The sequence below is a fragment of the Micrasema longulum genome, unplaced genomic scaffold, assembly GCF_059751315.1.
Source record: "Micrasema longulum isolate JH-2025_06_02 unplaced genomic scaffold, ASM5975131v1 h1tg000820l, whole genome shotgun sequence".
NCBI lineage: Eukaryota > Metazoa > Arthropoda > Insecta > Trichoptera > Brachycentridae > Micrasema > Micrasema longulum.
In genome coordinates, this window is record NW_028278012.1 from 16,244 (window position 1) to 132,952 (window position 116,709).

At 34.5% G+C, this 116,709-nt stretch overlaps 2 protein-coding genes across 2 annotated transcripts; one reads left to right on the forward strand and one right to left on the reverse strand.

The window, feature by feature from the left end:
• Positions 1–13,573: 13,573 nt before the first annotated feature.
• Positions 13,574–15,884, reverse strand: Coq8 (ubiquinone biosynthesis protein COQ8, mitochondrial). Its single transcript, XM_088230828.1, has one exon. It carries the CDS (start codon positions 15,665–15,667, stop codon positions 13,670–13,672), a length of 1,998 nt encoding a protein of 665 aa, XP_088086954.1. The 5' UTR covers positions 15,668–15,884; the 3' UTR covers positions 13,574–13,669.
• Positions 15,885–33,127: 17,243 nt separating this feature from the next.
• On the forward strand, positions 33,128–104,625 carry LOC148278835 (leucyl-cystinyl aminopeptidase). Its single transcript, XM_088230807.1, has 23 exons — positions 33,128–33,227; positions 49,200–49,286; positions 50,929–51,117; positions 55,917–56,105; positions 57,325–57,494; positions 59,070–59,172; positions 61,960–62,065; positions 65,519–65,591; positions 68,577–68,722; positions 72,825–72,904; positions 76,020–76,132; positions 81,048–81,184; positions 86,266–86,359; positions 87,667–87,834; positions 93,898–93,986; positions 94,670–94,824; positions 95,149–95,454; positions 96,449–96,629; positions 97,743–97,958; positions 98,947–99,073; positions 99,173–99,318; positions 100,828–101,014; positions 103,180–104,625. The coding sequence occupies exons 1-23, from the start codon at positions 33,128–33,130 to the stop codon at positions 103,330–103,332; spliced, it is 3,315 nt and encodes a 1,104-aa protein (XP_088086933.1). The 3' UTR covers positions 103,333–104,625.
• The last annotated feature ends 12,084 nt before the right edge of the window (positions 104,626–116,709 follow it).

The following is a 116,709-nucleotide window of genomic DNA, read 5'->3' on the forward strand; positions in this document are numbered from 1 at the left end:
TTTAACATTGAATTTACACTTGTGTATTGGTTTTTTTTTCCAAAATAATTCTCAAGGCTTGATATGACTTTATTATGACAATTATGTGTATTTTTAATTATATTTTGTACTAGTAGGTACTCTATTCGTCCTTACTCAACGCAGGAATTTGGTGAGATGGAATGGATACATTAAGGAATCTGGAAATAAATCAAAATATTTAAAACTATTTTAAAATATTGAAATCAGAATACTTTCCAGTATGTGTCAACATGTGTTTTCCTAATTTTTTTTATTTTTATGTGTCATTTCGCCGAAATATATTAACACATGACTCTTTTAACTTCTGTGCATATGTAAAACTACATACTGAGCATGAGAACGGTTTCTCTTCAGTATATATACACCGCAAGACAAATAAATTTACGAGTTCTCAAAAAAAACTAAAATTGACATATAATGAATTATTCTTGATATTTAATTAGTTTTTTTTATATTGTTTGACATATGTGATGACTACTCGTTATTTCAAGGTTAAAATAAAAAATCTTACTCATGAATTGTACTTAGAAATTGCCATTATATATCAGGTATCAGATTACCCGAACCTTAGAGACCCATAACGGTTCATTTATGGTCGAGTGTTTGTGATGGAATAATAAAAGACATGTTATTTTTTAATTCATATTTAAGAAGTAGGTTCTTATCGCTTTATTTTAAATTAAAGTATTTTACATTTAAACATATTTATAACATTTAAAAATATTTAGTACTTAGTGAATTCACCTTTATTTTTTATAACATGTAAAATTCTATTATTTAGAGAAGCGTAAAGCGAATCTAAAATTTCTGATGTTATTTCTTCTTCCCAAACTTGAATTAAGTTTTTTTTTAATTCCTCAATGTTTTTTGATTTTTTTTTCCCGACTTTTTTTTTCATAATCGCCCATAAATTTTCTATCGGGTTCAAATCAGGGCTATTCCCGGGCCACGTCAACGATTTTAAGCCAATTTTCTCCTTGAATTCATTGATCTATAAAAAAACAATAAATTATTTATCATGTGGTCACAAAATGCATTTAAAAATATATATATTTGTACTCACAGTGCGGGCTCTATGGCACGGCGCAGAATCGTCCTGAAAAATTGGGTCCGCGGTATACTGCGTAATGTCCTCGATTGTTGGAATAATATGTTTTTTAAACACTTTTTTGTACTGAATGGCATTCATCGTACCCTGTACAAAATTTAGAGGTCCTAAACCGTATGCTGTCATGCACCCCCAAATCATCACGTAGGGTGAATGTTTAACGGTTCGAGTGACGAACGACGGATGATATCTTTCCCCACGTTTTCGTCGAACTATCTTTCTGCCGTCTGGACCAAAAAGGTTGAATTTTGATTCATCAGAGAAAACAACATTTTGCCAATCCTCCAAGGTCCAATTCTGGTGCTCTTTCGCCCAATCCAGTCTAGCCTTCTTCATTTTGTCCGTGAGTAATGGTTTCTTTGCGGGACTCCGTGCTTGGAAACCATGCTCCAACAGCCGCCTGGACACTGTTTTTACTGAAAATGTTGATGTGCTGGTAGACTGCACCTCTGCGTGTATTTCAGGTGCCGTTAAAAATCGATCGCGCATAACAATTTTTTTTATTAAGCGATCATCTCGGGCAGATGTCACGCGCCCCCGTCCGCTTCCTTTTTTCCGTTCTATGGATCCAGTTTCTTGGATTTTTTTAAATAAAAACCTCACTGCACCTTCTGAATACCCAACTCGACGAGATATTTCACAATTAGATATGTTTTCTTGCGACAATGTGATTATTTTGGATTTTATCGCAGTCGACATTTGCTTTGCACTTTCCATGATTGTTGTGTTATGTTCACTCAAACGCGGGTAAAACAAGACTGTTGAGACATTTTAAAATGTAAATATTGTAGAAAGGTGACACATAGTGTCCTTAATTTATTAAACAAAAGAAAGAGGTATCGATAAAGGATTTCTTAGAAAAAGGGTTCAGTAAAGTCAAGGGGCGCGGTAGCAGGTAAACTCGTAATTTTTTTTGTCTTGCGGTGTATATATATAGGTATTATCATGCGACAAAATACTTTTTTGTGAACATGAATAACTACATTGCAAACACGAGAACGGTTTCTAGTCATGAATTAACAAGTGACGTTTCAAAGCGCTTTTTTGTAAACATCTGTAACTACATTGTGAGCATGGGAACGGTCTTTCGCCAGTGTGTTTTAACAAATGGCATTTTAAATCGGATTTCCGTGTAGACTTATAATTACATTGTGAGCATGAAAACGGTTTATCGCCGGTATGGATTAACGAATGACGTTTTAAAACGGTATTTTGTGAACATGTATAACTACATTGTGAGCAGGAGAACGGTTTTTCACCAGTGTGTTTATTCATGTGACGATTTAAACTGCTCTTTTGTGAACATGTAAAACTACATTGTGAGCATGAGAACGGTTTTTCGCCAGTATGTTTTAATAAATGACATTTTAAATCAGCGCTCCGTAAAGACTTATAACTACAATGTAAACAGGAGAACGGTTTCTCGCCAGTATGTTTTAGCAAATGGGTTTTTAATACTGTACTTTGTGTACAGGTAAAACGACATTGTGAGCATGAGAATGGTTTCTTATCAGTATGTACCAACATGTGAGTTCTCAAATTATTCATACGTGAAGATATATATTTACATTGTAAGCATGAGAACAGTTTCTCGCCAGTATGTTTTAACATGTGAGCGGTTAAATTACTCTGGCGTGAAGACCTATATTTACATTGTGAGCATGACAACGATTTATCGCCAGTATGTATCAACATGTGACTTTTTAAATTACTTTTAGCAGCACATGTATAACTACATAGCGAGCATGAGAACGGTTTTTCGTCAGTGTGTTGTGTTAACAAGTGGCGTTTTAAAATAGTACTCCCTGAACATCTAAAACTACATTCCGAGCACGAGAACGGTTTTTCTCCGGTATGCACAAACAAGTGACGTTTTAAAACACTATTTTGTGAACAGGTATAACTACATTGCGGGCATGAGAATGGTTTCGGCCCAGTAGTAGGCAACACCCATTCGCTACGAGTATTCTTCTGTCTTGATTTATATTCACTCTCTGATAGTGTTAATGCACTATAAGATGGTAGATTGATAATCTCCGGAGATGATGTTGCTGACTTAGTAGTATCTGAAAAGTAAAAGTTATAATATTAACCTGGTGGGATTTATTGGGTCACCGTTTAGCGAACAAAAGGGACATTAGCGTGCTTGTTTGTATATTACGCAGTACCTTTACGAAAGGCTTGAACAATAATCCCTTTACTGAATGCTTTGGCCCAGCGAAGGATAAAATTAGCTTAAGGTGGCCAAAACGAGTTTGTTAAATATTTTAATATATTTTGTTAAATATTTTTATGAGACAAGCTGTCATACTTACTTTAGTAAACATTATATTTTCCAGGTGAAATCGCTGGATGCTTGCTTATTTTCCTTTGAAAATAGTCAATTGCTCTAAAAACACCTGTTGGCAAGTGTTCAAATTAGCCAATATAGGCTTGAGTTCCTAAATTTATTTATTTATTTATTCACACTCTTTATCAAATACAATTCCATATTCACTTTGCCTCACATACCCCGTTCCAAGCTAGGTAATTACATTTTTATATATTATAATAGTTAACAAATTAATATAGAGCACAGACAAACAAAATATAAACTTATTCGGATACACATTTTGATTCATATACATACAGACATACACATATATACACACATGTATATATAAATATACACATATATACACATGTACATGCACACACACGTACATGCACACACACGTACATACACCCATGCGCATACACATACATACATTCATAAAAACATAGACAATTTATTTATGCGAAACCTCATGGTTGTCATCTATAAATATATACTTTTTAAATTATTCCTTATTTTTTATATTTTATTTTTGACATCCAGTAAGGTTCTCCAATCCGTGGCATGCATCAACTTTTCTGACTCCCTACGACCAATGTCATGAAAGAGCGAGGTCAACACCTTCCGCAACTTGACAACACTCCCATCTTTCCACGATTCTGGCAAAAGGTTATGGACCTTTTTGCCTACGTTATAGTGTTGTCTCGATGCCAGAACAGTGTTGACCCCTTCACTTAGTATCAGATCCCTATTAGAGTATCTTGTATTATGGTTGTGGTTGACGCTCGGGTAAATGTCTCTCTTTATGTGTGTAACCACTACCGTTCTCAATATATACTGTTGAATAATATTCAGTACTCTGAATTCTTTGAAGAGCAAGTCACTTGGATAGCGAAATGTTGTTTGTGAAGAAATGTTAAATATTCGCTAAATCAATATATAAAAAAAAGGACTGCGAACATGCAAACCTTAAGAAAGACACTTGCCTTACAAACAGTTTGGGGATAGGGCGGGCGCATGGCGGACGCTTTTATTGTATGAACATGTAAAAATGAACCTTAGGTAAATATTGTACTTTTTATAAAATATGCTAAAAGTTATTGAAAAGTTAAAGTTATTGAAATGTAAATGTGTGAAATTCTATTGAAGATAACATTCTGATGCATAGAATTAAGAATAGTCCAGAAAGAGCGTAGAATCATATTTGAATACATCGGACTGTCCAAGAATCCCCCCACTTTCGCCGCGCGCATTCGTGATGTCGCCACGTAATGTTGCACGATGGGAAAAATATAATCATAACACAAATGTAAGGTAAAAAAAGCAATCTGTTAATTTCTCTAAAATTTTATTGTGCACGCGGAAATATTGATTGACACAGTAGTAGATAAGTAAAGGGTCATTTAATAAGAGTAATCGAATCAATGAACTTTGAACATAAAAAATAAAACAAATTTTTTTTTACATAAAACAGATATTTTTATGTCATGTTAAATAATATTTGATGTTTTGAAGATAATTTCGGTAAAATGTCCACCACAGAGTTGTTTAATCCGAGGTCTGATTTTCATTAGTATTTTTATAAAGTGTGGTAAAAAAAATTACTACTCTGTCAACACTAACGAAATGTCCATTTTGTTTTCTTTGACAATCTGATAGATGGAAAAATAATTAAATTTTAAAGTAATGCATTTGCTACTTACACATTCATTTGCTAATAACACGTGAAATGTGATCCCATCCTGTTTTTTAAGATCCTAGCAGTATTTCTACACTTTGAAAGGACACAACACGGCGTAGTTGAATTCAAATCGGGAGTTGCGTACTGAGCGACGTCTACAAAGAAACTAATGGGTAAAAACGTAAAACTACTCATTAATGAGTAGTTTAGTCGCCTTCTGTTTGATGCTCGTATGCGGTTTCTGGACTATTCTTAATTCTATCTTCAGATGTAATAAATATCTACAAAACACCAATTGATTTTACCAATGAACCAAAAATTCTTTTCTAAATGGATATGAGAGGAGACACTGTAAACTTTTCCTCACCTTCAGTGTTACGAGAGGATTCCAAACATTCTTGTTTTATATCAGGATAATCAATGTCAATTTTCGTAGAGATAAGTGTTTTTATATCACTCTCTATAGTATACTGTTGTTCAGTACTGGTCCCCGGTTCAGCCTTCACGGTAGCAACACCTGATTCCTCGCTTCTGTAGGGATATGGCGTCCCTTCCCCAGTATTGAGAATATCTTCTTCTACGTCGCCAGTCCCCAGTTCAGCCTTCACGGTAGCAACACCTGATTCCTCGCTTCTGTGGGGACATGACGCCCTTTCCCCAGTATGGAAAATATCTCCTACATCGCTAGTCCTCGGTTCAGCCTTATCAATCACGAAAGTAAACTCCATAATCTCTTTTGTGAACTCCTTAAAAGGCTCACCCACCTAGAGTTATTTGTCGATAATCCATCTTGTCTTACTTTGAAAGATATCTGAACGTTTTTAGAGATGTTAATGAATTTATTCACACCCTTGGTTTTGCCAGCCCTTCTGCATTAGTGGGGAATACAAGATACAAGCTCTTTTTATGCAGACAATACCCTAATAACTGTCAGGAGTCAGGACACCAAATGGTGGCCATTAGCTTAGCATAATAATACGTAGGAAATTCTACAATGTTGCCAGTCTTTGTAAGCACTTAGAGTGTGACGTGCTAACTACCGAATAAAATCATGCCTTTATTTTATACCACCTGTCCTATAAATTTTCTGTGCATCTTGCTGAAATATTTAATTCTCTAATAACTACATACATTAATAATTTTATTTTATTTTGCAAAGCAGGGACAAAGTTATTTTACTGGTCCCACACTTCCATCAGTAATTTGTCTTTGGAAAAAGCGAAAATACACGAGGGGGAATATTCAAAAAATAAAATGCATAAATCGAAATCACCAAAAATATCAAATCACATTATAGCCTCGCTGCATTTTAGCGCCACTGCTTGACAAAACTTTGTTTAGAGTACCGCGCAGTGTAGCACAACTATGGTACTGTTATTATTTTTTTTAATGTTGGATTGCACTGGTTTTGTGAAATTTTGATTTTTTACTTCTAGTTGTTTTTAAATACTGAATTCAAATATGCAAAATCAATTTTATGGATTCCCAATCATTTTATTGATGTATATGTACGTATTATGTTACAAATAAAAATAAATAAATATGTATTAATGAATTGAGTGAAAGTTCTTCCGTTGTTTAATTTTCGTTAAATAAGAAACAAAAAGTTAATAATTTTATGAAACGTTTTCTTTATTGTTTTTGCTCTTAATTATTGCATTTTAAAGGAACTTTATTTCATGAATTTTTTATTTTTTTTAATGAATAACCCGCAAAGCCTTTATTTTGAGGTTTGTCAGCAGGTGGGATAGAGAGGATATGGAAGGAGGTAATGAAAACTGCACCACAACACCCAGGCCAATTGAGAAAAAAATATTTCTTGGATTTACAATGAATTTTTTTAGGTTAAGACTTTTATTATTTGCAAATAGAGACCTTTAAATTCACAAAACATAATTTCATTTATAATAGGCAAATTAAAAATTATTAAGGATCTATGAAACAGTTGTGTAAAAAAAATATTTTTGACTATTTATGTATGTATGGTAGCATAAAAAAAATAAAAATATTTTTGAATTTATAATTTTGAATTCCCACAAAAATAGTTTTACTCCCGTTATATCCACATTTACAGTCATGTCTACAAAAATTTAGAGAGACTTAAAGGTATGATGTGTACATCTACTCTGAAACATGATTTTCAGCCGAAACTAAATTTTGGCTTCTGTTCTAATTTTGGCCGTAACCATAACTTATTTTAAAAAGTATGGAGTCCCTTCAAAGTGGCCAAAATCAGATGTTTTTATTGTTAAATCTTACAAATTCATTAAAATAAGTGTTAAATAAAATATGCAATGACATAAAAACCGTTTATTCGGTTATATTTAGTGCTTTTTGGTTACTTGATATGTTTTACATATAAATTATATGTAACAATTCTTTAATGTGCGCTATAGGAACTTTAACTTATTAACTATAAAGAAATTACTAAAATATAAATAATATTTAAGATTTTAGAAGCCGAAGTAACGACGACGACGATAAGCCACGACTCTGGTTCGGCGCCTTATTTCTTCATTTCTTACTCTGTCTTTTAGACATACACCGAGCATCTATCTTTCCATGGATCGTTGCGTGCATTTTAATTTCTGGCTACTTTTTTGTGTTATAGACATGGTTTCTAGTCCATATGTTGTCACCGGCAATATGCACGATTCGTATACTTGTCTTTTCAAGCATATAGGGACTTCTTTATTTTCAAAAATATATTTAAGTTTTCCGAAAGCAGCCCAACTTAGCCCTATTCTTCTTGGTAACTCCCCTATCTGTTATCTTTACCAACTTTGAATTTGTGTCCTAGACAGGGCCGGTTTTAGCACTAACAGCGCCCTAGGCGGAATTTCTACAGCCCCCCTATCTTCCACCCCTTTAAACCCATACGAAAAAATGCAAGGTTTATAATGAAACAACCATTTATAAAAAAAATATTAATAATTTTTTACTTTTCTAGTCTTTCTATCAACGAACTCTTTTATTTAAATACTTATGTTTATGTTTTCCGCAATTTCGTTTTCGATTGACAAAGATGCCAGGTTTGTCAATCTAGATGGTACATAAGTTTTTATCAGTTTAAGCTTAGAAAAACTCATTTACCAACTAGCAACCGTTACAGGTAAAGTGATCAATATTCGCAACGCTATCCATACATTTAGATATAATTCTTGTAAGTTACGGTCTTTGATAAAATTCAAAACAGTGACAGGATTAACCACATTCTGATCAGGCAAAAATTATATTCAGACTTACGAGTTCATCACACAACATACAACCATCTATATCGGATTTAGAATGTACTGTTAATTTCAATTGGAAATCACCACAGAGTTTGAGAAGGTCTGGTTTTTCCGGATTTTTTTTTATATTGAACAGAAAAAAACCAAGATTTCGAGTACTTATTTAACTTTTCAAATCTTTCGTTGAGTGAAATTAAGGTAGTGTCCAAAAGGCTGTAGAAAAATTCAACTTCAAATTTCTTTTTTGGAGAAGTTATAGGCTTATTGTGGGCCACAATAACGAGTTTGTCGCTTGATTTAGGAAATTTACGAGTAAGTTGGACTGGCTTGATGAGCGAGAGGATAAAATGGGGCGCCTGCAGCGCCCCTTTATATCTGGCGCCCTGGGCGGTCGCCCAACCGCGCCCTACCCTAACGCCGCTACTGGTCCTAGATATATATATTCATCAACCACTTCGATTTTATTATTGTTAATGAAAATGTCTCGTCCTGTTGGACTTATAATCTTTGTTTTATGAATATTCATTTCCAAACCAATCCTTTTTGAAGCCTCACGTAGTTCCATAATCATTTCGCCTAGTTCATCCGTGTCTTTACTTATGACCACTATAGCATCTGCAAATCTGAGGTGTTTCAAGTACATGCCATCGATCTTTACACCCTTATTTTCCCGATTGAGGGTTTTAAATACATCCTCTAAGACTAGCGTAAAGATCTTTGGCGATATTGTGTCCCCTTGTCTGACACCTTTCTCTATTTGATTTTATTAGTTTTTGTGTCCTCATTAATCCTTATATCCATAGAAGCGTTGTCATAAATGTATTCACTACCCAAATATAAAAATTGAATTAAAAATATGTTCTTAGCAAAAACAAGAAATTTATTTCAAAAGATCGGGTCAAACTAGTTACAATTTGAATAATATATTTAGTTACTAAGATAATCAAGAGGTAGAAAAAGAAAGAAGGCGAGGTTTAGCATGGGCCGCCTTTGGTAAGCTCTCATAAATCCTAAAATCTCCGAAGTATTTAATTTACTTAAAGAAGAAACTTTTTGATGCTTGTGTTCTCCCTGTACTGACATATGGCTGTGAAACTTTTGTGTTCACGAAAAAAAAATTACACAAATTATCAGTGACACAGAGAGCCATGGAAAGGAGAATGCTGGGTATTTCGTTGAGAGACAGAAAAACCAATACATGAATTAGAGCGAGAACAAAGATCACCGATGTGGTCCATTGGGCTGCCAACCAGAAATGGAGCTGGGCTGGTCATATAGCCAGAATCACAGACCCTAGATGGACCATAAAAGTCCGTCCTGGAATGGCGACCCAGAACGGGTAGAAGAAGTGTCGGCAGGCCTCAGACAAGGTGGTCTGATGACATAAGACGAGTTGCAGGAAGTGGTTGGATGCGGTTGGCTCAGGATAGGGAAATATGGAGACTAAAGGGGGAGGCCTATGTTCAACATTGGACAAGAGACGGCTGATGATGATGATGATGATGATTTAGTTACTAACCATTATTGACAAATCAAGCATGGATTTCTGCGTTAGTTTGGACATGTGGAGCGAATGGACAGAGAAAGTTTATGAATATGAATGTAGAGTATACTAGTAAGTTTATATTTTATTTGTCTGTTCTTTCGTTAAAAAAAAATTACCTTAAAATTATTATTATATATTAAAATGTAATTGTAATTGCCGAGCTTGGAACGGAGCATGTACCGTTGTTCGCTGGGTTGAGTTTTCCTGCAGTTTGTCAACAATTTCCTGAAAATCACCAACAGACTTTTAAAAACCAACTGTAGACAAAATAGAAATCAAGTTGTGGTAAAGTGGGATTTGAACAGACCTTTGGTCCATGAGTCCACAATACTACCACTGGATCACAACCCGGTTCACTTTAAATGCATATAAACTGTCAGAGATTGAAGTCATCATATGTTTTTTGCCATGGAACGGCTATTTTGCGTATGAAAAAAGTCATTATTTTTTTTTGTTTTAAAAAAAAAATAGGAATCATCAGGTTACTTTTATTAGATAGTTATTGTTTATTCAGAAATGTCCTTTTTTTGTTTGTGTTTGGTAATAATTATCATTATCAACAATATTTTGAGTTTGTCCAAATTTTTGTAGACAAGGACTGGATTCAACTCCCTGGGGAGCTGTTTATATTAAAATATTACAACAGAGATGAATAACATTTAAGAGAAGGTAATGTGGAAGTCTAGGCATCTACAAAAATTTGGACAAACTCAAAATATTGTTGATAAATTACCTAGTCCGTGAAGAAGTATAGAAATTGAAAATATAATATTTTCAGGCGTTGCCTAGTATGTAGGTGAAATAATTCAATTTGATGAATCTCACCCGCATAAATAAAGGTTTCAGCTCTTTAACTTCACAAACATCAACAGATGAAATAATTGAAGGAATATAGATGTTCAAATATAGGCAGAATGGTGAAAGTTACACAGTGTGTAAAGTGGCCACTTAAACCAGCCATTGAAAGGTCATAAGCCCTGTAGATGCCTAGACTTCCATATTACCTTTTCTTAAATGTTCTTTATCTTTGTTGTAATATGTTAAATTATCATTGTGTCAAGAATTTATGTAGCTAGAAGCCACAGCATATGTTGTTTTCTGTATTTTCTTGCAGTAAATAAAATCGAAACAAAAGCTTTCGATATTTTATTTATGCTGAATAGGAATGCACTTTTTATTGCTGCAATTCTTATTATTTCATGAAATAATTATTGTGTTTCCACAACTAATGAATTTTACCAGAAGAAATGAAAATTTTTGTTTTGGATTTTCTTGTCATGAATAAATAGTAAAAAAAATACTTTTGTATGAAAATAATGCTTTTTAACATATATTAACACATATTTAACAGATGACAGGCGCCGTGGCGCAGTTGGTAAGACAGCTAACTGTGAAACTAGCGTTGCGGGTTCGATTCCCGCCAGCTGCAAGAAATAAATCTAAGAAAGATTTTTTCTCAATTGGTCTGGGTGTTGTGGTATATTTTCCATAACTTCCTTCCATATCCTATTTCCTACATACTTACAAGCCTCTAAAAAAGAGGCTTAGCGGGTTATTCCTTTAAATTTTTAGAAATAATAATGAATCCTAAAAAAAAACAAACTAATATCTTTTTATTTTACGCAATTATTGAGATTTAAGGCAGAGAAACTTTGGAAGCGATTTGCCGAAAAACAATAATTTGTTACTTAATGATTTCTTGCGCTACACCGAGGAATATTTTGTTTTCAATTATACCTTGATAAAGGAGCACAAGTTGCTCCGAAACCCCTCGGTAATTAAATTTAAAAACTTCACAAAGGTCAACAGTGACAGTACATTCCTCCACATACCCAAAACAGTTTTAAAGACCGTAGGTCTTACTATACGTTTCACTTATACAAAAAAGCAATGCTTTTGAACTAACTCTTTTAAAATTTTCAATTTCGTGTATTGCGATTTTAATTCAATTTAAATGTTATAATTACATGACCATCTTGCAAACAAGAATGGTATCATCAACTGTATTTACTTGTAACACAATAGCCTATGTCCGTTTTAGTAAATTTATAAATTTAATAACATTAAATTAACTTATGATTTTTGTTATTTAAAAATTTTATAACTCCGATGCCCTTCATTCATATTCTTAAAGGTGGCGGTCTTAACATATTAAAACAAAGACGAAAAACAATTTAGAAAAGGTAATATAGAAGTCTAGGCATCTACAGGACTTATGACCTGTCTTTGGTTGGTTTAAGTGGCCACTTTACATGCTGTGTAACGTTCACCATTCAACTCCCTGGGGAGCTGTTTATATTAGCATATTACAACAGAGATGAAGAACATTTAAGATAAGGTAATAAAGAAGTCCAGGCATCTACAGGGCCTATGACCTGTCAATGGCTGGTTTAAGTGGCCACTTTACGCACTGTGTAACATTCACCATTCTGCCCATATTTGAACATCTATATTCCTTAAATTCTTTCATCTGTTGATGTTTGTGAAGTTAAAGAGCTGAAACCTTTATTTATGCAGGTGAGAATCATCTAATTGAATTATTTCACCTACATACTAGGCAACGCAATGAACGGAAAATTTATTTATTTATTCAAAAAAACTTTGCTTTCAAAAGATTCGCGTATTTTCATTTTTTGAATTTACGTTTATTGCTTTCAATGCCCCGATCGCCGTCAGAGCAACCAGTCAAGTATATACATAGTAAAATGAAGGACGCCTCAGAAAATTGAAAAAGCATCGGCTAAACTTGGTAGAACCCAAAGGGATTCAACCAAGAATTGTTATTTATGACGTCCATAGAGATGTTATACAGAGCGATCAACATATGGAAGAGTCTCTCCTGGAAGAAATTTATCAAAGCAATCTAAGTGTCAAATCCATTATTTCAAAAGAGGATTTTATGAAATATACAAGAAGAGTAGCCTTTTTTGGCCCAAGTGACAGACCAGAGGTTGGCTGGATATACACGGTGCGTATTGAGGTACGGACTTACTTAGGCCAACAGATGATAAAGTTGAAGGAAATGCCGATATATATATATAGTTGGATAGTTTGTATAGCGCCATTTTTGTAAAAATCACCTCAAGGGCGCCGTAAAATTAATAAATATCCCAGTACGTCTTGCAGCTACAGAGCGCATGGACAGTTGAGATTCTAGTTCCTCGTTTTCAATTATGATCAATCAAAAATTATAACAGATAGGAGCTAGATTACAGGACGCCTTGCAGCTACTAAGCGCATAGACAGTTAGAAATTTAGCCCCAATTTACACATTTTAAAAATTGTCAAATAAATTTAGTGTATTAATGATACTAAGAACTTTTCAAATAATATGAATAATGAAAAGGAGTAAGATTACAACACGTCTTGCAGCTACTAAGCGCATAGACGGTTGGAATTCTAGACCCCATTTACAAAATTTAGGTATTTTAAAGTTGATTTATGAAAGCTAGATAACCAATCATCACCGATGTTCAAATATAGACAGAATGATGAATATGATGCTACGCAGTGTGTAAAGTAGCCACTTAAACCAGCCAATTGCAGGGCAAAACCCTTGTTAATGCCTAGACTTCCATAGCCCATTCTCAAAAATGATTTCTCTTTCAGTTGCAATAAAATAAGTGGTTAAAAACAGTGTTTTTATTTTAATTGTAATAAATAAATGTAATTTTTGTTAATTTTTACTTAATTTTAATGGGTCAAAATGAATAATCGCATCGTCTAAGTTAATTTTGTTTGCAAAGAACACCTTTCAAACAAAACGCTATGACGCATTGCCGAATTTGTAGTTGTCGTAAACATGATCAAACATGTCTCTACAGTTGACCTTAACGCGTAATTTGGAGCAGAGAAGAAATACTCCCGTTAGCTTACGATGCAAAGAATAGATCTCTTCTGGCGGAGGACATAATCTGTGATTGAGTATCGTAGGCACCAGCTTTTGTAGTCTTCGCGTTGTGTTTTGCGCCCCGAAGTCGAATTCCTTCCCGTCTTTCGGAGTGAATATCTCCGCCATTATCAGCGTCGTTTCGATGTGAGCCTGCTCCATTATTTTAGTCTCGTAACCGGTCAGGAATTTCATTTCCCGCGACATGGTCAAAACCTTTTCGGAATCGCCGAGCGATGCGGCTTTAATAATTTCAATGTATTTGTCCATGAATTCCTTAGAATACTCCCGCGTAGCTCCAAAATCCAACAGAACTAGCGTCTTAGTGGGAACATTGTAGAAGAAATTAGACCAATTAGGATCGGTTTGCATGCATCGGAATATAAACATCTCATGGAGAACGAGATTCATTACTTTATTTGCGATGTCTTGTCTTGTGTCGGCGTCCATAGAGAAGCATTTGTCGAGAGGAAGTCCTTCGATCAATTCCGTTGTTAATACCTGCTTAGTACAAAGGTCTCTGTATGTTCTAGGGACATAATACTCGGGAAAGGGTTCCAGTAGTCTTCGGAATTTATCTGTACAATCTGCCTCGCGATCGTAATCAACTTCCCACGCCAATTCTTTTTTTGCAACTTCGACAATATTATCTATGAATAATCCTTCGGGGAAAATGTTCCAGACATTTAAAACAGAAATTAGATTATCAATGTCGCTGTTTATTCCTTTAGCGACTCCGGGGTACTGTATTTTCACAGCGACTTCTGTGCCGTCGTGTAAGGTAGCCAGATGCACTTGTCCTATAGAGGCAGCCGCGAACGGTTTGTCTTCGAACGAAGCGAATTTCAATTTCCAGTCCGTCCCGAGCTCGCTGACCATCATCTTTTCTACTTGGAACTTGGGCATGAAGTCCGCCGATTGCCGCACGCGTTCGAATATCTTCTGCAGCTGCGGCGACATGATCGCCTCGTCCTGGAGGCTCAAGAGCTGCCCTAGTTTGAGCGCGGCGCCGCGGACTTTGCAGAGCGTATTGACGATCCGTTCGGCGTTCGCGGGAGACAGAAACATCCCTCCGAGCGACGAGTCCGCAGCTTGCGGACCTCTGAATGCCGATTTCGCGTACTCCGCGGCTGTGCCGATACCGAGGCCCGCAGCGAGAGAACCAAAGGCGAACACGCGCCCGATCCGCGAGGACGGAACAGCGCGCTGTTTAGAAACGTCGCTTAATTTTTGCTTTGCTTTTGGTTTAGGCTTCGAAATTTGGGCTTTAAAAACAAAATTAGTATCAACCAGCTTTGCACTTTCGAATTCAACCAAATTCGCGTCTTTTTTAAGTTCACTGTGTTTTAAATTTGAAACTGAGTGAAAAAGCTGGGTGTCAGAATTCTTAATAATTTGATCGGGTTTAATACTTTCGGCTTCCAGATGTGAGTTATCTGTTTTCTGTCTAATTTCTTCATTAATTTGTTTATTTCTGGCTTCGGAGTAAAAACTTTTAGAATCCTTTTCGCTAGACTTGTCGACCATATACTTTTCGAAGTTCGATATATCGAAAATGCTCTCGAACCTTTTATTAAGCTCCTGGGCCTCTTCTTTAGTTATCGTGGACGCCTTATCTTGGGCGCTCGGCGCGACATACTCCCTAATCCCAGTCAACACCGCAGAAACGCGTTCGAGCGATTCGCTCAAAGGGACCACATTATTTCTATCGCATTTAAATGTTTTGACTCCAGCGTTACACAGCTCTTGGGGAATAGTTTTCACTGAAGAATTGTACCAGATAATCTTGGCGTTGTTTGACTGCAACTTGGCACCGCATTCTAGAACTTTCTGCACTCCTTTTAGCACCGAAATTAAGTCTTGAATAGTCGACATTTTTGGTTATGTTCAGTTAAAACTCGCTGATTTTAATTACTTTTAACAAGATTCCGAAACAAAAAGAACGCTGAGTACGACTTTCTAGTTGGAATTCATCAACCTCTTGACAGAATATTATGTTAATACAACTTGTCAAATTTCGATGTTTATATAACATTTTACAATTTGACTGACATTTCGTAGCCTTGACAGTTACTTGCCAATCAGATATAGGTTAACCAAAAACAATCGCAAAACTGTATTACCACAAACAATTTTTCTACAAGTTTTTTTCGTAAATAAAGTCGGGGCATGTTATAACTATTTTTAACAATTTATGAAACATCTTTCTTGGAAAAAAAAACATTATATTATAATAAAAATAAATGTACCGTACAAAACAATGGTACCGTACAAAAATACGAAAACATGATGGCTTCATTTGGATTAATAAGATGTATTAAAGACGTAACGAGGGAAGCAATTGTGCAGCAGAGGACCGTCTGCTCGTGCCTGGACCACATTTATATTCGTGACAAAGGGAGCATGGTATTGAGGGCATGTGTTCATGAAAGCTCTATAGCAGACCACTACATGACAGCTGTTTTCATCCCATTAAAAAAAACCGTACACATCGTAAGGAAAAAAACATCATCATTTTTATCTGACAAACTTATTGATACTAATATTCAAAAAATAAATTGGAACATCCTAATGGTAGAAACAGATCCTATCACTCTTTATAACAAAATTTTAATTAATTTTAATACAGTGTATGAAAATAGTAAAATGGTGCGTTCGGAAGAAAACAATATCAAGCATTGTTCCAGAAAGATATGGATAAGTAATCATCTTTTAGAAAAAATTAAAATAAGAGACTCTTTATGGAGAAGATGCAAAAGTTCGCCCAAAAATATATCTTTTGGTACTGAATATAAACAATACAGAAATAAATTAAATAAATGTATTATACAGGCCAAGAAAACATACTATAATGAGAAATTTCACGGCTGCGGAAATAACATCAAGGCGACATGGATCCAAATCAATAAGGTGATGGGAAGAAAGGAAAAAGCCGATTGTGACGAAATATTGGAAAAATACTTTTTGAAAACGGAATCTATAGAAGATACAGCAGAAAAATTCGTTACTTTTTTTCAAGAAGGAGTAAATAAATTACTTCACAAATGCAACATCAAAACAAATGTATCAACATTTAAATCAAGACTTCACTCGATGTATTTACCTCGGGCCAAAACCTCACAAATTACTAAAATTATTGGGACAATGAAAAATTCGAGAACTACGGGTATAGACAATATAAGAATGTATGATATTAAAAAATATGTTTCAATTTTGAGCCCTGTGATTACGCATCTTATCAACCTTATTTTGAGTACTGGTTTAATTCCAGAAGTGTTCAAGCACAGTATAGTGAGACCTATTTACAAAGGGGGAGATCATTCTAATGTAAATAATTATAGACCGATATCTTTATTGCCTGCGATCGAAAAAATATTAGAAAAATATGTGTGTATTAATTTGGATCAATATTTGGAGAAGTTCAATATTATTGATCGTTGTCAATTCGGATTTCAGAAAAAAAAAAGTTGCGACGATCTATTACAGAAATTCGCAGATTACATAAATAATGAATTGAATGGCTTACAGCACATCTTGGTTTTATTTATAGATTTTTCAAAAGCATTCGACACTTTATGTCACTCAAAATTATTAGAAATATTAGAGTCAATTGGGATAAGGGGAACACTGCATTCTTTTTTTCAAAATTATTTATCGGGGAGAAAAATGAGCGTCAAAATTAAAAACATTTTAAGTTCAGACAAGGAATATTTATCCGGAGTACCTCAGGGATCGATTTTAGGCCCAAAATTATACATAATTTATGTGTCATTTATAAAAAAATTGTTTCGGAATGTTAAAAAATTTATCTTTGCAGACGATACGGCACTTGTGATTTCGGGGAAAAATCCACTAGAAATGCAAGAAAAAATGCAAAACGATTTTAATAAACTTTTGAATTGGGCACATGATTTTGGTCTCATTATTAATACAAAAAAAACAAAATGTTTGTATATCAAATCACCTCATGCTAAAAAATACATACTTCAAAATTTCATTGCCCATAATGTTGACTGTCTACATAATAAAATTCCACTACACTGTAACTGCGATATTATTCAATTTGAAAGTCAATATAAATATTTAGGAATATATATAGATGTAAATTTTAAATGGAATTGTCAAATATCTAACCTTTGTGATCGATTGCGGACTCTAGTTAGTACTTTTTATAAGTTATCGTTTATTCTGCCTAAAAGTACACTCAGAATTATTTATTTTTCCTTGGTGGAGGCTATTCTAAGATATGGTATCAAAGCATGGGGTCACTCAACAATCACAAACATAAAAATGATACAGAGTTTACAGTGTTCCATCGTTAAAAAAATAGTCTCTAATGATATTTACAAAATAAGGAGTAACAAATGTGTATTATATAAATCTATTAAGGCGCTGCCGGTTCGAGGAATTCTGTGGCTCTGTATCATTTTGGAACAAAGAAATAGTGATGAATTCAAAAATTTATTGGAACATGGTTATAACACAAGATTTACACAAAATGATGGTTTAGTGATTCCAAAGACAAGAAACAAATATGGGACAAGAACTTTAAAATATGTGGTTCCAGTTATGTTTAATTTGTTACCAAACAATCTGAGAAATGGCACTACCAAAAGTGACAAGGGCAAAATAATAGACTGGCTATTCGATCAGGAGTTTATATATTAAAAAAATTGAATATTTGTAAATATAGATATATATAAAATAGAATTTATAACTAAGTAATTTTTTCATGGATGTTTGTGTGTGTATATGTATGTTCACATGTATGTATGTATGTATGTATGTATGTGTATATATGTGTATATATGTATGTATGGATATGTATGTGTGCATGTACGGGTATAAATATGTATGGATATGGATGAGGATGATATATAGATATAGACTTACATATAGATATAGATATAGATATAGATAGATATGTTAATAAATAATGTTTTTAATAAAATGCTTTGTGCCCATTAAATATGTAAACACTTATGTTTAAAATTTTGGTACTCCGGTTCTGTAATTATTTATTTTTTATCTTAAAATTGCGTGATCATTCACTTATTTTTTTTGCTTTTTTTTTACATCTTCTAAATATTTTTTTTTTTTGAAAGCATCAATTACATGTACTTTTTTTTCGCTCCCTATATCTAAGTTAGTAGTAATTATTATTATAAAACCATGTAGGACTATCATATGATTAATTGTAAAGGATCTTTACCGACAAGCCATATTCATTGGCTTGGTGAGTCCTGTAAAAAAAAAAAAAAAATGTCAAAAATGTCTTAAAATAACTAAAATGTAATAAAATATTGTATGTACATAATAAATAAAAAAAAAAAAAAAAAAAAAAAAAAAAAAAATAGATAACATTTGAAATAATTGATTAAACGATATCTTTTAAAATAAAACCATTGTACTTTTACGAAATTAGTGAAAGCAAGAAGTTTTAAATAAATTTGGGAGGTATACTTTTCAGGAAAAATAAAAATAAGAACGATCTGAAAAATAATATACATGGTAATAGTGTAGGGTTTGAACTGTTAGTAGGATTGCAATGAGTCACATCTTGCTGGAGGGTGTAATTGTATAAAATGCTGCGAACGCCCAGTTGCATTCCACCGGCCACACTACTGACTAGTCCAACTCGTTAGCGTCCACGTCGCGAGCCCTGGGCAATGGGATCACACTCATAACGATTTGATCACAGCAAATAACGAAATGATGAAATGCAAGTTTCTGGCATTTCTAGCATCTCAAGTCTCAATGCTGAAAATGCTCGATCCTCAAAAATTGTATTTGCGAGGAAAAGAAGGTGACTCATTAAAATATTAAAACACATAGACAAGAATTATGATGATGATAATATTTATGAATAAAATATAATATGAATATGTGTTTGCGGATACATATGTGTGTGTGTATGTTTATGAATGCAATACAAGTGCCCCTACTCAAGACGGATTTTCTAGCGAGTCGGGGCAAGTTCACAGGCATGAGTCGTTCCTGATTTTGTCGCTTTATACTGTGTATCTGTCCTTAATAAATGTATGTACAATGTTCTTGATAAATAAAATAAATAAGCAAATTAATAAAACTCTGTGTTGGTTTTCTTGTCACTAGAAAATATTTTACTGTTTGGGGTATTATCTTCCATATTATATATATAAATAAATGTATGAAAGTTTATCCTTTATAGACTCGATAACTACCGGACTGATTTATATGCGATTTTTAGCAAAATAAATTCATTCACGTGACTCAGGTTTGTAAATAATAATTTCTTCAATATGTTCATTAAAAAAAAGTTAGGAGCGAATATGTGTTTTTCATCGATCTTCCAGGGTTGCATTCGACTGAAATGCATATTCCATAATATTCCAAGTATTGTTTTTTTGTATGTTAAATAAATTTGTATTTTGACGTTTACAAACATCAATTATTTTTAATGAATTGATTAATCTTCTTACGTTTCCTTAATTTCCATATATTAATTTATGTTTAATGCATTTCTGAATAATTTTAACAGACAATTAAAACATTAAAAAAACGGAATCTTACGCAAAATGCACCACTGTTGATAAATAGCGCAGAGTTTGACATTTGCAAAAAGAGTTCTACATTTGAAAATTAATTATTTCGTTTAACGTTTTGTGTTTCTGAAATAACTCCGCGTGAGACGCCAAAATCCGATTTTTTTCGATAAGTTCTACCATTGGTACATTGACGGCAAACAAACCAAAAATCTTCTATAACTCTCATACCATTGGTTAATTCATATAAACCAGTGACGTCGTTCAAAGTAGTTCATTTTTATTAGAATATTTTTTATTATATTTTTCTTACGATTTTAGGAAACTCTATCGTACAGTTTATTGCTCCAATTTTTACCGCACGCATGAAAACATTTAGTCTAAGAGTATATTATTTCCCAAAGGGCGTAAGTTCCTCATTCTCTAACCGAGTATCTACTACCAGTTGTATTGCTGTAATCTGTAGCTAATTTCATGTCAATAATCAAAGAATTGTTTTTCTCCGTATGTGCGACTCTATTGGGATATTACTCTAAGGTTAATACCGTTTGAAAATTATTATAATAATCTTTATATATTTCATTCTTCTGTACGTGTGATGTCACTGAACTCCTTCTAAACGGCTTAACCGATTTACGTGCGGTTTTCAGCGAAATGTAGATCTTTGCGCTGCGCGTATTCGTATATATTAAAATCTTCAATCTAATATGTATAAAAAAAAGTAAGGGGCAAAAATCTTTTTTTGTGGAAGGATGTGGTTTTTTGGTGTTTTAAAAAGTTTTTTTTAAATATTTACAAACAACATTCGCTTTTAATGGATCCCAATCAGATTATTTCCTTAAATTCCTCATAATTTATTCCCATTTAAGTCTTTTTCCTGGATTTCTGGTAATACTAAAACAATATTTTCGATACATTTTTGAAAATCGCATTCATGAATAAAGTGTACCCCTGTTGGTGAGGAGAACAAAGTTTGAACTTTGCAAAAAGAATTATATATATGAAAATAAAGTATTTTATGTTTTGGAATTCAACAATAAACATGTACCTACGTACCTACTTAAATTCAATTCTTGAATATTAATAATTTATAGTTTTGAAATTCAATCATAAACAATTATCTAGTTAGGTACATATTTAGACAATCATTTTTATTTATTTATTTATACTTTTACATTGTTTGTATTATTTTTTTTATACAGAATAATGTTCCCTCACTGGGGTGTCCCGTGCCGAGGGAAACATCTTACAAAATGTGAAACATTCCTAAGATTAGCTATTTAACGAAATTAACAAAATAATAACAATAAAAAAAACCTAATTAAACCAATTGACCTAATTATAATTAACATAATAAACAATAAAAAACAAAAATATTCATAAAAAAAAAACCAATTTATAAAGACTAATTTTAAAAAATCATAAACAGTGCATACATTTCACATATTTGGCTTGATCCACTCATCGATGCGTGCGCAACCCACCTCCACTATCCATTTCTTAATAGCAATTTTATATTTTGAGAACTTAAAAATTGTCCTTGTGGATAATGGAAGTAGATTGATATGAGGAGAAAAACGAAAAACTAACCGTGATTAAGCATATATAGAAAGCTAAAAAAAAAACTAAAATAAATAACGTGTGTTCGTATTTACGAAAAAATGTTAGTTCAACCAGCTAATAGCAAGCAAGCCAACGTTTGGGCAGGATAACGTCTGTCGGGTCGGCTAGTTTAAAATAACTTTAAAAAATACAAACTTTTTAAACTTTAAACTATTAGTGCATGTTGTGTTCACATGTAATTGAATATTATCTAAAACTATGATAAATATACCAATGTCGTATGTATTGTTTATTGTTTGTGAACCATAATAAATAAAATAAATAAATAAATATGTCAATGGGGTGACTATTAGATATGAGAGTAAAAGTATAATTGATTTTATTATATATAAGTCTCTTGTATCCATTAGGAAAAAAATATACAGAAAACGTCCCTTTTTCGTTCCTGTCCGCCTTTTTCAAAAGTTGGATATACATGTAGAGCGAATGGACGGCGAAAGAACGCTGAAAAGATTTGCTATCCGAATTTCAATGGATGCAGAAAACAAGGAAAAATAAGTAAGAAATGGCCTGACCAAATCCGACAAATACCTAAATATGGACTTGTCAAATGTCAGAATAAGCGGCGCTCATGCAACAGGAAAACGGAGTGATGGTTTGTTTATTTCTAACTGTATTCTTCATACGCCCGGATACAAAAATAATGCATTTTTTACCCCTTATAAATTCTGATAATCTCCCCTCTCCCGTTTCCATAGAAACGTTTCGTTCTATGTACGTTTATATTGGAGGGTAATTTTGAGGGATGGTAAACAATTGGTTTTGTAATTTTTGAAAAGCATTTTTTTAATAAGAAAATCTAAAATTTTAGGGCCTACAAAAAATTATGTTTATTTATTTATTTAAGGTTCCATGAACCTTTTACATAATTACAATAAAACCGTGAAGTGAAAAAAAATACAACTTAGTTTTTTTTTTTAAATAACAAAAACATCGATACAAGTATACAATGATAGACAGTATTTATAAAAATAAAAAAATATTACAATCTGTAACAAATGTAAATATTTACCTTAATAAAATAAAGGTAAATTTTATTCCTCACAAAGTCAAACCACCGCATTCCCAAGATTCTTCTGAGACACCTATTCTCAAAACTCAGAATTTCGCTGTTTTGAGAAGAATAGGTGTTATGTCATTTGGTTTTCATTGAGTGAAAATCCGATCTCCCGACAGCCTTCATACTATTGAATGTGGCGCCTGCTATTCCTAGCCGCACTCCCAGTTCTTTTTGCAAGCTGCCATTTTCCGTAACATAGTATTAGACAGTACATGGGTTTTTGCAATGTTGATTTTTGAACCCACGCATGCGGAGTACCTATTTAGGCTATCTCCATTGGCCTGAAGATATCTTCTTTAAATTTACTTTGAATATATTTATTGATATATTAGTTTTAATCTTAGAGTAATAATGCCGTTTATATAAATATATATATAAAACACAGGACTTGATCATCAGCGGCGTGGTTTAAAATAAATGTAAATCATCACTGTATTAAAATGCTGTTTATTTATTTTTAAATAGAGCTAGATTGAGCTCAGCTCACTCTTTCTGGGCATTTAAGGCTGCCATAGTTGCCCGAAAATGTCCTTTTTTTGCTCTATTTTTAGAGTAAAAAGTTCTTCGTTTTGTTTTAGCTTTTGCTCTTTTAATTTTTTATCTAGTTCAAAAAGGATGATGTCCCTTTTGTTCTTTTCTTCTCCGAATGCGCAGTGTTGTTTCGCCCTTTTGCACACACTGAAAATTGGAACGAAATTTAAACGTTTGTGCCCAAAGACGCGTCGCGGGGCATGTGTATTGCTACATGTAAATAAACATGTACGTGCTTGCGCAAAAATCCCAACAATTTATAGGGTGAAACTTGAACCTTTACAGTGGCAACATTCTTAACTTTAACTTAACTAAAATAATGTTGATGCAACGGAATTTTTCAGTTACCAGATTTTGAGCTTTAACTAAGTTTAAATATTTAACTTTAAACTAAATTTATACCAACTTTAAAGCAACCGGCCCTTATTCATCTCGAATTCTTTTATTTTTTCTTCTTTATTAATTTGTATAGTGGAATTTTTTTTATAAATAGTGTCTTCTGAATGAACTTTAAATTATTTTATTTTAAGAGTGTTCTCCGTTTTTTTTTTAAATTATATAGTTTTTGTAATAATTTTTAATTCGTTTTTCTAGTGTTTAATAATATGCGTGCTTCCACTTTCCATTATGTTGTATGAATAAATAAATAAAAAAATGAAAAGAAAGACTAGTCTTTATGAACAGTTTCGGGAAAGGGTGGCCGCTTTTATTGTATATACCAATGGTTTACATCTCATGAACACCCCATAGCGAATTTCCTCCCAAAACAATCGATAACTCACCCTTTTCACAGGAGGGGCAGATTGGTTGTCTAGTCTGAAAACCCGCACGGTACAAATAAAAATAAAGTTTCGGAATAACACGAAACAGTGATAGGATGGGAATTTGGATATAAAAAATATTTCTCGCACACGGTAAAAATTAGAGCGTTCAATGTGGAAGTTCTTTTTTTATTATTTTTTTATTTGTCAATATGTGTAATCCTCGAAAGGCCGCGTGGTGTAATGGTCAGCGCGTTTGCCTACCATGCAAGAGGTCTCGGGTTCGATCCCTGACATGGTTGATATGAAATGATTGAAATAAAATGCAATGATTGATTTCAACTCTTAATTTATACTTACTCTACTATCTATCTACTACCTGCATCTAATAATTTATTATTGGTTGTGATTTTTTACAATTAAATTTAAATGTTCATGGAAGCAGAGAGAGAGGGAGGAAAGTAGAGTAAAAAAAGAAAGTAGAGAAAGCTATACAATGTCTTCTCCTTTTTATGAACTTTTTATGTAATATTTTTATTTTTACAACAACAACAACAAACCATCACGCCGTTTCCCCGTAGGACTAGGCAGAGAGGATAGAACGCTATAACACTCTATCTTGGCATACAGACCTCGCTTCCTCTACATTCATACATCTTCTCATGCACGCACGCCGATTATTCCTACTTTTGACATGTCCATCTTCAAGTATTTGATTGACTTGATCGTGCCACGTCTTTCTCGGTCTTCCTCGTTTTCTGCATCCATCAACATTTGCATCGTAGATCCTTTTAGCCGTTCTTTCGCTGTCCATTCGCTCTACATGTCCAAACCAACGCAGCACCCCTTTCTTGATTCTGTCAATAATGCGTGTCTCGGCCTTACACACTTCACGGATCTCGACATTTGTGCACCTATCATACATCGTTTTACCACACATTCGCCTGAGGGATCGCATTTCGACAGCATTCAACCTACTTTCATCATTATTTTTCCAATTCCATACTTCGCTCCCATACATTAGAGTTTATTATATGTAAGGTTATTAATTAAAGTAAAAAAAAATAAAAAAAAAAAATAAATAAAAAAAATAAAAAATTAATAAATAAAAATAAAAAAGAGAAGGAAAATCAACATAATAGAAGTTGTTTAAAAATTAAAATTAAAGTTTAAAAAATGAAGAAAATTTGTAAAAGTAATTAAAAGTTAAGAATTCAAATAAAGAATGAAAAACATGCTGAGATGTAAAAATAAAATAAAATAATAACATTTTTTAAAAAGGAAAAACACACCCATATTTTAAGGGATTCAAAGAAACGATGACAAGAATCTTCAAAGAATCTTTAAATAAGAAAATAAATTTATGTCAATTTAAAAAACATCTTCAAAATTGATGACACATAGTAAGTGCAGCAATATATTGGTTTCATACACATATACAATATAAGTAATTAAAATTAGTTTAAAAGTATAAAAACATGTCAATGCAGCAGAGAAAAAAGAAGGAATAACAGGTATCGCGAGTAATATTTAAAATTTGAAAAAGCAATATTAGGAGAAGATTTTAAACCAAAGGTAGTTGATAAAATTTCAGTATTTTCGCAGTAATACAAATTTCAGTAGAAAAATTAGATTAAAATTATCAATATGAATGTATGTAATGTGAAGTGATGTAAGAGAAAAAGGGATCAACGAGAGTTATATTCAAAAGCTTGATATAGACCGAAAGTACCGCTGTGCCAAATCCATCAATTCTATAATTTCTTGTTTAAAAATAATTTCTGTAAACGCGTCTATATTTTAATAAATACCGTTAGATTATTTTGGAACCAACAAGGACCCGAATTGCGCCTTTCGCAAGGGTCGCTGAAGGTAATAAAAGTCCGTTCGCCCAGGCAATCGGGAGCCTATTGTTCTTGCCGAGAAGGTACCCCAAGAACCGGCCACATGTCAATATTTGTGAAGCTCAGGACACTTTTAAAAACGCGAATAATAATAGTTTAAAATAATATTTATATTTCGAAATCCAAATCACTTTATTTACATAAACAACATATTTATATTTTACAAATTTTATGAAAATTATAACGGCGACCATCACGCCGTTTCCCCGTGAAAGTAGGTAGAGAGGATGGAACGCCACGTCACTCTATCTCATCATATAGACTTCGCTTCTTCTACCTTCATACCTATTCTCGTGCACGCTCGCCGATTATTCCGATTCTTATCATAAGTTAATTATAAGACTAGGTTAATTTAATATTTAAGTTTAGTAGAATAAGTTTTAAGAACACAATTTGGCGGGAAAGACGGAATTCGGCGGGAAAAGAAGACCGCCCCGACCGAAGCGTGCGCCCGCCAATGAGAGCGACGAGACCAACCGGGAAGGGGGGACGTCGAAAAGATGATAAAAACCGTGACGCCCGCTTCCCGGACTCTCTTCCTATGGAATCTCTTTCGACGGAGACTCTCTTCCACTTAGACTCTCTTCCACTTAAACTCTTTCTACGGACTCTCTTCTACTGCGTCAGTTGACCTCAAGGGTCACGGGCGGGTGCCTTGCCATCCCCGTGGCCCAGTCAGCAGCCCAGTCAGCAGCCCAGTCAGCAGCCCAGTCAGCAGCCCAGTCAGCAGCCCAGTCAGCAACCCAGTCAGCAGCCCGGGAGAGAAACCACCGCGCTGGCTAACCAGCCCTGACGCCGCAGCCAGATGCCGCCTCCCCCTACGATGCACCACGCCGCCACCCCCATCGCGTCCTGTGCCCACGCCGCACGCCAAGGACCCACGCCGCCTTCGCGTCACCACGCCGCGCGCCGCATCAGGGTGTAAGGTTGTCAAGTGGCCCCATGGCTAACCAGCCCTGACGCCGTAGCCCCAACGCTGCCGCCTACGACGCAAACCACGCGCTCACGTCGCCGCACCACGGTGACGCAGCCCACGTGCCCACGCGCCAACGCGCCCACGCCGCTGCGCTCATGACGAGCCGCCCACGTCGTGCGTCCCTCTACGCACCCGACGTCACTTCTCATGCCCCGCCATGGGACAGGAAGCCACGCCGCCGCTCATGACGAGCCGTCCTCGCGGCACATCTCACCGCAGCTGGACGCCGCCGTCCCAACTACCCCTGTCGCCGCAGCCAGATGCCGCCTCCCCCTACGATGCACCACGCCGCCGCCCCATCGCGTCCTGTGCCCACGCCGCACGCCAAGGACCCACGCCGCCTTCGCGTCACCACGCCGTGCGCCGCATCAGGGTGTCAGGTTAATTTTAAGTTTATGGTTTAAGTAGGTTAAGTCTAATTCTAAGCTAGGTTAGATATTGTTCATAATTTAATTTAAATAAATTTAAAATCCACAATTATCTTTATTCCTTTCTTACCCCTCCACATTGACATAATTAAACTGAATGCAACTTTAATCTAATTGTTATTCTTTACGAATAACTGGCGCCCGACAAATCCAACGTCTCTAATCTCTCTTAATTAATAATGATTTTTTTAATACTAATTTTATTTAATTTTATATTATTTATTATTATTATATTGAAAACATATTATACATAATTATATACAATATTCCCAAGGAGTTTTTTAAAAAAAAACTCATTTAGGGACATACAGATAATAATTTTTTTCAGAGACGTTTTTAAATTTTAAACTATAATATTATTTAACAAAAGCAGAAAAATTAAAATTATGATATACTACAAATTAAAAAGGGTATGAAAAATACTTGAAAATAACAGAATAAACAGAATACTAGGCATGGAAATAAATTCAAAATAATGTTTACATTATGCAATATTTTTTTAATTTTTAATTACTTTTTCGAGGTTGTCAAGCTTTCAATACACTATTTGTGAACAATTGTAATCCTGTATAATAGATATTTATATTATATATCAATGTCCATTACACGTTATTTGTTAAACTAAAAACCAAACCATAAATTCTGATTATTATTCTGAGGTACTAACGCTAAGTACGAAGCCGCTTAATCGGAGGGAGTTCATAGGACTGAAGCAGACCTTGTCATATATTACGGTCCGCCCCCAATGCATATGGCGTCCAAATTTGAGACTTGAGAGGACGCAACAGGAAAATTTCAAAACATAGAACAATGTGTTTTCTCCCGCCGGTGCCGATCTTAACTCGCGAATAAACGCGTGAAAAACTCGAAAAACAGCGCGAAACAACAGAAAAACGTTAGAAAACTGTTGTAAAGTGTTTATGTGAATGTTTTGTGGAGTTCACAAGGGTAATTCTGACATTTTCATTAATTGAGGTTAGGTTTGTGACGCCGTGTTTTTTTCCAGTTCGCTGTCACAAGATGGCGTTTATTAAACATTTTCAATGCAACAATTGTACCGAGGAACAATTTCAACGCGATATTTTTGTTGAGTTCATATTTGCAGCTAAATAGGCACGCTGATTTCAGAGCAAGCGTTAATTTTCTTCTCTCGGAGTGACTTGCTGATGGATGTTGATAAATCAAATGTGATGGTTTTTGGGATAAATATGAGATCACTTTGAACGGGCTTATACTGAAACAAGCAGAGGAATCTGTGTATCTGGGTAGTATGTTTACTAGGCATGGAATGACAGAGAGATATTGAAAAGAGGGTGAGTGCCGGTAACAAGGTGAATGGCATACAATAAAATAAAATGAGCAAATGCTATTTTACAATACGATGATATTTGTGTGTAATATTATTAATTGAATAAAAAATGCAGAATTTTGGAATAACAATTATGCCTAAACGAACATGACTTTCACGACTTCCATCAAAAATTTTGGTATTATCACAAATAAGCATTTAGACTGGCACGATCAGGTTAACGAAGTTAGTCGTAAACTTTATAGCAGTTTGCAGAATTTCTTGGCAATTAATGCTAACCATGTGTTGCTAGTACTCTCTTCAATGCGTGCCTCATGTCTGAGGATAGTGATTACGCCTGACTCCAGGCAAGGCTCGTCTGTGGGCAGTCTCCCTCCATCTGGAACAGTTTTGTGCCCTCTATAGGCATTCGTCAGAGATGATTCTGATAACTCAGTGACTGTGCCGCTCCATCTTGTCGGTTGACGTCCACGCGACCTTGTCCCTTCGACGCTTCCCAGGAGAATAGTTTTCTCCAAACTATCGCGAGTCTCCCCTGGAAATATGCCCAAATAACTGCAGGATTCTTTTCTCGCACATGTTAGTCTTTCTCCTATGTCCAGTTCCTGGAGTATAGATGTATTCGTACGCCTGGCCGTCCACGGAATCAGCAGCATTCGCCGCCAACACCACATTTCGTAGCTAGTACACATTGCGTCTAATAACTATAATATCTTATTATATATAATAAATATTGGGTTTAAATTTTCAGTATTCCTCCATTACACATTTACGTACCGACTGAAATAATTTGTTATTAAATAATAAGTTCTTATTAGGCACAAAAAAGCATTTTATCGGAAACCGGGGATAAATTACAAGTATACTCACAGTATACCAATAACACCTGGCGTTGCACGTCCACTACATGTCCAGTCCAGTACTAGCTACTTAGTAGTTCTCGGGAAGTTGGCGCGAGTGCACGTTTCGCCCGAGTCGTTAGCGATACTTAATGGTTTTTTTTATGTTTTCAGCAGTTAGATTTGAAATATCATCTTTGAATTAAATTATGGTTAGTTAAATTTTTTTAATGTGTGGTGACTATACAGCACCGTAACGCGCGGGTGTTTTTAGGACAATGGGGGAAAGGTAAAGCAAACATCAGTCCAGAGCTTACTTCTCCCACTCTTTAATTATGCGAATGTCTGTTATCCAGGTGCTAATTCTGAACTACTTGATAAGTTGGAACGATTGCAAAATGTTTGTATACGTTCAATCTTAAATCTTCGGAAATTTGACCACATAACCGAAAACCGCACGCAACTACACTGGCTCAGAATCAGGCATAGAAGAAACATTAACGTTTTATCACTTCTTGACAATATTTTTAATAATCCAACTTCGCCTGTTTATCTGAGAGAGCTCTTCTAACCTCTATCACAACGTAGACTATCTCTTTGCTCTAGTATCGAGAGAACTCTTTTAATACTATTTTCACCGCTCTAATTTTCTTACCTCATCTTTCACAGTGGTAGCTGCTTGATTGTGGAATAACCTACCCACTAATGTTAGAGACGCCCCTTCTTTATTTACATTTCAATCAAGATTGAAATTTCACTATCTAAATATTTCAGTTGTTCCTTTCTCCTTCTTCTTTCTTTTCCATCACCTCTCCTCTCCTCTCTTCATAGTGTAGTGTAAATTGTTTACTTATTTTTTGTATAAAATTTTAAGATTCTGTATAATACCTAGAATACGTCCATGTACTTGTAATTTTCTCAAACTGATTGGTTTGGGTCGGTAGGAAGAAATTGCCTTAAGGCAATATGTCCGCCCTTATATGTATATAAAGTGAAATAAATATTCATGATTACAATACCAGACAAATGGTAAAAATCAGACTCCCATTTAGAAAAGTGGCGAAGTCTCAAACCGTATCATTTTTGTTGCATAAAGGTAAGATGATCAGTCTTACGCTTAGGGTACCAGTCCAGCACTATGAAATATTCTAGTGTAAAAACCGATTTTAAATAAATTGTAATATTTCGTGTCAACCATGTCGGGAGTCGAACCCGAAACCTCTTGCACGGTAGCTTGACGCGCTGACCACTTCCCAGCACGACGGGTCCGACGGGTATGAACGACTGGTTACCAGTAATGGGGGTTTTTTTATTACGCGCGCTAAAAATTAGAGCATTGAATTGTATGGCAGTCTCTTGAAAATGTACGAAAAAAATATTTGAATAAAAATTAACTAATATTATGTATCTTTTTTGGGTGATACCGTGTATGTTGGATTTGATCCGACGTTTCGGCTACCATTGCAGGAGCCATCTTCAGGGAAAACTGTGTGTTTTATAAATAAATGTATGTGTTTATGTACTAGTAATTTGTACCGTGTCACAGTCAGCAGTAGGCACATTTCTAGTTTTGTAGGAAAGAATAATTATGTTTATGTACTAGTAATTTGTACCGTGTCGCAGCCGGCAGTAGGCACATATCTATTCGTTTTTGTCATATGTAGTGCTGGGAACCATGTTGAATTTAATTTAAGCCCGTCGTCATTGTTTATATTATCTGGATGTCTGTGTATTTCAATTGCCTCTTTTATTATTCGTGCACTATAATTACTAGGTTTATGTAGAATTTTTGGTTCAAAGGCGATAAAATGTCCTGTGTCTATAAAGTGTTCCGCTATTGCGGATTTGTCTGGATGCCCAAGTTTACACGCTCTTTTGTGTTCGTCAATTCTCTTCTTTGCTGTGCGCCCTGTTTGTCCAATATACACTTTATCACATCCTTGGCAACTTAGTTTGTACACGGCTTCAGTTTCTAAATTAACTACTTCGAACGATGTCCCTTGTTCATATGAATCAACCAATGATAAGAGAGTTGAGAAAGATTTCCGGTTTACGGTTAACGGTTATCGGCAGAACTGATCGAGAAGCGGAAGAGAACTTGAGACGTCAGTAGCGGAGTTATTTCAGAAATGCAAAACTTAAAAAAATCATAGCGCTGAAAGATAATACAATAGATTAAAAATAAAAAAATATTGACAAATGCCATTTTTTCGTTTATTTTCAATGGAAATTTTACAAAACTTGGTTTGCGGGAACTTTACACTATATCGATTGTAACAAATACCATAACAATATAATTTAGGTTCTTTTCATTAAATGTGTTTTAAGTTTCTTCCGAAACATCACTTCACTCTTACAGTTTCGGACCTCTGCTGGGAGAGCATTCTATGCTTTTCCTGTCGACGTAGATGTAGCTGATCTAAGCGTAAGACGTCTGTCAGCTAGTTCATCTGGAATGCAGAGTTCCCTTAGATATTCTGAGCAGAGTTGTGCAGTGACTTATACATAAGCCGACAGAGTTTGTATTCCACCCTCTGTGGAAAACGTAGCCAGTGCAATTCCCGAAGTAGTGGAGCGATATGACTAAACTTAGAGATTCCAAAAATAAGTCTCGCTGCGGCATTCAATACATACTGTAGGCGAGTCATTTTTATTCATTGGTAGACCTGCGTAGATACCATTACAATGATTGACTCAAGACACTACAAACGCATTTATTAATTGACGGGCGGCATTAACTGGCATTTAAACATAAGCAGAATGGTAAATTAAACACATTGTGTAAAATGGCCACTTAAGCTAGGGTTTCCTAGGACAGCGGTGCCCGTATCTTAACGGCCGTAGTGAACGGTGATGCGGTGGACAGCCGTCGTAGTGGTGACTAGAGAGTGGTTTTATTTTTTAACGGTGTTATCAACATCGTTTTCCTAGGAAACCACTCTCTAGTCACCGTTACGACGGCTGTCCACCTCATCTTCTTTCACTACGGCCGTTAAAATACGGGCACCGCTGTCCTAGGAAACCCGAGCTTTAAATAATCATAAGTCTCGTAACTGCCTAAACTTCCATATTGACTTCTTAAAAATGTTTTCCCTCTCAGTAGCAGCAAATTTAGATCTAAATTACTCCATAGCGAGGAAATCCAGCCAGTCTGTAAACATTTGGACATACTCAAAATTATGTTGTATTTTTATTTCAGATTGGGGACAAAATAACACAAACCAGTTTTCCCGCTTCGGTGACGTCTACGTTGGCCAAAAACGAGGCAATTCCTAATTTGAATTAAAGATAGCGGTGACGCGAGTGTCAAAAATGTTTTTTTTCGTTTTTAAAATGCGTTGGTGTTGCTAGTTTCAAACATGGTGTAAAATAATCGGACAATGCCCCAAATTAGTGCCAAAAACTCCATTGAACTGCTGGAAATCATTCAAATGGAGCCAATGGGAAAGTACAAAAGTAACCACAATGGAAACGCCAAAGGTAAGACGCAAATCAATCTTCTAGTTCATTAGTAAGACCAATCTTCTAGTTCATTAGTAAGACCAATCTTCTAGTTCATTAGTAAGACCAATCTTCTAGTTCATTAGTAAGACCAATCTTCTAGTTCATTAGTAAGACCAATCTTCTAGTTCATTAGTAAGACCAATCTTCTAGTTCATTAGTAAGACCAATCTTCTAGTTCATTAGTAAGACCAATCTTCTAGTTCATTAGTAAGACCAATCTTCTAGTTCATTAGTAAGACCAATCTTCTAGTTCATTAGTAAGACCAATCTTCTAGTTCATTAGTAAGACCAATCTTCTAGTTCATTAGTAAGACCAATCTTCTAGTTCATTAGTAAGACCAATCTTCTAGTTCATTAGTAAGACCAATCTTCTAGTTCATTAGTAAGACCAATCTTCTAGTTCATTAGTAAGACCAATCTTCTAGTTCATTAGTAAGACCAATCTTCTAGTTCATTAGTAAGACCAATCTTCTAGTTCATTAGTAAGACCAATCTTCTAGTTCATTAGTAAGACCAATCTTCTAGTTCATTAGTAAGACCAATCTTCTAGTTCATTAGTAAGACCAATCTTCTAGTTCATTAGTAAGACCAATCTTCTAGTTCATTAGTAAGACCAATCTTCTAGTTCATTAGTAAGACCAATCTTCTAGTTCATTAGTAAGACCAATCTTCTAGTTCATTAGTAAGACCAATCTTCTAGTTCATTAGTAAGACCAATCTTCTAGTTCATTAGTAAGACCAATCTTCTAGTTCATTAGTAGACCAATCTTCTAGTTCATTAGTAAGACCAATGGGGTATAGTTTTATTTATTTATACATTGTTTGTATTCTTTTTTTATACAGAATAATGTTCCCTCACTGGGGAGTTCTCCCGTGCCGAGGGAAACATTTTACAAAATGTGAAACATGTCTAAGATTACCTATTTAACAAAGCTATATGCCTCCTCTGTGTGGTCTCCTCAGTATTCCATACACAAGATAAGGCTTGGAAATATTCAGAAAACATTTTTTTTTATTTATTTCTTAAGTTAGCTTATATTAAAACTAATATAAACTATTATGTACATTTACATCATCTATATATATTTACATTTCCTTACAGTAACTTATACATTTATTTTTAAATTCTTTCAGACACTTTTCATTCTTCATACATTCAGGCGTCTCATCATACATTTTTAAACCCTTATACATCAAACAATTTTGCGACTCAGCTCTTTTCAATAATGGTAGTCTTATTTTATCCTTTTGTCTAGTAGGATATTCATGACAATTTTTGTTTAAGACAACTTTATCCTTAAAATATTTTGGTAATTTATCGTGAAAAAAATTATGTATAAATATCAACATATTAAATTTAAGTCTCCTTCTTACAGATAACCATTTTAGTTCATCTCTCATTTTTTTTACATTGCTATATTTATTTTTCTTAAGAACTATTCTCATCGCTTTATTTTGTAAAATTTCTAGTTTATTTAAATTTCCTTCGTTTGCTAAAAATAATATTGTTGAGCAGTAATCTATATGTGGAAGAATGATTGTTTTGTAAATTAGTTCTGCAGTATCTTTATTTAATTTATTTCTCAATCTACTAAGGAAAAATATTTTTTTTATATTTTTTTATTAACGTGTTCAAAATTTGCATTTAATGTCAATTTTGAATCAAGTATTATCCCCAAATATTTAATTTCATTAACCTTTTCTATGGTTTCATTATCAATAAGTACATTCATCCTTGGGTTTGGCTTTTTCCTTCCTAACTCCATGTATTTTGTTTTTCCAACATTAAGCTGAAGTTTATTAATTTTGAGCCACTCAGATATTCTGTTTAAGTCCTCGTTTAATTTTTGTAAAGTCTCTGTATAATTTTCTTTTTGAGACGTCCCAATTGGAGATCCAGATTTACGGACCTTAACAATAAAACTTCTTGTCATAAACATAATATATTTAGTCTTGAAGATCGTCGTTTGGTATTAGATATGGGAATTTTACATGATATTCTTAATGAACGTCTTGATAGTCCTGTTCTGGTTTCTGAGTTGGCCCTTAATGTACCCGGCTACCGCACCCGTCACACGAATCTATCTCTTTTCCATGTACCTACAGTTCGCACCAACTATGCACAGAACTCTCCTCTGATTCGCTTGGCGCGTAATTATAATGTATTTTTCAATAACATAGACATATTTAACTGCAGTAAACTCACTTTTGAAACCAAAATTCAAAAATTATGTTTCTTGATAAAAAAAATATATTTTTACATCATAAATTTAAGTTGTTTCTATTTACTCATATCAAACACACACTCATCATGTCCATAAACCTACCCTCACACCCATATACAATCACACACATATTCACATACCTACCAAAACCACACTCCACTTTTTTACACACGCATCCTCACACAAAAAAAACTCGCACACATGCACTTCTATGAATTAATATCTGACTGAACTGGATTTTTATAATTGTATTTATGTGGAAAACTGATTTGGCTTTATTTTATGTTTTTTTTTATAATGTTGTGTATTGCTGTTGTTTGTCTTAATAAACAAAAATTAAAAATTTAAATTAAATTAACAAAATAATAACAATAAAAAAAACGTAATTAAACTAATTGACCTAATTATAATTAACATAATAAACAATAAAAAACTAAAATATTAATAAAAAACATAACCAATTTATATAGACTGATTAATAAAATTCACAAACAGTGCATACATTTTACATATTTGGCTTGATCCACTCATCGATCCGTACGCAACCCACCTCCACTATCCATTTCTTAATAGCAATTTTATATTGTGAGAACTTACTAATTGTCCTTATGGATAATGGAAGTAGATTGTACATTTTAACCGAGTAGAAGGCCAATCCTCTTTGACCGAAGGTTGTATTTTTTTTTTCTTTTTTTTGCAGCATCAGGGTGGATGTCACCTATCCTCTAGTTAAGGCTCAAGTAATTACTTACTCGTAGATCCTACATACTGGTGGATTTTCATAAGCTGGCGCATGCGCTATACTTACACATTCGCATTGTGTAGTATCCGTGAATAAGCCCATGGTATGACATCGCACGGCATACGCATTATGAAAATAATCTCTGTCTCTCTCGCGCTCGGACGCGCTTATGAGCGTGACATAGACAACCAACGACCTGTCAAATAAAATAAAATGTACGTCTCTCTTGTGTTAATTGTGTTAAATTGCAGACTGATTTGCAAACTTTATTGAGTTGGTGCCATAAAAACGATATGCAATTGAACATTAAAAAGTGTTACTCTATCAATTTTACTCGTAACATTTATTTATTTATTTATTTATTTATTCACACTCTTTATCAAAATACAATTCCATATTCACTTTGCCCAGCTAACAAGGGTACATACCCCGTTCCAAGCTAGGCAATTACATTTTAATATATTATAATACTTAACAAATTAATATAGAGCACAGACAAACAAAATATAAACTTATTCGGATACACATTTTGATTCATATACATACAGACATACACATATATACACACATGTATATATAAATATACACATATATACACATGTACATACACACACACGTACATACACCCATGCGCATACACATACATACATTCATAAAAACAAAGACAATTTATTTATGCGAAACTTCATGGTTGTCATCTATAAATATATATTTTTTAAATTATTCTTTATTTTTTATTTTTGACATCCAGTAAGGTTCTCCAATCCGTGGCATGCATCAACTTTTCTGACTCCCTACGACCGATGTCACGAAAGAGCGAGATCAACACCTTCCGTAACTTGACAACACTCCCGTCTTTCCACGATTCTGGCAAAAGGTTATGGACCTTTTTGCCTTCGTTATAGTGTTGTCTCGATGCCAGAACAGTGTTGACCCCTTCACTTAGTATCAGATCCCTATTAGAGTATCTTGTATTATGGTTGTGTTAACTTAATATTTAACCCAATATTTTTTGACTACTCTCTTGGTGATAAAATATTAAGTAGAGTTAACATTATTAAGGATCTCGGGGTTTATTTTGACACAAAATTAAATTTTAAACATCGTATAGATTACATAACTCGTAAGTCACTTAAGCTACTGGGGTTCCTAAAGAGAGTAACCAAACCCTTTAAAAAACCGGAAACTATCATATGTCTATATATGAGTTTGATTCGCAGTAATCTTGAGTATGCCTCATGCGTATGGAGTCCGCAATATCAAAACCATATAAATTCAATAGAATCTGTTCAAAAAAAGTTCTTAAAGTACCTTTTGTATAAGTTCCGAATTTCCAACCCACGTTCAAATTCAAATAACGAGCAACTTCTAACTCTTTTTCATTTTAATTCTCTGATAAAACGCCGCGTTGTTTTCGATATAAAATTTCCATATAAAATATTAAACTACAAAGTAGATACTAACCTTCTAAATAAAATACAAATAAATGCGGGATCGAGAACACTCAGACATCGGGAAATATTTAAACTGCCTTTGTTTTCAAATAATGCTACATGCCACACACCCATGGCCCGCATGTGTCGGGAATATAATATATACTGCCGAAACAATAAAATTGTCATTTTTCATGATACTCTCTCAGCTTTTGCGAATAATCTCTTAGGAATAAATCCTTTTCAATAAGTACACACGTACAACTTATTTTTTATTGCATTGTATCCTGTATAAACAAAAATATTAAAAAATATGTATTACAACTTAACGTATAAATCTATTTTGTGTAATTCTATAATTGAAGATATATATGCATGTTAAATTAATTCGACGAATGCTTTAAATTGTATGTTTTCTAGTATGTATCTTTGTTGAATTACCTAATAAAATAAAATAAAAATAAAATATTGCTTTATTAGTTGCTAATGAAATGGTAATACAATATACACTGGATGCTTCTGCGTTCGTCTGAATTTCGCTGCGATTCTTAATAGTAAAAATATAATAATATGTACGAGTATTAAGTTATGGCTTTAAAAAACTGGTATATTAATATGTAGGTATTTTGATTTAATCGAATCATGAATAGGTCGATTGTGTTGTGATGGCGCTTTCACAAAACTTACACAAAAACATTTTTAATATACAGAATACTGATTTGAAAAATCTTTGTGTTATGTATTGTTATATTAAATGTTTCTAAAAATCTCTTTTGGATTAGAGTTTTTATTTTTAAACAAGCATGTTTTTTATTTAATATTTTGTGTTCATCATAATAATAATTAATGAGAGTGTAATTAAAATGCACAGTACAAATTATATCGGAAAAAATATGTTTCACACTTATTGATAAACAATTAATCTTGTTATTTATATGCTTAAAACAATCTTCACAACTTCTCATTCATATCATTTACACGGGGTCACATTATTTTAATGATTAATCATGGTTTATAATGGAAAAAATATGAATAATTAAATAAATAAATACCCATGAACGGGCCATGCCTTTGTGGGTTTTTTCGTTTACTTTTCTTACTGTTGATATGTATTTCATTGCTATGTAATTATTAAATAATTATTTATTCTTTTTTTAATACTCTGTTTCACCTCTTATTCATTTAGTAAAAAAAAACTAAAAAATTTAATAATAAATAAAAATATGTAAATAAACTCCTTCAATTGAGATTATTACGTTTGCTTTTTTTACTATACGTTCATATCAAGAATATTGAATCAGTTCAACATCGATTTTTGAAAAAGATAGTCTGGACGTTGGGCTTATCCAGAGACCTATATACGTATAATGAGTTAGAAACTACCTTAAATATATCTTCTCTTCAAGACCGTCGAAATAAATTCGACCTTCTAGTCCTATTTAAAATTCTCAACTCACTCTTTGATGCGCCTGAACTACTGGCTCGATAAAATTAAATATCCCAACTAGAAACCTCAGACAAAACTTACTCTTTCATACCGATAACCATAGAACTAACTATGGCTTTCATTCCCCTATGCCCAGAATTCTCAAGTCTGCCAACAAACATACCAGTCTTGATTTCTTTGATAACAAGTTGTCTTCTTTCAAACAATCACTGAATCAAATTCAATTATAAACACCTCTCTCCCGTTTCATTGCGTTGTGTCTTTCTACTTTCCTTTATAATAATTTTCTATGTATAAATGTGTCCTTAAAAATGCCCATCGGGCGTACGAGGGCGGATTGATAATGAAGCTATCTAGTGCTAGATGGCTGCACAAACACAAAAAATGTAGATTTTTTCCAAATTGCGATCTGTCAAACGGCAGCTGCTAAAATGTCACCCAAATTCATCGATTAGTTTATTTTTTGTAGTCGTTTGATGTAAACAACTTTTGTGTTTCTTGAAAAATGGAAAAAAGCGAATTTCGTGCAGTGATTAAACACTATTATTTGAAAGGGAAAACGGCGAAAGAGACAAAAGAAAAGCTCGATAAACATTACGGTGAGTCTGCTCCGTCAGATTACATGATAAATATTGGATTGCTGAATTTAAACGCGACCGAACAAGCACTGCAACAATACCATCAACAGGAAGGCCAAAAGAGGTGGTTACTGAAGAAAATATCAAGAAAATCCTCGATATAGTTATGAACGATCGCCGAGTAAAGTTGCGTGAGATTGTTGAAATGGTAAACATCTCATATGAACGTGTGTTCAACATTTTGCATGAACATTTGCATATGAAAAAGCTATCGGCAAGATGGATGCCGCGTTTGCTCAGTGTGTCTAACAAAAACGAGTTCGAAAGACCACTTCACAGCGGTGTTTGGACATGATAAAGCGTAATCCTGTTGATTTTTGGCATCGATTAATAACTGTTGATAAAACTTGGGTGCACCACTTTACACTTGAAACCGAAAATCAATCGAAACAATGGGTGGAAGCTGGTGGAAGTGCTCCGAAAAAGGCAAAAAGAGTGAAATCGGCTGGCAAGGTTATGGCCACTGTATTTTGGGATGCACTCGGGATATTACTCATAGATTATCTTGAAAAAGAATCCACAATCACAGGAGAGTATTATCGTGCATTATTGGATCAATTGAATGATGCAATCAAGGAAAAACGACCACATTTAAAGAAGAAAAAAGTGCTTTTTCTTCGAGACAACGCACCGGTTCACACAGCATTCGATACGATGCTAAAATTACGTGAAATACACTTCGAATTGGTTGATCATCCACTCTATAGTCCAGATTTAGCTCCTTGTGACATTTTTCTGTTTCCAAACTTGAAAAAATGTGTCGCAGGAAAAAGATTCAGCTCAAACGAAGAAGTGATTACCAAAACTAACGCGTATTTTGAGAGGTTCCCGAAATCGTATTATTCAGATGGTATAAAAAAGTTGGAATATCGTCTTACTAAGTGTGTCGAAGTAAAAGGAGACTATGTTGAGAAATAAATGGTTTTTGAAAAAAAAAAGTTTTTTTCTACTTAGGTAGCTTCATTTTCAATCCGCCCTCGTATTTATAAATAAATAAATAATACCGTCACGTGTATTATTTTTCGTTTTGGCTTGGTATAACAAATATGTGTATAAAAATGATGAACGTTTTCATTTACGTATTGGCTGGTGTTGTAATGTTTGGCCAAACAAAAGGACAGTAATTAGAGTAGGAAGCGATGCGCGCGCACACTAAAATGGCCTACCCCGTACTCGGGAAAACCTTATTTGACATTTGTGCACTTAAACGTGAAATTCCTCCCGCGATCTGTCACCGCGACACTTCTGATCTTCCATTGCTGAATTCAAATATTCGAACCGCGTCCCAGAACAATAATTAAAACAATATTCGAATAATCGCGCGCAGTTTGAAGCGTTGTTACATAAAGCGAGGCGATGTTATTGTGTTTGATGTTTGACCTAGTGACAAGACATAAAATCGTGTTGTTTGAGTGCTGAAAACGTGGGAAAATATTCTAAATTCCTTGAAATTTCAATGAAATAACATGAAATCTTTGAAACATTCAACTAAAAGATTCAAATTGTTGTTTTTATCATAATATTTAAGTGTTTATTCCTTAGGACAATAATACTTTAGTATGTAAGTTAAAATGCCTCGTGTCTCCGCCTGTTTTTTTCAAGTAAGTCGTCAGAAATGCATATTTATTTATTTGAAAATTGTAGTCTGCATTACTTTACGGGATATTTAACCATTTTTAGATTAGATAAGATTTATTTATTTATGACAAAATACATCGATTTTTAAATTTCACATATTACTTTTTATTATTATTATTATGGATAACTTATATAGCGCCATTTTCGTAATAAAATACCTCAAGGGCGCTTTACATGGTGATTCTATTGTTAAGTTAATTTAATTGAAGCTTTTAAATTTGTAATTACATTACCTAATTTATTTGTACGAAATATTCCGAATCAGCAAAAGTGCTGGTGAGAGGGGATATTATATATAATAACACAATAGTTTGAATAAAAAGGCGATAAAATAACATCACATATCATTCGTCACACGAGGGCTGTAAGAGCTGTTTTATTTAGGTGTTTTTTAAGTACGTAAATGTTTTGTATATTTTTTATGTCATTAGAAAGAGAATTGTAAAAATTTATTGCTGTATATACAAAACTGTTTCTTTTTCTGTTAGTCCTGGGTGGTTCGCAAGTTAAATTATTTGACGCTCTTGTATTAATTTTATGTATATTGTAGTTTAAATGAAATTTGATATTTGTCTTTATTTTATTCTTTTTCATCTTAAATATCATATTTAACTTTTCTGTTGTAAATTAATTCATCTAAATTGAGCATTTTTATTATTTTATATAAATCTGTGGTTCTGGTATATTTATTTTAATTGAATGCTACTTTAAGTGCTTTATTCATTGTTCTCTGTATTAATTCTTGCATTTAGACGAAAAAGATCTCTTACTTATAATAATGCTACAAAAACCACTCAAAATTGACAGGTATTTTTTTAATTCATAAATTTCATAAAATTACATGTTTTTTTTTAAATCTAAACATATCTACTTCTACACATCTAGTAAATCTTATCACTGTAACTCTCCAAAAAAAGAGACTAACTCTTGTGCTTGGAGAGTGACTTACACTGTTATACATCGTTGTTTATTTATAAGAGTTTATATCATTTTAAATACGAGTACATGAGAAAGAAAAATAAAAACATAGGATATATAAAGAAAAAATATAAAACAATAATACATTCATACTATTAACATATTACAACAGAGATGAAGAACATTTAAGAGAAGGTAATATGGAAGTCTAGGCATCTACAGGGCTTATGACCTGTCAATGGCTGGTTTAAGTGGCCACTTTACACACTGTGTAACATTCACCATTCTGCCTATATTTGAACATCCATATTCCTTCAATTCTTTCATCTGTTGATGTTTGTGAAGTTAAAGAGCTGAAACCTTTATTTATGCGGGTGAGATTCATCCAATTGAATTATTTCACCTACATTCTAGGCAACTAACTGTTCTTAAATGTTCTTCATCTCTGTTGTAATATGTTAATATAAACAGCTCTCCAGGGAGTTGAATCCAGCCCTTGTCTACAAAAATTTGGACAAACTCAAAATATTGTTGATAAATTACCTGGTCCATGAAGAAGTATAGAAATTGAAAAAATAATATTTTCAGGCGTTTTCCGACTCGTAGATTGAGAAACAATGAAGTACTGTTCATCGATCAGCATAGAACAAACTATGGCCTAAATTCTCCAATGACCCGCCTTTGTCGTATTGTTAACTCAAGACAAGATCTGGACTTTTTTGGTTTAAGTTTACAAGGATTTAAACGAGCACTAAATAAATAGTCCAGATCTTGTCTCGATGTCCCTTATGTTTGTCAATGCTTCTTTTTTTTTTTAAATGTTTTAAACTATTCTTTTATTGTAATATTTAAACCTTATAAATTGTATACATGGACAATGTCCGTTAATAAAAACTAACTAACTAACTAACCATCACGCCATTTCCCCAGAGGGGTAGGCAGAGAGGATAGAACGCCACACCACTCTGTCCTAGCACACTTCCTTTGCTTCCTTCACATTCATACATCTTCTCATGCACGCACGTCGATTATTCCGACTTTTCACATGACCACTTTCAAGAATTTGTTGTACTCGATCATGCCATGTCTTTCTCGGCCTTCCTCGACTTCTACAACCAGACACATTCGCATCATAAATCTTTTTAGCCGTTCTTTCATCATTCATTCGCTCCACATGACCGAACCATCGCAAAAGACCTTTCTTAATTTTGTCGATAATGCTTAATTCAGCCTTGCATTCTGCTCTAATTTCGACATTACGGCACCTATCATACATTGTTTTTCCGCACATTCCCCTGAGGGATCGCATTTCAACAGCATTCAGTCTACTTTTGTCCCTTTTTTTCCAACTCCATGCTTCGCTTCCATACATTAGGGTTGGTACCAGAACTCCATTATGAACTGCTAATTTAGCCTCTTGCGATAGACACTTATTTGCTACGACAGACTTTAAGGCACCATTAACTCTGTTACCGGCACTAACCCTCCTTTCAATATCCTTGTCCATATTTCCATCTCTAGTAAACATACTACCCAGATATACAAATTCTTCGACCTGTTTCAAACTATCTCCATTTACTACAATCTTTCATTCAGTCATAGTTAACGGATTCACCAGTACCTAAAGTAAAAAATACAAAAAAATGTGAGGAATATAGACCTATAAATATGTTACCAAAATACGAACAGGTACTAGAAATAGTAATAAAAAACCAACTAGTTGAATATCTAGAAGAAAATGATTTATTATGTGAAGAACAATCTGGATTTAGAAATAAAAATTCTTGTGAGTCGGCGATCAAAATTGTGATAGATACATGGAAAAATAATATAGATAAAAATAAGTTTATATTAGCTGTATTTCTAGATTTTAAGAGGGCATTTGAAACAATAGATAGAAAAAAACTAATTCAAAAACTAATAATACTTAGACTATCTAATAGTGCTATCAAACTGTTTCAAGAATATCTAAGTGAAAGGAACCAAATAACAAAAATAGATAACTCAGAATCGGAACCGATTGAAAATGAACTAGGTGTCCCCCAAGGATCAGTGCTAGGACCAATATTGTTCATTATGTATATAAACGACATCACACAGATAATAAAGCACTGCAAAGTACGACTATTCGCAGATGATACCCTTATATATATAGCGGGAGAAAACTATGAAGACTCAATTAATAAATTGAATGAAGATCTACAGAACATATCGTCATGGCTAAAGATAAATAAATTGAAATTAAATGTTAGTAAAACAAAATATATGGAAATAGGTAATAAAGCACATGGCATAACAATGAATGTAAACATTGATGGTAAAATTATTGAAAGGGTTGATGAAATGAAATACTTAGGAATTATTCTTGACTCCAGATTAAATTTAACATCACACTTTGAATATATACATAAGAAAATTTCAAAAAAGATTTTCTTCCTAGGAAGAACTCGAAAAAAAAAAAATAAAAAGAGTGCAGAACTTATATACAAAACAATAATTGCCCCTCATTGGGACTATTGCTCTACTATATTATATTTAGCTAACGAGGGAGACATAAACAAGTTTGAAATACTACAAAATAGAGCAATGAGAATTATACTGAAAAAAAGCAAATATAATAGTGTTGAAAAAATGAGAAAACAATTGAACTGGATAGGAATAAAGAGAAGACTATTGTATAATGTATTTGTATTTATATATAAAGTGTTTAATAATCTCATGCCAAAGTATTTTATAAGTGAAATTATATTAAATAGAAATGTACATAAATATAGGACAAGAAATAGAAATAGGATAAGACTACCACTTAAGAAAAAAACAAAATCACAAAATAGCTTAATGTATAAAGGGTTAAAACTGTATGATGAGATGCCTGAAAGTATGAAGAATGAAAGAAAACTTACGGATTTAAAAAAAAAATGTCATGTTTATTGTAATAATGTAGTTATGTAAGAAATATTTAATAAGTATTTGTTATAATTGTAAATATATTAGTTAATATACAATGTAATATTAACAAACTTAAGTAAATAAATAAATAAATAAATAAATAGTTACATTTCTTTCAAAGACCATGACGTTCGACTAAATAAATAAATAAATAAAAAACTTTCCAGGAATCAAAATATAAAAATTGAAAACCGATCCGGTCAAACGTTTTCAAACTTCCTCAATAGATATTGCGTATCTTTGAAAATATTTACGAAGAAAGGAAATTGAAAAATGTAGCAAAAGGCAGATGTTCTGCAGGTAGACGGACTATACAATGGTAGGCGCCGCGTTTTGTGAGACGTTCTGCTAATAGTGGACTTTAGAATAGTAGGCGCACCGAAATGTGTAGTCGTTCACACGTCGAGTGCTCTATTTCATGTGCCAGCAGTTCGTGCGAACTGTGCCCAGAACTCTCCGCTTATACGTTTAGCTCGTGAGTATAATTTTAACCTTCCCATTTTTGATCCCTTTGGTTGTAACAAATTGACATTCAAAATGCGCGTATTAAAACACACCTTATAAGATGGTAATAAATAAGATTGCAAAAAAAATATCAATTTTGGGAAGGATCAGAAGATTTATTGATAAGGACTCTTGCAAAACTATTTACAAAGCAATTATTGAACCACACGTTAACTACTGTAGTAGCATTTTATTTTTATCAAACAAAGAAAACATAGATAAACTAACTGTATTACAAAATAAAGCCTTTAGAATCATTTTGAAAAAAACAGATATACGAGGGTAAAGTCGATGGTAAATGAAATGAAATTATTAACATATAAACAAAGAATATTTTACAATACAATGATATTTGTTCATAAAATTATAAACTCTAATAAAAAAACAGAATTTTGGAAAAAAAATGATCGGAACCAGCATGAACACGATCACAATACTAGAGAAAAGAACAAAATTAGACTTCCATTTAGGAAAAAGGCAAAGTCACAAAATTCAATTTTATTTAAAGCAATTAAAAAGTATTACGAAATGGAAAAAAATATTTATGAAGAAAAAAACATATCAAAATTTAAAATAATGGTCAAGACATATGTGATAAACAATTTATAAATTAAATATATTTGCAATGTTATTATTAGAACACACATAACAATATGTATGATATGTGTGCCCTATTTTAAGATTTAAATAAAAAAAAAATAAAAAAAATAATTAGTAGTTACTGCGAACTGTGCCCAGAACTCTCCGCTTATACGTTTAGCTCGTGAGTATAATTTTCACTTTCCCATTATTGATCCCTTTGGTTGTAACAAATTGACATTCAAAATGCGCGTATTAAAACACACCTTATAATTAGTAGTTACTGCGAACTGTGCCCAGAACTCTCCGCTTATACGTTTAGCTCGTGAGTATAATTTTCACTTTCCCATTATTGATCCCTTTGGTTGTAACAAATTGACATTCAAAATGCGCGTATTAAAACACACCTTATAATTAGTAGTTACTGCGAACTGTGCCCAGAACTCTCCGCTTATACGTTTAGCTCGTGAGTATAATTTTCACTTTCCCATTATTGATCCCTTTGGTTGTAACAAATTGACATTCAAAATGCGCGTATTAAAACACACCTTATAATTAGTAGTTACTGCGAACTGTGCCCAGAACTCTCCGCTTATACGTTTAGCTCGTGAGTATAATTTTCACTTTCCCATTATTGATCCCTTTGGTTGTAACAAATTGACATTCAAAATGCGCGTATTAAAACACACCTTATAATTAGTAGTTACTGCGAACTGTGCCCAGAACTCTCCGCTTATACGTTTAGCTCGTGAGTATAATTTTAAATTTCCCATTATTGATCCCTTTGGTTGTAACAAATTGACATTCAAAATGCGCGTATTAAAACACACCTTTTAGTTAGTAGTTACTACTACTACTACCATCACGCCATTTATCCGTAGGGATAGGCAGAGATTTAGATTCTTCCACATTCATACATCTTGTCATGCATGCCGTTCGGTTCTGTCTGTTTTTGATATGACCAAACTTAAGATCTTGGTTTATCTGATCATGCATTATAAAAACAATAATGTAATTTACGCCTGTTATAGCATAACAAATGTAAAGTTTTGTATAATTTAATTTAGTACGTACTATTATTTGGCATATGATTAATTGCTCCGATTCCTTATATTTCTTACTAAAATTGAGTGAATTTCTAGAAACACAACTCAATTATCATTTCAATTATGCTTTTAAATATTTCAATTTTTCAATTATGCTTTTTTTGTGTTATTTTTTTTTTAATACTACTATATTTTACTATTATTTTGTTGATTTTAATGATACCACTATTTTGTATATTTGATTATGTCTGACTCTTAATTTGTATAATTTATATTTTAAAAATTATTTCTGATTATCTTTTTTGCATTGTATTCTTTGGAATTTGATTTTTTAATACATTTACCTTTTTTTCTAGATTGTGATTCTATGTCATTATAATTTGATCTAATTAATTTTACTATGTATTTTTATTGTTATTTATTGTGGCTTGACACGGGCATAGCCTAAAAAGCCTTAATAAGTTCATAAATATTTAATTTTGTAATTTTAAATGAATAAACAAATAAATAACTAAATAAATAAATAAATAACTAAAGTCATAAATACGCCTGTCATTTAATTAGTGTGCACTCCCCCTCAGTGCTAATAAGCGACTAAATAACGAATGAGAAAAACATACACGACTGATTTTTTCATTGTTTTATGCATGGTACATGTATCTATCGCGCTATTTGGATGCTGTTGTCTCCTTCACACAAACACCGGCCACAGAACAGCGTCTCTGTCTTCCTTGTTTTAACTTCTATCTTCGTGCTCTCCCGTTAAACCGATTTATTGTTGTATTAGCGTCACATTCATTCATAAAATTATTCTTCGCATAGCAAGAATAATTCTTTTTTGTATTTTAATTTATTTCAACAGAGAGGGAAAGCATTATTGAGAAGGGGTAATGGACGTCTAGGCATTTACAGGGCTTACGACCTGTCATTGGCTGGTTTAAGTGGCCACTTTACACACTGTGTAACATTCACCATTCTGCCCATGTTTAAAGATCCACATTTCCTCAACTCTTCCATCTGTTGACTCTTGTGAAGTAAAGGAGCTGAAACCTTTATCATGTGAGTGAGATTCATCCGGCTAAACTAAATGTTCAAATATGGGCAGAATGGTGAATGTTACAGTGTGTAAATCGGCCACTTAAACCAGCCAATGACAGATCATAAGCCCTGTATATGCCTTGACTTATATATGACCTTCTCCAAAATGTTCTTCATCTCTGTTGTAACATGTAAATATTCACATTTACAGACTGGATTTGGGAAATAAAATTTGTATAAATAAGCAGGATTTTAATACAAAAAATAATTCAACAATATTTCAGTATGTCCAAATGCTTGCAGACTGGCTGGATTTCCTCCCTAGGGAGATATTCATATTTTAATTTATTTCAACGGAGAGGGAAAACATTATTGATAGTGAAAATGCACGTCTAGGTATTTGCAGGGCTTATGACCCGTCATTGGCTGTTTTATCCTCTCACTCACATAATAAAGGTTTCAGCTCCTTTACTTCATGTTACAGTGTGTAAAGTGGCCACTTGCCTCGACTTCTATATGACCTTCTCTAAAATGTTCTTCATATCTGTTGTAATATGTTAATATTAACAGCTCCCCAGGGAGTTGAATCCGGTCCTTGTCTACAAAAATTTAAACACACTCAAAATATTGTTGATAAATGTGAATTTCAGAGTTACGAAAATACATTTTTATCATATGTTTTGTTTTTAAGTGACAGCCACACAAGAATTTAATAAACCTTTCGACTCGTTTAAAATAAAATAAATTCCGAGTAATTGGTGTTGTTACAGTTATTACTTGTTTATTTATAGGAGGAGTAGTGCGGGAGTCTTCTTGGAAGAGATCACATCAGGGGAACATGTCCGAACAGGACGTGGACGATGTTGCTTTCCTAACAGGTACGAAATGTTTTCTTCATAATAAAATAATTTGTACGAGGGTGGATTGATAATGAAGCTACCTAGCGCTAGATGGCTGCACAAAAACAAAACAGATTTATTTTTTCCAAATTGCGATCTGTCAAACGGCAGTTGTTAAAATGTCACTCAAATTCATCGATTAGTTTATTTGTTGTAGTCGTTTGAAGTAAACAACTTTTGTGTTTCTTGAAAAATGGAAAAAAGCGAATTTCATGCAGTGATTAAACACTATTATTTAAAGGGAAAACGGCAAAAGAGACAAAAGAAAAGCTCGATAAACATTACGGTGAGTACGCTCCGTCAGATTACATGGTCAAATATTGGATTGCTGAATTTAAACGCGGCCGAACAGGCACTGCAACAATACCATCAACAGGAAGGCCAAAAGAGGTGGTTACGGACGAAAATATCAAAAAGTCCTCGATATAGTTATAAATGATCGGCGAGTGAAGTTGCGTGAGATTGTTGAAATGGCAAACATCTCACATGAACGTGTGTTCAACATTTTGCATGAACATTTGCATGAAAAAGCTATCGGCAAGATGGGTGCCGCGTTTGCTCAGTGTCGAACAAAAACGAGTTCGACAGACCACTTTACAGCGGTGTTTGGACATGACAAAGCGTAATCCTGTTGATTTTTGGCGTCAATTAATAACTGTCGATAAAACGTGGGTTCACCACTATACACCTGACACCAAAAAGCAATCGAAACAATGGGTGGAAGCTGGTGGAAGTGCTCCGAAGAAGGCAAAGGCAGTGAAATCGGCTGGCAAGGTTATGGCCACTGTATTTTGGGATGCACTCGGAATATTGCGCATCGATTATCTTGAAAAAGGATCCACAATCACAGAAAAGTATTATCGTGCATTATTGTATCAATTGAATGATGTGATCAAGGAAAAACGACCACATTTAAAGAAGAAAAAAATAATATTTTAACGGCCAATATGTAACAAGGCACAGTCATCTATTCAAATTTTTGTAATTAAAATTTGTGTAAAAAATACGTATGCTTTTAGTTTTTTTATAATATTTATATTACTTCTTAAATTTAAATAATTTCTTTAACGTTTTTATTTGTAAAGGAAAAATAAGAAACTTGCTGACAATCCGCTTCGCGGTTTAGTGGGATTTATTATTTATATTTTTCTAAAATAATATTAATTCTTAAATAAAATAAATACAAACAAAAAAAATGACAAAAACGAGGAAGACTGAGAAAGACATGGCACGACCAAATCCAACAAATACTACTATAAATAAAGTTGGAAGTGTCAAAAGTGTCATGAAGAATGAAAGAAAACTTACGGATTTAAAAAAAAAATGTTATGTTTATTGTAATAATGTAGTTATGTAAGAAATATTTAATAATTATTTGTTATAATTGTAAATATATTAGTGAATATACAATGTAATATTAACTAACTTAAGTAAATAAATAAAATAAAATAAAAGTCGGAATAATCGGCGTGCGTGCATGAGAAGATGTATGAATGTAGAGTAAATTGAGGTCTGTATGCAAAGACAGAGTGAAATGGCGTTCTATCCTCTCTGCCTACGCCGAAATGATTTGTTGTTTTTTCTGTTATTAAATTATTTTTCGTTTGTGTCTCGTTTCTAGGCCCCGATTCCCAGTCGTCCCGCTTGGCTCGCGAGCGCGCGGCCTACGGGGGCTCCGCTGGCGGCGCGGCCAGCGGGGGGCGCGCCGTGGCGGTGTGCTCCCAGCGGCGGGCCCTGCTCCTCGCCTGCGCCGTGCTGGCGGCCCTCCTGGCCGCGGCCCTGGTGCTGGCGTATGCGGGCCCTCAAGCAGGTACGGACGCCGACCGCTGGTTGAGCCACCGGTTGGCAAATTGAAAATCAAATTCTATGTGCTCTGGGTATGAACTAAATTCATATTTTGTGCCGTTTAATGTTAAAATTAAAGGGAAAGAACCAGTTCTTTCCTCTTGTTGATACTACTGTATTTTTAGGCATAAAAAGCACGCAAAATGAGGAAATCATACGATTTTCCATTTTCAAACGAATGTTTTTTTTAAATCGCGCAATAATAAAAAAAACATTAATTAGATAAAAACAATAATTTTAAAAGGTATTTCTGTTAAAAAATATACTTAAAATTTTTATGTAACTAAAATATAATTCAACAATATTTTGAGTTTGTCCAAATTTTTGTAGACAAGGACTGGATTCAACTCCCTGGGGAGCTGTTTATATTAACATATTACAACAGAGATGAAGAGCATTTAAGATAAGTTCTAGGCATCTACAGGGCTTATGACCTGTCTATATTACCTTCTATATTTTCTTCTATATTACCTTATCTTAAATGTTCTTCATCTCTGTTGTAATATGTTAATAAAATATAATTACATTTTTTGGTTCGTGTACCTGCACACAAATCTGGATTTTCTCCCAAGACGGGGGAGTAGGTATATATTTTTTATTTATATCCCTACAGAGATGAGGTAGAATTTTTTCAAATTCAAGATTCAGGATTATGGATATTCGAGCGTTTTACAGGGCTTATGACCTGTCATTGGTAATGGGGAATGTTGTAGTACCTACATAAAGTGGCCACTTAACCCAGCCAATGACAGGTCATAAGCCCTGTAAAACAATCGAATATCCATAATCCTGAATCTTGAATTTGATAAAATTCTACCTCATCTCTGTAGGGATATAAATAAAAAATAAATATAATTACTTTTAGACCGGCAGATTACGCCATTTCAAATTTAGACTAAACTTAGGGATCTGGGATCTCAATAAAGACTAAGTATTGAACAAAATTTTTTGTTATAATTTGAAGATAATAAATTGAACATGAAAGTGGCGGAAGCGAAATTTTGATTTTTTGTTTTTGAAAAGAAATACAAGCATTTTAAATCACATACATTTTTGTGACATTTTCCTTTATTTCTACGTAAAATTATGTCTTCGGCAACAAATAATACTATAAAAAATAAAATTTAATAAAATATTTTAGTTGAAACTTTTTTTTCATAGAATTGTATTCCAATATTTGATCCAAATGTTTTTCGACAAAAGACTGGATTTCACCCCCTCGAGAGTCGCTAAGATTTATAAATTATTAGATATTATAAATTACAACAGGGATGGAGAATACCTTCAAGAGGGGTATATGGAAGTCTAGGCATTTATTTATTTTTGCACCACAACAGGCCAGGCGGCCCAATTACAGTGGTGAATTACATCACAGAACACCCAGGCTTGAGAAAAATCACATTTTATTTTTTGTGTTCTCACCGGGAATCGAACCCGGAACCTTTCGTGTGTGAGTCAAGCGTCTTGACCACTACACCACGGAGGCCACCACACCACGGGGCATTTACAGGGCTTATGACCTGTCATTGGCTGGTTTAAGTGGCCACTTTACACACTGTGTAAGATTCACCATTTTTTTTTTTTTTAGAAAAAAGAAATATTTGCGTTCTTATGATTTACCCAAATATTTAATTTTGAGGGCCATTTTCAACGAGTCGTAAATAACTCACTATTAGAAAATGGAATCAAGTTGGAGTAGAGTGGGATTCGAACCACGGACCTTTGGCCCGTGAGTCCGAAACACTAGCCACGGAACCACAACCCGACCATTTAAACATCCATATGTCTTAAACTCTTCCATTTGTTGATTTTAGTGAAGTTAAAGAGCTGAAACCTTTATTGTTGTAAAGAGATTCATCTGACTGAAGTATTTCACATACTAGGCAACGCCTGAAAACAGTTTTCCAATTTTTAAACTTATTGGACCAGTTGGTTTAATTACAATATTTGAATTGTATTCTCTTTTTTTTTTAAAGAAGATAATTCTGGTTGTAATATTCCATTTATAACAATGTCTTATTAACGTTTTTATGACAATCATACCTGCCCTTATTGGCACCAATATGTGTAAGGGCAAAATTGTATGACTTCCTTATTTTGCGTGAGTTTGACCAAACTACAGCCTTGATGGGGTCTACATATAACAAGTTTATTGAACAGACTTAGTTCTGCAGCCAACGCCGTTAAAAAGATTCCACATCTTAATGACGTAAAATCTAGATTGTCATATTTCAGTTACTTTCACAGCGTAGTGTTTTACGGTATACTGCTGTGGGGAAGTGCTGCAGATATTGATTCTGGTTTTGAGCTGCAAAAGAACGATGTTCGAGCAATTTACAATGTGAATCCCAGAGGATAACTTGGAGATAAGTTTGAAGAAATCAATATATTGACAGTCAGAATACACGTCAATATATTTATGAAAACTTAATCCTTGTACATAAAATTTTGTATGATTTTAAAAGGAACAGAGATTTCCATAGGTCCAACACTAGAAATAAAGACTCAATTCAATAATTTTTTTTAGTTTTTTTTTATTGAATTGAAAACATATTTTACATAATTATATACAATATTTCCAAGGAGTTTTTAAAAATAAACTCATTTAGGGACATACAGATAACAAATTTATTTAAAGACGTTTTTATATTTTAAACTATAATATTATTTACGAAAGCAGAAAAATTAAAATTATGATATACTACAAATTAAAAAGGGTATGAAAAATACTTGAAAATAACAAAATAAACAGAATACTGGGCAAGGAAATAAATTCAAAATGATGTTTACATTATGCAATCTGGGAAAGAAAATTTAAAAAGTTTAAAAATTACATGTATGTATATGTACATACTGAACTAGTACAAAATAAAATCTTTTTTTTTTAATTGACAAAATATGCGCACACCCAATACAGGTTTTTTTTTTTATCAAAAACGTATTGAAATTACGTATATAAGCTAAAAAAAGCATAAAAAAAACACAAATAACATTTAAATAGTATTAAAAATTACATATACAAGCAAAAACGGTAAAATATTAAAAGATATATGTTCAAGATGCGCATTCTCTGGATAAACTAACATTATTTATTCAAAGTACTTCTGGAAAAAATAATTCTTCAACTCGTACGTCCTGTTTCTATATTTTGAAATTGGTACTTTAAATTTTTGTGGCAATTTATTAAATTCCTTGAATCCTATGTATTGTAAAGATCTAGTACCAAACTTCGTAGACTTCACAGATCCAATATAAATATTTAAATATAACATATACATTACAAACATACATTTAATACGTACATATTATAAAAAAGAAAAAATACATGAAAGAGATTCATGTCAAAGTAGTAGGAGAATCCTGCTCCGGAAAACCCCTTCGGATACATGGAACAGATCGACATCCAGAGCGATGTTGTTCAGCATAGCGGTAGCCCTTCCAACAGGCATACACATCGCCAGGTTGGTCCTGAATATCGGAATATGAAACAATCTATGCTGACGCTGTCTTAGGTAATTATCAGGAACATATAAACCAATGCTCATCATAATCTCAGAATTATCGATCATACCACGCAACAATCGATAAAAATGTGTAGTCAAATACACATTCCTTCTAGATAAGATATGGTTGTGCCCACTACTAGACTGCAAAAAATTAATAATTCTTTTGCGTCAAACTGCATACGATTCTATAACAAGGTACCTCTTGAAATTTAGGCTTTGCCAGGCATTTTTTAAAAGATTTTGTCAAGCACAGGCTGTTGGGAAAGAGCTACTATAGAGTCAAAGAATATTTGCAGGATAAGACAGCTTGGCATTAGATTCGTGTTTATTTTGAAGGATTAAGTTAGTTAAGGTTTGGAGCTTCTACCCCAGTTAGAGATTGACAGAGAAGACAGGAGGTTGCTGTTTGATGTTTAATTTATTACAAGGCGAATAAATAGTAAATTATGTAACGTCAATGACGGGTTGAAGAGACTGCACTTGAACTATATGCTGGAATTGAGTGACTTCGTCGAGCTGGTCTGACTTACTGAACTAAACTTGCTGGGCTGACTGACTGGCGTTGCCACGCTCTGGGGTCTCTTTATAAGCGTCGTTCCTTTGTAGTTCATATCTTCATGGTAGGGACGATGTGAATGTACTGCAGAACGATGCTCCTGATTTATATGCAATACTGTTAAAGTTGCATTATAATGTTGTATTGGATTATATAGAAAATTATGACAATGCTGTCTTCGGTCATTGTATCAATTTAGGTTAATCGTTTTAGCACGTGATTGTCATCGATTATGGACTATAAACCTAAAAGTTTGTTGATTTTAATTGTGTTGTTGATTCTAATTTATTATTGACCAAAAACATTGTTTCTTTGTATGAGTGAAACCGATAGTAAGACCCATATTCTTTAAAACGGTTTCAGGTATGTGGAGGAATGTTATTCCACTGGTTACCCGAGGATGTCAGAGCGCTCGCCCCATACCTAATAGATAGATACTTGAGTCTGGGCGTAGAGGGGGTGATTTAGCAAAATGAGATCTCTCGCCTCTACTCTTCCCCTCCGTCAGGCTCTTCAAAGTCCTGGGCTTGAAAGACGAGAACTAATTTACGGAGACGCGTCGCAATAAATCTTTACAGGTCGCAGTGACGTCAGGAACTTGTACCGCACTGACCCCCGCTTCAAAGACTGTCAATAATAATATATTATCTCAAAGCTTTCGTCCAACTTTTTACTTCTGACCGGCTTGTTCTCTCCTCACAGAGTGCGCGTGCGCGGGGTCGCCGCCGCCGGGAGCGCGCCGCCACGCCGCAGCCCCCGCGCCACGCGCCCCCCGGCTGGCCGCGGGCGGCGCCGCCTACCCCTGGCCCGGGGCGCGCCTGCCGCCCACGGCCGAGCCCTGGCGCTATGCCCTGTGGCTGCACCCCAACCTGACCACCGGCGAAGTCAAAGGTGACGAGAAATTGCGTTTATTTAAATTTAAATTGAAATCGCATAACGAAGACCGCATTGAATAGAATCTGCGACTCATCAATGCCTATGCCGACCACTGTTATTGCTCGTGAACTTACTGTCAGTATAATTATTCTTCTATAATGCGAGAATCGGAGGCCCATCATCTGGGCCGCGATTAAAATTGGAAGTTAAGTTACTACCTTCACCATGACAGATTAGTTGAAGATAAATTCTCACGAGCGATCACGAAGATACACTAACGACCGTTTATTTATTTATTTTACTTTATTAAATTTATCAACTCTGTTAACTTCGTTAATTTTGCTAACTTTGTTGACTTTTTTCACTTTGTTTACTTTGTTCACTTTGTTCACTTTTTTCACTTCCGACCGTTTATTTATTTATTTTACTTTATTAAATTTATTAACTGTGTCAACTCTGTCAACTCTATCAACTCTGTCAACTCTGTCAACTCTGTCCACTCTGTGCACTCTGTTCACTCTGTTCACTCTGTTCACTCTGTTCACTCTGTTCACTCTGTTCACTCTGTTCACTCTGTTCACTCTGTTCACTATGTTTAACTTTGTTGACTTTGTTCACTTTTTAACTTTGTTCACTTTGTTTACTTTGTTAACTTTGTTAAATTTGTTCACCTTGTTCACCTTGTTCACTTTGTTCCCTTTGTTCACTTTGTTCACTTTGTTCACTTGTTCACTTTGTTCACTTTGTTCACTTTTTTCACTTTGTTCACTTTGTTCACTTTGTTCACTTTGTTCACTTTGTTCACTTTGTTCACTTTGTTCACTTTGTTCACTTTGTTCACTTTGATCACTTTGTTCACTTTGTTCACTTTGTTCACTTTGTTCACTTTGTTCACTTTGTTCACTTTGTTCACTTTGTTCACTTTGTTCACTTTGTTCACTTTGTTCACTTTGTTCACTTTGTTCACTTTGTTCACTTTGTTCACTTTGTTCACTTTGTTACCTTTGTTGACTTTTTTAACTTTGTTCACTTCTTTCACTTTTTTCACATTGATCACTTTGTTCACTTTGCTCACTTTGCTCACTTTATTCGTTTTATTCGTGTTATTTATTTTATTCACTTTATTCATTTTTTTATGTTTTTCTTTTTATTCACCGTTATAAGTGTGATCAGAACACATAACCATAATAATAAAAATTGAAGCATAAATTTTATGAATTGAAATATGTTATAGGTGAAGTTGTGATTGATTTCCACGTGGATAAGGAGACAAACTTCATCGTACTGAACGCCAGGGAGCTTAACATTACCGACAAGATGGTGTCAGGACCGAAAGGAAACGCTATAAAGATCATCCGCTTCTTGGAGTACAAACCTGCAGACCAGATTTACATCGAAGTCAAGGTAATGTTTACTTCTCCTTCTTCTTCAGCCCTCATCTCTCCGTTAATGGATGCCTCTTGCCTCTTCCATGCCTCTTACGAGCGCGTTACCACGATTGCCGGTTCGTCACCCGCGCCTACCGCAGTCAGGCTCTAACAGGATTTTAGTCGGATGATCATCATGGCGGCAATGCAAAACCGAACTCAAGTCATGTATTGTTTGATTCCGTAAAAGGGAGGAGGGAATCTTATGCGGACTTCGAAGGTTAAAGATCCGGGCATTCCTTTTGTGAGTTCCCTGACATTTCATGATCAGATCGAAACAGTTTGTATTAGTTCGTTGAAGATGTTAAAATTTGTCCTGCGTACTGCCAGGGTTTTTGGTATTACACGAGTACTGGAAATTCTTTCCTCTACTTTTTCTTTTTTATAACTAATCCGCAAAAATAGAAGGTGCAGTGTGTTTTGTCAATTTTGGGGAGCTCATTTATGTAAATTATAAATAGAAGAGGCCCTAAAATACTACCTTGTGGTACAAATTGGTGGTAAAAAATGTGTAACACTCTCAGAGTAATAATGCGCCAAGCAACAGAGGAGCCCAACCGTAGGAAAACCATTTTATGACTATTGGATATTAAGTTAGCTATAGTTCGCAGCAAAACAACGGGCCGTACTCCGGTCGAGAGTTGACAAATGGATATTAATTTGCTTTGTTAACACTTTTAAATATATACCTGTCTATTTATTACAGCAGGGTTATTCCAATTTATTTTTCTAAAATGTGCCCATATTTATTTTATAAAACTGAAAATACATGTGTGTGTTTATTTATTTACTCATTTCATTCACAATATACTTATGTAACATTTATTGAGATATAAATCCCAGCTCCGTGGAACCAAAGTCTTGTTTGTTTGTCCGTCACATCTCCGAAACGGCGAGAAGTAGAGGCCTGAAATTTGGACACGTCATTTTATATGCGATTTCAAGGTTAACGTTGCTATTTTCGAGTAAAATTTGAATTGACCTCTAATCGATAAAGACTCAAACTTTATATGGATGCCCAGTGCAGACTCGACATATTGTCCGTGATCAACTGTCAATATCAACAGTAAACATACTTCAATTCACAAATTTATCCCCTAAATTGAGAAAAAATAGTCTCTGAAATAAATATGTTGGTATAAGAAAAGTTTTTAAGCAACAAAATACACGTGTCGGAACAATAAATTCCAAAAATCAATGTAAATCATGGGAAAATATTCGAAATCGATTACCTGTGAGAACTGACTCCTTTAACACCTTTGACGCTCCTACTGCTGTAACCAAACATACTGCAATTCACCATTGTCGATTTTTATTTATTATAACGTAAATATCCAAGTTATTTACAAACAAAGCCAAGCACAGCTACAAAAGCATCCGATCGGACCGTTATGTTTATGTTGTCAAATAAAACAAAATGGCCACCAATTTTTTGCTAACCAACATCGCTTGCGTTCTATGAAACATAGTGATAGAACTTCTCTATAGGTTGACGCATTGACAAAGTTTTATTTTTATAATAATTTTATATGTTTTCATATTATTATTTCAGGACAAACTAAGAAGAAAGGGAAATTATACAATTAGCTTGAGGTACAACACTCGCCTCGCTCACGGCGCAAAAGGATTCTTCATTTCAGACTATCACAACATCGATGGAGATAAAAAGCGAGTATTTTTTAATGTCATTTTTATTATTATTAAACATATTGTAACGTTGTAAAAAACAAGTCTAACGTAACCCGTTTTGAAAGCATTTTAGTACTGGATTATAATTCTAAATTGCCTGATTTAGCGCCATCTGACGGCCGCGGTAGTAACTCATCCATACAATATTCGTGCATTAGAAGTGTATTTCTTTCTATTTGAAAACTCGAGACGAAAAGTCCATTTATAGCCCAAAGACTCAAAGAGAGGCGATCGCACATTTCAAAAATGTAGTCCTTCAAGAAAGGGAACGTTCAACGTAACGTAAGCCTATTTGTTTTAAATTTATTACCGAAATTCTTGTAGAGAGAGATAAAACATTCTAATGAGATTGTATTTTATACAGGTTCCCTTTTTTCTCTACCTTTTTACTTATTTCTACCTTTTTCTATCTTTTTCCATTTTTTTTACCTTATTCTATTTTATTTACTCCATCTTCTATCTACCTTGTCCGATGATAAAGATTTTACAATGTAATATATTTACTCCATGATTCGAATGGATCACTAATTATTACGAAGTTTATTCGTAAATACCTGGAAAAGTCAATGTCAGCATTTTAAAGTTTTCTTCAAGATCATGAGACACAAATTTACAAATGCAAGGAAGCAGACGATCATTTACTGAATTAAAATCCGACAAATAATCTTCTGGAAAATCATCAACTGAGGCAACCCCGAGTAAAAATACACCAACCGAAGACATCTTAAATCGAGTCCCATCTGCGGATTTTATTTTGTAAAATCAACATTATTTCATATCGTCTCGAGAAGAAAACAATCAAGAATCTATTTCATTTGTCATTATTATCGTTACAAATATTTATTTCTTAGATAAATTTACTGTCAACCACTTGCTCATATTAGCTAGGCAGAATTCTGAATTTTTATATTAACTAATCTTGGTACATTTGTAGAGAATTGCTTCTTTTATTAAAATTTTGTATTTCACTAACGAGTTGTTTATTTCATAAAATCCAGATCTTTAAGTCATATTTGTTCCATTTTACAGTAAGGTATTTTATAGATAACGTTTTTGATTTCATTTATAAAGTTAAATCTATACAACATATTCTTTTTTTTTGGAGAAATCTCATGTTCTTGCCGATTGAGCGAAACTGGTGAAATAGTAAGTGTTTGTAGGTACTTTATTTGGTTATCTGCATTATTCTTTTTAATCTTAAAAATTTGCTCATTGATTTTTGATAATCTATCTCTATAATGTCGCTCACCTGGGACCAAATATTTTTTTTCAACCTACACTGAACTTTACCGTTTACAATATGTATTCTATATTTATATTATTTACTAGCTGTCCCGACAGACGTTGTCCTCCCTGAACGTTGGCTTGCCTTGGAAAAATATTTTTTATTAATAAGTAGGTACCTAGGTACTTGTTTGTGACTAAATTCCAAAACTAAAATTTGACAATATTAAAAAAAATATTGAATTTAAGTAGGTACTTGTTTATGGTTGAATTCCAAAACATAAAATAAATATTTTTTCAAATATGGCATTCTTTTTGCAAACGTCAAACTCCGGTCTTCTCACAAACAAAGCGGTGTACTTATGTAGAAATACGATTTTTTTTAAATCTATTGAGTTTTATATTAATGTAGTTTTACCATAAATCCAGTAAAAAGAAATAAATAAGTAAAAATTATAAGGAATTTAAAGAAAGAATCTGATTGAGATCCACAAAAAACAAATGCTGTTTGTAAACATTCAAAAACAAACATCTTTCCATTTACTTCTTTTTTACATATTAGATTGAAGATTTTAATATCTACGAACACGTACAGCGCAAATATCTATTTTTCTCTGAAAACCACACGTAAATCGGTTAAGCTGTTAGGAGGGGTTTAGTGACATCACACGTACAGGGGAATTATATATATAAAGATAAGTCGTTCAACACATATTTCACACCTTCCGTTTGAATTTTTATAATAGTGCTATTAAATGTTTGTATATAACCACCAACCGACTTTTCTATGTCTACCGGTTTCGAGACGTATCCGTCTCTTTGTTTAATTCAGGCGTTTATCAATTAAAATGCAAAACCTGTCCTTCAGTTTACGTTAGAATAACATCGACAGCTCCCTAGGGGGTTGAATCCAGCTTTTGTCTATAAAAATTTAAACAAACTCAAAACATTGGTAACAAAGTTTATGCGTTAAATATTTGTAGGATTAGGTTGTTGTTGAGGGTTGGAGCTCCTACTCTAGTTGGAGATTAACAGAAGACACTAGTTTGCCGTTAAATGGCGGCCTCCGTGGTGTAGTGGTCAAGACGCTTGACTCACGCATGGAAGGTTCCGGGTTCGATTCCTGGTGAGGACACAAAAATTAAAATGTGATTTCTCTCAAGCCTGGGTGCTCTGTGATGTAATTCACCACTGTAATTAGGCCTCCTGGCCTGTTGTGGTGCAAAATAAATGTGAAAAAAAATAAATGTAAATGCGTATTTATTACATGGCGAATGAGATACAGCACTGGTTGTGTAGTTTCGCATTTCTGTGCAATGCTGTTAGAGTTGCATAAATTGTCGTATTGGATTCTATAGAAAAAGATGAATTGCTTCATCGGTTGTTGCACTTTAATTTCAGGTTAAATTATTTAGCACGTGAGTGTCAACGATCATGGACTATTAACCCCACATATTAATAATATGTTTATTTTTTAATTCTTGAACTACTAAATTATTAATAAATGTTTTATTATTAATATCATAGACAACTGGCGGCTACTAATTTTGGGCTCACCCACGCAAGATCTGCTTTCCCTTGCTTCGACGAACCACAGCTTAAAGCCCGCTTCAAGATAACCATCGTCAGAGATCGGTAAGTGGACTTTCTTATTTTTTATCTTTAGTTTTTCAACTTACATATTTATTTTATTTTAACATATATTTATTTATATAAAGTTTATAAATAAAATAATAATAAATATGAAAATGCAACATAACGACACTAAGACTTAGGGCTTAGGGTGGCGACAGCGGGCGCGTTAATTTCAAACATACGAAAACGTATGAAAAACTGCACACATGGCCATTAAATGCCGCAGCGAGCTTATTTTTGGAATCTCTAAATTCACTACTTCGGGAATTGCACTGGCTACGTTTTCCACAGAGGGTGCAATACAAACTCTGTTGGCTTATGTATAAGTCACTGCACAACTTTGCTCCAGAATATCTAAGGGAACTCTGCATTCCAGAGGAACTAGCCGACAGACGTATTACGCTTAGATCAGCTACATCTACGTCGAAAGGAAAAGTTATTATACCTCTACGCAAACAGCGCGCTAAATTCGGCGAACGTGCATTTGCGGTCGCAGGCCCTACGGCATGGAACGCTCTCCCAGCAGAGGTCCGAGGCTGTGAGAGTGAAGTGATGTTTCGGAAGAAACTTAAAACCCACTTGTTCTCTAAATCATTTGAATAAATTCTTAGCATGTGGTGGAAAAGTGGTATGAAAAAGTACATTATTTTTCTTAAATTAAAAAGTTAAAGTTAAAATTAAATTTTTATCTTTTTATAATCACTTTGTAAAGCGCCCTTGAGGTATTATATTACGAAAATGGCGCTATATAAGTTATCCATAATTATTATTATTATTATAGTGCGAGGCCGGTGGCGGGCGCGACAAATTAGTGTTCGAGGCCTGAAAAAATAATAATTCAAAAAGGTATGCGACAAGCTGTCACAATTTCACCAAAGCCATTCACGTTAGCCTTGGTTACGCCACATTTACTTTGTTGGATTTATTTGCTGCTTACTGGGCCCTGGTTAGGATGTTGCGATTCTTACTGTGGGTAGGTACCACATTTTTGTCTCCGGTCCAACATTATTCAAACGTATGGAACAAAAGAACAAAATATAATAATCAAACTGTCAGTGTGCATGTGTTTAGATATTCTCACTTCTCACCGCGATCGCGTATCTGTTATTTTTGCGATTAATAATCAATTTAATCCACTGTGTCGTGTCATAATAATAGTCAAGAAACCACGTCAAGTGCCCCTCCTTCCTGATCACAGGATCTGATCTGATTCTGACGGCCGCGAGACAAGTTTTAAACAATAAGGTACCAGTGCCTCGATTATGAAATTATGAAAGCTATCTTCATGTGTATATATCGAGACGGTATACTTAACTTCTGTACTATCTGTATCTTACCTCGGTATGTTCTACCTACTTGTCATATCCACATCATATGATCGAAATAGGCCAATGAATGACCGCTAAAAATTAGTCCGCGTTCCTTACGTCATTAACATTTAAAATAGTTCTCATTTATATTTTAAATAGGCTTCTTTGATAGAAAGTGCCCACTTCAAAGCGATTATAAACTGCAATTCAAGCAAAAAATGCTCGCTTGAACATGATTTTTTATGTGACTTTTAACCATTGCCGAAACGATATGCTTAACGATCGTTAAGTACGTAGCTATTACAAAGCCGGCTCTCGATACGTTCTCTCAGAAAGATAGTAAAACAGATGGAAAAAATATAATAACAATTTATTTTTTTAGAGTGATAACTTTCTGACGCATATATTCTGTGTCTGACGCCTAAATACTCTTATTAGTTAATAGGACAGAACCTAGCGACATTATTTTCACATCTAGGCGTTTGTTTTATTAAAGTGGCAGTTATGTCGGAATTTAATTCGACTTCAACACTTATTGATTTCTCTCTCACATTTTTACTGGGCTTTTAAGGAAAAGAGTGCCAACCTCAAAGCGATTAAAAAATTTTAAAAATCATAATTAAAGGAAAAATTGCTCGGTGGAACAAAATTTTTGACACTTTTGATGCGTAGATAAACGTATCGAGGGGTTCTTACATCAAAACTTGATGGTGGGGGTATCGATACTTTACCTTTGAAGTCGGTCGGGAGACTTTTATCTTCAACTATGACGTCATACTAAAGCCATTTCATTTTAGAGCGTAGATATGTGTACTGTGACGTACGCTTCCTCTTGATTCATATCGATGTACCTACCCAAAACTTGAAGGTGGGGGGTTGGTAGTATATCTTTATAATCGCTAGAGGGAATTTATCTTCACGTAGATCATCAAGGTGAAGGTATGACGTCTTTATCTTCCCATCATAATCGAGGCCCAGAACGCCAGTACAAGGTAGGAAATTGTATTCATTGTATTAGGGTTCGGTGGCAAAGCACAAAGATAACACATTCCGCGAGCCAGACAATTACGAGCGTTCATCTGCCAACGGGCAAGTGGCGCGATCAAAACTAATAACTTTAATATCTCTTTAAATATAATAAATTATTATTGGTTAAGATTTTTGGCCTTCCTCTGTTACACATTTATAAATCAGTTTTAATATTTTGTTATTAAATAATGCATGCTTATTAGGGGCAGAAAAAATATTTCATCAAAAATTTGAGATAAATCACCTATACAATAGAAAGTTTACCAATGTGTCGCATATTGTTGAGTACGTAGTAAAAGAGTTAACCTTATATATAATTGGGAAATATTACATACAATATACAAATATATAATTATATTTTCAAAATCAATATAAATTTAAAACAGTTTTTCTTTTTTAATACGTCACTAGAAAAACGCGACATGTTTGGCCTTGATCGTTATGACGTCAAGATTCGTTACAATGTTTTAAACCAATTTGAATGATCAGGAACAAATAAACATGAATCTTGACGTATTAGGGGCATGACCAATAGAATGTCCGTTTTTGCGGGAATTCAAAATTACAAATTTAAAATATTTTTTATGCTACTAATAAGTAACTTTTTTTTCAAACTACTGGACAGTATTTCATGGACCTTTATTACTTTGAAAATGTGGAAAAAAAGTGGTATTTCTCTTTTGTCTCGCACACTCTTTACATCTCACTTTCGATAATACTGGTATATTCGGAGTGAGAGAGATGATTTCACGCGTCACACGCGCGAACATCAAAGTTTTTAGTATTTCTCCTAGACGCCAATTAGTAGCTACCCGACTTTCGCCAGGGGTGGTTCTTTCGCCCGCGCTGCTTGAATAAGCTAATGGTTTTTCATGTTTTTAGCAATTAGATTACAAATCTTGTCACTTTTGACTTCATCTATAAATAATTGAAGCAATTGCATTTTCTTCTACACATATTACATTTTTACGATAAAAATCTCTAATTTTTTCCATTAGTAATGACTTCACAGCACCGTAACGCGCGGACGTTTTTGGTACAGTAAAAGAAAGGTTGAATGGTGTGCATATCATGATTATAAAATTATTTTAATAAACTTTCTAATTTTTTATAGGTTTCACGTGTCTCTGACGAATATGCCGATAGCAGCCACTGAAGAGGCGGGGTTTTACCTTGGCCATCGATTGGTAAACATTTTTTTTACAACTTTTATCACACTTTTATTTTTACGTAGGAAACATGAAACTCTTTGCATTAAAAATGCTTTTCACCTATTGCGAGCACTCTGACATTTCATGAACACATTGAGACAATCAGCGGTAATGCATTGAAGATGTTAGGATTTGTTCTGCGTACTGCCAGGGTTTTCGAAAATACCCGCGTACTGAGAACTCTTTACGACTCCTCGGTGCGAAGTAGACTCGAGAGTGGCTCGATGATTCGGGGGCCACATGAACTGAAGTACTCTCTTATGATAGAGAAAATCCAAAAGAAGTTTCTGAGATATCTCTACATGAGAGAGTGCGGGTATTATCCTCGGCTCTACCCGACCGAGTTTCTCCAGGGTATGCTCGGCTACAACAGTTTAGAGACTAGAAAGAACGTGTATTTGACTACACATTTTATCGATTGTTGCGCGGTGTGATCGATAATTCTGAGATTATGATGAGCATTGGTTTGTATGTTCCTTATAATTACCTAAGACAGCGTCAGCATAGATTGTTTCATATTCCGATATACAGGACCACCCTGCCGTTGGAAGGGCTACAGCGACGCTGAACAACATCGCTCTGGATGTTGATCTGTTCCATGTATCCGAAGGGGTTTTCTGGAGCAGGATTCTCCTACTACTTTGACATGAGTCTCTTTCGTGTATTTTTTTTTCTTTTTTATAATATGTACGTATTGAATATATGTTTGTAATGCATATGTTATATTTAAAATAAATCAATTGAATTGTCAGTGCAAGATCGTGTATAACGAAAGGCTTTGCCGAAAAAATACTTCAAGTACCGTGCTGTTACGTCGCGTTACATCAAGCTTAAGACGGAATATTCTGAAGTTCAGATATTGAAAAAAAAAACTTAAACATACTGGTTAACTCGTAAAGCCCGATGGTTAAAAAAATAACGGATAAATAATACTACTTCTACTACTACCATCACGCCATTTCCCCGTAGGGATGGGCGGAGAGAATAGACCGCCACACGCGTCTATCCTGGCACATATTCCCAGCTTCTTCCACATTCATACCCTTCGGTTCTGTCTACTTTTGACATGACCAGACTTAAGATTTTTGTTTATCTGATAATGCCACGTCTTCCTTGTCGTCCTCGTCTAACGTTTCCGTTCATTTTCGAAATCCGAAAAAAAGCCGTTCTTATCAAGTCGATGGTCGAAGCGTTTGCTAAGATTTTTTTAATGCCATCATGATCTACATTATTCATACAATCATATATATTTTGCGCGCGTGTAAAATATACTTAGAGTTTTTTCTGAAGACGATCCATTCATTGTTGAAACAGTCTATCGTCCTCTTCCTTTTTCATTTTGAAATTGAAATATAATGTGATTTACAAAAAGAAATAATAAATGCGTTTTACCTACCAACCGAAAAATGTGGGTAGTTAACAAATTTACAACATGCGGCCGAGCGGACCAAAAACTGGCGATGCGTGAGCTGGTTCTCGACAGCAGGTACATTAAATTTTGTAAATGTCACAGCGCAAATGGATTCAAGGAAATGGAGTGAATGGACTGACCTTTTTGTAGATTTTCTTATTTTTCTGCTTAAGCGGCAAAACTCCAAACCGCACATGCACTTCAATCGCGGTCCGAGCGGACAGTGACCCCACGTGGCAAAATAATCAACTGAAGAGTTATTGAAACTATAAAGGTGCAAAAGGGACAGGATTCAAGTGGGCGAGAGAAAAGGAGACAGGTATAGGAATTTATTTACGCTGTGACACATTTTCGATCGGCCTAACCAATATTTGATTTACCATTATGTTTTCGTCCATTTGTTCTACATGACCAAGCCATCTCAGAGATCCTTTCTTTATCTTATCAATTATACTTGACTCAGATTTACACTCTAGCCTGATTTCATTATTCGTAACCCTGTCATACATTCATTTCCCACACATTATATCGATTATTTCCATTATTTCTGACAGGTATTTTGTGAGCCTTTTGAGCCAATCAAACGACGTGATTTTTCTAACACATTTATACATACTTGCATATTACTCAAATGATTTGTTTGAGTGTTAGTGTTGGAAAGGTTAAGTGGCGGGCATACTGGATTAATAGAATATACAATTATTTGAAAAATAGCACTCTTCGAAGAAACCAGATTACCTATAATGGCAGTTTTCGTGACGTCGACATATTACACTGTAAATACCATATTTTTATCAGATTTGTTAAAGACATTTTAAATTTATCTCCTGCTTGACATTTAACTTTTAATTTGACTTTAAATTTTATATTTCAATTTTAATTCTTAATCTTAACTTTTTATTAGACTGTTAATGTTATCTATCAATTTTAATTTTTAATTTTATCTTTCAATTTTAGTTCTTAATCTTAACTTTTAATTTTAACTATTAATTTGACTTTTAATTTTATCTTTCAATTTTAATTCTTAATCTTAACTTTTAATTTTAACCTTTTCATTTAAACTTTTAATTTAAACTTTTGATTTTAATTTTAACTTTTGATTTCAACTCTTAATTTATACCTGGTCATATGTACATCTACTACCCGCATCTAATTAATTATTGTTGGTTGTGAATTTTTACTAAGAAATATAAATGTTCATGGAAGCAGAGAGAGAGGGAGAAAGGTAGAGTTAGAGCTATACAATGTCTTCTCCCTTTTATGTACTTTTTATTTAATACTCATATTTTTACCTCTCCCCTCTCCTCCTGCATTTATAATAAATTAGAGTGAAATCTGTAATTGGTCTTAATTTTTTTAATTGTTCTTTTGTACCTTGTATTTGTATAAAGACTGTATGATTTCCTTAATAATAAATGAATAAATAAATTATGTAACTAAGATTTTATGAAGTTTATTTTATAAATCGACACTGAACCGAAGTGAACTGATGTGAATAATGTGTCATGAATTGAATGAAAACAATAATAGTGACAACTTTCTGATTCCAGCTCCAAGACGACTTCCAAGAATCACCAGAAATGAGCACTTACCTGGTCGGAATAGTGGTCTGCGAGTTCAGCAGAGCGGCGGCCCACGCGCCTCGCGGAGCCAGCATCAGCGTGTACGCTGATAAATACCATTTGGACAAGGCACAGTAAGATCTTTCATTTATTTGGATACTACGTCTATTGTTATTTATTTATCGGTTTAAATTTTGTATTTCTTGCATAGATAATTTATTTGATTTGAAAAAAAAATACTATATCTTATTTTTTTTAAGACATTTGTTCAATAAATTGTGAAGCTGCGTGGAAAAGAACCACTGGTTAAACCTGAGGATGTTAGAGCGCTTGCCTCCTCCCTAATAGCCCGATACTTTACGGATCTGAGCTTGGAGGGGGAGATCTAAATCTTTGCTAACAAAATGAGAACTCTGGCCATTCGCTGTTTAAAGACCCGCGGTGCTCTTCTGAACCGCTATTGCGGCCGTAGAAAACACTGTATCTCGTGTATTTTGTATGTAAATACGTGAGAGAAATGGTTTTTCTACGGCCGCGAGAGCGTTTGGAATACCAGCCCAGGGCGCGCATGGCGAGAACTAGAAGAGAATAGACTGGTCGTGGTAATTTCGTGAGCTTAGCACTGTCCCCTATTTAAAAGAATAAGATTTTGTATTGTATATATATTAACCCTTACGCTGCTACGCAGGTTTTCAAGAATCTAATCAGAAATCCTCTTATTTATACATTTCAAAAATATTTTATCGAATACGTTGTTTTCCAAACACACTACTGTTTTATCAATTAATAGCAATTCCAAGAAAAATCTTCCATTTCATAAATATCTAGTTCAAACCCAATGGAGTGAGCAAGATAGAAAATTCGTGCCGCAAATAGACAATTTTCGTACAGCGGTTGCAAACCCTTTCTAAATTGAAAATTAAAACAAACAAAACTGATCTCGTACTGCAATCTCAAGGCGCATTGTTATTATTGAAACGAAATAATTATGATAGTTTTTTTGTTGATTGCGGGGCAAAGTGCTCTGTTATATATATATTTTTTTTTTATATATGAAGTTGCATTATTCAATACCTTGCTTGCAATGTACAAGGTTAATATACACTTCAAAGCGACAGCCATTAACTTGTTTACTTAAAAATATTTACTTTACTGAAAAACTTTATTTCGTCACTTTATAAAAGGATCAGTAAGATGTCTCGGCTGTGACCTGTTTCAAGAGGTAAGGACAGAAAACTCGTCAGAAGAAGGCGGACCGTTGCCATTCGTCAACAGATCCTCCGATCCACCTGAACAGTGTTCGGCATTTGGTGTCCTGCTATCATTGATACCTTTTATTGCCTTCACTATATCTGTCATGTATAATGATACCTCTCTTGACAAGTCCCTGTGACTAATCACTACATGCACATCGTGTAAATCCTCATTTAGACTTCTGCATCGCGCCTCCAGTTGCATTCTCTGCAGACTAAAAAAGGGGCAATGCATCAATAGATGGGAGACATCTTAGAGAGTAACATCATCGCATGGGCAAGTGTTGATCTCAGATATTTTGAATCTGTGTAAATAACTCATAAATCCGCCATGTCCTGTCAGGATTTGTGTGAGTTCGTATCCTGCACGCCGCAGTTTCCTAAATTCAAAAGCATGGTAAATAGATGGAAAAAAAAATTTTGTTACCTTTCCTGTGGGTTCTGCTAAATAGCGATCATTCCAGAGCTGTAAAGTTCTGCTTCTTATTTTTCTCTTAGCAAAACTTATTGGGAAGTCAGCAAAATCAGGAACTGTTTTTTTTAATGTTGCTTCCCGAGCCTTTTCGTCAGCTCTTTCATTGCCAATTATTCCGCAGTGTCCTCGAATCCAGCCAATGTACACATTTTGCGATCGATTTTTTAATATCTGGATATCAGTTCGTATACTCATGACCATTGGGTTCACCGAATTACGATCCGCAATCGCGTGAATACATGATTTACAGTCTGTCAAAATCGTTATATGTTTCCATCTATTAGGCTCTGTTATATATTATCAAACCTACCACTTCCATAAATGCATGCTAAACAAAAATTGAGTAAAATATATCTTGAAATTTGTTGCAACAGAGAGGGAAAACATTTTTGCCAAGGGAATATGGAAGTCTAGGCATTTACAGGACTTATGATCTGTCATTGGCTGGTTCAAATGACCACTTTACACACTGCGAAATATTCACTATTCTGGGTATGTTTACACATCCACATTCATGGTTATTTTTACATTACCCCAACTCTTCCAACTGTTAACTTTTGCAAACTAAAAGAGCTGAAACCTTTATTAATGTCGGTGAGTTTCATCTGGATAAATTATTTTACCTCCTAGGTAATGCCTAAAAATACTTTAAATTTTTTATGCAAGTTATTTTAATCAACAATATTTTCAGTATGTCCAAATGTTTGTAGGGAGTTATTTAGATTGAAACTTAAAGGTATCCGGTAAATGTACTAAGTGATATTATTTCTTGGTAGTTGTCATAATATAATTTTAATTAAAAAAAATAATGTTTTTTTACATCTGTCTCACAAATTGATATCTCTTCTAAGAAAAATATTCCGTTTCACTAATAGCTAGTTCACGCATAATGGATTGAGTGAGATAGACAACAGTTGCCGAAATTACAAACAGTTGAGGTAAATTACATATTTTTTACATTTATAGATATTTTTAATCTTACTTTGTTACTTTAACTAACAATTTAACTCTGCAAAGCGTGTTTTTTATTATGAATAAATTTACAAAATATATCATTCAAAATGATAGCGGATAGTAAAAGTGATAAAGAAATAATAGTATCTCGCCGAGAAACTCGGAGGCTTAGCAGCTGAACCTATTCCAAAGTGAATTAGACAATAATGATATCTTTTTAAGTGATAGTGATAACAATTTATAATATGACTCTTACGAAGATCACGAAATCGAAGAAGCTTTTTCTGAAGTATTTTTGGATCAATATCGAGCTGATATACCTCATTTACGTTTTCTTTGTAGAACAGTTTGTAGAATAGAGTTTGTATAGTAATAATTACGTTCTGTTAGTAGAGTAATAATTACTACCTAATGAACAGCTAAAATATTTTGATTTCCTATTACTGTGGGTACCCATTATAATAAATTAACAAATGATTTTTTTAATATTCAAAGGTCCTAATTGACAATCATTAGGTTCCATGGTGAATTATTTTTATGTTTTATGGCTCTTTACTTATTTGTTTATATTCTTAATTATGGGGTTTTCCGGTGATATAGGGACCTCACTAGATAAGAACTTTTATATTAAAGGTAAAGTATTCAATTAGTTATTCATTACGGAAGTACATCAATATTTTCGTAATCACTGAATCGGGTTTAATAGCGGGGAAAACACCGAATATAATTATTTTCCTCAGATGTCATATAAGTGATAAAAAATCTTACTATTAACATTGATTTATTTTTTATTTCACTGTTTCTGGAATGTAAAAAAGTTCACTGTTTCAGGTCCCGACTAACTAGGAGTTTCCTGTGTTTAGTCGTTTCTCTTTTCTTAAAAGCACTGTGAATTTAAACATCATAAGTAAGTTTATAATGAGGATGTTTAGTGGTTTAAAAAAATAAAATGATTAATAGACGAAGCTTTTTTTTTCAATTTTTATGTATCGTATTATCAGCGCTACGATCTTTTAAAGTTTTGTATTTCTGACATTAATCCGCGTGTGACGTCGCAAGGTCTCTTCCCCTTCTTCTCGGTTAGTTCTGTTGATTGGTTTATTGACGATTAGCAAACCGGAAATCTTAAACAACCCTCTTATCATTGGTTGATTCATATGAACAAGTGACGTCGTTCAAAGTTGTTCGTTTTCATTAAAATATTTTTAATTATTTTTTATTCATTTTCAAGAAACTTTGCTGTACAATTTAATACTTAAATTTTTACTGCGCGTAAGAAAATATTTTTTGTATTAAATTTTCCGTAGGCCTGAAATAGGTACAAAACTAAATAATAAGCCGTCGAATAAGTAATTTTTATGTTTTGAAAATGTTTTATACCACTGGCAGTTAAGTGCAACAAGCAGTTCCCGAATTCATTTACCCTTTTGGGGATTATGACGTCAGCATCAGTCTAGTTAGAACTTTATGATAGGGATTAACAACAACGATATATCGTTGTTTAGCAGTATAAGGGTTAATGTTAATTAATTGAAATATTAAATATTGTTTCAGAGCCATCTTGGATGCAGCGGTCGGAATAATTGACCGATATGAAACCTTTCTTAATATTTCATTCCCTCTACCAAAATTAGGTAAGAGTTATTCCATAATTTATTAATTTATTTTCAACAATGTTTTAAATGTGTCCAAATACTTGCCGACTGGCTGGATTTTCTCCCTAGGGAGTTGTTCATATTTAAAATTGTTGCAGCAGAGAAGAAAAACATTTTTAAGAAGGGAATATGGGAGTCTAGGCATTTACAGGGCTTATGACCTGTCAGTGGCCACTTTACACCACCACTCTGCCTTTGTTTGAACATCCACATCTCTGTTTTTTTTTTGTTTTCAGGCGTTGCCCAGTAGGAGAATTTGATCAGCCGGATGAATCTCACCCGCATGATAAAGGTTTCAGCTCAATTATTTCACAAAAGTCAACAGATGGAAGAGTTGAGGAGATGTGGATGTTCAAACACCTACATGTGTTACCACTAGTAAAATACGAAATATCCTAAAGTTCAAACTTTTGAAAAAAAAACATGGATACATATTGGTCAATAATTCCTTTTCAATAATTAATGCAAATAAACATATAATTTAGCCCTGTTACAGCAAAATAAATTAAAAATTATAAATACGCCGCTCATATTACACGCGTGCGTCCCCCATCTCTGTCATTAGCCTACTGAATCTGTTTTACACAACACCCGCCACAGAACAGCGTCTCTGTCTTCCTTGTTATGAGTTGTATCTTCGTGCTCTCTCTTATACAGATGTGTTGCCGAATTAGCGGTCATTTATTCTTCGCGTAGCAAGGATAAATATGTTTTGTATGTACATCCAGCATAGTTTATAAATTTTACTTTTCAAATCCGGTGTGAAAATGTCCATTTGAAGATTACATAAAATGCAACTTTATCATTTAAAAAATAGAAGAAATACATCAAGTCTTGTATCCTATGTCGACTATGGTCCTTAAAATATAGCTTGATTAAAATGACAGCTGCCAAACTAATGTCACTGGTGATGGGAAATCACTGATCGCTGGTCATGTACCGATCAAATCGATTTTATTATTTTTTTCATGCAAACATGAAACTCTGTTTCCGAAAATTGATATAAAAACGCAATAACAAGCCTATTATAGAGTGTTTAAGACAATGAGGAATTCCAGCCCAACCCGGAATTAAATTTTAAAAATGTTTTCGTGTACACGTAAATATTTTTAAATTTTGAAGTAGGATGATAAGATATCTCAAAAACGCACGCAAAAATAAAAAAAAAATGTTAAAAAAAGTATTCATTTTAAAATCCTAAATAATGACGTCACTCCTTATATCTACGTGTAGTATTTCCGGTTTCCGCTTTAAAGCCCCCGCACCTTGTAAGGAACGTTTTGACCATAGAAAAAAAATAGTTTAATTTGTGATTGGTGATTTGGCGGCGAATAATTCGATTACGATCTACGACCTGAAGTCCGGCAAATAATACTTTGTTGACATTTTAACCAGAGATTATGTCAACTTTCTAGGTTTTTCTAAATCGAAACGTTCGTAAAAACAACCATAACATAGAAATGAGCAAATTACGATCAACTAAATGAAGTAATCAAACCAATATTCCATGGATTCTTGTCAGTTTTGTTATTGGCTGGAGAAATACAGCTTACCGCGGTCAGTGAAAGTAAGAACGCCAACCGTTTCATGACGTCACTACTGAAAAGTGACACACTGATTACAGTCATTTGGCGCGGTATTTGATAAATGTAACTTTAAAAAATCCTATCTTTGTAAATAACGAACAAAAAAAAATTTAAAAAATATATTTTTGCTTAGTTAAATAGTACGCTAATAGAAAATAAATAAATTAGAAAACAGTGGAATTCCTCATTATTTACTAAAAAATAAAACATTAAATACTTTTTTTCATGAACCAATAAATAATTATTTTTTTTATTCGATCGATTTGTCCAATCTCTAACATTTTTGCAAAATAACGTAACCTTGTAAGAACGTCGTTAGTAATTAGGTTGGTTTTAGTTTTTTTTTACTTTTATAGCTGATTTTTTATATAATTATGTTGATTTATATGTCAAGCATTGTATTAAAAAAATAAATTAACACGCCAGATACGAATGATTTTTCGTGTGTCAATATAAATCACTCCTTAGACGTTACTACAAAGTTATGTCGCCACTTTTGCTGACAACTGTCATTCTAATCAAGCTATATTTTAAGGACTATAGTGTGACATCTAGCCACACTAGAGTTAAAAAGATTTTAAAAAAATAATGATCTCGTAACTTATTTATATTGTCAATATTTTGAGTTAGACAAGGACTGGATTCAACTCCCTGGGGAGCTGTTTATATTAACATATTACAACAGAGATGAAGAACATTTAAGAGAAGGCAATAAAGAAGTCTAGGCATCTACAGGGCTTATGACCTGTCAATGGCTGGTTTAAGTGGCCACTTTACACACTGTGTAACATTCACCATTCTGCCTATATTTGAACATCTATATTCCTTCAATTATTTCATCTGTTGATGTTTGTGAAGTTAAAGAGCTGAAACCTTTATTTATGCGGGTGAGATTCATCTAATTGAATTATTTCACCTACATACTAGACTAGGCAACGCCTGAAAATATTATTTTTTCAATTTCTATACTTCTTCATGGACCAGATAATTTATCAACAATATTTTGAGTTTGTCCAAATTTTTGTAGACAAGGACTGGATTCAACGCCCTGGGGAGCTGTTTATATTAACATATTACAACAGAGATTTCTTAAATGTTCTTCATCTCTGTTTTGAACAACATTCTATATTTGAACATCTATATTCCTTCAATTCTTTCATCTGTTGATGTTTGTGAAGTTAAAGAGCTGAAACCTTTATTTATAAATAATTCAATTAGATGAATCTCACCCGCATAAATAAAGGTTTCAGCTCTTTAACTTCACAAACATTAACAGATGAAAGAATTGAAGGAATATAGATGTTCAAATATAGGCAGAATGGTGAATGTTACGCAGTGTGTAAAGTGGCCACTTAAACCAGCCATTGACAGGTCATAAGCCCTGTAGATGCCTAGACTTCTTTATTGCCTTCTCTTAAATGTTCTTCATCCCTGTTGTAATATGTTAATATTTATATTGTGGTTAAAGGGTGTATGTACATAATTAATTGATGATTGTTTCATTCCAGATATGGTGATAATGGACGGCCTTGAAGACACGGCGGAAGGTTGGGGATTGTTAGGAATCGGTACAGCTCTACTCCCTGATAAGGAGACCCTCGAGAAGCTGCTGGCACATCAGGTAGAACAGTCAAACTTGTTTCTATTTTGTAAGACACGGCCGATCTGAGACGCCAAACCGCATTTTGTCAAATTTAAGTCAAGACCAATATTGCTCATTTAAACCAATAGGCCCTTTTCTGCCTTTTTTCTGCCATTTAAACCACAGGGCCTGGTGGATTGGCGTGGCATGTGTGAAAAGGGCCATACCCACCAGAGTGGGTCGATGATGTATGAGGTTTTTTTTATTTTTTTAGACATCAAACTGAAAGGGGTCTAAAAAGTTGCATTTTGGATCACATTGAACGTATACATTATTAAAAAAAATATTCCATACTACTTTTGGCCCTCAACCGAGGTTTGAAGTTTATCACTGTCAGAACATTTTGTTAATTATCTATGTTGATAAAATTATTTTGCGTTAGTAAAGAAATAACTTAATCACATTACAAATTCGAACGCGCTTTAAAACTACCGAAATGGAAAAAGTTTACACTCCGCGGAACTAATCCCGTCGAGCGCCTGGCTAATATTGACGAAAATAATGGCCTATTAAAGCAATGCTACCCATTTATTGCAAAACAAAGTGCAACTCGCGCCCTTAGATGCTTATTTAATAAGATTTAATGCACATAATAACATTTAATTGGACTGATTTTCTTACTTAAATACGAAATGACAGCCGGTTTACTCCGAAAAATCAACTTTTTCGAAAACTTCAATATATATAGTTATATAGTTGGATAATTTATAAAGCGCCATTTTTGTGAAAATTACCTCAAGGGCGCTGTACAATAAATAAATATCCCAGTACGTCTTGCAGCTACAGAGCGCATGGACGATTGGGATTCTAGTTCCTCGTTTTCAATTAAGATCAATCAAAAATTATAATAGATAGGAGCTAGATTACAGGACGTCTTGCAGCTACAGAGCGCATAGACAGTTAGAAATTTAGCCCCCATTTACACATTTTAAAAATTGACAAATAAATTTAGTGTATAAAAAAAAGTAAAAAAATAATATGAATAATAAAAAGGAGTAAGATTACAACACGCTTTGCAGCTACTAAGCGCATAGACGATTGGAATTCTAGACCCCGTTTACAAAATTTAGGTATTTTAAAGTTGATATATGAAAGCTAGATAACCAATCATCGTGCAGCTACAAAGCGCATGGACGAGAGGAATTCCAGCAAAGTTAAAACAATATCAATAAATTTATAAAAATTCAAGCTCTGGTTGACGGCCAAAAGTGTGTAGATGTGTAATGTCACCATGGTTGTTCAACATATACATCGATAACTGTATGAAAGAACTGAAAGATTGAAGAATCTGAGCAAAAATGAGTGGTATTACTGTTAACTGTCTTCTGTATGCGGATGATGCCGTGCTTCTTCAAAGTAGACCTGCAATTCTTGGTAACAAAAGTCTACGATGTATGCATGAAAAGCCATTATCTTATGAATGTTGATAAATCCACAGCGATGGTTTTTGAAAGGGATAAAAATATAACTAAATGTGAGATCAGTTTGAACGGAGATATTCTGAATCAGGTAGAAGAATTTGTGTATCTGGGAAGTATGTTTACTAGGAATGGAAAGACTGAGAAAGATATTGAAAGGAGGGTGAGTGCCGGGAACAGGGTGAACGGTGCACTAAAATCTACTTTGGCAAACAAATATTTATCGCAGGAGGCTAAACTAGCAGTTCACAACGGAGTTCTAGTGCCAACTCTAATGTATTAGAGCGAAGTATGGAATTGGAAAAATGATGATGAAAGTAGGTTAAATGCTGTCGAAATGCGATCCCTCGGGAAAATGTGTGGCAAATGATGTATGATAGTTGCACAAATGTCGAGATCCGTGAACTATGTAAGGCTGAGACATGCATTATCCACAGAATCAAGAAAGGGGTGCTGCGTTGGTTTCGACATGTAGAGCGAATGGACAACGAAAGAACGGCTAAAAGGATCTACGATGCGAATGTTGATGGACGCAGGAAGGCCGAGAAAGACATGGCACGATTAAGTCCATCAAATACTTGAAGATGGACAAGTCAAAAGTAGGAATAATCTGCGTGCGTGCATGAGAAAATCTATGCATGTAGAGGAAGCGAGGTCTGTATGCCAAGATATAGTGATATGGCGTTCTATCCTTTCTGCCTACCCCTACGGAGAAACGGCGTGGTGGTTTGTTTGTTTGGCTATGAAGCTATGACCAAAAAAATAATAATTACTACCTCAAGGCAATCCGGTCTATCTTAGTGATTTTTTAAATTAACAATGTTTGAGTATGTCCAAATGCTTGCAGACTGGCTGGATTTCCTCCCTAGGGAGTTATTTATATTTGAATTTATTTCAACAGAGAGAGAAAACATTTTTGAGAAGGGAATATGGAAGTCTAGGCATTTACAGGGCTTATGACCTGTCATTGGCTGGTTTAAGTGGCCACTTTACACACTGTGTAACATTCACCATTCTACCCATGTTTGAACATCCACATTTTCTCAACTCTTTCATCTTTTGTGAAGTAAAAGAGGTGAAACCTTTATCACGTGGGTGAGATTCATCCGGCTGAACCAAATCACCTACTAGGCAACGCCTGAAAACAATCCAACTTAATTGGAAAATTCCATCAATCCAACTATCCAACAAAATTGGAAAATTCCAACAATCCAACAGAATTGGAAAATTCCATCAATCTAACAATAATGGAAAATTCCAACAATCCAACAAAATTGGAAAATTCCAACAATCCTACAAAATTGGGAAAATTCCATCAATCTAACAATCTAAAAAAAATGGAAAATTCCAACAATCCAACAAAATTGGAAAATTCCAACAATCCAATAGAATTGGAAAATTCCAACAATCTAACAGAATTGGAAAATTCCATCAATCTACCAATCTAACAAAATTGGAAAATTCCAACAATCCAACAAAAATGGAAAATTCCATCAATCTAACAAAATTGGATAATTCCATCAATCGTTAGATAAATAATGGAAAATTTCAACAATCCAACAAAATTGGAAAATTATTACAATCCAACAAAATTGGATAATTCCATCAATCGTTAGATAAATAATGGAAAATTCCAACAATCCAACAAAATTGGAAAATTATTACAATCCAACAAAATTGGAAAATTCCAACAATCCAACAAAAATGGAAAATTCCATCAATCTAACAAAATTGGATAATTCCATCAATCGTTAGATAAATAATGGAAAATTCCAACAATCCAACAAAATTGGAAAATTATTACAATCCAACAAAATTGGAAAATTCCAACAATCCAACAGAATTGGAAAATTCCAACAATCCAATAGAATTGGAAAATTCCAACAATCCAATAGAATTGGAAAATTCCAACAATCTAACAATCTAACAAAATTGGAAATTTCCAACAATCCAACAAAAAAGGAAAATTCCATCAATCTAACAAAATTGGATAATTCCATCAATCGTTAGATAAATAATGGAAAATTCCAACAATCCAACAAAATTGGAAAATTATTACAATCCAACAAAATTGGAAAATTCCAACAATCTTAACAAAAATGGAAAATTCCAAAATTCCAACAAAATTGGAAAATTCCAACAATCCAACAGAATTGGAAAATTCCATCAATCTAACAAAATGGAAAATTCCAACAATCCAACAGAATTGGAAAATTCCATCAATCTAACAAAATTGGAAAATTCCAACAATCCAACAGAATTGGAAAATTCCATCAATCTAACAAAAATGGAAAATTCCAACAATCCAACAGAATTGTGAAATTCCATCAATCTAACAAAATGGAAAATTCCAACAATCCAACAGAATTGGAAAATTCCATCAATCTAACAATCTAACAAAAATGGAAAATTCCAACAATCCAACAGAATTGGAAAATTCCATCAATCTAACAAAATGGAAAATTCCAACAATCCAACAGAATTGGAAAATTCCATCAATCTAACAAAATGGAAAATTCCAACAATCCAACAGAATTGGAAAATTCCATCAATCTAACAAAATTGGAAAATTCCAACAATCCAACAAAATTGGGAAATTCCAACAATCCAACAGAATTGTAAAATTCCATCAATCTAACAATCTAACAAAAATTGAAAATTCCAACATTCCAACAAAATTGGAAAATTCCAACAATCCAACAGAATTGGAAAATTCCATCAATCTAACAATTTAACAAAAATGGAAAATTCCAACAATCCAACAAAATTGGAAAATTATAACAATCCAACAAAATTGGAAAATTACCAATAGATATATTTGAAAATCTTGATGTAAATTCTATAAAACAACTTTATGCAAAAGCTTTGTTACTATACGCACGTAAACATTATTTTCTACCTTCCGATACAAATACAATAGTTACTAGATATTCCACCCTGATACTGCAAAAATATGACAAAATAAATACAACCTTCGGTCAAAGAGGATTGACCTACTACTCGGTTAAAGTGTACAATCTACTTCCATTATCCATAAGGACAATTAGTAAGTTTTCACAATATAAAATTGCTATTAAGAAATGGATAGTGGAGGTGGGTTGCGCACGGATCGATGAGTGGATCAAGCCAAATATGTAAAATGTGTGTACTGTTTATGAATTTTATTAATTAGTCTATATAAATTGGTTATGTTTTTTATGAATATTTTTGTTTTTTATTTTGTTTATTATGTTAATTATTATTAGGTTAATTGGTTTCATTACGTTTTTTTTATTGTTCTTATTTTTATTTTTTTTTACTTTGTTAAATTTATTTCATAACTTTGTTAAATATTATTATCTTAGGCATGTTTCACATTTTTGTAAAATGTTTCCCTCGGCACGGGACACCCCAGTGAGGGAACATTATTCTGTATAAAAAAAGAATACAAACAATGTAAAAGTTTAAATAAATTAATAAAGAAATTTTGATTTCAGTGGCTCGGTGGTTTGGTAACGCCCAAGTGGTGGGGCTCTCGCTGGTTGACCGAGGGACTGGTGGCTCTGCTCCAGCACGCCCCGACTTCCCCTATGGACGACTCTCTGCTTCTGGAACACACCGTACCAGCCCTTGCGTAAGAAACACTTTAGTGTGTCCGAATGTCTGTAGACTTGTAGAGAATTTAATCTGCAAGGTGTTTCGTCTTTATCACCGTCAAACCCGATGGGTGACCCGTCTGTATAAGCGATTATGCGCAGCTTACCATTATGTTTGACTATTCGTAACAATGACATTCGTGAACATGAGTACTAAATCAGTTTAAGATAAAAGGATACACACTAGCATTGGTTGTCTGAACTGAACTCTTGTCCGTCTGTGTTGTTCTTGTCCCATAGAAGGGAAATGGTAAATTACAAATCTAAATAGTAGACTGACTCGAGAGAACCACGCGCCGACCATGCTCTAGGACCCGTTTCGTCTGCTTCAAGGTCTGAGAGATTGTTAGGACGATTAAGGTCTTTGCATAGGATTGTTTCTACTGTTGGTATTAGGAAAATGTTTTTTGCGAGGAATTCAGTACTATGACGAAAAGTCATTTCGCCTGAGTTCGATAGGGATCATGTTAGGATCTGTGTTAGGATTTTGCCGGTAGTGTCTCGATAATTTGATGTTTCTCTGTGATTTGGTAAAGATGCGTACTGTTTTTCTCCTGTTGCTTGAGCGCATGTTGTATTGGGCAAATTATTCTAATGTTTCCTATATGTATTTGGGTTCGTGTCGTTGATTGATTTGTTTGTATTACTACGTTCTTCTTCCTTTCCGAGGCGGGATCTGGAGCGCGCGGCCGCGGTCTCAATTTGGAACTAACTCTGTATTCCTCCACAGTAATACTGGGAAATTAGAAAAAGGCGATTGTGCTGACCATGTGTATTTGATTGATCACAAACTGACAATACCGCAGTGAGGGGTACAATGAAAGTTTCTAAAGTTTATTTGTTTTGTTATTTTCGCCGTTTGATTTTAAAGAAATATTAAATTTTCGCTTAATTAGTTTAAAAAAAATTGATATTGATATGCGAAACTGAAGAAAGACTCGAGTCTTTATGAACAGTTTCGGGAAAGGGGTGGATGCTTTCATTGTATTCGTAATAATTTACGATAACTTAATTTATAGAAAAACAAACAAATAATTAATATATTATTGTTATCAAAAACATTTTTCACTTTGTGGTATGACATTTTACACTTATTTGTTTATAAATTTGTATAAACCACTTAATTTTTTTAATTACACTTCGACCGGTTTCGAGGTTACTACCTCATCGTCAGGAATTTAACTAACTTATAATGAGGAACTTCAGCCCTACGGGAAATTGGATACAAAAAATGTTTTCTTACGCGGGGTAAAAATTAAAGCATTAAATTGTACCCCAAAGTTTCTTGAAAATGTACAGAAAAAATAAAAATAAATATTTTGATAAAAACGCACTACTTTAAATGACGTCACTGGTTCATGTGAATCAACCTATGATCTGAGAGCTTTGGAAGATTTCCGGTCTGCTTGTCGCTTCTGGACCAATGGGAAGAACTGAATGAGAATAAGCGGAAATGAACCTCTGACGTTACACGCGGAGTTATTTCAGAAATACAAAACTTTGAAAAATCGTAGCGCCGATAATGCGATATATAAAAATTAAAAAAAAAAAATTTTGACTTAGTTTAACAGTCTATTAACAAATAAAAAGAAATAAAAAAACCACTAACTTCCTCATGCGTTGCTATTTATATAATAAAATATTGTATGAAAAAGACGGAAAATTGAAAGAAAGAGTGAGAAAGAAGATTTAAAAAAATCATAACGGGAATAGTTTTAAAAGAGGACTCGAAGTTGAATTTAATTGATTATTTATTATTTGAAGTTTTTGATTAATGGCTTTACTAATTTCTAATCGTTCTAAATTATCTAAACGAAAACCACTTTTATTGACATGCAAATTTTCTACGCACGTTTCTTGATTAAATTCATGGTTTTCGGATATAAGATGATTTGCGAATTCCGAAAAATTATTATCGCTCAGACATCTTATATGTTCTTTGATTCTAACTTTGAATTTACGTGAAGTTTTTCCAAAATAGAAATTTGGGCAATTTCAACAATTTAATTTATAAATTCCCGAATGATTTAATTTATCATCCTTATCTTTACAATTTGTTTACTTTACCTATGTTATTATCAGTATAAAAAGCTGGCCTAATATTGTTAGATTAAGTTTGTGCTATATTATTAGAAAATGAATTAATGTACAAAATTCTACGAAAAATTCAAAATTCTTTCTTTCAATTTTCTGTCACTTTCATACAATATTTTATTATATAAATAGCAACGCGTGTAATTATAAGTTAGTTAAATTCCTGACGATGAGGTAGTAACCTCGAAACCGGTCGAAGTGTAGTTAAAAAAATTAAGTGGTTTATACAAATTTATAAACAAATAAGTGTAAATAATTAATACTTTTTGTAAATCATGGCACCGTTAGTAGTTTTATCCAAATAAAAATAAAAATATTAATAGGATCAGAAAGGTTTGGAATTTCGAAAAAATCGAAATTTGTTTCTTTTAAGAACATTTTTACTCAAAAAAAACTCGCAAAATTTAATCACAGAAGCCTATGCTATTGACAGATGGAACAAATACTTATTTCTTGTCACATTGTGGTTTTACTACCTCCCTGAGTGTTTGAACCGAGATATTAAAGGAGACAACTTTGTAATCAATTGCTCGGTAGATAAATACAAACGATTCTTAAGCATACCGTCTTGGTAGTTGTCAAAAGTCATATTAAAATCATTTTCAAGCAAGCATTTTTTGCTTGAATTGGGATTTATTGGAGTTTATAATCGCTCTGAAGTGGGTACTTTTTGTTACAGAAGCCAATTTAAAATATAAATGAGAACAATTTTAAAATTTCATTCAGTAACACGGACTAAATTTTCGGGGTCATTTGTTGGTTGGATTCGATCACATGTCTTCGAGATGACAAGCCGGGAGAACGTACCGAGGTAGATAGAGATATTACAGAAGTTAAGCATGCCGTCTCTGTATGTACCTCAGACAAGACCATCATTGACAAGACTATCATCCAAGTTGGGTTTCTGTGGATCGATTTTAAAATGGTTTCAGACTTACCTAACCGGTAGGTCATTGGCAGTAAAAAATTTGTGACACCACATCCAGTACCGTTGAGGGGACTAGTGGAGTCCCGCAAGGATCCCATTTGGGTCCGATGCTTTTTGACATTTTTATCAACGATATTGTTGACATATTTAATGGTGTCGAAGTTTTGTTGTTTGCTGACGACATGAAAATTTTCAGAGTAATTAACACTATTGATGATTGTATTACTATCCAACATAACTTAAATAAACTATTTTTATAGTGCTCAACAAATAAACCCCAACTAAATGTAAAGAAATGCCAAATCATGAGATTTCACGGGAATGAGTTTCCAATAATGTTTAATTATTCTATTGGCAATTCTGAGCTTGTATCCGTTTCCGAAATACGTGATTTAGGTGTTATTTTCGATACCAAATCATCATTTATTGGTCATATTAATAGCATTAGTAATAGGTCTTCAAGAATGTTGGGTTTCATAATCAGAACCACTGAAGGTTTCAAAGATATTGGTGCACTTAAAATAATGTACACGTCACTTGTAAGACGCATTTTGCAGTACAACTCTACAATCTGGGCTCCTCATTATTCTAGGCACCAATATTGTATTGAGAAGGTCCAAAATAAGTTTTTACGATTTATTAATTTTAAATTAGGTGTTGGTATTGAATTTTTAAATTATAATTTTTTACTGTTTATTTTGGAATTATTAAGACTAAGCGATAGGAGATTTATAACTGATTTATTAAATTTATGTAAAATAATCCACTCTATGTTTGACACCCCCGCAATTTTATCACTAATTAATTTTAATGTACCGAAAATGACAAGCTCGGCAAACCTACCAATACTGTGGCAACAATACTTCGACATCATATGCTAAAAATGCAGTCGTCAATAGACTTCACACACTAGGCAATGAGCACCGCGACGTTAGTGACTCATTTCACATGAAATTTAGTACATATAGAACGGCTCTTCTTCTTTATTTCATTGGTAATAGTTCTAGCTAACTGTTTGTTACTATTGTTAAGAATTGTTTTAAAGTTCTTTATTAGTTATTAACAAATTACAACAGGGATGGAGAATACCTTAAATTAGGTAATATGGTAGTCAAGGCATTTACAGGGCTTATGACCTGTCATTGGCTGGTTTAAGTGGCCACTTTACACACTGTGTAACATTCACCATTTTGCCTATGTTTGAACATCCATATTTCTTCAATTCTTCCATCTGTTGATTTTAGTGAAGTCAAAGAGCTGAAACCTTTATTGTTGCGAAGAGATTCATCTGACTGAATTATTTCACATACTAGGCAACGCCTGAAAACAATTTTTCAATTTTTAAACTTCTTGGACCAGTTGGTTTCATTACAATATTTGAGTTTGTCCAAATGTTCATTGACAAAATACTGGATTTCACCCCCTCGGGGGTCATTAAGATTAACAAATTACAACAGGGATGGAGAATACCTTAAATAAGGGAATATGGCAATCAAGGCATTTACAGGGCTTATGACCTGTCATTGGCTGGTTTAAGGTTTTTTTTTTCATTTTTCATTTCTTTTCTTGAATTAATTTATAAGTACAAACTATTTCTCTTCATCATTTTTTTTACATCATTATATATTTGTATACATAAATATATACTATTTACCTAAGTATTAGTTTTAAATAATAATACACATATTTTTTTATTTTTTTTAATGTTATTCAAAATTTTTTTCGTAGTTTTTTTTTTGTAAAGTGGTTCAAAGTATTTCTAATACAAAATTATCTTATTTTTATCGATAATTCTATAACTGGTAATATTTAATTTTTTTATATAGTTAATCTTTTTTAGACTTTCTTAATTTGTCAATTAATAATATTGTTTTAAATGCTCTGTATTACTTATGCTTACATGTATGTATATTTAATTTTATTTGTAACTAATATGTAAAAGGCACTAAGTGCCGTTTATTTCAATAAAATAAAATAAAATTGAAAAAAACACATTGACGTCGACGTATGTATAAAACGTGTGATGATATTTTCCAGGTTGGACGCTCTCCCCACTGCTCACCCTGTATCCATGAGTGTCCAGGACCCAGAAGATATAGAAGCTGTGCAAGATGAATTATCATATCACAAGGTACGCTAAATATTTTTTGAGACTGTTTCTAAATAACAGTTTAAAGTAGCGTGTTTAAAAAATCTGGCACGAGAATTTTCTCAAACAGTTTTACAAAAATTGATTAAGCTGTTTCTTGTTACGAAAAACTGATCAGTTGCTAAAATAATATATGGCTGTCCGCTTATGGCCGCGACTTCTCAAATAAAACGAAAATCCTGTTATTAACTCTTGTGTGGCTGTAATGTCACACTAGTCGACATAAGACACAAGACTTGATATATCTCTCTTATTTTTTTAAATAATGTCACACTAGTCGACATAAGACACAAGACTTGATATATCTCTCTTATTTTTTAAAATGATTATGTAATTTTTTTATAATCCTCAAAAATTTGCACTACGCTGGATTTTCGTATAAAAAATATTTATCCTTGCTATGCGAAGAATGAACGTGACGCCAATCAGCATTAAAAATGTATAAGAGAGAGCACGAAGATAGAATTCATAGCAAGAAAGACAGAGACGCTGTTCTGTGGCCGGTGTTTGTGAAAAAAAAATTGGTCGGTTATTGAGCATGTACGCACGTAAAATGATCGACGTATTTATGATTTTGAAATATTTATGAAATATTATTTAAAAGGTTGTTTTTACACGAGAATATTTCAAAGTCCCTGGACTGGTACCTAAAGCGTAAGACTGATAATCTTACCTTCATGAAACAAAAATATGCTGCGATTGGTGTACCGATGCAAAGCTCTATGCACCATAAGTGCGGAAAAGGAATGATGATTTATGATTTTTTTATTTATTTTGCTATAACAGGGCTAAATTATATATACATTTTTATAAATTATGAAAAAATAATTATTTGACAATTATGTGTCTTTTTGTGTAATATTCTGTCTTTTGCTCACATTATGGTACATCACCGCGCGCAAAGGAACTATTTACCATAGTCTTTTAAGATAAAACCGTTTTACATCTCCTGACTAGTTTTTCGTTTTCCTAGGGTAAAAGGCCACGATTTTTCTCACGCTTCTTTAAAGTATTATTTTTAGAAACAGTTTCTTGAAGCAGTTAAATTTTCTCTACACCAACTGTTTTTTTTTTAAGCTGCTTTAGCTGTTTTGGAAAAACAACTGTTTCATTTTTTTACTACTTTAGTAGACAGTATAACAAGTTGCTTAGAACTCTGTTGATAGCCAACATAGAATCGCATAAACGGTCTAGTCGCTATTGATCTGTGAGATCCATTTATTTATAAAGGATACCAAAAAAATTTGCTAAGCAAAAAACGCGCACTCACCTTGCTATGTTACTCGCAGGGCGCGGCCCTGGTGGGCATGGCGTGGTCTGCGGCGGGCACGGGGGCGCGCGCGGCCCTGAGGGACTTCCTGTCGCAGTACGCGCGCTCGGCCGCCGACCCCCGCGACCTCTGGCGCCTCCTGGGCCGCCGGGCGAGGGCAGACCTACAGGTAAGCGAAAAAAAACTAGTTAATTCTATACCTGCATCACGTAAAATTACTTAAATATCAAAAGTAATACACAAGTTTATCTGAAATCTTAATCAAAGTATACACGACACCTCGCCTTGTGTATAGTTGAACTGTAGATAGGGGTGGCTCTGTAGCTGCTGTAGTCCGGCTATCTCGGATGTGACAGATTTCCCTGGCTGGTCGGCGGTGATATCCACCGAGAAGGGCGGGCGGCGGAGTCGAAGGCGGAGAGGGCGTACTTCCAATAAAACACGCTTAGTTTTTATTTATACACAACTTTATTCATAAAAAACACATAGGTTTTATTAAGAGCATTAGATAACGGTCATCAAGTTGACTGCTCTTATAATGATTTCTCTAAGGCATTTGACACTGTTAATCACGATATTCTCTTAGTTAAATTAATAAAATTTGGTTTCTTTCCTCAGTTAGTGATGTTTTTCATTATCTACGTAAAGAAGAGAAAACAGTTTACTTCATACGGAATATTTCAATCGGAACCATTTTCAATTTATTCCGGAGTACCGCAAGGTTCAAACCTTGGTCCTCTCCTCTTTACCATCTTCATAAATGATATCGCGAAGGTTATAAACTTCTCGCGATTTCATTTATTTGCAGATGACTTGAAATTATTCCTTGAGATTAAAAACCCAATCGACTGTTTGCGCCTTCAGTCCGATATAAACAATATCCTAGATTGGAGTAATATCAATCAAATGTATTTCAAAATGCGTAATTGTATCTTTCACTAGAGCATTGCGCACTGTATATCACAGATACGCAATGGCTGGCCACCAACTCATCCGTGTTTCAACAATTAAGGATCTTGGGGTAATCTATGAAAGCAGATTGACTTTTCATGCTCACATCGAGAGAACATGTGACCTTGCACTCAGGATGTTGGGTTTTATTCTCCGAACTGGAAGGGTTTTTGGGAATCCCCGTACACTCAGAATTTTGTACGACTCGTTGGTTCGCTCGAGGCTTGAGAGTGCATCGGTGATATGGAGTCCGCACGAAGCGAGATACTCCCTCATGTTGGAGAGGGTTCAGAAAAAAATTCTGAGGTATCTCTACATGAGGGAGTATGGCAGTGAATTTGAATTTGAATTAAAATTATTGGCACCGTGTCGCTGTCGGACAGGGTGCGGGACAGCATACATAAGCCGCAGAAGAGAGCGAGAGGGGGTCGGGCTGCCCCGGATTAACGCGTAGGACGCTCTCTCATTGCCTTGTAATTTTTATATTTTATTTTTACATCAGTACTTTTAAATTCATATAACACCCTCGGTATACATTTTACATAAAAATGAAGTATGCAGGCATCATCCCCGTGTCCCAATTAATACATAAATAACACGGGAAAAGATCCTAAATACCGATTAAAAAGGTGACACACGTTTTAGTGGGATTCAGTGAGGCCTAGTACCTCATAATCCTATACATATTTATGGCTAGAGTCTCGATATTCTAACGTCTGCCTCCGCAAGTGACATAATTAACCGTCTTTATTAAAGGAGCGGCTTATTAGATTACAAAAATCGAGACTCTTAGCCGAAATAAGCAAGAAAACTTACATATAGAAAAGTTTGTAAAAGCACCGGTGCCGGCCGCTCTGATTGAAGCGCCGCGTGCACCCCAGCGACGATTCGCAAAGCTTCAGCTGCCATCGAGGTCTAAAGCTAGGGTTTCCTAGGACAGCGGTGCCCGTATCTTAATGGCCGTAGTGAACGGTGATGCGGTGGACAGCCGTCGTAACAGTGACTAGAAAATGATTTCCTAGGAAAACGGTGTTAAATGGTGTTGATAACACCGTTTTCCTAGGAAACCACTCTCTAGTCCCCGTTACAACTGCTGTATACCGCATCACCGTTCACTACGGCCGTTAAGATACGGGCACCGCTGTCCTAGGAAACCCTAGCTTAAGGGTTTCTCGGCGCTCAGTCGAACATTTTTCCTCGTGCAGAAACCGCCTCCGTCTTTTTAAAAAAATTTCCATCTTTTAAAAAACACGCACTATCCTGGATACAAAATAAAGACATGAACTCTTTTTTTCTATGATATATTTTGTTGGCCTTTAATAATATGGAATACTGCGTATGCCTCCTAAGAGCCTTAACCACGCTTGCCTACTTTACAAAACATTGGGTCCTCGACGTCCTGGAAATCCACTGATGACTGTTCGTCGGCAGTTTATGTCAGAACTTCGGGACGAGAACCTGATTTGGGAGGACGCAAAGCAGTTGACAGCTGAAAGGGATTCATGGAGGCTATTTGTAGATACCATATGCTCCATCTAGGGAGTGGACACGGAATGATTATGAAATTTAAGTATCGGGGTGATTTTGTTATTTTTTTGGACAATGGGCCGGATATACGGCTATTTGACTTAAGGACTTGCCGGCAGAGACGAAGGAGCATATGAAGCAAGTGAGGCTGAGGCTCACTAAGAATTCATTGCTGTTCACCAGAGCCTAATATGTATTTTAATTCGCATTATATCAACACATTATGAAGAAAAAATAAATAGCAACCAAATAAAAATGAAACTTATAATATTAGAAATCAAACACTGATTTGAGTCTACTGAACACTTTATTTTATTTTTACAAATACAAAAAAATATAAAAACAAAAACTTCGTCACAATGAGGAATTCCAGCCCAACCCGAAATTAAATTTAAAAAATGTTTTCGTGTACACGTGAATATTTAAAAATTTTGGAGTAGGATGAAATATCTCAAAAACACACAAAAATAAATAAAAAATGTAAAAAATAGTATTCATTTTAAAATCGTAAATAATGACGTCACTCCTTATATCTACGTGTAGTATTTCCGGTTTCCGCTTTAAAGCCCCCGCACTTTGTAAGGAACGTTTTGACCATAGAAAAAAAAGAGTATAATTTGTATAATTTGATATTTCAACCGGAGATTATGTCAACTTTCTAGGTTTTTCTAAATCGAAACGTTCGTAAAAACAACCATAACATAGAAATGAGCAAATTACGATCAACTAAATGAAGTAATCAAAGCAATATTCCATAGATTCTTGTCAGGTCAGTGAAAGTAAGAACGCCAACCGTTTCATGACGTCACTACTGAAAAGTGATGCACTGATTACAGTCATTTGGCGCGGTATTTGATAAATGTCACTTTAAAAAATCATATCTTTGTAAATAACGCACAAAAAATATAAATATTTTTGCTAAGTCAAATAGTACGCTAATAGAAAAAAATAAATTAGAAAACAGTGGAATTCCTCATTGTTTCGCCTTGTTAGGGCATTTTCAAACGAATGTGAAGATCAAATGGATTGAATGTTCTTATATAGTTATATACATAATTCAAGGTACTAAAGTAGAAAAAAAAAATCCTAACTATAGCATGTACATTAATCATAATTGAGGGAAAAACCAATGGTTAAGGGCGAGGCTAAGTGTTTAGTAGGTAATGGGGAATTTAGGTATTTATATTTGAATTTCGGGAAAAATATAACAAAGTAAGTATTTGTTGACATACAAGTATGTATTGTGAAATAATTAATGAAGCTTTATAGTTTCGTAACTTTAGATAATTGGTGTCGAAAAAATATCAATAATATTATAATAATAGGTTGCTGTTCATTTTAATTTTAAAACATGATTGAAATATTATGAGGAAATTTAAATAAAGTATTATTATACAATATTTCTATTTTTAAGAATTTCTTATCAAAATATGTAAATGCAAGTGTAACATGATTCACCTATTAATTACGCGTCATATAAGCGTGCACAAAAAGGAACAAAGTGAAAAATAACAGTCTATTTAAATATGTTTAATAGTGGTGAAGATATTAGGTTGGTTTGTTCATTTATTATTTTAAAATTAGGATTATTTAGATATTTATTAATTTCCAATTGTTCAAGTATATTAAGTTGACGTCCCTTGCTTTCAACATGTAATGGAAATGGTTTATTTGAGATATGAATTTTATGTCTGTCGTAGCAAATAAGTGTCTATCGCAAGAGGCTAAATTAGCAGTTCATAATGGAGTTCTGGTACCAACCCTAATGTATGGAAGCGAAGCATGGAGTTGGAAAAAAAGGGACGAAAGTAGACTGAATGCTGTTGAAATGCGATCCCTCAGGCGAATGTGCGGAAAAACAATGGATGATAGGTGCCCTAATGTCGAAATTAGAGCAGAATGCAAGGCTGAGTTAAGCATTATCGACAAAATTAAGAAAGGTCTTTTGCGATGGTTCGGTCATGTGGAGCGAATGAATGATGAAAGAACGGCTAAAAAGATTTATGATGCGAATGTGTCTGGTTGTAGAAGTCGAGGAAGGCCGAGAAAGACATGGCATGATCAAGTACAACAAATTCTTGAAAGTGGTCATGTGAAAAGTCGGAATAATCGACGTGCGTGCATGAGAAGATGTATGAATGTGAAGGAAGCAAAGGAAGTGTGCCAGGACAGAGTGGTGTGGCGTTCTATCCTCTCTGCCTACCCCTCCGGGGAAATGGCGTGATGGTTAGTTAGTTAGTTAGTTAGTTGAATTTTATGATTATTTTCAATTAAGTGATTGGCAAATTGAGAATCTTGTTTTTTTTATTTTTAAAGGATCTTATGTGTTCTGAATATCTAGTTAAGAAAGAGCATCCATCTAATATTCACATTCGTTTGAAAATGCCCTAACAAGGCGAAACAATTGTCACGAAGTTTTGGTTTTTATATTTGTATTAATAAAATAGTGCTCAGTTGACTTAAATCAGTGTTTGATTTCTAATATTATAAGTTTAAATATGGAGTTCTACAAAATAAACACCAAATCAATCAATAATATAAAAATGCTCAAAGATGCCTACAAACATGGTCCGTAATGTGTTATTTACTTAAAATTTACGCATATTATATATACACGACACCTCGCCGTGCATACAGTTGAACTGTAGACAGGGGTGATTCTGCAGCTGCTATTTGACCGGCTATCTCGGGTGAGATAACTTTCTTCAAGCTGAGTCTGCGGCGATATTCTTCAAAGGGGCAGGCGGCGACATCGAAGGCGGAGAGGGCGTAGATTCAATCGCAGAGTCTTGATTTATACACACCTTTATTCATAAAAACGACAGAGGTTTTATCAACAAATTTGTACCGTGTCACGGTCGGGCACGGTACGAGACAGCATACATAGGCCGCAAGGGAGAGCGAGAAGGGGTCGGACTTTCCCGGCTTACATCGTAGCACGCTCTCCCATTGGCTGGACAATTTTATATATTGTTTTTACTCTCATACTTAGGAGGTCCGATAATTCCCCCGGGATAAGTTTCACATAGGAAACGAGTATGTGGGCCTCTTCCCCGTATCTTAATTAATGTATAAAGGATACAGGGAAAGATCCTACATACTGATAAAAAGAATGACATAAGTTTCAATGGGATTGGACAGGGTCTGATTCCCCGCAATCCGATACAAATATGTGGCTAGGGTCTCGATATTCTAACTTCTGCCTCTGCGAGTGACATAATTTACCGTCTTTATTTAAGGGGCAGCTAGTTAGATTACAAATCGAGACTCCTGGCCGAAAATAAGCATGAAAACCCGACATTTAAATTTTACTATAAAAACACTGACATCGTACACTCTCGTCCGAGCGCCATTCGTCGCCCTGGCGGCCACTCGGAAAGCTTCAGTCGCGGCCTCTCCGTGCTCATTTCAACTATTTTTTCCGTGCTGCTACCATCTTCGCCTGGGAGCCCGCAAAAGGGCCGCTCGGCTTGGTGTCGATGTCTAATGCTTGGCGCTTGTTCCATTCGCTTGTTGTATGTCCCATTAGTGCACGCGCGGCGATGTCCGATACATTATACTTATCCTTAAAATCTGAGCTTCACTAGAAATTTGGTATCAAAGACGCCACTGCTTGCCGGGTATCCGGCTATCCGGTATCCGGCCAAACCACTATCCGCTTCATCACTAGTATGAATCTATAGAGGTGAGGTGGCATTCTATCCTCTCTGCTTACCCCTATGCGTAACGGCGTAACGGTTTGGGTAATCATTTCATCTATTTTTATTTCTAGGTAGTCATGGAAAGCTGGACGGAGCAGGCGGGCTATCCACTTCTCACTCTCTCCAGAGATAACGAGTTGATAACCGTCAAACAAGAAAGGTATTTATTTTCCATTCATTTTGTATTGTATTGTCGACAATTCTCCGTGTCCAGACAGATGAAGAACACAGTTCTGTGTGTGGAATACAGCCGGAACCCTGGACGGGTGTAAAAACAAAAATCAATATCCTGAATGAGGGAATCAAGGGGAGATACGTCCGGCTCGTTCTGTAGTGGTTAGCATATTCGCATACCATTCTTGAGGTCCTGGGTTCGATTCCTGGTAGAGATGTGTTATATTTATTTATTTAAACGGTTTATATACATATATAAGAGCGGGCATATATTGCCTTAAGGCAAGTTCTTCCTATCTACCCAAACCGTTCAATTTGAGAAAATCAGTGGTATATGAATATATTGTAGGTACCTACTTTACAATATTTTCATTATAGAACAAAATATTGATAAACAAATATATTTTTTGAGAAATAAAAATTGACTAAATATTTAAACTATTAAATAATAAAAGTACATAACATAACATAACACAAAATTATCTTGCATTTGTGTTATGATAGTATAATGTTCGCGGTTTGGCAACATTACGCGTTCACTTCACGCATGCGCGCAGGCGGGATTCCGGACTTTTGGAGACAGTTCGATGTATGCAAAACTTGATTCTACCCGCCTTCTAGTATAAGTATTATAATTCTATGCATGTGATTTGCGTTTTTATTTTGCAGGTTCCTACTCTCCGCCGAACTTCCTCAGACCAATATGAGTCTTCTTCCTTCGCTGCTGGATATAGAGTTATCTCTGGGTGGCTTGGGGGAACCGGAAGACAGGGACACGGTGTTTCTTCTTCAGGACAATACTACTTCTCCTACTCCAGTCAATGGTAATTAGCGATGCGCTCGAATACAACCGAATAATTTGAGAGCAATGAGAATATCAAATTTGTAAAGTACGCGTTAGCACGAATTTTGTCGAGTCAACCTCACTTGTATTATGAGCGTTTTTCTGAGAACGTTGGTATAATATATACTACAGATCGCGTGGTGCTAACTATTGCGTCCGCAGCGCTCCTAGCGACTGAAATGAATACAACTGGGCCTCCATTATGATGGGAAGATAAAGACCTCATAGTTGACGCTAAATTCTAAAATGAAAAATATCTAAATTCATTATAATATTTATAGCTGCGCAACTTTCTCTCTTCCAGGAGTGTCAGAGAGGCCCGACGTGGACAAGCCCACAACCGCCGCGCCCCCCAAAGACCCCCCCAAAAAGGAGAAGTCCCGCGACAAGTATCGCTACCGCTGGTACGTGCCGCTGACGTACGTCACCGGGCCGAGCAACGTCACGGCGAACGTCACCGCCAACAGCACCGCCCCGTCGGTGACGGCCGCGCCCGATGACGCGCCAAGGGCTAACGTGACAACCGAGGTCAAGAAGAAGGGGAGATTGAACGGGACGAGTGCCGGCATTGGGAACGGATCTCAGCTGATATGGATGAATATGACTGAAGGTAATGTACAAGCCATAGAATTAAGAATAGTCCAAAAGGAGCGTAGAATCAATTGAATACATCAGACTGAGTCCAAAAATCTCCCCACTATGCCCCACTTTTACCGCGCGCATTCGTGATGTCGCCGCGTAATGTTGCACGATGGAAAAAATATAATCATAACATAAATGTAAGGTTAAAAAAAAGCAATCTGTTAATTTCTCTAAAATTTTATTGTGTACGCGGAAATATATTTTTTTTTTTTTTTATTAAATCATACAAAATTATTTTTTTTGTACTCCCAGGAGTTACAACAAACTCATTTTGGGACAGAAAAATATTTGATTGACACAACAGAGTAGATAAGTAAAGGGTCATTTAATAAGAGTAATTGAATTAATGAACTTTAAACTCAAAATATAAAACTAATTTTACTTTACATAAAACGGATATTTTTATATCATTTTAAATAATATTTGATCTTTTAAAGATAATGTCAGTCAAATGTCCATCACGGCGTTGTTTAATCCGAGGTCCAATTTTCATTAGATGAGCAAAGTAGGGTAAACAAATTTACTATCCTGGCTAAACTAATGAAATGTCCATTTTGTTTTCTTCGACAATCTGACAGATGGAAATATAATTCAATTTTAAAATAATGTATTTGCTACTTATACATACATTTGCTAATTACACGTGAAATGTGATCCCATCCTGTTTTTTTGAGATTCCAGCAGTATTTCTACACTTTAAAACGACACAACACGGCATACTTGAATTCAAATCGGGAGTTGCGTACTGAGCGACGTCTACAAAGAAACCAATGGGTCAAAAAGTAAAAGTACTTTTTTTAAGAGTAGTTTAGTCGCCTTCTGTTTGATGCGCGTATGCGGTTTCTGGACTATTCTTAATTCTATGGTTTTACCCCTTTTCAAGTAATGTTGCAATGCAACCATCCTTCATTGACAATATACAAAATACCTGACTAAAACTCTCGTGTAATATTTGATTCCAGTAAAGTTTCGCGTACCTCCCGGTGTGTCGTGGCTCAAACTCAACTCTGGGGGACGAGGTCTGTACCGAACCAACTACCCCAAGGATATGTGGATCGCACTGTCCAAGGCGCTCAAGGACGGCTCCCTCAAGTCAGCGGGAGACAGAGCCTCCCTAATAGACGACGCTTTCACCCTTAGTCGGTAAGAACATGACGTCTTGAGACCATTTGTAAAACTTGTTACCAGGAAGGTCCATATTGTCGGCGTTCTGAAAAAAATCTCTAAATGACGAAATTTTGAGTTGTAGTGAAATCTTTTGTTGTTGACGCACCGCAGTTTTGTTGCAAGGTTGCGAAAAATTAAACGAAAGATTTACTTACATTGCTCTGAGGTTTTAATTGATAATAGATAAATACAAGATTATACAAAAAGCTATTTAATTAAGTACAACAGTGAATGAATTAACCGTGCCCTGAATTTATATCAAGTGGGTGTTTAAAAGTCTTTGAAAGAGCTCAACGCAAATGAACTGTGGTCAACGAGGGACTCGGAGAATCTGCCAAGGTTTCGATCACGCCGGTGTCGTGCAGTTCCAGTGTACGCCTTACACTCGGTTAAAATGCAGCATGTGGGTGTGTGCCCATATAGTAAATGAGTTGAAAATGTTTAAAAAAACAAAATTGGCTACCCCTCCCCAGAATACCAAACAGATATTTCAAATTTTCAACAAACTAATTCACTTATTCATTAAATTACTAATTCATTCGAATGAATCGGGTTGTGGTCCTGTGGCTAGTGTCTCGGACTCACGGACCAAAGGTCTGTGGTTCGAATCCCACTCTACCCCAACTTGGTTCCATTTTCTAATAGTGAGTTATTTACAACTCGTTGAAAATGGCCCTCAAAATTAAATATTTGGGTAAATTATAAGAACGCAAATATTTCCTTTTATCTAAAAAAAAAAAAAAAAATTACAACATTCGGACATTCAATCGAATAAATTTAGTAATCGAATGTTGATATTTAAGCAAAGCATCCTTTTTAGTCTCCCGGTTGCCAGTAGGAATTTTTGCTACGACCGCTACTCGCTTTGAAATTCAGTTGACTACAAAACGTGGGTGGCAGAATTTTAAATGGAACAAACATAATTTTTACTTAATATTGCATATTTATGCTTAAATTTTATTTTTTCTGAACTTCCTAATTCTCCGTCATATATTTATCTGTCTGACGGGGCTCCCAACAAGTGGATTCAGAATCCCTCACCAGGGGTGATAGACTCAACCTGAGCTAACAGTATGCTCTTGTTGCCAGCGCCGGTTTGGTGAACGCCTCGGTGGCGCTGCAGCTGTGCGAGTACCTGGGCGCGTCCAGCGAGGCCTCCGTGGCGCCGTGGCGCGCCGCCCTGCGCCACCTGTCCGGCTGGGCTGCGCTGCTGGCCGGCGCCGCGTCGGGCGCGCCGCTGCGCCGCCACGTAGCGCGCGTGCTGCTCGCGCCCGCCGCGCGCGTCGCGCTGCGGGGAACGATTGGGTGAATTCAACATTTATTTTGCATTTTATATTTTTAACAATACTCTTCATAGTCTTTTGTACAAAACATTCATGTGCGAGTCAGCCGTTGTTTTTTTGTTAATAGAGTCAGTTGTTGATTTGATTTTTAATGCAGTCAGTTCTTTATTTTATTTTTAATTGAGTCAGTTGTCCTAAATTTGTTGCAAGAGAGATGGAAAATATTTTTTAAAAAGGAATATAAAAGTCTGGGCATTTACAGAGCTTATGACCTGTCATTGGCTAGTTTGAGTAGCCACTTTACACACTGTGTAACATTCACCATTCTGCCTATGTTCAAACATCCACATTCCCTCAACTCTTCCATCTGTTGACTTTTGTGAAGTAAAAGAGCTGAACCCTTATCATGTAGGTGATATTCATTTGGCTGAACCAATTTACCTACTTGACAACCCCTGAAAACAATTTTTCAATTTTCTATCTTCGTCTTTTACCAGTTGAGTACGTCAAAATTTTTATAGACTGGCTGGATTTCCTCCTTAATGAGTTATTGAGATCAAAATTTAGATTAGATTTTAGAAAACAATTAACAGAGAGGGACAACATTTTTGTTGCAACAAATTGTAATCTCAATTACTTCTTAGGGAGGAAATCCAGCCAGTCTACAAACATTTAGACGTACTCAAGACTTTGTTGAATCAATTGTTGAATTGATTTTTTATATTTTTAGGCAGTTGTTAATTTCATTTTTAATTCAGTCGGTTGTTGATTATATTTTTAATTCGGTCAGTTGTTATTTATTACGTTTTTCATTTAGTTTGTTGTTGATTCAATTTCATATTCAGTTAGTTGTCAATTTCTGTTGTTGATGTTATTTTTACTTCAGAAAGTTATTGATTATATATATTTAAGTCAGTTATGGATTTTCGCTGTTGATTTTACAATTGTATTTGGTCAGTTGTAGGTTAAATTATTCATTGAGTGGATTTTTGATTTTTTTTTGCTTTCAGAGCTGCCGACCGAGAAATCGTAGAAGCGGCAGTTGAGTTTGAGCTACCGGACGCCATAGAAATCACTAAAAAAATGTTTGACGATTGGGCGAACAAAAATGTCAGCATCCCAATAGAACTTCGACAGGTACGGGAAAAAATCTTATATAACATTGGTTTCTCTGACAAAAACACAGAATAACCTTACAAATTATTAGAGTTTACAAAAATAAAAATAATTTCACAGGCGGTGTATAGCGCCGGAGTGCGGTACGGAGCTGAAACAGCTTGGACTAAATGTTGGAAGGCCTACAGACGATGCACTGACCCGGTAGAGCGACATGAGCTCCTCCAAGCGTTGGCAACAACACCGGACCATTGGTTGCTGAATAGGTAAGTTATTAACAATTGTTAAATTTATATTTGAACCGCTAACATTAAGGTTATTAATTTAAATTAAATAAATATAAATCCTCCTGTTTTTAAGTACTTATTAAAAAAAAAAATATCAACCGGTTTCAAATCGACTCAAGCTTTTTAATAAAGGTTTGATAAAATAATGAATAGTATTTTATTTACAACAATGTTTGATTATGTCCAAATGCTTGCAGACTGGCTGGATTTCCTCCCTAGGGAGTTGTTCATATTTAAATTTATTTCAACAGAGAGGGAAAACATGTTCAAACATGGGCAGAATGGTGAATGTTACACAGTGTGTAAAGTGGCCACTTGAACCAGCCAGTGACAGGTCATAAGCCCTGTAAATGCCTAGACTCCCATATTCCCTTCTCAAAAATGTTTTCACTCTCTGTTGAAATAAATCTAGATTTGAATCCCTAGGGAGGAAATCCAACCAATCTGCAAACATCTGGACATACCTTGATAAAAAGTTTTTGTAGCTTTGAAACCGGTCGGTTGAAAAATTAATAAATAACGGTTAAAAACGAAGTTGTTTCGTATTAAGTTTATTAATAATTTATTCCATTGTATTTTTCCCTTAAACGCATAAAAACAAAAGTTGCTCGCACAAGATTTGATAAATAGCAGATTTTGACTTCTGGTGACACGGTTGGGAACATGCATCAGAGATGGGACATCACTTATAGCATTAAGTATTTTGAAAATGCTTAAGAGGTCCATCTCAGTTTTACTTTTCTCCAATGAAGCCAGATTGAGTGATTGCTCTATTTCAAAATAGGAATAATTACCCCTTTGTAATCCGAGCAACTAACATTTTGCCTACAAAATGGTGTTAGACCGACTCGATATGGTCTATCTGAGTCCTATAGAATGGAAACCAAATTGTAGAAGCATATTCTAGATTATCGACAAAATCAAGAAAGAAGCTCTGCGCTAGTTTGGACATGTATAACGAATGGACAGCAAAAGAACGGCTAAGAATATTTGCAATGCGAACATTGATGGATGCATAAATAGAGGAAGAACGAGAAAGACGTGGCATGACCAAATCCAACAAATACTTGAGATGGACATGTCAAAAGTCGGATTAATCGGCGCGTGTGCATGAGAAGATGTATGAATGTGGAGGAAGCATGTGCAAAGATAGAGTATTGTGGTGTTCTATCCTCTCTGCCTACCCTTACGGGGAAACAGCGTAATGGTTTGTTGTTGTTGTTGTTATATTCTAGATGGATTTTTTTTATTAAATATTTTTCGTTACTATATAAGTGTTTTGATGAAGTGTAAATTTAAAATGTGTATAGATTAAAAAGACAGTTTAATAATATTTAGAATAAAGGTAATATTAGGACTTTGTTTTGTATTATGTGGTACACAGTATGGTTCACCAATGTTTGTCCTGTGTTAAGATCAAATAAATAAATAAGAACCACAACACGTCACAGTCGTCTATCATTTATTAAATAATCTTTCCGTTCCCAGGTATCTCCAGGCGACCCTGGACCCACGTCTGGTGGCGGCAGGAGACGCGCGCGCAGTGCTTTCAGCTGCAGCTCGCCGCCAGCCGGGGAGGCTCCTGGCCTGGAGGCTGCTGCGCGGCAGGGCTCCTGATCCTGACCTCCTGGGGGCCGTCACTGAGCACATGGCCAGCGGGGACGACTTCAAGGAGGTGACTAACTAGCACTTAGCACTTATCTGTGGCAGCTCTGTTCTCCCCAGTTTTGTGACATTTAGCTAAAGATGTACATTAAGAAAATGAGTTGAGTATGCAGTTCCAGTCTAAAAAGTCCACGGAAGGTTGGGTGAAGAAAGACTTTAGCAAAGGTCTAAATCTATTTAATGTCATAAAATCCCAAAGTATTATAAGGTAAACAACTACACATTACAGTTACATAACTTGTATCAAAATTGAAGACCTCGTTCTAAAAACATCAAAGGTCTAAATGTAGTGAATGTCGTATAATCTCAAAGTACTATTGAGTTAACAAGTACAATAAATGCAACTTGGATCGAAATTGAAGACCTCGTTCTAAAAACATCAAAGGTCTAAATGTAGTGAATGTCGTATAATCTCAAAGTACTATTGAGTTAACAAGTACAATAAATTCAACTTGGATCGAAATTGAAGACCTCGTTCTAAGAACATCAAAGGTCTAAATGTAGTGAATGTCGTATAATCTCAAAGTACTATTGAGTTAACAAGTACAATAAATGCAACTTGGATCGAAATTGAAGACCTCGTTCTAAAAACATCACAGGTCTAAATGTAGTGAATGTCGTATAATCTCAAAGTACTATTGAGTTAACAAGTACAATAAATGCATCTTGGATCGAAATTGAAGACCTCGTTCTAAGAACATCAAAGGTCTAAATGTAGTGAATGTCGTATAATCTCAAAGTACTATTGAGTTAACAAGTACAATAAATGCAACTTGGATCGAAATTGAAGACCTCGTTCTAAAAACATCACAGGTCTAAATGTAGTGAATGTCGTATAATCTCAAAGTACTATTGAGTTAACAAGTACAATAAATGCATCTTGGATCGAAATTGAAGACCTCGTTCTAAGAACATCAAAGGTCTAAATGTAGTGAATGTCGTTTAATCTCAAAATACTATCAAATAAATAAGTACAACCGTTTAACCGGGTTGTGGTCCCGTGGTAGTATTGTGGACTCACGGGCCAAAGGTCCGAGGTTCAAATCCCACTCTACCACAACTCGATTTCCATTTTTCCAGCACAAGTTATTTGCGACTTTTAGAAAATGGTCTGAAAGTTCAAATATTTGAGTAAATAATAAGAACTCGAGTATTTTTCTTTTTAGAAAAAAAACAATACAATAAATGCAACTTGTCTCAAAATTGAAGACCTCGTTCTAAAAACATCAAAGGTCTTAATGTAGTGAATGTTGTATAGTCCCAATTTACCGCATTTACCCGGCGGTTGGCGAGCCAAATGTCAAAAAAAGCAGTCGCTATAGTAATTGTGATTTAATTTTTACTTTTTTGTATTGGTACTCCTTTCTATTTTGCGAATGCAAATATATTGTATTTTTTTTTATAGTAAACGCCAATTTTCCGCCAGTGAACTGTATTTATTTACAAGGAAAACACAAACTGACTTGTGACTTATGACTGCGATAACTTTGGCTTCCAAAAAGAATTTAGAGGCTTTAAAAAGTTTTGTAATAATTTCGGCGAATCCATCATGTCCAATCAATTTAATCCCAGTCAGTGAAGAATTCACTTCCTCTTTTTTCAATCCAATGAAGTGCATATTATGTACTCCTGGATACCTTCTTGCTATCAGATTACAGAGAGCTCTTTTCCGTATATGTGGGCACCGCCAAGGAGACTCATGTCCTCAAGTGCGGTGTGTGGTATTTTATTTTTATTTTTTTACTTAAGTTAGTTAATATTACATTGTATATTAACTAATATATTTACAATTATAACAAATACTTTTTAAATATTTCTTACATAACTACATTATTACAATAAACATAACATTTTTTTTTTTAATCCGTAAGTTTTCTTTCATTCTTCATACTTTCAGGCATCTCATCATACAGTTTTAACCCTTTATACATTAAGCTATTTTGTGATTTTGTTTTTTTCTTAAGTGGTAGTCTTATCCTATTTGTATTTCTTGTCCTATATTTATGTACATTTCTATTTAATATAATTTCTATGCGGTGGGCCAACTTATTTCTCCAGCTGCGTCAAACATTTATTGACCAAAGGCCCTTTCAATATCTTTCTAGGAATGTTTGTGCCTATTAAACACGCTTCTCAATAAAACATCGTTATAATTATTCAAAACATCTGTTCCAGGTCTCAGAATTCTACGCAGATCTCGACATTGGTCCAGCTCTGAACAGATCGCTGGAGACGATAGCTCTGAACGTAGCTTGGGTGAGAAGAAGTGAAGGAGACATATTGAAATACTTATCACAATACGATTCTCAAGAAACCCGCGCACCGTAGGAAAACACAAATGACAAAGTAATATTTCTGTACAGATTTTTGCCTATGCCTCTGACGTATAATACATAGACATGTTGGTGGGCAGAGAGGATGGACCGCCACACACATCCATCCTGACAAATTCATTCATCTTGTCTAACATGCCCTTCGGTTGTGTCTGCTTTTAACATGACCAGACTTGAGATTTTGGTTAATCTGATCATGCCACATCTTTCTTGATCGCCATCGTCCTACGTTACCATTCGTTCTCGCCATATATATTGTTTTATCATTCTTTCATCATCCACTCGTTCTACATGACCAAACCATCCGGTTTCCGAGTGATACCGAAACATCCCGAATGGATTCAGTGATTTTGCATGCAAAATGTCAAACAAAAATACCATGGAAAAATTCAGAATTTTTATCACTAAAATAATATTAGCGTTTAATTTTTATGTGTTCAATCATTTATTGATATTGTAAATTACTGTACATTAAGATAATGCATTATGTTTCATTTTTAAGGATACTTTGTTTATGAATATGATTGTGATGTGATGAAACTTATATATTTAGCCAAATCCCAAATATCCTGTGGCCGGATATATAAATCAGATGGCCGGATACCAAATTTACGCAACATTTTAGCAATATCCGGTGGCCGGATACCGAATATCCGGCAATAGCAGTTTTTTTGGGAATTTTCTATGAATCTGACCCAAATAAATTAATGTTTTAACTCTTACTTTCAGTAATATAAACGATATAGAGATAAACGTTTTAAAGAAGGTAATTTAAAAGTCTGGGCATCTACAGGGCTTCTGCCCATATTTGAACATCTATATTTCTTCAATTCTTTCATCTGTTGATGTTTGTGAAATTAAAGAGCTGAAACCTTTATTTATGCGGGTGAGATTCATCTAATTGAATTATTTCACCTACATGCTAGGCAACGCCTGAAATTATTATTTTTTCAATTTCTATACTTCTTCATGGACCAGGTAATTTATCAACAATATTTTGAGTTTGTCCAAATTTTTGTAGACAAGGACTGGATTCAACTCCCTGGGGAGCTGTTTATATTAACATATTACAACAGAGATAAATAACGTGTGTAAGTGTGTAAAAGTGCAGTGTGTGAAGTGGCCACTTAAACCAGCCATTGACAGGTCATAAGCCCTGTAGATGTCTGGACTTCTATATTACCTTCTCTTAAATGTTCTTCATCTCTGTTGTAATATCTTACTTTCAGTGTTAACTTAAACCACTATAATTGCTAAAAACAGATAACACTAGGCCACATACCTTGTAAATGCCTAGACATTCTTATTATGTTCTTTTAAATATATACCATATTAAATATATGTTTACACATTTACTCAAATTACTAGAGATTATGTTTTGTTTATATACTGGCCGGTTTTGGCCGGTTTTGGCCGGATACCGGATACCCAAAAGGTATAAGCTAGATACTATTGTGGTAATCGTATAATACCCGTTTCATCTTTAATCTATGTTATCGAATTAAGACATATCCACTTTTAGGATAAAACAAAATAATGTTCAACAATGTTTCAGTATGTCCAAATGCTTGCAGACTGGCTGGGTTTTCTCCCCAGGGAGTTATTCATATCTGTTGAAATAAATTTAAACAAAGTATTGTTGTTTAACTCCAATTTAAATCGACAAACTTTTCAACAATGTTTTGAGCTTGCCAAATTTTTGCAAACAATTGTTGATCAAACCAGCTGGTCCAAAAAGTGTAAAGTGTTAAAATTACCCAGGAACCTCGTTTTACACGGTTTCAAAATAACATGGTCCAAAAATTTAATTTAAATAAAAAAAATATCCATTCTGATATTATTAATGCAAAGGTGTGTTCAGATCATTCAAAATATATATATATTTTTTTTCATTCCATTTCTATATATTAAATTTATTTTATGATGTAACAAATACGTCTCAAGCCAAAACATCGTTTTCTTCTGTTAACCTCCAACTGGGTAGGAGCTCCCGTGCATCCGCATACATAAAAATCCTTCACAACTAAATATTAATGAGAAAACAAACAAAACTATTGCGTCCATCGTTTCGAAAAATTATATTTTTTTAAATATTTCAGGATCCCAGAATGTACTGGTGAAATTAATGTCCAGCTTTCAATCCCAGACCATTGTGATAATGATGATGGGATCGGAGTAATAATTCTCTATAGAAGTTTTAGCTCAATTGCAAAGAACCAAACAAAAAAATAATAATTTGGTTTTGTTTTTGGTTTAACAGCAAATGTGTAATGGACGGTTTCGGTTTGCGCTTGTAATTCTCACCTAATTACCCGTGTATTGCTGTAATCTGTGGCTAACTTCGTGGTCAATGATTATAGAACGGTTTTTCTCTGTATGGGCGACTTGTTACGTTATAACTCTAAGGAGATAATAATATATATTGGATTTAAACAACGTTCGGCCAATTGAAAAGGAAAATAAATTGACATATCTGTAACTAATGCCTATGTAAATGATGCAAATCTGCCAAAAGCCTGCTTTCAAAGGAGAATAATAAAAACTGTTTCAAACAATATATCGTGGGTATTCTGCAAAAAAGCACTAAATCAAAATGGAGGACCGTTTTAACAAAGCGAAATATCTACAAAATGTAAATTTTTCGGGAGAAGGTTTTTTCGTGTTAAAAATAAAATTGTTACGAATTTAAATTTAAAAAAAATACGTTTTATAGATATATAAAATCCTTAAACATACACTAAATATCAACATTGTAGAATGAATAGGATGATTCATAAAAATATTCTAAATTTACGAATTTTCACAAAAAAGAAATGTCTACATATTTTTGTGATAGGAATGTACGGAAAACTGATTAATGTTGGGAATCAAATAAGTTTACTTTTGCGTAAGTAAAATCACAGCGCACTAAATTTAGTGAACGCGCATTTGCGGTCGCAGGCCCTACGGCATGGAATGCTCTCCCAGCAGAGGTGCGAGGCTGTGAAAGTGAAGTGATGTTTCGGAAAAAACTTAAAACCCACTTGTTCTCTAAATCATTTGAATAAATCCGTAGCATGTGCCAACAAAATAAACTGTTTTAATTAAATTACAAATTTAAAAGCTTCAATTATTTTTTTTATCTATAGAATCACTGTGTAAAGCGCCCTTGAGGTATTATATTACGAAAATGGCGTTATATAAGTTATCTATGTCACCGACCAACAATCTCACCTTTTCTCAAGTCAGTACTGCTCCATAAGCTCCGTTGAATACATCCGAAATATTGTTATTGATGGCCTACCAGTACGGCGTCCCTTGTCCCTCGGTGCTTTTTCCTTGAATGGATTTAACTTTTTGTACATAATGTTATTTGCACATTGGCGGGCTTATTGCCAAATGGCAATTTCTTCCAACCAACCAATAAAATGAAAGTTTCATTTTTATAATTCAAGTCACAGAACATATTCAATAGAAAAAAAATGTAAAAAAGCTAAAGATATATAAAAATAGAAATAAACGTATTTGTTTATAAATTACCTTAAATCGAAACTATTACTCAATGGGAAAAAAGAAAACAGGGGAAAGAGGAAAAAAAAGGAGGAGAGATTAAGGAAGAGAAAGGAGATGTTTCTTCAGACGTGATTTAAACAGAGATAATGTAGTAACATCTTTGATGGTGGATGGGAGATGATTCCACGGTCGAGCCGCATGGACGCTATATGAGTTAGAGAAGAAAGAGGAATTGTGGATGGGTATTAAGAGAGTGCCTTGAGAATTAGAACGAAGAGGTAAACCATGAACTGATAAGCGTTGAAATTTTTCACGCATATAGGAGCGTTAGGACTATGAAGTACATTAAACAGAAGTGAGAGGGAGTGATAGTCTCTCCGCTGTCTAATTTTGAACCATTTCAGTTGCCGACGATAATCAGAAATGTGGTCATATTTCCTAAGACCAAAAATGTACCTTATGCGTGTATTCTGAAGTCGTTCAAGTTTATCGAGTTGCTCACAGCTATCAGTCATGGAAACATCAGCGTAATCTAGAATGGGAATATTGATTTATTACAGAAAATATCTCGACTTGTAGTGTACATATGACTAAGTGCGTTTTTATAGATTGTAGAGTATTTTTTCAATAGTATAACCGCACCATTAAGTCAAAACAGCAAAATTTTGACTTAGTGCTTTTTCACAAAATACCCACGATATTCTGATTATTTAATCTTCCAATTTTCTACACAAATATACGAGTAGTTTAGAATCAAACCAAAGATTAATTTTGAGAAAAATGCAAAAAACCTGTGTAGCAATATCCTAATTAATTTGTAATGAAAATAATCCAACGCATTGAATTACTAAATTCATTTGAATGTGTCCAAATAAGTGAATATGCACAGCTTACCATTATATTTGACTTTCAAAAATAATGTTTTATAGTTACCATGTTAGTGGGAAAATAATTGTTAATTATTATAAATCACCACCAACGTTTATATCTTCCTACAAAAAAATATCTATAAAGTGCGCCCAGCCCGTTCTCAGTGAACGATGAAACTAGCCGATTACCTCAGCTTATTCCTCCATACAAAAAAAGTACACCATATTTTACGTCTTTAACCTAGTCGCGTTTTTTGAGTACTTAAACAAGCTTGCAGATTACAAATATTTTTTGAAGATTCTCTATTTGGAAACTAGTATTTCGAACATTATTTCTGAAGAACTATTTTTCTTTGATAGGATGCCGTTGACATATTATTTATGTATTTATTTATTACTAATTTATTTATTTGACGGACTTATGCAGTCCATTCTAACGATGATACATACAATTTCTTAAAATAATAAAATAAAACACAACTTAATAAAATTAAAGCTAGGACAAAAAAAAAACAAAATTACTACCTCAAGACAAGATCCGGTATATCTTAGTGATTTTTTAAATCTATAAAGACTTACACCAAAAAAGTCCAGATCTTGTCTCGAGTTTACAATACGACACAATCGGGACATTGGAGCATGCGAGCCATAGTTAGTGCTGTGCTGATCGAGGGACAGCGCATTATTATTTCGTAACTGGCGGATTGGAACATTGAATGGCACTTGTTCCAGTAACGATGGTACATCAATTAAGCCATTCAGCAAATTAAACATAAATATGGAGTCAATGTTATTTCTACGTTTTTTGTAGACTTGAGATTTTTATTATTGACTCCATTTCTCCGTAAGTGTAGTCTCCCCTTTCGAGGCCGATCATCTATGCTACTTTTCTTAGCAAACGATGTTGCACCGGTTCGATATGATTTATCCGGCCTACATAGAAGGGATACTAGATCACGGAGGCATATTCTAAAAGAGGGCGAACAGTAAGCAATATAGTGGTTTAACTGTGAACATATTAGTAAAGTCACTAGATGTCCCGCTAACAAAACCCAAGAGTTTTAGTGATTTGTTAATCATAGTATCAATATGTTCATTAAGGATAAGTTTAGAGTCCAAAACTACCCTTAAACGAGTAGTTTTACGTTTTGACCCATTAGTTTCTTTGTAGACGTCGCTCAGCACGCAACTCCCAATTTGAATTCAACTATGTCGTGTTGTGTCATTTTTAAAAGTAGAAATGCTGCTGGGATCAGCAAGAAACATGATGGGATCACATTCCATGTGTAAGTTAGCAAATGCATTACTCAAACTTTTTACAATTTTTCCACCTGTCAGATTGTCAAAGAAAACAAAATGGATATTTTGTTAGTGTTACCAGGGTAGTCAATTTTTTTACGCTACTTTTTTAAAATAAGATCATTGGCTTTAATTGATTTAGTGGAATTTTAGCTAATTTTTTGCTCATCTAATCAGAGAACTAACGGAAATTGGACCTCTCGGATTAAACAGCGCTGTGGTGGACATTTGACCAACATTATTTTTAAAACTTCAAATATTATTTATTTAACATGACATAAAAATATCTGTTTTATGTGAAATAAAATTTGTTAAATTTTTTTATGTTTAATGTTCATTGATTCAATTACTTTTATTAAATGACCCTTTACTTATCGACTCTGTACAATACATTAACATTTTTTAATAATCATTTTAGAGAAATTAACTAATCTCTTTCTTTTCAAAACACAATTATCTTATTATTTATTTTTATTTGACACTTTATATACATATACAATAAATATACATATAAGGGCGGGCATATTGCCTTAAGGCAATTTCTGCCTACCTACCCAAACCGTTCAGTTTGAGAAAATTATAAATACATGGACATATTGAATCTTACATTTGTGTTATGGTTATATTTTTCGCGATCTGGTAACATCACGCAACGACTTCACGCATTCGCGCGGTTAAAGTGGGACAAAGTGGGGGGGTTTTCGAACACAATCCGATGTATTTAAATATGATTCTACGCTCCTTCTGGACTATTCTTCAGAATCATATAATTAATTACATGATGGCATATCTTTGTGAGATTGAAGATGTGCTATTGACAACGTTCATTTGTTCAGTTTTGGTATTTCTCAATGAAAGATAATTTTGAAATGGCAGATTTGCAACATTCTCACAGATTTGGTAATGTAAATGTTTGGTAATAAAAAATATTAGATTGTAAGAATACTATGCCTATTTATTAGTGTGTTTCTGTAATATATCATTCATGTATGTTATCAATGTTTTTATATAATATGTAACCCGCAAGTTGACATTTAGCTTAGTCAAACTAACTTCAGTTGAACTATTTCGACTCGTGTGTAATTTATCTCTGTGCAGAAATCACTCCCACTCATTACAGTGACAGCTGATGTTACTTAACTCTCAACTCTATAGTCCTTAAAATGTAACATGATTAGAATGACAGTTGTCAGAAAAAGTGACGACATAACTTTGTAGTAACATCATAGGAGTTATTTATATTGATTGACACACGAAAAACCATTTGTATCTGGCGTGTTAATTTATTTTTTTAATACAATGCTTAAAACATAAATCAACAAAAGTATATAAAATCAGCTTTAAAACTTTAAAAAAACTAAACTAAACTATTAACGACGTTTTTACAAGGTTACATCATTTTGCAAAACTGTTGATGGGACAAATTGATCAATATAAATTGATCGAATAAACAAATAATTCATTTGATGTTGTTCATGAAAAAAGTATAAATGTCTCATTTTTTGGTGAATAATTGTTTTTGCGTTTTTTATATCAATTTTCGGAAACGGAGTTTCATGATTGCATAAAATAACTGATAAAATCAATTTGATCAGTGATCAATAATTTCCCATCACTAATGAAATTCGTTTGACAGCTGTCGTTCTAATCAAGCTATATTTTAAGGACTATAGATACAGCACATCTCCACTCACTACTAGAGGTGTGTAGTTCGCGAACGACCCTGTCATACTGACAAGGTCGGAAACATTGAACTAGAGACATGTTTCTTTCATCTCGGTCAGTTAGTTCGCGAACTAAATGGCTCTTTGTGTCATTTGGCTCTTTGTGTCTCTAGCTCATTTCGTTCATTCATTGAACGAGACTGTGTCCTTATCTCTGTGGTTAGTAGGTAGATAAGATACACTCATATACATATACACTCTGTATGCCTAAACTGCCTACTAAAACTGGCTGCTTTGTCATTGTTCTCCTTTATCTCCCGCGCATCGCACTTGAAATTTAATTGACACTAATTATGAAATGTCGCGATGAAAATGCTATTTTATGAATTATTATTTACGTTGAGATGACACGAAAGATATGGAGACACAAATGATACGATGATGCGAAAGATGCGGAGATACGATGACCTAAATGAGCCGAATGAGCAAAAGACACATTCGTTCCATTGAATTACTTAAAAGATTCGGTCACTTTGGTGATGCAGATCAAGTGACACGTATCCTCTCGGTGACAGGGTCTAAAGCTAGGGTTTCCTAGGACAGCGGCGCCCGTATATTAACGGCCGTAGTGAACGGTGATGCGGTGGACAGCCGTCGTAACGGTGACTAGAGAGTGGTTTAAAAACACTCTCTAGTCACTGTTACGACGGCTGTCCACCGTATCACCGTTCACTACGGCCGCTAAGATACGGGCACCGCTGTCCTAGGAAACCCTAGCTTTACCCACGTCTACTCACTACATTATAGGTTATGTGCAGTTCTGTATGTAGGCACATAATAAATAGATTTATTTTTAATAATATGTGTTAACAATATGAATTACATTTACATTTTAAGTAATAAGTCCAATAATATCTGTCACTCTGTAATGAGTTGGAATGTGTTCTATTCCGAGTTCTTATCTGTTCTTAATTCGATCTGTTTAATTTAACTCTAGAAAGAACGCTTTCCTACTTTAGCAAGATGTCAGATTTAATGTAACTTGGAGTTTGTTCTATCTACAGTTAAATAACGTCTGTCTCTCTGTAATGAGTGGGCATTTATTATATTCAGAGTCTATGACTTATCTGTTCTTGTATCGATCATTTTTCAATATTTTCTTCCGAATTCAGAAGTCCTGCAAAAATGAGTGTGAAAAGGGAAAAAAATGTATATATATTTTAGTGATTTAATTTATACTAGGAAAGGTTGTGTGATTTAAAATGTGATTGTTTTTAAAAATTGGTTACTTATTTGTTTATTATTTTATAATATAAAATGATAGGTTCGCGCAAGCAATATATAACAAAAAGTATAAACAAAAAATATTTTTTTGCTTATTTATGTCAAAATAAATGTAGTTTGTTTTGATTATAGGCCTTTTTTCTTTATTTTCATATTGTTAGTGATACTGAAAAAATGTTTTGCTGCTATAATTTTTTTACAGGTACTAAGGAGCCGTTAGTTTTGAATTATTGCTATTTTTATTCTGAAAATAAAGATAATTTTTCTGATGCTCGAGCGATATTTTCGGTTGGTTAAAATTGTTTGTAATATATTAGCAAAAAGCCTTTTAGGTTCCTTGCCGAAAAATCTTATTAATGCAATATCATTGACAATATACAGCGGAATCATTGATATGATTTGTTTGACTGGCGAGAACCATTTTTCTGCTGACAGGTACCTATGATTAGGTAATGGATTGACAAATACCATTAAAGGACTGACGAATATCATTATTCAACTGACAAGTACCATCAACGGAGTATCATTATTCAACTGACCAGTACCATCAATGGACGGCCGAGTATAATTGTCACACTGACAAGTACCATTAATGGACGGCCGAGTATCATTGTTCAACTGAAAACTACCATTAATGGACGGACGAGTATCATTATTCAACTGACAAGTACCATTAATGGACGGCCGAATATAATTGTCACACTGACAAGTACTATTAATGGACGGCCGGGTATCATTGTTCAACTGAAAAGTACCATTAATGGACGGCCGAGTATAATTGTAACCCTGACAAGTACCATTAATGGACGGCCGAGTATAATTGTTACACTGACAAGTGACATTAATGGACGACCGAGTATAATTGTTACACTGACAAGTACCATTAATGGACGGCCGAGTATAATTGTAACCCTGAAAAGTACCATTAATGGACGGCCGAGTATAATTGTCACACTGACAAGTACCATTAATGGACGGCCGAGTATAATTGTTACACTGACAAGTACCATTAATGGACGGACGAATATCATTGTTCAACTGACAAAAATACCATGAACGGACTGGTGTAAGGTCCGATTATGGTGATGAAGATAGAGAGCTTATGATTTTTATACGGTTTTTTATTTCTTCGCATTGCTCACACGAACCATTCAAATTTTGTTTGTAAAAATATTTAAACATAAAATCCTAGAACATGCACTGGTTAAAGTCCACAAATATATGAGGAAGGCATTTTGAAATAACCCCGCTTTACTTTTACGTAACAAAAGAACTTAAATCTTTTTGTGTCCATGACGTATCCATACTAACATATTTATGAAAATGCCTTTCTAAATATTGTATTACATAAATATTTATATTTAATTTAAGATACACACTTTACTCATATGTATATTATTGTAATATCATGTTTATATTACGTAGTCCTATCTGAGATAAAAGAAATAGTATATATTTGTGATTAGTCGTATGGTGGGTCATTGGTAGAGAAAATGTTCAAAATAAGGAAGGAGTTGAATTTAAAACGTCCATTCCTAAATAATCTTGCCTTTAAAGTAACTATTATCAAAAATTTCATAATGTCTAATATAATCTAACCTAACCTCACCTAAATCACTGCACAGGGAGACTCCGCTCCACCAAATGCAATGAAAACGCGTGAATTTTTCCCAAAACCGTTCATTAAGATAAGCGTCTTTATTCATTATTGCAACAGAGATGGAAATCGTATTTGAAAACGGAATATGGTGGTCTAAGCATTCAGTTTCAGTGCTGCAAAAAAGCGTTAATTTGCCATTTGTAACCGACCCGTTACAGGGGGGGGGGTGGCGTCTTCGTCTCCCTGGTTCCACTCAGCCGGTCCACCCGGCATAAACGGGAAAGCACTGACCGCTAAGTCAACCTCAGTAGCCCCGAAAAGGGCTTTCCAACAGGTTCTTTTGGTGCAAAGAGGCCAGGGCAGTCAAGGCGGAAGCCAGCAGCGAAGCCACGAAGTCCAGCGGAAAGCGGAGGGCGCGGAGGCGTAGAAATGAAACACACGCGTTAAGTGTCTTGAGCGAACTGACTGTTTGTTTTTAGTCTACCCATTATAAAGCTCCCGCGGCGCACTGCCCGACGCCCGAGTGCGCGGCCGCCGCCGGGGAGTGGGGGTACGGGCGACCATGCCCGGCCTCCCCACTCTCACTCTGCATGACGGCCGGCCACGTAAATAGCGTCGTCCACCCGCGCGCGGGTTTAATCGACAGTATGCCGCGCGGCGCGCAACATACGAGAATGAATACACTAATAAATAAACACATACAAAAATTACTAATTTAACAGTTTCGCGGTTTAGTGGGTTTCATTATTTTTCACACCGGATTTGGAATATGCTGGATTTTAATACGAAAAATTACTTGCCCTTGCTATGCGAAGAATGAATGTGACGTGACGCCGATTCAGCAATAAATCCGCATAAGAAAGAACACGAGAACTTATTACAAGACAGAGAAGCGGTTCTGTGGCCGGTGTTTGTGTTAAAGATACAAAAACAAAAGAAGAAATTAGTTCAATCACTCGGTTATTGGTGGAAAGTGGGAGTGCACCCTAGTTAAATGACTGGCATATTAATTTTGGTACATTATTGTCTTGGTTGTTTGTGTATTTAAATAACACAAGCAAAGACGATGGGCTGAAATCAAAAGCAACATGGTTCCCGGGACTGCGCACTACGAAAATGACACTGAATGTGCCTACTGTCGAATGTGACAGGCACTAGTACATGAACACCTATTGAACAAAAATATATATTTAAAGTATTTTCAGGCGTTGCCTAGGGGAAGAAATAATTCATCCAGATGAATCTCACCCACATCAATAAAACTTTCAGCTCTTTTACTTCACAAAAGGAGATGGAAGAGTTGAGAAAACATGGATGTTTAAACGTAGGCGGAATGGTGAATGTTACACAGCGTGTAGAGTGGCCGCTTAATCCAGCTATAAACCCTGTAAATGCCTAGACTTCCATATCTTTTATCAAAAATGTTCAACCTCTCTGTTGCAACAAATTAAGACCGGTGACTTTCTTCAGTTTCGCATATTTGCCATCAATTTTTTCGAACTGATTTAGCAAAAATTGAATTCGTATTTTTATATTATCGATAGTCAAATAGAAACTTAAAGCTTTCATTGTATTTTATTGTCATTTTGTGATCTATCAAATACATGATCTCCGCCTTACAAGGCTCTACGTGTAGAGATTTATAGTTTGCAATTTACTTACATTTTCATTCATATATCCGATTTGTATCGCCATCTTAAATATGTATCTTTTGATAATATTTAGTCTTTAGGAAAAGTATTGATTGTGTACAATTTTAAATGTATTCACTATAACATGTAGTTTCACTATACTATTGTATCTAAGTGGTGAATTTATAGTATTTTTATATGAAACTTAATGTATTTACCATACTAACCTATCCTATGTGACATAACCTTACTTTACTCTGTCAAAATTAGCTGTCAGAATTCATACAGTTTCGTGAAATTTATTATTTCTAAAAAGGAAGTTATTTATTTGACTTATTTCCAAATGACGATTTCTTCCAAACGCTGTGCGAATGTTATTTTAGCTGTCAGAATGTAAACAACGAATGTCTCGAACAAGTAGAAGAATTAGTGCATCTGGGAAGCATGTTTTCAAGAGATGGAAGAGTAGAAAAAAATGTTGAAAAGAGAGTGAATGTGAGCAACAAAATGAACGGCGCATTAAGGGCAATATTTGCCAATAAAAATATGTCGATCGAAGCTTAACTGGCAGTGCACAACAGAGTTTTAGTCCCAACACCTATGAATGAAAGTGAACGCGGTTGAAATGCGATCTCTTCGACGAATGTGTGGAAAATTACTGTATGACAAGGTTACGAATGACGAAATCAGGCGAGAGTGTAAATCTGAGTCAAGTATAACTGAAAAGATTAAGAAAGGATCTCTGAGATGGTTTGGTCACGTAGAACGAATGGATGATAAAAGTATGGTAAAACAAGTAAATATTAACAAATTACAACAGGGATGAAGAATACCTTAAATAAGGGAATATGGAAGTCGAGGCATTTACAGGGCTTATGACCTATCATTGGCTGATTTAAAAGGATTGAATTTTTTTTTGAAAAAGTTTCAGGCGTTGCCTAGTATGTGAAATAATTCAGTCAGATGAATCTCTTCGCAACAATAAAGGTTTCAGCTCTTTAACTTCACTAAAATCGACAGATGAAAGAATTGAAGAAATATGGATGTTCAAACATAGGCAAAATGGTGAATGTTACACAGTGTGTAAAGTGGCCACTTAAACCAGCCAATGACAGATCATAAGTCCTGTAAAGCCTAGACTTCCATATTCCCTTATTTAAGGTATTCTCCATCCCTGTTGTAAATTGTTAATCTTAATGACTCCCGGGGGGGTGAAATCCAGTCTCTTGTCTGCGAACATTTGGTAAAAACTCAAATATTGTAACAAGTATATATGACGAAAATGAGCGGTAACGTGAGACGAGGACGACCGAGGAAGACGTGGCATGATCGGATAAACAAAAATTTTAAGTCTGGTCATGTCCAAAGCAGGCAGAACTGAAGGGCATGTATGACGAGATGTATGAATGTGGAAGAAGCCAGAATTGTATGCCAGGATAGACGTGTGTGGCGGTCCATTCTCTCTGCCTACCCCTACGGAGAATTGGCGTGATGGTAGTAGTAATAGTAGTAGGAAATAACTAAATTTTGCGA

What these genes read in the sequence shown, in the direction of transcription:
- LOC148278835 (XM_088230807.1), top strand. Translation starts at nt 33,128, where the DNA reads ATGCCCCAAATTAGTGCCAAAAACTCCATTGAACTGCTGGAAATCATT. An exon ending in TCCCAATAGAACTTCGACAG is followed by an intron (nt 99,074 to 99,172) that starts GTACGGGAAAAA and finishes ATAATTTCACAG; the next exon opens with GCGGTGTATAGCGCCGGAGT. An exon ending in GCGGGGACGACTTCAAGGAG is followed by an intron (nt 101,015 to 103,179) that starts GTGACTAACTAG and finishes CATCTGTTCCAG; the next exon opens with GTCTCAGAATTCTACGCAGA.
- Coq8 (XM_088230828.1), bottom strand. Translation starts at nt 15,667, where the DNA reads ATGTCGACTATTCAAGACTTAATTTCGGTGCTAAAAGGAGTGCAGAAA.